The sequence below is a fragment of the Suricata suricatta genome, chromosome 1, assembly GCF_006229205.1.
Source record: "Suricata suricatta isolate VVHF042 chromosome 1, meerkat_22Aug2017_6uvM2_HiC, whole genome shotgun sequence".
Lineage (NCBI taxonomy): Eukaryota > Metazoa > Chordata > Mammalia > Carnivora > Herpestidae > Suricata > Suricata suricatta.
The window spans coordinates 49,193,306-49,337,484 of NC_043700.1; the positions used below are offsets into that span (position 1 = coordinate 49,193,306).

General features: G+C 40.3%; 1 protein-coding gene, 1 long non-coding RNA gene and 1 pseudogene across 3 annotated transcripts; 1 reads left to right on the forward strand and 2 right to left on the reverse strand.

Moving 5' to 3' along the window:
- Positions 1 to 9,622: 9,622 nt before the first annotated feature.
- Positions 9,623 to 96,629, reverse strand: PINX1 (PIN2 (TERF1) interacting telomerase inhibitor 1). Of its 2 annotated transcripts, XM_029938596.1 has the most exons (8): positions 96,487 to 96,629; positions 92,611 to 92,715; positions 90,438 to 90,547; positions 88,695 to 88,787; positions 86,862 to 86,940; positions 71,751 to 71,843; positions 65,632 to 65,708; positions 9,623 to 10,332 (listed from the first exon to the last, which is right to left on the reverse strand). In XM_029938596.1, the coding sequence occupies exons 3-8, from the start codon at positions 90,468 to 90,470 to the stop codon at positions 9,856 to 9,858; spliced, it is 852 nt and encodes a 283-aa protein (XP_029794456.1). In that variant the 5' UTR covers positions 90,471 to 90,547; positions 92,611 to 92,715; positions 96,487 to 96,629; the 3' UTR covers positions 9,623 to 9,855. The 2 variants fall into 2 exon arrangements, with proteins under 2 accessions (XP_029794456.1, XP_029794451.1); XM_029938591.1 differs by lacking the exon at positions 92,611 to 92,715.
- LOC115290803 lies at positions 63,052 to 64,403 on the forward strand. The gene is made up of 2 exons (XR_003908212.1): positions 63,052 to 63,688; positions 64,032 to 64,403. It is a non-coding gene; the product is annotated as an uncharacterized LOC115290803 (long non-coding RNA).
- Positions 82,073 to 82,223, reverse strand: LOC115302903 (annotated as a pseudogene).
- Positions 96,630 to 144,179: the final 47,550 nt, after the last annotated feature.

Sequence of the window (144,179 nt, forward strand, 5' to 3'; positions counted from 1 at the left end):
AAATTGCAACAACTTGCTCCACTCAGAGCTGCCTAGGAGACCCAGACAAGGGCAGGATCCTGAAACCTGTCACCTCAGAAGTCTGAGTCAATGTGACTACACCCCACCCTGCCCCAGGGCCTGCTCAGAGGTTACCTCCTCCAGTGAGGAGCCCTAAGCATTCCTGGGACTCTCATGTCTTCAGGATGAACTGACCACACCTTATTTCATCCTGGAGCTCGTCAGTCATGATAAAGAATCACTGCAGCACATAGAAAGTGGTTCTGGAGCCCCGGTGGTAGCTCGGCAGGGCACTGGCAGGACTTCTGCTGCTAGAATTTCCTTATCTGAGAGGACACCAGTTGCACTCCCATGAATGGGGTCCTCAGCTTTTTGTAAGAATTACTTCTTCCCCCTTGTGCTTGGAGGACGAGAGAAAAATGCATCAAGGGCTTTCCATCAGTATTTTGTTAGGTCCTTTTTTCATCTAATGCCACAACTACCACTCAAGGAATGGGGGCTTGCAAATTGGGCCCCCAGTGATTCCAGTGACAGGGTGACAGTCATAAGGAGGCCTAGCGGAGAAATGGGGAGGAATTCATAATTAAGCTGTCAAGTTGGGTGAGCAGGTCTTACATATGCCATATGTTATAGTGTCCAGAGTTTGAAGGAATGTAGAAACTGTGGCCATAGCAGTGCACCCGATTTTTCATCTTCATCCTGGGATAACACTAGGTCTTCAGAGTATGGGCCCTGGCCTAGCTGGAGTTTGTTCATTTGCTTCTTCACTTAAGAGTTCCCCTGTATCTGTGATGTGCAAGGCATTGTCCTGGGTGCTGTGGGGATACATAGATTAACTTCACCTTCAGAGGAACCAGACCTGAAGGGGGAAAAATCATACATCTAAGTTCTAATGCAGGGTAGACTTTCATGAGTCAGAAAGCAGTATGAAAATTCAGAGAAGGGAGAGATTGCTTCTGAGAGCTTTTTAAGTAAAAGCTGGAGAAACTGTTGATGACATCTGAGGCAGGTGCTGAAGGCCAATAGTTAGAAAAGTTTCAACTCAGCTGAGAGAAGAGCTCAGGGAGCATGTCTGCATTAGCCCACACACTGCAACCATCCACATTTTGGCACTCAAATGCAACTCTGTTCTCACATACCCTTTTTCACATGCTGTCTCTCTCTGGCTCCCCCCAACTGACCCACTTCCCCTCACTGGTCCCTTAAAGGCTTTGTGTATGTTGTTTAAGTATATTCAATATGTCCTAACTAGATAGTACACTTTTATGCAAGGAGTCTAGTCATCCACTTTATTAGGACACGACACTAATTTGCTCACTAATAACTGAGCTTTATAAAAGTATACATCAGAGCACCTAATCTGACCTTCCCATCCCCACACGTCAACACAACAGGCTCCAAACTGCAGTGGCTGCAGAACCTGAAAGATAAACAGGGTGACAGTGGAGAACATCTTACTGAAATCCAAATACAGCGGCTGCTTGCTGGTCCAAGGGCTGAGTTTTCTTGGGCAGATTGTGCTGAAACACTTCTCTGACACTGTTTAAAAAAAAAAAAAACAAAAAACCAACCAACCAACCAACCAAACAAACAAACAAACACAAAACAGGTCCTTGCTTGCTCCTGCTGGTGTCAGCCAACAGGTGAAGGAAGGAAGAAGTAGAGGTATGTGCTGTGGTCTAAAACAAATGCTTAGTTTGGTTTCATTTTTCAGAAGCATTAATCTTTCCTATAAATTAGAAGAATTTGTTTTTTAAACCGGCAAACAAGTTTTTTAAGAATTTGAGTGACTTGTCCAATTTTCCACCAACTGTTTGACTGTGTTGGAAATGAAAATCCATTGAGATGATTTTTTTTCTCAGACTGGTGCAGACACCAAGCTGAGCCAGAGCTCCACTGAGAATTTCTGATGTGCAGTGTACACTAAAGTATTTTATACAGTTCATAGTAATACTAACTCAAGCTAATTGTAAAACTCTTTACTATTTGCCAGTTACTTTCAAATATATTCTCATTGTAGATATTAAGTTGTTGTATGTAAGCCTTATAGTAATCACAATGCAAAAACGTATAGTAAATACACAAAAGATTAAGAGAAACAAATATTAAGAGAAAGCTTACCATTGAAGAAAGTCACCAAACCACAAAGCAGGAGAGCAAGAGAAGAAAGGAGCACTTGAGAAGAACTACAAAAATAGCCAGAACAAATGGCAGTAAACATATACCTATCAATAATTACTTTAAATGTAAACAGATTAAATTCTCCAGTCAAAAGACATAGAGTATCTGGGTAAAAAGCAAGACCCTCTATATGCTGCCTACAAGAGATACATTATAGATTAAGGACATACAAGATATTCCATGCAAACAGAAACCAAAAGAAAGCTGAAGTAGCTGTTCTTATACCAGACAAAACAGACCTTGAAACAAAGACCCTTGTGAATGGAAGATAATAATAAAGGGGTCAATTCAACAAGAGGATATAACTTTGGAAATATTTATACACCCAACAAAGAAGCATCTAAATAAATAAAGCAAACATTAACAGACCTGAAGGGAGAAATAGACAGCAATATAATAATAGTAGGAGAATCTAATACGTCACTGACATCGATGGATAGATCATCCATACAGAAAATCAGTAAGGACATATTGACCTTAAATGACATGGATGGACTTAACAGATATATACAGAATATTCCACCCAAAAGCAATGGAATATACATTCTTCTAAAATGCACATGGAACATTTTCCAAGACAGATCATATGTTAGAGCACAAAACAAGTCTTAACAAATTTAAGAGGAATGAAATCATACCAAGCATCTTTTCTACATGAAGAAAACTGGAAAATTCACAAATACATGGACATTATACAATATGCTGCTGAACAACCAATGAATCAAAGAAGTCAAAAGAAAAATTAAAAAATACCTTGAGACAATTGAAAATGGAAAAATGTAATATGCCAAAATTTACAGGATGCAGCAAAACAGTTCTGAGAGAGAAGTTCATAATGATAATTATTTACCTCCATAAATAAGAAAAGTCTCAAATAAACAACTCAACTTTACACCTCAAGGAACTAGAAAAAGAAGAATAAATGAAACTCAGAATTAGCAGAAGGAAGGAAGAAAAAAAACAAAGATTAGAGCAGAAATAAATGAAATAGAGACTATATTAACAACAGAAAAGATCAATGAAACTAAGAGGTTCTTTCCCTTAGCTAGGGTAACCAAGAAAAAAAGGGAGAAGACTCAAGTAAATTAAATTCAAAAATGAAAAGAAGATACTACTACTGGTAAGATGGTAAGACAGCAATACAACAGATCATAAGGGACTGCTATGAACATTTATATGCCAATAAATGGGACAACATAGAATAGAAAAATTCCCAGAAACATACAATGTACCAATATTTAATCTTCATGAAATACAAAATCTGAAAAGAATGATTACTAGCAGAAAATCTGAACAAAATGATTACTAGGAGATTGGATCAGTACTCAAAAACTTTCCAACAAACAAAAGTTCAGGACAAGACAGCTTCATCGGTTAATTCTACCAAAAATTTAAAGAATAATTAATACCAAGCTTTCTCCAACTCTTCCACAAAATAGAAAAAAGCAAAACTCTTCCAAACACACGTTATGAAGCCAGCATTACCCTGATACCAAGACCAGATGAGGATGCCACAAACAGAAAAATAATTACAGGCCAATGCCTTTGATGAACTGAGGTGTAAAAATCCTCAGCAAAATGTTAGCAAACCAAATTCAACAATACTTTAACAGGATCATACAACATAACCAACTGGGATTTTACTGATGAATGTGAGGATGGTTCAACACCTGCAGATCAGTCAATGTGGTACACACTTCATTAACAAAATGAAGGATAACAATCATAGGATCATCTCAATAGATGTAGGAAAAGCACTTGACAAAATTCAACATGATAAAAAACATTTTAAAAAGTGGGTATAGAGGGAACGTATCTCAGCAAAATAAAGGACATATATCACAAGGCCACAGCTAACATCACACTCAATAGTGAAAAGCTGAAAAGCTTTTCCTCTAAGATCGGGAACAAGGTAAAGATGTCCACTCTCACCACTTTTATTCAACACAGTATTTTAAGTCCTAGCCAGAGCAATTAGGCAGGAAAAAATATATAAAGCACTCAGAATTGGAAAGAAAGTAGAACTGTCATTATTCGCAGATGCCATAATATTATACACACACAAAAAAACCCGTAAGACTCCACCAAACACTGTTAGGACTAATAAACAAATTTGGTCATGTTGCAGAATACAAAATCAATACATAAAAACTGTTGCATTTTGTTCCACTAATAACAAATCAGAAAAAGAAATTCACAAAGCAATCCCACCTACAACTATATAAAAAAGAATGAAATATCTGGAAATAAATTTAGCCAAGGTGAAAGACCTATGTATTGATAACTATAAGACATTAATGAAAGCCCTGGAAGACACAAATAAATGGAAAGATAGTCCATGTTCATGGATTGGAAGAATTTAATCTTGTTCGAATGTTCATACTCTACTACCCAAAGCAATGTACAGATTCAATGCATTCCCTCTCAAAAGTCCTATGGTATGCTTCACAGAAATAGAATAAGCAATTCTAAACTTTGTATGGAACCACCAAAGACCCTGAATAGTCAAGCAATCTTGAGAATGAACAAAGCTGGAAGAAAACACTCGTGATTTTAAAGTCTATTAACAAAGCTTTAGTAATTAAACCTGTATGATACTGGCATAAAAACAGATGCACAGGTTAATGAAACAGAGTGCCCAGAAATAAGCCCATATAGGGATGCCTGGGTGGCTCAGTTGGTTAAGTATCTATCTGACTCTTAATTTTGGCTCAGATCATGATCTCAAGAGCCACATTTCAGGCTCTTTGCTGAGCATGAAACCTGCTTGGGATTTTTTCTCTACCCCTCCCTCTGCACCCTCCCACCAAATAAATAAACATTAAAAAAAAATAAGCCCACACATATATGTTCAATCAATTTATGAGAGAAGAGCCAAGAGTATACAGTTGAGAAAGGGCAGTCTTCTCAATAAATGGTATTGAGGACACTGGGTAGCCAGAGAGAAAAGAATGAAGCTGCACCACTATATTACATCATACACAAAAATCTAGTCAAGACGGATTAAAGACTTGAACATAAGATCTGATATCATAAAACTGTAGAAGAAAACATAGGCAATAAGCTCCCTGACATAGATCCTGGTGATGATTTTTTTAAAAATCTGATGCTTAAAGCAAAAATAAACAAGTATGACTACATCAGACTAAAAAGCTTCTGCACAGCAAAGGAAGCCATCAACAAAATGAAAAGGCAACCTATTGAAGGAGAGGAAAATAATTGAAAATCATATATCTGATAAGGGGCTAATATAAAAATATATAAAGAACTCAATGGCAACTCATACAACTAAATAGCAAATAAAGAAAGAATAAGAAAAAAATATGATTAAATGAACGCACAGAAAATCTGAATAGACATTTTTCCGAAGACATAACAGATGGCCAACAGGTACACAAAAAGATACTCAATATCATTAATCAGGGAAATACAAATCAAAGCTACAATGAGATTATCACCTCACACCTGTTCGAATGGCTCTTCTCAAAGAGACAAGAGGGGCGCCTGGTTGCTCTCCTGGTTGAGCATCTGACCCTCGGTTTCAGCTCAGGTCGTGATCTCATGGTTCTGTGGCTCTGTGAGCACTGTTGGGGCAGAGCCTGCTTGGAATTCTCTCTGCCTCTCTTTCCCTATCTCAAAATAAATAGATAAAACTTAAAAAATGCTCTGTAAGAATAATAATAAAAAAAAGACAAGAAATTATATGTGTTTATGTGGAAGTAGGAAAAAAGGAACCCTTGTGCACTACTGGTCGAAATGTACATTGGAGAACCATTACAGAAAGCAGTATAGTTTTTTAAAAAATTAAAAACTACCATATGATCCAGCATGTCCATTCTGGGCATATATCTAAACAAAAACACTAATTTGAGAAGATATATGTGCCCCCATGTTCACTAGAGCATTATTTACAATGGCCATCAATGGATGAATGGATACAGAAATATATAAACACACAGAGAATATTATTCACCCATTAAAAATATAAAACCTTGCCATTTACAAGAACATGGATGGACCTTGAGGGCATTACGTCAAGTGAAACAAGTCAGTGAAGACAAATACCATGTTATCTCTCTTAAATGTAGAATCTAAAAAACATAAATAAAGAAAAAAACAAAATAAAACCAAGCACATGGATACAGAAAACAAGACTGGTGGTTGCAAGATGTGAGGATGGAAGAAATGGGTGAAATGTTTTTTTTTTAATAAATCAAGAATAAGTAAATAAAAGTAACAGTGACATGTGATAAAAGCACCAGCAACAGAACACTTTGCTAACAACAGGTGAAACTGGATGCGGCAACCGCCAGGACCAGGAGAAGGTGTAAGGGTTTGTGACCAGTGCAGAGAAGGGACGGAAGCCTCTGGTTCTCTGGGAGCAGCATTAATCTAGTTAAACAAAGTGAAAGAGGTCCTCTTACAAAACAGAATTTATCTGTAAAAGGGGAATACAGTAATGGTTATCTTGGTGGTGTGAGACTATGTGAGTTGTCACACAGGATTTCATAGAGTAATAATTATTATCTATTAAATTAACAACAACAACAAAAGAATAGAAAGGTATTACAAGACAACATTTTGGAACCTCCTTGTTGGATAAATCTCCTGAGAACCTATCTTCCCTCTTAAAACTGAAGAAAAGTACTTAAGGATACAAAACGAATATATTTTTACCGAGATCATTTAAGGCAAAAAGTAGGATTCATATGTTAACAATTTAAAAAAATATGCCTACAAAATGCAAACCTCAAGAGGATTTATTTCATTGTTCTGACTTCCACTTAGATCCAGTAAACTAAGTGTGCTGAGACACTTGGGAAAAATGAGAGCTGAGGATGTCTAGAGAAAATATGCATGTCCTTCAGAGCAAATGGTCACACTGTCTGCTATTTGCTGAAGATGTGCCTTATACTGAGGCTACCCATTTGATGATTAACACCACTTAGAAGTTATTTCTGTAGCCCAATAGAATAATTATCATCACAGGGGTGCCTGGGTGGCTCAGTCATTTAAGTGTCTGACTCTTGATTTCAGCCCCATGTTGGGCTCTGCGCTGGACATGAAGGCTGCTTGAGACTTTCTCTCCCTTTCCTTCTGCTCCGCCCCCTGCTCATGCTCTCTCTCTCAAGAAATGATAATAAAAACATAATCATCACAGTCTACAGGCTTGCTTTATGGAAGCTGTGCTTATCTTGCAGTGAGACTACCTTGGAATGCCAAAGAATGTCCCTTAAGCACCTCTGGATTCCAGTCTTCCCAGCTGGCCCCTTCACCCTATCTGACCTAGATGCACTGTACCCTGCTTCTTAAATAGCCATTTGCTTCCTCCTCCTGCACACAATTCAGTATATTCTCTTGGCACTCATTTTTATTAGTAAAAGAAGTGAAAGTTAATAAAAAGAAAAAACCTATATATATGAATATATATTTAAAAGACAGTTTCTTTTAGGTTTCACACATTCCCACTCCTTTCTGGAACTCTAGTTTTATAAACAAGATAGAACAAGAAGAGATAACTTGAGCATGTGTCTCTGTAAAGAAAAGCGACTTTAAAAATCTTGTGGGGCGCCTGGGTGGCTCAGTCAGTTAAGCATCTGACTTCGGCTCAGGTCATGAACTCATGGTTCGTGGGTTTGAGCCCCCCATAAGGCTCTGTGCTGACAGCTCAGAGCCTGGAGCCTGCTTCAGATTCTGTGTCTCCCTCTCTCTCTGCCCCTCCCCTACTCATACTCTATTTCTCTCTGTCTCAATAGTAGATTTAAAAGAACATTAAAAATTTTTTTTAAATCTTGGGTGTCTGGGGCACCTGGGTAGCTCAGTCGGTTAAGCATCCAACTCTTGATATTGGCTCAGATCATGATCTCACAGTTCATGAGATCAAGTCCCAAGTCAGGATCCATGCTGACAGCATGGAGCCTGCTTGAGATTCTCTTTCTCTCTCCCTCTGCCCCTCCCTTTCTCATGCTCTCTCTCAAAAATAAACTAAACTCTGAAATGTAAAAACTGTTTTTAAAAATACCTTGGGTGCTTTATTAGACTGGACCATAGCTGAGATTCTAAATTCTGGGGGGCCAAGATAAAGGCTCTGAATTCCTGAGAATTTTCTCTGTGGTGTGTATATGTGTGCGCACATGTGTTTAAATAACTAGCAGCACTATTCAGAATTCATAAGACTTAAAACCAAGCGTTATGTATTTTCTCAATTTTAGGCATTTCAGGGCCATGGTTCATAAGTAAGGTGTGACCCAAGAGTTAGAATCAAGAGCAAAAGGTCATCAAGCTATGTGGGAGTTCTGGTTCCTGCTACCCCAGAGCAATCTAGAAATCAGGTGGAAGACAGCATACAACTTAGTCCTCCCCGCCACCCCTCCCGGCTACGCTCCCAGGTCTGGCAGAGTGGGACAAACAGCAGTAAACTACAGGAGCAACATACAGAGCAGGTGGTTAGAAAGGGGGTATAAGAAAATAATGGGGGGGGGCGGCGCAAAAATAAGGGGAGAGCAGGGAAGAGGGAGTAAAAGGGAAAATGGATGAAGAAGAAAAGAAGGAAGAGATGAGAAGGAAGTAAGCAGAAGAGGGCAAAGAAGCTGGGAACACAATAGGTCTGGATCTCCAAAACTTAAGCAAGAGTTTTCTTTTTCACTTTGTGTCCCAAAGAGAGCGTGAGGGTGTCTGAAGCAAAGTGCACAGGGAAAAATTAACCAGCACACAGGGAGACTTGCCAGGGTGTGGGAGATGGCAGGAAAAACACGACGAGGTGACACCTTTCGGTTTGAGCAGAATGGAAAGATACCTTTTACTATGTATGTAATATTTATACTTTTAAGAACTTTCATAAGGCAATCCGAAGCTAGAGACTGCCTGACTTCCAGAGGAAGTTAATTTCATGACCTTAGATTCTCAGTACTTTTGAAACTCATGATCATTACAAATAAGGCACAGCCCATGACAGGGGACTATCCTTAAGCACAACCACATGGAAATATATCTGACAGCCCACACCTGGTGACGAATGGCTGAGGAGCGTCCTGAGAGACCTGGAAGGTTACACTGTCCTCAGAGTCAGTTCACTTCTTAAACTCTGTCTTTTGGGGATAAGACCTCAGAACACATGGCCATCATTGCTCAGTAGAAGAGAGGGTATTAAAACAATTTCCCCATCAAAACCAAACTAAACCAAACAATGCTCTGATTTGGGAATGTAATCATATAAATACCTGCTTGGCAAAAACATATGGTTGGCTATAGAACAAAAAGAACTATTTGAATCTAAACTATTGCCTCTTAATCCTTTAATTAGACTAAATCCTTGAGAAGGAAGCAAAATTCACTGTTACTGAAGGAAATCAAGAGCGAATACAGACTGTGACATACCTACACACACATGTGCACACACACATAACCATGTGTTCAAACAAACATGAAGAAACGCTCATGCTGAAGGGCTCACAGTCTAAAAAGAAATTTATTTGTTTATGAGAGCCAGGATTTGGAACAGTAGAAAGTTCTCTGGGAAGACGCTGGGGAAAACCTGGTGAGAGGGCGAGACTCAGCAACCCCCGGGCATGTCAAAGCTCTCTTGGGTGAACTCTGCTCTGACTTCAGGCCAAAGGTGTTTGCTTGCGGCGCACTGACATCTGACTGCCTGCAAATTCTCTGGCTCCAGAGAATTTATTCGGGGCCTTTCTTCTTCTTCTTCTTCTTTTTCACTGGTATTTCATCTAGTGTAACATCCATTGCTACTTCAACTTGTTTTTGTAGCTTTTTCTTCTGTTTCTGTTTTTTGGGCTTTGGGGCAATGTCCTGGTCGTCAGGTGGCCACACACAATCCTCTCCATCATCAGCAGCAGAAACACCAGAATTCTCGTCCCAACAAGGGTCTCTGAGCTGCCAATCAACTTGCTCTTTCTTCTTCTTGGCCTTGGGTTCGGTGTAATTCTCCACGTTTTTATTTTTTGACTCCTTCTTTCTTTTCTTTTCCCTTTTCCTTTCCACTTGGGTCTCCATGAGGTCAGGTCCTGCAGCTGTGATCTGTGGCTTGTTCTTTAGCTCCGCCATCCGCTTGGCAAAGTACTCCTGGATGGTGAAGGCACTGGTCGTTGTAGTGGAGGGTGTATTGCCATCTAGAACAGCAGGGCTGGAATCATCCTAAAATGGGGAAAAAAGTTACAACCAGTTAGGCATTGGCTGTTCACTCCTCATAGCATCCTGGAGGCCTGTGCACGGAGCTACTCCTACACAGCAGTGGACCAGGCTCAGTGCCCGGCTTCCTCCTTCTTTCCTTCTCTTGCACAGCTGAACTGCAGAGCATAGAACAAGGCGGCCAGACCCTGGCTGAACACTGTATGTATTCAAAGGGACAGAAGCTAACTTCATATTTTAGCTACCTAAGTCACCTCCCTGGAATTCTGAGTAAACAGCTCCTTAGCAACAATGTTATAAATGATGACTAAGTACTCAGAATCTCCCTTAAAGAACAGGGACACTAAAGTTCTCCAGCTTTGTGATTTTGTTGGACACCTATTTCAGCTCTGTTACTGATCGGACAAGTCTCTGTGCATTGACCTAGAAACACATATGACACATGTGTATGTGAATCCTTCTATTAACAGGAGCCCAACACCAACCAGAAGCTGGTGTGTCAAGGAACACCTGTATCCTCTGAAGGCAGAGGGTGGCCCTCCAGGAGAGAACGCACCACAGCTGGAAGTGAAGGTGTTCCTTCCTCCTCTCAGAACGAATAGGTTAGCATGAGGAGCCCATCTCCTCTTGGCTGGGAGTGGAGAGAAGGGAGACGGCCCCATTCCTACTCTGACATGGATTAGGTACTCATGGCTGTTTAGTTTTGCTTGAAAACGTGAAGAATTTACTCAGCTTATAACAGCTGGGATTAGGTGGCGTTTATATTAATTTTAAATAAATACATTGAGCTGTAAGGCTTTAGAGTCAAGAAAATTCCTAACTTAAGAGGCTAGAATAAAAAATGAAATGCTAGTATCACCATATGGGTTGTGGCTGGCTGGCAGTAAGGCAATGAAAACATGTGAGGGGAAAGAAAATACCTACAAGATAAAGAATATAAAGACTATGCTTTAAGTCATGCCAATATCTAGAACAACTGTGCCCACAGAAACTTTTAAAGTAATCAAGCCATTAAATAATAATGCTAAACATAGGTGTTCATAATTACCTGGCTTCGTCCCTCATATTCACTTATTTGCACAGGAAGACTGGTTGTCTGACCCTTTCATGTTGGAAGCGTGGGTAAATGCAAAACTGAATAAATCAGTTTCCTAATTAGGATTTTACAAATTATTCTGAACTTGGCCAAGTTCTGCCTGTGCAGAGAACTTTATTATAAACCAACACATATAAACGGACCATGCATTTTCTTGATACAGAACTCAAAACCCAGCTCAGTGGGGTTAACGTAGCATCCTTTTTGAAATTCCAGCAGAATTAACATTGCATCAATGAACAATTGGGCTTTGAGTGTCCACTGCCCCAGAGAGCTCTCGCTAAAGGGTACCTCACCTTGTATCAAAACATATCCAGTTAACACACATCTTATTTTCTTCAGGGCCCAAAACACAGAATCATGCACTCAATTTTTTAAAATGTGAAATGCAAAACGCAGAACATATAGAATAAACTAACTAAGCCTTGGGAAGAAGTTCAAATGTTACCTATCAGCATTCAATTCTGGCTGCAATCCCATCAGGTAATTGTGCAAAAAAAATTAAAAAGAGCGGCCACAGAAGAAAAAAACAAGGTCATTTCGTTTGCCTTTTTATTTCTTAAATGTTAAAAAAGCTGAAGTTCTGCATAGCAGAATGAGAAGTCTTCTCAAGGTCTCTTGGTGTTAGCTAATCCCAGTTTAATGGACAAGAATGGTCTTGCCTTCCATTTAAGGGCACACAACCACACCCAGACAGCAGACAGTCTGTGAAAGTGGCCCATTTATGTAAAACAGATCTCATTTAGTTTCATGGCATTAAAAGGAGTTTATCTTATGTGAGCCAACTCTTCTGTGTCTGAGGAACTCAAATTTAAATTATATCTTATGGCTCCTTACCTTGCTCACCTATTTATTACCTCCTGAATTCCTGCTTTTAACAGTTAAATCACAGGAACTAACTGCTGGTATTAATCACACTTTTAACTAGTAGGAAATGTAAGACTATTTTTGAGTCACTTGTTGAATTCTGCAGGCCTTTCTAATTCCAGAAAATAACTATGGTCATAATTAACTCCTTATGGTGATAAGGACTTTAATAACCATGGGCCACTGCACACTAAGCTTAGCAGGGCATGGAAACAAGCAAGAGGTGCCAGCACCCAAATCCTATTTATCTCACAGGAAGTGTAGGCAAAGCAAAGACTTGACGGGGAGAGCCATTTAATGCCAAGGGCAGCCACCCTCCCACACTACAGGAATGCATCTGTTTTAAAAACCATGGAAACAGTGGGAATCAGTTGCAGATCTGAATTTCTGTAGGAGCAGTGCCCAGGATTCATACTTCTAAGTCCATATTTTATGATTTTCTAAATGATAAACCTAGTTTTACTACAGTGGTTGTAATTCCAGTTTCTACATTCTTCTCCATAAATATGAAAAATGTACAGCTTTTCAAGAAAACCAGGACTTTTCATGTTTGGTCTCTACTTCAAAGTAAGTAAGTACTGAAAAAAAGCAAGAGTTATTTTCTAGTTGTTTGAAACACAGACAACTTGCATCTTTCCACATTTCCATTAAACACATAATATAACCTCATAAAAACCTGTAATAACAAATGTCACTTTAACTACTTTGTAAACTTTGAGAATGCACCAATTTGCTAAGTGTTCTAAAAACAAGTAAAAAATTTTACAAATAGCTTGAAAACTTCCAGTTCCATATAAAATTCTACCAAGGGAGATATGGTTAGCTAGTCATCTTAATAACCATTTTATCTAAGTTTAGGGATTCAGAAACTTCTTTTAAAAATTCTAATCTTGCTGTTAATTAATTGAGGTCCTCAGGTAAATCCCATAACCTTTCTAGGCCTCAATTACCTACTATCAAGTCAAAGGAGTAAGTTAAATGAAGTAACTCCTTTTTTTTTTTTTAAGGTTTATTCACTTTGCAGAGACAGAGACACATGTGAGTGGAGGAGGGGCAGAGAGAGAGGGAGACAGAGAACCCTAAGCAGGCTCCAGGCTCTGAGCTGCCAGCACAGAGACTGCCGTGGGGCTGAAACTCACAGACCACAAGATCATGACCTCAGCTGAAGTCAGATGCTTAACTGACTGAGCCACCCAGGTGCTCCAAAAGGAGGTAACTTCTAAGGTCTCTTAAAGACCTAAAATTTACTGATCTCTGAAGAGATGCTTGTGCTGGCCATTCCTCTGTGATAAAAGAGAGCAGAGAAGTATACAGTATATAAGCAGGCAGATCAACTGTGCTCACTGAAAACTACCCCACGGCTAAGCCAAGATGCAGCTGTGAGACTGCTAATCTACCTACAGTGTACCTGTGGAAACATTCTTACACCACTTGTAGGAACACACGCAGCACATCCAGTAAGACCATTCAGAGGAGCCGAAAGAGCCAAATACTGTTTTGTGTTGAACAGTTGTTAAGAATTTGTTTAAAAGAATGGACATTATATAGAGGCTAAAATCAATAAAAATTAAAAACTGGAGTGACTATTCACTGCAGGATGCATCTACTTTACACCTACATCCTGGAAATCGTCCCAAATTCTAAGAAAGGTAGTAAAAAATCTAAAACTTTAAGATTCTCTTTTTCTAGATCTTGGAGTGAAAATTTCCACTGATCTTACACATACATATAACCTTGTGTTCTCCAAAGGCACAGCATAGGGGAAATGCTAATGATTTTACCTGATTAGAATAAAAATGTGGTGGATTTTGGAATGAAGTCCCTTGGCTTTTATGCCTCCACAATCTAGGATTCTGTAAGTCCTGGCTCGAGTGTGCCCAGCGCTTTAACAGCCATCTCGTAACAGCATGTGCACAAGAAAATGCAGGCTTTCACTTGGGTCCGGTGACGGATGCAGGTGGGAGAGTCATACGTGTGGGAGCGGGGCTCTGCGATGGGGACCCTTAGCCTTTGTGCCGCCCATGCATGACTGGTCAGGTCACAAGACTCCCCACTCAGCCAGGGCAGAGATATGTCCAATGGAACTGTGCATGCCCAGGACCTGAGATGAAGCTTTTCAAAGAAAAAGGCCCATGAATGAGGAGGGGAAATGGTAAGGGAATTAATAAAACAGTTAAAAAAAAAAAAACTCTTCCTAAATTTATTTACCCACTGTACCACTTTCCTTTTTGTCAATTAGAAAGACCCAAAGTATACTTATTGAAATATTTTCGATGTATTTTAGAAAGTACTCTTGTGTTGCTCTAAAAACTTTTATGAGTTAATATTGTCTGTTCCCAGAAAACTTCAGTGTTTTCCTTTCTTTTCAGAGCATAGATGAGTATGTGTTAAAAGAAAAATTTGATCAAATACTCTGTGGGTTAGCACTCGGGAGGACCTGTTCCTCACTTCACAGAACGTTAGTGGATTCAAGCTAGAAGAACCCTGTGGGAATGTTCCACACAATCACATAAGGACACTTTCCTCAAAGTGGCTATACCTGGTGGTCCTGAAGGAAGCAGCGATCATTTCTTGGACGGCTTCAACATGCCAGTCACTTACTATCATAAGTCATCTCATGTGACCCTCACAGCAACCTGAGGAGAGGCACTCTGTTTTACAGAGGTAGAAATGGACACTCGAAGCACTTAACTGTGCAGTAGATCTTGTGGCAGGAACTGGCAGCAGTGGGATTCAGCCCCAAGGCTGCCAGACACAAAGCCCTTTCTCTTTCTGCTACGGCATCCTAACTTTTAGCCTGTTACACAGACTCACTTGTCACTGTTTCTCTTCAGAAATCATCCTAATACTGAAACGTATGCCAGTTTCATAAAAATCCATGGACCAGGATCCATGCTTGCCTTTGATGAGAGCAGAAGTTAACTGATGCAAATGCTTCAATGTGGAAAAAATGTCACCAGAAATAGATACTATTTTCTAAACAGAAAAAAAAACTCTTGTCTAGTTTGCAATTTATATAAATAAAAAGTAGCCCAAAGCCAGGCTTAAGAGTTTTATAATTAGTCCAATTCGTATGTAAATTCACTTAGAGAAGTGTAAGTGTTTTGAAGCAGAAAGTAAAAGCCAAGTTGAACCTTCCACCTAAGGCAAGACTCCCTCTTAGAACCCCCACCCCGCCACTTCCAGTGCAGACAGCCATTGCTGGTGAGGCAACGGCCCCTCCTACCGTTGACTTGCTTTGTCTCAGTTTTCTCTCAGCAACAGTTAGATCAAGAGGTTCAAAGCTGTTACTGTGTGCCACACTGAGGGCTGAAGAATCTCAGCACCTAAACCTACCTCTGGCAGTTCCGAATTACCGCTGGGATTAGGGACAGTAAGGCAGAATGCATGCAAAAGAAACAAGACCTTGCAGAGAGAGATCCTGAACACATCAATTAAATTATAATACAACCATCTCAGGTACAGAAGATGCCCCAAGCTATGCATGTCAACTTTTCTCAAATGTCTACAGAATTATGAGTTTGTTCTTTGTTTCCTTTAAGTATTTCTCTCTAGAGGCTCTGCAGCTCTTTGAGCTATATGCTCAAGCACTTCTAGGTTCACAATCTTCTGTGCCTTTCAAACACGTGTACCAAACTGGATTAACAGCAGAATGCCCAAATAAAGAGGATTCTCTTTTATTGCTCTCAAAAGAATGTTGTTAGTATCTTTCTGGGCAGGAGGACAAAGCAGTGTGGGTTGTAGATTCAGTGAGTTGTTTGGGGCAAACACATTATAAATATAAAATCTTAACTTATGATAGCAGACTAGTCCAGAGGTGGGGTTTCAAAGGCAAAAGGCTTTAGTTCACCAGCCTTTCTCATATGTCACTGCTGATCTTAAGAGAGATGATGGACGCCTTTTGATTTCCATGTCAAAACAGAGAGCAACGCTGCAACAGTAATCCTTCAATGAACTTTCCTCATTGAAAGAAAAAGTAGACATCCAGAGCTCAAGAGCAATGGATTTAACCACTGGAGTTATCAGCTCTGCTAGCTGTTGCCTGCAATGAACAAATGCTCACTCAGTCTCCTCTGCCTTTCCTCAGCTTGTGGTGGATTCCTTTGTGAAAAGTTACGAAAGCTTGGCAAGTGAGTGGTTTGAAAGAACATTTTGTATCTTTTCCAAGTTTTTCACCAGGACAGTTCTGACAAGCACAAATTAAGTCTTGATGTACTCCTGGCTTGTAGAAATTGCACCCATTCATTTTGGACATAGATAAATTCATGAAGTGGTTTGTTTCATCACTTGTCAAGATGAAGGTCCTGCCAGGATGTGCACCATTAAACCCTCTGCCAAGAGAGGGGGCAGAGTGGGCTGATGCAGTCACACAGTATGTGGGATGATGATGTTCTTGCAGGTCTTTTACACACAGGTGCATTGCCTTTTTATTTTTTAAAGTTTATTTATTTATTTTGAGAGAGGCAGAGAGAGAGAGAGAGAGAGAGAGAGAGAGAGAGAGAGAGAGAGAGAGAGAGAGAGAGGAGGGGCAGAGAGAGAGAATCCCAGGCAGGCTCTGCACTGTCAGCATGGAGCCCAATGTGGGGCTCGAACTCACAAACTGTGAGATCATGACCTGAGCTGAAATCAGGAGTCAGATGCTTAGCCAACTGAGCCACCTGGGTGCTGCAGGTGGGTCACTTTCTTGAAGACCAAGTGCGAAACTGCTCTTTCAAAAAGCCTGATCGCTTGTGGAATATCCTCTCTTGTTTACGGTCTGTGACTAGCAATTAATTAGTGATGTCTATTTTCTGATTTTGTGTAATTTGCTTCATAAGCATCTTCCCAGCAAATGTTAAGTTCCTGGAGGGCAGAGGCCATTTCTATTTTATTTATATTCAGCACACATACTCTCTAATGAGGAACAATTGCATGGTGAGTGTTCAAGGAAAAGCACATAAGGCACCAAGCCCACAAGGCTTGGGAGACACCCCCACTGGCACCACTGAGCCATAAGCTTTGTAATTATTGGTAACAATACGTCACATGCCAGGCAGGCCTAATGACCAGAAGGTGCTTGGAAGGGTAGGAAAGAGCCAGCATTTTACAGCATATATTCTTTCCAACCTCATGAAACCATTCGCTTCTCATCAGATGCCACCATGCCTCGTGGTGCATATTGCTTCTCTAAGTACTGCAAGGTACAGCTGAATGCCTTATGCCTTTCAGCGTGATCAGCCAGTTACTTCCTGAGGCCCTTCGTGATGCGGAGGAGCTCAGTCGACCGATCCACACACCTCTCTGGTCTATTACTACACATGCTACCATAGTTACCTCCCAGGAGATAGGTAAGTTGGGAAAAAAAAATAGGTGCTGTGTCGTATGAAAACAGTCACATGCACTCTGTGGGACTGGCTGAACACAGCAACAAAACAGCATGCATGGGCTGACCTGCTCTTGTAAAGAAAAGGTGGGACAGCAAGGAAGTTCTAGGGCATATCAGAGGCAAAGGTAGGGGCCTGTCCTGAGAAGACAAATGGCTGGATGGAAGTTCCACTATCAGCCCCGAGTAACAAGCTGTTAAGGTACAGCCCATGTTGTATCTTGGGCTGAAAATACAACCTGGGAAAGCCTCTGATTCTAGGGAGTCATCTAAGTGGGTTTGTTTCTAAAGGGTAAGCTAAGCAGTGATGCATAACCGTAAGCAGGAAGTGTCCCACCACACTGGCATTTCTTTTGCTTCCTATGGACCTTTTTGGTTTCCATATAATTGGAAATATTCAGTGTTTTACTGACAAAGAGCTGTGTTTGCAATTACAAAAGTTTTATTCAAGTGTGAAATTTTGTTTTGTTTTGTTGTTTTCAAGATCTCTGTCACTCACATCTGGAGTTAGGCTAAATACACCAAGTCTCAACTGTAACTAACCAGCCTTAGGGAATCTGCCTGAGAGACACAATTGCTTTTAGTGTTAGAAAGCAACCAAGGGTTAAAAACAAATGCAAAATTCCACCTGACTGAAGAGAAGTTTTGATTAAAGTTGGGTTAAAAATAAAAAATGTAATGGTGCGCCTGGGAGGCTCAGAGAGTTGAATGTCTGACTCCTGATTTGGGCTCTGGTCATGATCTCAGGGTCATGGGATGGAACCCCACATTGGGCTCCATGCTGAGTACGGAGACTGCTTGAGATTCTCACCCTTCCTCTGCCCTTCCCCCTCTCTAACTTGCACACATGCATGCTCACTCTCTCTCTCAAAACTAACTAAAAATATATATATAATATCAGAACTGGAATTACGCAGCAACTCAACTAGAAAACACCTGCAGACACAGTGTATGTGGGGGGCAGGTGTGCATGTACAAACAGGTTCTAGGAACTCTGGGCGTGTCTTAGAAGCCCACTCCACAGGGGTTCCAGGAAAGTTCTCTCTGGAATGGGGTGGACAAATCCAGGCTGCTGCCAATTGATCTCTGTACACTGCACTAGCTAAAAACAGGTTTTTACATTTTAGGGGCACCTCAGTGGCTCAGCTGGTTGAGCATCTGACTCCTGATTTTGGCTCAAGTCAATCTGATGCCAGGGTCCTGGGACTGAGCCTCCTGTTCAGCTCTGTGCTAAGCGTGAGATCCCCAATTTCTCTCCCTCTGCCCCTCTACCCCGCTAATGTTCTCTCTTTTGGTGGGGGAGGGGGTGGGGAGGTTTTTACATTTTATTTGTTTGAGAGAGAGAAAGAGAGAGAGAGAGAGAGAGACAGACAGACAGACAGACAGACAGCATGAGTCGGGGAGAGGCGGGGGGGAGAGAGACAGAGAGAAATCCAAAGCAGACTCCACATTGTCAGCACAGAGAGTGATGCAGAGCTCAAACCCACGAACCATGAGATCACGACTTGAGCTGAAATCCAGAGTTGGATGCTTAAATAACTGAGCCACCCAGGTACCCTGGTTTTTACATTCTAAATTGGGGGGAAAAAATTGAAAGAATATGTCATGACCTGTGAAAATTATGTCAATATGATATCAAATATCAGTGTCTATAAATAAAATTTTGAATTTCATCAGTAAAAATCTGTGAAAGTGTGTTTTCTCTCTAGTATATGAATAAACATGGACACTACATAAATTTTGCTGAACAAATAAATGAATACATTATAAAATATGATCCGCTTTTTGGAAATGCTGGATGTTTCTGAAGTACACACACACACACCCTTTCACATACAGACTCATATATATACACACATATATATGGAACTGGGGGCTTTGGGTTTTATGGGAGTTTTCAATCTCTGTCACCTGCTACCTCCCTGAATTAATGCTAGTGAATGGTAGAGAGGCTGCTGTCATCTGACTTCAAGCAGCAAAGGATGGTAGACAAGGAGAAAGTTTGGCAAAGTGATCATCAAAGAGAACTTTCAATACCCCATAAGCCTACAGAGATACCTTTCTAATAATTAAGTATTAGAATTTTGCTTGGAATTTACAAACTCAAACAAATAAACTGGACATCTCAGAGAAGATAATGGGGACCTGGAGGGGACAAAATATCTCGCTCAGCACTGGACAACTGTAGAACAATACAAATAAGGCCAAATTCCTCATATAAAGGCCAATGCTAACAAAGCTGTTCATTTCTTCTTTTATTTTTTTTCCAGTTGCCTTGTCAGCTGCTCAAATTACGATTCATTAAGAAAAGCCAACATAAACATGTTTTAAAAGGATGGTTCTCTATGGCAACAACTTCTCAAGTAACTAACATCAAAACTACTGACAAGAGTCATACAGCCTCTGGGGAAAAAGAGGGGAAAGAAAAAAAGGAGCAGGTTTCCTGCCTCCCTGAAAGGTCCTAAGGCTTGGAAAGTTGCAGTGACTCATGTGACAACATTTCACAACCTACTGGCCCTTATAAGATAAACGAGGCTCCTCCAAAGCTAGAAATGATCAATGTGACATAAGCACCAACTTCTTTGAATGAAGTCTAAAAATAATTCAAATTGACTACATTTTATAATTCTAGGTCAACTGGTTCTCTTCGCTGCTCTCTGGAGGCAGGACAAATAGTTTTACCTGCAGCTGAAGGCTAGTATCTGAATCTCAAAGAACAGAAAGCAAAGGCTAACAGAGGATGTCTCTTCCATCTTTACTGCACACAAAACTTTATTTTTTTATTTTTTTATTGTTTATTTATTATTGGAGAGAGACAGAGTGTGAGCAGGGAAGGGACAGAGACAGAGGGAGACACAGAATCTGAAGCAGCTCCAGGCTCTGAGCTGTCAGCACAGAGCCCAACACGGGGCTCAAATCCACAAACCATGAGATCATGACGTGAGCTGAAGTCAGACACTTAACCAATTGAGCCACCCAGGTGCCCCTCCACACAAAACTTTAAAGTTGCTTAGGAATGATGAAAACTCAAACTTAAGCCCCTTATTATAGAAAGCATAGCATTTTTTGAAGAATTCAGAGAACCTAGTATTTTGAAACTAGGATTAGAATAGGGACAGATACCATATGTTTTCACTCATAGGTCTAACAGGAGAAACCTAACAGGTGACCATGGTTAGGGGAAAGGGGGGAAAAGAGTTAGGGAAAGGGAGTGAGGCAAATCATGAGAGACTTCTGAATACTGAAAACAAACTATGGACTGAAGAGGGAGGGGAAAAGGGGAAGGGGGGTGATGGTCACGAAGAGGGGCACTTGTGGGGAAGAGCACTGGGTGTTATATAGAAACTAACTTGGCAATAAACTATTTTTTAAAAAAAGAATAGGAACAGTTACTGGAATAGTCAAGATTATTTTAAAGAGAAAGGTAAGTTAATTTAGGTAAGTGAAATTAATATAAAAAAGTCCCTTCCTCGACTCTTATATAAGATTAATCCTTATATACTCTTTTTAGCAGACCAGAAATCAAAATAACAATTAAAAACATCTAAATACTTTTTAGGAGTAAATTTGGTAGGGCAAAATAATTCTATGTTTAAAAAATATTTAAGTTAGTAAGAATACATTAAATAAAATTCTGAACTCACTGAGTCATGTAATAAAAGCTAATTACACAAAAATAAGATCTTAAAAAGGCTCAGATCCAAACATTTGGCCATTCAGTCCCTTGTGAACATTCTCACCAGGCACATACTATTTACCTGACTGGGACCGGTCCCTTAGGAGCTCTTGTTCTAAGGGAGACAGACCATAAAATAATAATAATAATAATAATAACAACAACAATAATACCTGGGTAGATCTCCTGTAAGTGATCTTATCACAATAACAATAACAATTAAAATTAAAAAAATACATTGGGAGAATTTATTTTTAGGATAAAGAGAGACTAAATGGTAAGAAAACCAACTATGAGGCAACTCAGTTCAACAAACCCATAACCAATTAAATTGAGATTATAATTCTAAAAAGCTCATAAAAAGAAACACTATTACTATTAAAAATATAATCCTCTTATATATTATACACATTAAATATATAATCTCTTAGTTTTATACAAGCTTTAATAATTTTTATTTGATTAAAAAATGGTAATATATTAAAAGTTTAAGCAAAAAAGAAGTAATGCTGCCTTCCTACCTGCTCAGAATGCAAAAAGATTCCATAAAGACCTGCTTCTTGGTTGTAGCTCCTCACTGGCTTCATCTCTCTGGGATTCAGTGCCCTATATCATAGTGCTTCTCAAACTATCAGGGATGAGGGCCATTTATTTTTCTTTTTAAAATCTCAAATCTATTGTGGACCACGACTTTTACAACATACTAAGTAAAACAAAATAAAAAAATATTAAGAACTACTAGGACAGTGACATTCTAAAAAGACATAAAAAACCCAGATTCCACTTTATAGAACTTAATTATCAAGCTGTAAAAGTTCCTAAATGCTTACTTCTAATTTCTGTCCTTGTCATGGGCTGGTTTGTGGACCATCCTTTGAGTGGTGGTTGTATAAAGTATTAGGTACAAAGGACAAAAGAAAAGTGCTGAATTCAATGCAGTACAAGTGACAATCACCTGAGTGTCAAAAAAATCTGACTTACATCTGACAGAATGTGTGATCTTGGACAAGTTATTGGCCTTTCTGGGCCTCAAAGTGAACCATGTGCAAAACAAGGAAGTAGGGATACTTAGTGATGTTTATGAAACACAGTTTTGTACTGTGTGATACTCTTCAAATGCAGTCTTAAACAGGGTCCAGTATGTAACACATCAGAAATGTGGTGGGCTAGGGGGACCCGCGTTCATGTCCTAAACCTCCTCTGCCCTTGTAAGGCACCTATGAATAGAGGTGGAAAAATGGCAGCTATATTTTTTAAGGTGTGTTACAATTCTAACATTTTAAAAATGGTGGGGGGATGTTTCCTGGATGGCTTAGTCCGTTAAGCATCCAACTCTTGATTTCGGCTCTGGTGATGATCTCACAGTTTGTGGGATCAAGACCTGTGTGGGGCTCTGTCCTGATAGCACGGGGCCTGCTTGAGATTCTCTCTTTCTATCTCTCTCACTCTCAAAAGTAAACAAACAAACCTATTTTAAAAAAGAATGAAATCAGGCGTTTGCTACTCTATAATATGCACAATTCTTAAAGTTGTCATTAGTTTTTAAAAATTCAACACTTAGCTGTCTGTCAGAATTGTCCATTGACCCATATCTTTCAAGAACGGTAACAAAGTATCAAGCCTGGTCTCCTCAATACTGTAAAGTCTTGGGTTGCAAAGTGGGTCCTCTCTGAGGATCCAGATGATTCAGAATGTTGTTAAGGTTGGCTGACTCTTCTGACTTTATGTGGTTTGGCTCCAAAGAAGGCCCAGAGGGGAGGATAATGCCCAGAACTCCATCACAGGTGTCCCCTCAGACTAGAGCAGGAAAAGCAAGGCATCACCCACCCACCAGCCAAGGCCACGCTCTAACCCAAGGAAGGTGTCTCTTCATCCTATTTTCACAACATCACAGCATGAAAATCTGGGAGAGAATGTTATTTCTGTTTTCCTGGCAGGATGGAGGGATAGAAGGAAAAATGAGCCAATATTTCACTCTTCTCTTCCAACACTGGGCCATCTGTGTGTCAATTTCTTATTATCACAAAGGCTCTCAAAACCATGTGCTTAATCTGTCAACAAATGAAAAGCCAAATCTAATTCACTCAGTCCAAACCTACGCCCTGGCAAAAATCTAACCAAACAAAACAGTCCAATGACTTACAACTCTTGGGTTGTTTTGGTAGTTCTTCCCTTCACTCCCCCACTTCTACTTCTTTTCGCCTTGTTTAATGAGTGTCTTCTTATAAGTTAATTTGTTAACTATAGGACAATATACATTTTTACTGGCACTAAAACAACTTTCAAAAAAGCAGTGACCCACTTTCTCCTTTCTGGCTCCTATAGAAAGTAGAGGCAGGCCCCCAAAACCCTGTTTGAAGTCCTTGCTGCCAGGAGATGGTCGGTTTATGTCTCTGGTCCTAGGACAGGAAAAGGATGCACTCTCGGCACTGTGTGCTGGAGAGAGATAAGGCCAGAGATTTCTGTCCTCAGCACCTTATCAGCTTTTCCTGCTACTTTCCAGAGCAGACAGCATCATGACTGGCACTAAACTAAACTAGTCGAAGGGGGGGCTGGGGGTGTGAGCAGCTTGAGATTGGAGGGAGTGAGGTAGGAGAGGGTATAGAATGAAGAAAAGAGATGGGGGTTTTGAAAATATCTTAAAATGCTGTGGCCCAAATAAAACTGCCGCCCCCCCTCCTTTTTCTAAACACATATGTTTTACATCTCTTTTTGTTAAAACTGCTGTAACAGGAATGAAAGTTTTTATAAGAACTTCCTTTCTGGTTGGAATGCACCACCACTTTCCTTGCTTTGGGCCCTGCCCCTAACTGCCTTGTGCTACTGGCTCCTGGGCACGTAGCACAGGACCCATCTGCCGTCTGTGCTCTGACAGGGGCCTATAAACCACAGGTGGCAGAGAGAATGCTTTCTGTGGGCACATGTGCCTCATTTAGATCACCAGGGTTTTCTGGGGCCAATTCCATTTCCATGTTGCAACGGGACAAGCCAGGGTAGGAGACACTCCAAATATACAAGGATGTCATTGGTGACCTCTTCCATTCTGCAACAAATCACACCTCTGAATCCAAGAAGGATTCTATGCTTCAGAAATCCTGTTCTTTTTCGGGCTGGGATACAAAGATAGCTGCTCGAGAAGAATCTAGACCAAGCAGGAAAATTTAAAATTAGTTATGGCCTTGTTATTTCTAATGAACTCATGTGAAAGTAATACAAATTTAGCAGTCTTCTTTCTAAACCTTTTACCATGGACACGTTCAAACAAAGAAAAGCAGAGAAAATAGTAAAACGAACCCGACGATACCCATTACCCAGCTTTAACAATTATCAACACATAACCATTACCAACTCTACTCTCATTAATTCAGAGCAAATCAAAGCAATCATATACCTTCATCTATAAATGTTTTAGTGTGTCACTTTAAAAGGTAATAGCTCTAAGAAAAATCCCTAACTATAATACGATCACATAAAAAGATTAACAGAAAATTCTTTAACATCACTAAATATTTATTCTGTGTTCACAATGTCTTTATTGTCTTTTAAGTTATTTCTTATTACAGTTCACTTGAATCAGCTTCCGAATAAGGTCCCCATACTGTGATTAGCTGATACGTCTCTTGTCTTTAGACTATTGGTTCTCATTCCCTTGTTTGTTTTTGCAACTTCTTATTGATGAAACCAAGTCATCTGCGCTACAAAGTTCTCCCAGAGTCTGAATTTTGCTGAACTGATCCCTGTGGTATGGTATGCGTTAACACGCTCCTCCGTCTCATGCCATGTCCTGTAAGTTAAATCTAGAGGCAGCTTTATTTTCTAACACAGCACTTCTCTAATATGCCATGCTCCTTAATGAAAAACAGGGAAGGATTCGTGGTTAAATATGCTTGTGAAACAAACTTATGCTATTCTTCCCTTTGATTCACAAAGCAAACTATCATCTGAGATATCCAGTAGTTGTTAAACTTCAGAACTTCCAAAACTGTTTCACATTGGAACTCTTTTTGGTATAAAATCCATCAACATCTCATGGAATTAGTGTTCTGCTGAACCTGTTTTAAGAAGGTCTATTCGCACAGACACTACCATGATCTGGATAAGATGAGGAGTTCTCCTGATTAAGTCTTGTAGCTTAATCTCTGATTTACCTTGTTCTGTCTAAGGGGATGGGCTTTCTACCAATGAACCAGACATTCTATGCAAAACTAGCAGACACCTATGAGGGAAGTGAAAAGAAGACCAGAAGCAGTTATGAACAACCAGCTTGCCAGGTGCCCCTGGGAGAGGAGGCTAGCTCTTCCCTAGTATCCTATTAATGAAATGGGAGTACCCATTCCCAAGCTTACTTAGAAATAATATCACTCTTGCGGGGCACCTGGGTGACTCTGTTGGTTAAGTGTCTGAGTTCGGCTCAGGTCATGATCTCACAGTTTGGTTCATGAGTTTGAGCCCCATGTCAGGCTCTGTGCTGACAGCTCGGGGCGTGGAGCCTGCTTCGAATTCCTTATCTTCCTCTCTCTCTGCCCCTCCCCCACTCATGCTCTGTCTCTCTCTCTCTCAAAAATAAACAAACATTAAAAAAAAAGTATCACTATTCCATCTTGGAATAGGAGGTGACAGAGAAATAAGCCCTAAATCACAAAAGTAGGTATGGATCAGGTTTTTAAATGGCATAGAATCTAATCACATTTTGTTTTTAGGATTATGTGAGTAAGAGCTATATATTCTGACCAGTGGGATAACCAGGGTGAAGAAAGGTCTTAGGACCAGGTTCCATTTAAAAGTTTGTGTAAAGTTCAAACTACAAAATTGTGAGTTTCTAATATAATCAAGAGGATAAAAATAGAGAACATAACCAAGAATCAATAAACATATAAAATTAAAATTTAAGAGAGCAATTCTGAAAAATAAAATGAAACAAAAACACATTGATTTTTCACCAGTGGTTGAATACCTACACAGAACAGAATTCCAAATAACTTTAAAACACTGAACTTGACTGTACACACCCTAATAGGATACACCCTAAGGACAAAAAGAACTGGTAAAACAAAACCAAAAAAATCCTCAATCTGTTTTTTTTTTTTTTTAATAATCAAGTTATTGGTGCTATGCCTTGACTAACTTGTATGTAATGAGAAATAAACAAATGAGTAAAATAACAGTTTAATGCTTTTATTTCTAGACTCCATAGATTCCAGGAATTCTTACTTAATTCTAACTTAATAATAATTCTAACTTAATAATAATTCTAACTTTATAACAGATAAACTTAATAAACTTAAGCCCTGTGGTCCTGAATTTGAATAAGTAATATGAGTAGAAACTCAATATATTTTATCATTAAAAAATTATAGTTCTATCCATGTAATAAGAACTAGGAATAAAGACTAACTTAATATCAATGAGCAACATCTACCACCAAAAGGAACCAGGTAGAAATGGATGAGTCTAAGTCTGGGGCAGCAAATGCACAAAGTATGCCCGGAAAATCTTTTACCAGGTAGGAAGGAATGCTCAGGTAACCAACTTGAAGAGGCTTCTACTGGGCAAAGATGGAAAATCTGATCATCAACAAAAAGGATAAACAACACATACTGAAACATAACAGATATATTTCACTCCATGAGTGATGCAAAAAGGAAAAATCACTGTCACATTCAGATAATGCTAGAGAACCTTCTCCATTTGAAAACTGGTAAATAAAGAAAACAAAGAAAATATTTATTATTTATTTATTACCTCAGGGTAAAGAGTTAGTGGCTATGTGGAAATTCCTATTCTAAATTTCAGTCTAAAATTGAAAAAAAAAAAAAGATTTGGAGAAAATCCACAGAATGAAAGAAACTTGAAAACTCTTATTGACCATTTGTTAGATGCGACCCTTATTTGGATCCTGATTCAAACAAAGAGATTTAAAGAAAGACAAAATTTGTAACATTTATTAAAGTTGAAACCAAACACTATTATCCATGACAGCACACAATTATTATCAATTTTTGTAGAGTATAATAATAGTTGTGGAGTTATATATAAAAGTTCTTTAACTTTTAGTCATATATGCTGAAGTACTGAAATGTTTATGATGAACTGTCATGAGTTCAGGGATTTACTTACAAGTCCCACAGCGGGGAGGGGTTTCTGGGGTATAGACCCATCTCTACCCACCTTCACAGTCTAGCTGTATCAGGATGCCAGTTATCTCCCAAAAAGGCGCTCTGCTTTTTCAAGGATGTGTGTCTTTGTGGAGATGCTCTTCTTTCCTCCTTGTGAGGTCTTTCAAGCTGGCCAACTACTACTCCTCTAAGACACCACATGCATGTCACCTTCTTTAATCTCTGACGCTGAATTCATCACTACATCACATACGTCCCCAGTCCTCTGGCATAGCAATCAGCGCCTCTGCTCCAGTTGACTGTATACACCTTGACTTCACAACTAGACAGTGAGTAGGGACTGTGTCTTACTCATTTAACCATTTGTCATGCAACAGTGCTACTGGGTGACAAGGACAAACATCCAAGTTAAGTATAAGAAGGAACTGGATAAGTCTCAAGCAGGGGAAAGGGCATAGGAATAAAACAATTATAATATTTCTTAGAAGAATGATGAAATAATGAGACATTATTACACTGTAGGAGTCAGGACCACGATTCCAGCCTCATGTAAAGACACCAAGTAGGCCTCAGCACAGATGAATGGAAAGTGGGCTGTGTTTATGGCTCACACGCAACTTCAACTCAGACCTATGATTTTATCTATTAATTTAAGGAAGTGCCAACGTACCAGTTCTAGATCCTCATGAGGTAAAAGGAGTCTGAAATAAAATGTGACCAATAATGATAATGTGTCATGCATCATGCATAATCCAATTCCAGGTAACCAGGATCCATTAAAAGCAAAGCAATATGAATGCCATGCTTTTGCCTCTCTAATAACATATTTATCATCTTACAAGGGAGGACTGAGCAAAAGGATGATAATGTAAAATTAAATGATTGATTTAACTAAATTAATAGTGTCAATATTTAACTTTAAAAAGTATATCACGGGGAGCCCGGCTGGCTCAGTTGGTTAAGCGTCCAGCTTCAGCGCAGGTCATGATCTCACAATTGTGGGTTCAAGCCCCGCGTCAGGCTCTTGTGCAGACAGCTAGCTCAGAGCCTGGAGCCTGCTTCAGATTCTGTGTCTCCCTCTCTCTGTGACCCTCCCCTGCTCACGTGGTCTCTCTCTGTCTCTCAAAAATAAATAAAAGACATTTTAAAAAATTTAAAAAAAAGTATATCATAATTTTTTAAAAAGACTGTCTTAGGATCACAATTTTCAATCTGGAACTTGAACAATTTTGGAGTAAGAATTAGAAAAATATCTAAAGCTAACACTCTATTTACAAGTTTCATTGATATACAGAAATAAAACTAACTTTATTGATTTCCAGAGTCTACTCAACAATTTCCAATAATATAAAGCCACCTTCCTTTTAGAAAGGGTGTTGATACAAATGTTCAGATTTAATTAAGTAAAGTATCTCCCCAGGTCACCGTTCTTATTTGTAGAACTAGAAACTCCACCAAATCTAGGTTATTGAAATTAAGATATAAAATAAGTTTAGGTACTTGTGAAACAGTGACCTGGAGCTCAGGCTTACAAAATGCTTCAAGAAAAACTTAGAACCTCAACATGATTTTAAAAGTTGGAATGAGAATTACAGAAGGGGTCCTAGATGTCAGGGGACAGTAGTGACTAGAAGCTGGCTGTCATTACTGTGACTACTCTGTTGAAACAACTCTCTCTGATGCAGAGAAGATAAACAAATAAAAACCATTGTAGCCTCATGTTGTCTGCAGAAACTGAGTGCCATTAGAAAAAATAAACCTCTAAGTGAACTTCCTAGAGGCTCAGTCGGCTTCAGATAAGAATGAAGAAAACCTTGACAATCAGAAAGACTACAAGTACTCTGATTCCTGACAGACACAGAGAACTTATAACTTAAATCTTATGGAAGAAAAAAATAATTATTTGGAAAATTCCTGTAAAGTTTTAGGTTAAAGACTGAATTTTAAACAGAATTTTTTGGTTGTTATAAGATGGTTCCAATGGAATTACATAAGATTACAATTTTACGACTGATAAGCATCAAGAAATATGCTGAACAACACTTAGAGCTATTAGTGAGATCCTACTAATTTAGGGCTGTGTTTAAGTTTCTCACATTATCTCTATGGAAGGATTGGCCCTAGTAAATTAACAATAAGAATCCTCCTTAAAAGGCTATCTTAGAACCAAAGTCTACAAAAGAAAAGATTCTTCAGCTTGATCCAACAGTGTTTCAGTGAAATTCTCTAAATGACACAATTACAAAATAGCTTGAAATACAAAGGATTCCTAAGGTCAAGGGAAATATTTAACTTACTTAAAAGAAATGCTTTCAGGTAGCTTCAAGCAATTTATTGATGCTCATTTATTAGCAAACAATTTGCTGTACTACTTACATTAGTTCTCTTCAAATAAGTGGTTCTTTCCTATGGAACATAGGCTCTTAAACTCCACAAACTTCAATAAGATATTATAGAAAATCTTGACTGTAAATACTTTTCACAACACTGAAGAAACTAGTGTTGAAAGGTCAACTTTTAAGTACCCAATTTGGAATGTACGTTGCCTGTGTATGTATACCTACATCTATACACATACACCCCCTAAGGAAGGTCAGAGTAATGCATTGTTATAAAGGAGCGTAAACAATGCCCTTCGACTAGTTGTTTCCTCCTTAGTTAGACAAGTATTAAAATTTGTTGCCAGGCACATTGAATTCCAGATGGCAGAATTAGTTACCTAAAAAGGCTCTGGGACGTGTATATCATTAGATTAAGGGATTTTACATGGCTAATGTGGCAGAACTAGAACACAGTAAGTAGAAAGATAAGGCTGTCCATTTTATCGCTGAAGGTGCACAGATTCTATGTGACACGAAATGTTCAGACTGTATGTAGGTAAAGTAGCTTCCCCAGGTCAGCTTTTATATTTGTAGAAATAGAAACCCCACCAAGTTTGTTACTAAAGTCAAGACATAAGTTTAAGTATTTGTTAAAATACTACTTAGAGTTCATGATCCTAGTGATTTTTTTCTACATTTTCATTAATCCAAAATGCCCTGTAATGCTATACAATAATCCTCTGTCATTTGTTTCTTTATCAATATATTTAAAGAGTCATTAAAAGTAGTCAGCCAGTTGAATTTTTTGATGGCCAGAGAAATCTAACATTTTCTGTTTCTCTGTTGTTTTGTAGTAACTAACCGTGTAAGTTTGTGATAGTTTGGTGGGAGGGGGTGAATAAGTTAGGTATAATTTATCATGTGGCATCATGGGAAGCACCTTAAACTGCAGGTGAATTTTTTGAGGCAATTAAATCTGTCAATTAGCTGCCAAGGGCAAGTGTGAATGGTGTGGACACTTTCTGCAGTCAGTGAAAACATGAAGAGGCCCTGACGTCATCGCTTACTGTTCCCAACTAGTCTGCTCTTTGACCTCTGTTTCTTTCACACCAAGTAGCTCATCCATCGCTGGTAAACAGGGGACTAGTAATAGTAAAATGTGGAAGCCGTGTGCTTTTTCTTAGACCAGGGGAGCCAGGACCATGTAGGCAGAATTGCACCCCCAGAAGGCCAGGGAAAAACCCCAAAATCCCTCAGTTTGGCTGCTGTGCAGTGCCCACAAATCCACCCTTCCCACTAAAGGGCTGCTCCCCAAGGGGCTAACAACTCTCAGCTGTCAGTCCTCTCTGGGAATAGCCACCTGGCCTAAGGTCAGACGCCCATTCCTGGACAGGGAGGCTGAACCCAGTGACTGGTCAATGCAGGGCCACAAAGGCCCAGCCTCTGCTAAAGATCTAGGGCAGCTTTAAAGAGGCCTCTGTGGAGTCAGCTGAGGACATGTCAGTATATAATAGCAGACCAACTTCTCTCTTTGCCCAATCCTGCTTTCTGTCTTTGCACACCTCCGCCCCTGCTAGTAATGAAAACACCTCCCAATACGCTTCCTACATGCTAAATTGGCATCCATTTTTAGAGTCTGCTTCACCCAGAACAGATCTGCAACAACTCTCAGCTGGTAGCAGATTCCATGCCCCTGTGTTCACCGAAATGGTGGCCCACAGCTCAGAGCTCCACTTCCATCCTTAGTGACTGAGCACCAACAAGCTAATGTGTTCATTCTATGTTTTTGAGAATTTTTAAGATCCCCTCAGTAGTCTTCCTGGTCTGTTTGAATTATCTCATGAGGCAACAGTTACTGTATGTGTGTGTTTGTGTGTGTAAGAGAGAAAAAGAGGTGGTGGGGGAGCAACAAGTGTGTTTTTGGTTACAAAACTGCACAGATTTATTAGTCTGACTCCTACCCACTTTTCCCCATAAACTCTATTACTTATAATGTGGAATTTGCAAAATGTAATTTTTCACGAACATATATCTTGTATTGTAGCAGAAATGCCTCTACTTGATATTATTTTTTATATTTATATCTGACATTATCATCTTGGAAGAGCTTACAATACTATCTATTGTCTTTCAGATTACATTGTAAATTACATGAAGGCAGGAACCGTATACCTGGTAAAGAGCCATGCAAAGAAAATTACTGACTAAAGAGGGGCTAGCAAGGATGGTAATTTATGTTATAAAATGATTCAGTGTAGCATTTTTTAAAAGAGTATTAAAGGATACTCTAAAGATAAAAACAACATCCAGAATATGGAAAATTCTATACGACAAGGAACCAAAGTATCTTCAAAAATAAATTGCAAGGAAAAAAGAAGAAATGGGAACCTATAGGTTAAGAGTAAAAGACATTATCAATCAATTACAATATACAGATCCTGGTAGAATCCTAATTCAGACACACACATGCATACTAAAAGATTATGAGACAGCTAAGGAAATCTGAACACTGGCTGCTAGATGTGATAAGTGATTGTGGTTAATGTTTTTAAGGTATAATAATGGTACTGTGGTTGTATGTTTAAGAGTCTTTATCTTTAGGAAGAAAAGAGTCATTATTTTTAAGAGATGTATAATGAAACGCTAAAATAAGATACTAAGATTAAATGATATGATGTCTGGGGATTGCTTCAGTAACTGGGGAGAGAATGGAGTATAGCTGACATACGAATGGCCATGGACTGATCAGTGTTAAGCTGGGAATGGGTAGGTAGGAACTCTTTTTACTTGGCTTTTATTACATTTTAAGTTTATGAAATGTTTTTAAAAGTGAATGTACGTCTGCTAGTGTATGAGGACAGTTTTTCCTGGAGTGCAGTATCTAATAACCCAGGGCATCTGCGCGTAAGTGAAAGTGATCACTAACTGGCCTGACACTGGCAGGTCCATTATCATAAGAGAAACCATCGTGGACTCCCACAGAAGAGACCAGGCAGAGGGGAACCCAAACAAGGCAGCAAGGTAATCTCATCTGTGCGCTGACTCAGACGGTAACAGAGAAGCCAGCAAAGCGATGTGTTTCCCATATGAGATCATGGATTGGCCACCAGCAGCTGCTACTAATGTTAGAACAGGGTTTTTCCCTGAAAGAGTCACAATTCCTCTCGCTAGCAAAACAGGAACTGATTCTAACAGGAATATTATGTAATACCAGGGAACTGAGGACAGTGGGGGAAAAGCAGGATGAGGGGTAGAGAAGAGCGACAGGATGAAGGTGGAGACGGGAATGGAAAAGCCTCTCTGGGGCCCTTAAAGGGATCAAGCCCAGGACAACTTCCTGCAGCCTCTCCCCTTTCAGCCAGTTTTTTCTTTCCCTCGATTACCAGGTAACGTCCAGGCTATCAGAACATGACAAGGGAATGAAAAACCTTATCTTCTCCACAAAGAATGAGAAGAATTAAGGAGAAGAGAACAACAACGGGCCAACGAGAGGGGGCATGCTGGGCATGTGCTCTCTTGCTGTAGAGAGAGCAGTGGTCACTCCTAAAAGCGAGGAGCATTGTAGGAATGCAACCAACCCGCAAGCAAAATACATACTTCACAGGCTCAGTGGCAGAGCTAAAAAGGCAAACTCCTGAAGAGACCTGAGCTGAAATCAAAGAGTCAGAGGCCCAACTGATTGAGTCACCCAGCTACCCCTATTTTCTGCTTTTATAATAAAAAATCATTTGAGGGGCACCTGGGTGGCTCAGTTGGTTGAGTGTCTGACTTTGGTTCAGGTCATGATCTCATGGTTCATGGGTTTGAGCCCCATGTCAGTCCGGCTTTGTGCTAACAGTGTAGAGCCTGCTTGGGATTCTCTCTCCCAATCTCTCTGCCCCTCCCCCACTGATGTTCTTTCTCTTTCAAAAATAGACATTAAAAAAAATTTTTTTTCAAATCATTTGAAATTCACCCCCCTGACACACACACACACACACATGAAAAAACCTATAAGCTTAGGGAAGATTGCTCTTCCTCCATGATGATCATGTTTAGGTCAGACTATAGTCAACGCCCAGTGAAGTGCAGGTGAACTAATCTAAGCAGGTAGCATTTTCAGAGCTCCCTATGCTACCAGCTCCATGCTCTTTCCTTCATCTCTTTCACTTCTAGTAGTTTTAATGCCTCTCTCAAGGTCCTTCCCTCCATGAAGTCACATCAGCTTGTGTGTACAGGGATTCTAATGAGGCTAAATGAAAAAGCCTCTGTCACATGTAGTGACAGCAAAAAGCAGACAAGAGTAAGGAAGCCGATCAGGAAGACGAGGTTCCAAGGCACAATGGGCTTTGGCAGATGTGGATGGATCCATGAGAAAAGTTAAGTAAGGAACTCACAACATCAAATGAAGGTATGAAAAAAAAACCCCAAAAAACTAGTTAACAGTAACAGCAATGAAATGACAAGCAAGTGAACGTACAGTGACGGGAACAAAGTGAAGGTGTGACTGCATGGAAGGCCCAGGGTGGCACACACCTTCTGCTAACTACTGTTTCACTGCTGATCAGTAGCCACAAACTTGCTCCTCCCTTTATCCTTCTAAACTGCAAATATAATCATACCCCTCCTATGCTTCAAATCCCTTTTACTCCCAAATGCGTGTGGAGAATACTGTTTAAGCTGCTAACATGTGTCTTAACAGGGTTCCCTCCTCCAACTCCCAGTCCAAAAGTCAAAACTAATTTATAGCAAGGCTTTCTTTTCTTTTGATACCAAACCCCTTAATAGTGGCTTCCAACCCTTGTCAGTGGAGCGCACATTGCCAGTAACACATATCTAGCATTCAAGGGTAAACGCCTGCAGTTGCTTGCGGGGGAGGAGCTGCAGGTGACCAGCCCAGGGACACTAGGCACTCCAGGCCCCGTCCGGCTGCTCCAAGGGCTCAGGGAATCAGTGACTCAGCACCCCTGCAATGCATTCATGTATGCCACAATGGCTGCTAAACTCAGCCTTAGAAATAAAGCTGGCTGGTCTACAATTAGAAATTAGGGTTCCATGCAAAGTTGGAAACATACTATATTCTTTTAAAAGAACTGGTAGAGTATTTCCATTTGGGGAGCCCCAGCTCCCATCTTTGTGGCTACCCCTGCTGTACTTAGGAAACTGTTAGCCCAATATGAATTTCTAGTAAGAGTTTGTCTTAGCAGCTAAAAGAAAGGCAACGTTGGTCACAGCCTCTCTCTAGCACTGACCAGGACAAAAGGACTTGTACTGGCCTGTGGTGCCACTGTAGCACCTGCCTGGCCCCCCTGGTCGAAGTCCCCTGCTAGCCTGAACGGAAGGAAGCTAGCTTTTGGAAGCCCTGTGGCTCTCCAGACAACCTCTTCCAATCTCAGTCTCTACACAGAGGTGCCCTTTATACCTTGCCTGGTGTGAGAAGAAACTTCCTGTTTTGGCCAGGTCTTCTCCTTTCTTTCCTTCTATCATTCAGGATGAACAAGAGGTAGCACTGACTGGTTTATATTTGTATCATACTGGGAGTCTGAGTCTCTGGATAAAGGTCCACTTATAATAGGGACTTAGACAACCAGGTTCTTTAAAAAATTTTTTTAAACGTTTATTTTATTTTGAGAGAGAGATAGAGAGAGGGAGACACAGAATAGAAAGCAGGCTCCAGGCTGAGCTGTCAGCCCAAAGCCTGACCTGGGGCTCAAACCCACAAACTACGAGATCATGACCTGAACTGAAGTGGGCCGATTAACTGACTGGGCACCCAGGTCCCCTAGACAACCAGATTCTAATCAGATTCGTGCATTCCCTTACAACGTGGCTTGTACCTCACCTCCGAATGCCCTCTTCCGGCACTCTGCAGCTCTCCAGGCTTTCTTTTGACTTCATGTTTGCACAGACTGCTACTTCTGCTTGAAAACCCTTCCCTGCCTCTTCTCTTACTAACCCATTTGTCCTTTACGTTTAAGCTAAGACCTACCACCTCCAAGAAGGCAGGAGCCCATGTGTACACTTCTAGCACAAGTTAGCAAACTGCACTGAAATGATGGATCACTTCTCTCTTCCATGCCACTGTCAGCTCTTTGGGAGGATGGACCAAGTCTTGTCTTCCCAGTTTATGGCTTTTAAGAGTGCCTGCCACACAGCAGATGCTCAAGAATGGTTTATGGGATGAATGAGTGAAGTGAAGCAGATTTACATTAAAAGGAAATAATCTTAGTGATTGAATGCATAAGAGATTTGCAAATGGTGTGCCATATGCAGACCACAGGGACTCATGTAAGGTTGAATGGCATTTTCTGTGTCTTCAGGTTAATGGAAGTATTGACAGGTGAATGCAATTGAAAAAAGGATTAGTTAAGGGACAGGATAGCTTTAATGTTGTAATAATATGGCCCACAGTATACACAACTCTGAATTAGAAACAAAATGCACTCAAATCTATATGTATCTGTGTATGTATATCATATATACGTATGTATGCATATATATATATATATATAGCTGCAACCTATATAAATTACTTATATTATAATGTGTTTTATGCATAGCTGTAATATATAATATGCATGATTAAATAAAATAAACCATTTTTTAAAAAAAATTTGAGACTCCTGCCTCACAGCCCATTCAGGGTACTGCTCAACCTTTCCCCCAGTTAGGCATCTCATTGCCATGTGGAAGCTGACTCTCCATTCACACTGCCAGCTCTATGTCACACTCACACTGTCTTCTTCCCACTTACATGTATCTGGCAAATCATGCTCTCTAGATGTGTATCTCAGCAGACTACTCCAAGCCTTGTTGACATCTGTTGAGCTCACAATTTGAGCCAGTACTTTGCTAGGTATGGAGATCTTAGTCTGGAGGTGTGAGTAGTTCCTGCCCTCCAATCTATGAGTGTCTGCATTCCTTAAACTATTTTAATGAGCATATTATCTATGTAATCCTCTGTTTGATGATTTACAAAAAAACTTCAGGGGCGCCTTGGTAGCTTAGTCAGTTAAGCATCTGACTTCGGCTCAGGTCATGATTTCATGGTTCATGAGTTTGAGACCCACGTCAGACTCTGTGCTGATGACTCAGAGCCTGGAGCCTGCTTCAGATTGTGTCTCCCTCTATCTGTCTCCCCTGCTCATGCTCTCTCTCTCTCTCTCAAAAATAAATGTTTAAAAAAGGTGTAAAAAACTTCAAACCAAATTATTATTTATGGCACAAGACTTTTCTGAGCCAAGAGTGGTGTTCCTGAGCTTAGTTTGTTCAAATGTTTTGACTTAGACAATTATGTCCCCAACAAAAAGCTTCAAATGGGCTAATGCTAAAGGAATGATACGTGTCCTATAGAATGTATGTACTTATTTTACTTTTTATTAAGAAAGGTTATTAATTGGGACGCCTGGGTGGCTCAGTCGGTTGAGCATCCAGCTTTGGCTCAGGTCATGATCTCGTGGTTCGTGGGTTTGAGCCCCGTGTCGGGCTCTGTGCTGACAACTAGCTCAGAGCCTGGAGCCTGTCTTCAGATTCTGTATCTCCCTCTCTGTCTGTCCCTCCCCTGCTCATGTTGTCTCTGTCTCTCAAAAATAAATTAAAAACATAAAAAAAAATTTCAAAAGGTTATTAATGTTAATAATCAAACAAAAAGAGCTCTACTTTCAAAAATAAAAGTAGGGTGTGTTTATCAGTCATTTGGCCTCAAGGATATATGCCAAAGCAACATGAATACAGTTAATACTGTTATAGCCAATCGTAATAACGTGAGTCATCACGTATGAGCATTTTAGTGTATTCCTCATTACCCGCAGAAATTTAACTTAAGATGAATGTAAAACAAATATTATTGCAATGAGCATTTATTAACTGATTCAAACAAGAGGCAAAAATAATTCTGCTGGGTGTGTGTGTGAAAGCTATGCTGCCTAGAACAGCTTTTATATAAGAGCACAATGGCGTCCACGCTTTAGGAATGCTCTGAAATTTGAACAAGTATGAGCTGTTAAAAAAATGGATTTGCTAATTGCTTAGCAGTTGCCTGTCAGTAACATAATAACTACTAATTTTTCTCTTCAAAAATGAGAATATTATGGAAAGACAATGAAGGGGTATTTCTAGGAATGAACTCGTAAGGATCAAAATACTAATGCCCACTCACTGGCAATTTAACATCAACTAAAATTTGTACATACAAGTATATTTTAAAACACACAGATCGTATAAAACATTGACACGAACACCTCCATTAACCTACGAAGAAAATTAACTTTTATTTTCTCACAAAAAGCAGCTTTACTATCTACCTATTTGCTTAAGGCTGAAACAGTATTACAGGCACACTTTGTTTCACTGTATTTCACTTCACAGCACTTCACAGATAATGTCTTTTTTACATATTAAAGGTTTGCAGCAACCCTGCATGAAGCAAGACGATGGATGCCATTTTTCCTTTGTTCACTTTGTGTCTCCATGTCATGTTTTGGTAATTCCTGCAATATTTCAAATTTTTTCATTATTGTATTTATTACAATGATCAGGAATCAGTGATTATGACTCACTGAAAACTCAGATGGTTGTTAGCATTTTTAAGTAACATTTTAAAAATAAGGTATATAAATTTTTCTTAGATGTAATGTTATTGCACATGGAATAGACCACAGTACAGTGTAAACATAACTTTTATATGCACTAGGAAACCAAAAAATTCATTTGACTGGCTTTATAAGTGATATTTAGTTTACAGCAGTCTTCTGTAACCAAAACCCTTAATATCTCTGAGGTATGCCTGCACAAAGAAAAAGGATCAAACTTTTTCCTTATTACTTTTAAATGAGTGAAAAGATAATGATGCCTTCAAATTAGACTTTTAGAATTTAAAACTAAAATCTGAGTGCCTAAATATTTTTAAGGAATTTCGTTTTTAGTGACATCAACTACAAAAAGTGCTCTGAATTCTCCCCAGGAACAGAAAGACCATTTATCTATTGTATATATTCAGGGCAAGCTTTTTTGTCCACGTCAGATCGGAAAATTTAACATTACTGATGAAGAGATAGGGCTTAATAAAGGGAGTACACATTAGAAATGAACACATCTCGTGTTCCCAAATATTTAAACATGGTAAATGTTATGCTCATCTATAAAATGGATATTCACTTAGAGAATCAGAAAATAAAACTGAAAAGTAACTTGATTTTACAAGCACAAAATTCTAAGATTAATTCATCAACAACACAAATCACTTGGGCTGGGTAAAAGTGCTAATATCGAAGTAAGAAAATTTACCAGATGTGTATGGCTAAGGGCTATTAAACAGCCACCTTAGCCAATTAAGTTCCCAGCATTTCTCTGACCCAGCCACCAACCAAGGACTTGGCTTACTCCCATGTTGCCTTTCTTAGCTGCTATAATCAGTCACCTTCTTAAACAAAAATTTGTGACAACAAAAATTTTCAATAATGTCACTTCAAATAAAAAATAAAGTCTTTACCTTGTAACTTCATGACTTATTTTATAGTCACTGCTTTTAACAACAAAACACAACAACAACCCCAAGACTCTTAAAGTATGTTAGGCAAAGTTAAAATGAACGCAATCTCACTTTTTTAAATCTACTCTATGGTAGAGTGTTCCAGATATTATGACAGTCACCAAAACCCAACAAGAGGGCCCTTATTTATTCATAAATATCATTTGAATCTTTTTCATATTGCCTAAGCAGTCAGTCCCTTTCAATTGAACAAAGAATTTTTATGGGCAAATAAAACAAAGCTACTGCTTTAACTGCCTGAAGGGGTTTAAAAACCCATTACCCTCAGAGAAGAAAGGTAAAGAAGGGTATTTCATAAAGGGAATTGACCAGTGCCTTTGGACACCAAGTGGTGAAAGAGTTCCGAAATTTGGAGAACTCATGGGTTCAAATGAGAATGAGACAGGAGATTTCTAGGGTTACAGATAATGATGGTGAGAAAAGGCACATCCATTAAGTGCTGAATGGATGGAAGTAGCCTGTGCATTCACATAAGGCTTCTGAGGAACTGCCAGTAAAAACCAGGCCGAGGAGGGCTCCCAACTGAAGTCAGACGCCCCAGGCAGCTTTCAGGCAGAGGCGTCCTGAGCCAAATGGAGCTTCAAGGAATTTTGATTTGGTTAATTTCAACCTCAGTGGAGATGATCTGTAAGAATCTGATGCGTTATATCTTTCCTACCTTGTATTCCAGCCTCCATCATAATACCACTTGGGCCATCGTATCAAGTTTCAGAGAGTAGACGAGGAAAAAGAATGACAGTAATTCTCTAGTATATTTATGACTCAGCTAGCCAGGCATGCCCTCTGCACTGCTGTTCTGTTTGTTTAGTTTTGTCCTGGTAAGATATTATCCTTAAAACCATAAAATGTTTAGGACATAAGGAGTTCAAGAAAACCAATTTGACTTCTGATAGGTTATAAAAACTCATTATTCAGCCTAAATTTTTTAACTGGTAATATCTTCTCTTAGTGACCTAGAGCAACTTTCTTCAACTTGTTCTAAGAGATGTAAACAGGTAGTTTTTCAAAAAAAGGATCCACAGGGGCACCTAGGTGGCTCAGTCGGTTAAGCATCTGGCTTCAGCTCAGGTCATGATCTCACGGTTTGTGGGTTCGAGCCCCGCGTCAGGCTCTTGCTGACAGCTAGCTCAGAGCCTGGAGACTGCTTTAGAGTCTGTGTCTCCCTCTCTCTCTGACCCTCCCCTGCTCATACTGTCTCTGTCTGTCTCTCAAAAATAAATAAAAAACATTAAAAAATTTTAAAAAGGAAAAAGGATCCACAGTCCAATAAGTAACAGGAGCTTTGGAGATGCACCATGTTCATAACCACATAAAGGGCTCTTAAGGATGCAGTTTAAACAACAACAAACTTGTTATATAATTATATGTTTAATCCAGTGTTTCCCAAATGTATCTGAACATGTGACATGACAACCATCAGTTTCCTCCCTCCTTTCCCCCCCAATGTCTATTAATACCATCTCTTGTCCCATGGAACATCTTTGGAAAACTCTGCCCTACAGCAATGCTGACAGTCAGACCAATCAGAAGAAACCACAGCACAACTTGAACTCAAGTCGATCCAGTCCTGTCTCCCTGACCCCACTGTGGCCCACCTATATCAATCTGCAGCACAGTAAATAAAGTAAGACAGCAGCAAGAATGCTACTGAGCTATAGTCAAAAAGATCTGGTTCTTGAACAGTCATGACACAATGTACTCCCAGTTAAACTCTCTGAATCTTCCTCATATTTAATACCTATCTTGTCTACTTCTCAAGGTTGGAGTGTCTAATAGTCTGGAATGAAACAATGTTGAGACTGTACTCTCTAAACCAAAATTATTATTACTGTTGAGCCACTTCCTGTCTAATAAAAAACCTCCAGTTTAACACTATGAACCTTCTGCATTTAGCTCAAACTTTCCAGGCAGAGCTTGAAATAGCCTACAGTGGTGCTCTACCAATCTCAATTAAAGTTCTAAACACATGATAACAGGAGGTTATAATAATATAGTTGTTAAACAATTTTCTAAAGACAAACAGGATCTAAGTCATATAGATCATTGCATTTTGGGGAGTATTAAGAAGCCATTATTTTATTCACATTAAAAAGAGAACCTATGAATCAGAGATTTAGAAAAAAATCTTAGCACAGATATCTAGGAAAAGGGACACATGAAAATCACTTTTATTTCTAGTGCTCATCATCATGACAAAAACTCCCCAAAACATCTTGTGGTATCTTCCAATAATCTGCATTAAAAAAACCCTAATAGCACACAGAATAGTCACAGAAAGAAATTCATAATAACTTCTTTAAACATTTGGTCATTAGGAAATGGTACAACAGCGATTAATGTCCTTCTTTCAGTTTCTGATGGAGAGAAGAAATAGGCAATAATATATCCACATCAGATAAATGTCACTTATCTTAATAATACAACAAAGTATACAATTCTGCTAAATGATGAATTAGGTCAAAACAACAACTGCTATTTTATTTAATAAGAAATAAAAGCAAGTATTTTTAAGGAGAGAAAAATGAATCTACCTTGATTTTTCAGGTATAAAAGCTAGAAGTGTATAAACTAGAAGTGAAGAACAGATTAGGTAAAACAGAATCCATTCTGGATCTGTCCCATCAACAGATGCGCTTTTGAGATCACTGCAGACACAGGTAGGCCTTCTTTGAAAATAAACAGGTTAGCCAAAATTTTGGAAAACTTAACTTCTCCTAGAATTCATCTGACCTGGGTTGCACCTAAATGCCTATGAAAATGTGTGTGTGTGTGTGTGTGTGTGTGTGTGTGTGTGTGTGTGTATACTGCTGAATTATGAAGAGAAGCATAATCCTCTGCCTACCATTTGAAGTTAATTTCCATGCCTTTCCAAATTCATTTGTCTTCAACATCACTGTAAATAACTCAGAATGAATTCTTGTGGCTACATATTACTTTTACCAGTTTTTAACTAGCACTGGTTTAAAAGTCAATAGGAAGGCATACTTTCACTGGTATATATAAAAGAAAATATAAAATGGATATTAGTAAAGACGAGAAAAGTATGTAATTTCTTGTTATCAATAAAGCTTGTAGCTGGGACTCCTGATTAATAAAAGCCAGCCAAGCAATTCAAAAGCAGTATTCATGGAATTCGTAAAAAAATCCTTTAGCAGTAAGCCGGTTAAAACTAAAATCCTTCCACAGCCCCATCAGTTGCTTTTGTAACTCTTTCAAAAAGGGAAACTTGCCCTTTCTAACTTCTTAGAAGTAAATTCTTTTGTGTCTAAAGACCTAGTCAAGTGTTTTTGAAGTTGCACATCAAAGTTGCACAAGTTGGGGCTTGTTAAAAATGCCTATTTCTAGAGTCCACCCAGAACCTAAAATACGCATTTTTGACAAGTGCATCAGGTGATCCTTCCGCCTAAGAACTGAGGAGCTGGAGGCAGTGACTAAATTACTGCTCGGTAGCTCCTCCTAGTGCCAACTTTTCAGAAAATACTCAAGTTTCTCCAAATTGGGCACAAGAAGCAATTATAGTAGTGCCCCCTCATCTGTGGGGGCTACTTTCAAGACCCCCAGTGGATGACTGAAACCACGGGTAGTACCAAACCCCACATAGAGGTGTTTTTTCATATACTTATGACAAAATTTTGCTCATAAATTAGGTACAGTAAGAGATTAACAACAAAAACTAGTAACAAAATACAATAGTTTATATACTGTAGTAAAAATTATGTAAATGTGTTCCTCTCTCTTTTCCTCTCAGAAGATCATATTGTACTGTACTCACCCTTCTTACTCTTCTTGTGAGGATGTGGGATGACAAAACGTCTACGTGCAGAGATGAAGTGAGGTGGCTGTGTGACAAAAGGATTGTGACAAAGTGGAGGCTAACTACTGACCTTCTCAAGATGTAGCAGGAGGATCATCTGCTCTGGAGCCATGGAAAGCGAAGCCACGGATAAAGGGGGACACTGTATTTATATAAAACAACCATCACCAGTTACCAGTGGTCACAGAAAAAAGTATCTGTTTTGGGGCGCCTGGGTGGCTCAGTCGGTTGGGCATCCAACTTCAGCTCAGGTCATGATCTCACGGTTCATGGGTTTGAGCCCTGCATGGGGCTCCGTGCTGACAGCTCAGAGTCTGGAGCCTGCTTCGGATTCTGTGTCTCCCTCTCCCTCTGCCCCTCCCCCGCTCATGTTCTGTTTCTCTGTCTGAATAATAAATAAAAACTTTAAAAAAAAAGAGAAGGGTATCTGCTTGCACTAATGGGGAAAATGCCTTCCCCTCTTCTTAGCTATGTGGCTAGGGAATATTTATGATGTTTGAGCTACATGTTTTGCCTGTACATCATTTTCTGCTCTCTCTCTAAGAAAAGTTGTCCCTCCCATCACATGAATTGTAGGAAAGTGAGTTTGTACACACACTTTTTACAAAAAAGAAATCAGAAATGAAGACCCTTCCTGCTTTCTTACAAACCTGGTATGTGCACCATGATATTTTAAATTCTTTTCAATAAAATACAACATTTAGAGAAAGGTCTTCTGTTTTTGTCTTTTAAAAATTCTATTATATTTGGACAGAAGAAAAAAACCACAGAAAAACAGTAGGTTAATCATCAGTTCATAGAATGATAAACCTGCACTAATATTTCTACTATTAATATATTTGAATATGATATTGATGTAAAATAGTCTTAATACAACTGACAAGAATTTAAAAAGGTATGTTCATTCATGACGTGTTTTGATGTTGTTGCTTTTACAAGACAAACAGTCCCCTTCAGGCCCCAGAGGCCTGACAGTTGCCAGGGAGACAATGAACAGACATGTCTGCTCTGGTTTCATTCTTCTCCAGCCTGGCTCTGCCATTCACCTTATTCTGCCATCAGGAGCTGCCAAAAAAGACTCCAGTTTTTTCCCAACCAAATCTGCCTGGCTTGTAAAAGTCCATCTCTGGTAAGGTCTGAACTGTACAGGCGACAGGCCCTAACCCAGAGCAAGCATGCAGGGAACAATACAGCCACTCGGGCTCAAGCTGAGGGGGCAACACCATAGCAGTCTAACACCGCTCGCCACCTCACTCTCAGCTGGGGTGCGGTGGGTGAAAAACATGACATCCTCGGGCATCTGAATGAGGGTGTGTGGCAGCTGAGCAAGCAGTCATGGACCATGAGAGAAGAGTCAGTTGGCAGGAGATCAGAGAACAATATTTAAGAACTATGGATTTGAACCTGGATTTTAGGAATTTTATTGGGAAAAATAGGTTTTCTCCAAGTTAGGGTGACTTCTGACAAGCTGAACAGGGAACTCATTCTGAATTAGGGTCAAGGTTAGTCCTTGGCAGGCTATTTGTCACTAGCTGACTCCCGAGGCTCAGAGAGATTAAATTCCTGCCCACAACTGCGTGAGTCATGAAAGCCTAGTCAAGACTGGGTCCCAGGTATGCACAGAGCCTGTACTCTTCCCACTATTCTACACTGTTTTTGCATGTGTCACTTCTGTTCTTTCAGATTTTTGTCCTTCCTAGTTTTGGTTTAAATTATATTTTTCTTTCTACATTGTCTCTCACACAAAGTGAGACTCTGGCTTTGGGAACATTACCTATTAAGAGCTTGATATCCAGAATTTGGCACAGTTCTTCAGGTTTAATGAAATCTTTAACACTGTGTACCTATAAACCTACCTATCCAATTTAAGGGTGGCTCTGTTGCTATACTGCACTGATGTGATCAGATGTTACTGAAGCGTTTTATACAATGTCAATGATAATTACTTCGTGGTTCTTTTACTGCAAGTACTGTTATGAGAAAATAAGGTTTTTCTTGGTCATCGTTAACTAGATAATAAAACAGAGTTTATCTATATGATATGGTTGAGAAAAAAGTACAAATTCCTACTGTGACACTAGTCTCAAAAGAAAAGGCCACTACTCTTTTTTTGTGCTTTCCCAGAGCCTCCAGCCACAGCACTTGGCCAAAGTGCTGACTTAGCAGGACCCATGTATCTAAGTAAGTGGACAAGTCTGGCCCACCTCTCCTTCTGCACAGGCAAACACTAAGCTCCTACAAGATAGTCACTTTCTTGCTAGATCTTTGGCTTAGGTCTCTTCAACTCTGTATTTTATCATCACAAGCTCCCCATGATAGATACAAATATATTATGTATATACTGCTACTAAAATATAGAATCCTAGAACATATCAAAGCTTAAGTGAATTCTTCCTAGTATCATAGATTAATCATGCCTCATGCTGTAGACAGGAAAGTAAGGTGGGAGGAAATACAGGAACGGAATGGACTTCCACTGGCAGCTCACAGAACTGCACCTTAAACTCTATTTCTCACATACTTAAAAGAAGAGAAAATGACTATCACTCCAGGTATTTGCTTATACTTCCTTCCTATCACTTGAAAGATAGACTCTTTATGTTTGCTTTATGACTTAATGAGCCTCGCAGTGCTCTCACACGAGTTATTTTATCTGTATTTTCCAGATGAAGAAGCAGAAGCCCAGAGCAGGTAAGTCGCCAGATAAGTGGTGCGATGGCTTTATTCAAAAGTTAAGATTGGAATTCTCTCAGCCCGGCTCTTTGGTGGTCAAGCTCAACCTCTATGGTCCTCAATTTCCTTTTTTAAAAGTCAGAGAAAAAACCAGATGGTCTCTTCAGTTCTAAACTTCTACTGCTTGCCCAAAGTCACAGTGAGGGTTAGTTAAGTGACAGAACTGGGACTTTCACCTAAGTACTCTGGCTTTTAAAACAATCAATACTCAGTGAACTATGCCAAACCACTTCTAATAAAACAGGACTTCTGTTATTATTGTAGCCTGACTCTTTGCCTGTGTAATCATTATCTCAAGAATCCTGCTAGACCAATAAGTTTGCCTAAAAAATAAAGGCACATCTATCACTAAGTATGGATATCATCATAGTCCCATGAAAGACGCTGCTGGTCACAGACTCAAAGTGGTAAAGAAAACATCATGTTTTACACAAGAGCTGCTGAAACATGGCCAATTTACAGTACTATTCCTCCAAAGTGGAAGGGAAGTAAAAGACATTCTATATGCCTTATGAGTCACAACTGTGCCCTACCAATAAACTAAAAATGTACAGTGAAGGTAAAGAAAAGAACCCAAAGACTTCAAAGACATGAACAAACAAAAAGGCAGGTTGGGGCATTGAGGAGGGGAGAAATAAGTTTAGAAAAATCAAGAAACTTATAGGAACAAGTCATAAATCCTGTAACATCTTGCTTCTCTAGAACATACAGAATAACTTCAGGAATAAGCTCATGGAGCTGACAACACCAGGGTCACCTTGGCTAGTGAGACAAACCTCTGTGACTTCCACACAGTGAGTTACGCATACACCAAAGACCATTTCCTCAGAATTCCTCACTCCACATACAAGGGTAAACCTCACTTAATGAAAACAACTCTCAACCCTAGAACACCAATTAAATTTGGATATTCCAGATCTGGAATAGCTTAGCATTGCACTCCTTCATCCCATAAAACAACCACTTTTTGAACCTCATTTCATTCTGGGACTGCTGTCTCTTTGCCAGAACCCAGCTGATGACCAAAACCTATTAGTTATCCTATATTCCTAAACCTTCCTTCCTGCTTGCTACTCCCAGATCTACATTTCCCGAGCCCTCATGAGTAGACACATGATAGTGGACCCAGGAGGAATAAAGTGCTCTACTGTCTCCACGTCTCCTTCTCTGTCCCATGCAGTCAGGATGATGAACCATAAGCAAGGAGTATGGGAGACCTGTAGGTATGAGAGGATGAGGTGCTCAAACAAGGGACTTATGTTCTCTGAATCAAACTATCCATTCTCTCATGGCAATTCTCTTTCATCCACCTTTATTCTCTCTCTGCTGGCTTCCAACCCTGATTTCTATTAATATTACTATAAATGACAAGAAGACTTATTGAAAGGACTTAAGGAAAGAGTAAACTAGGACATATTAGGACAAAAATAAACTGGGCACTAACAACTTTGCATTGAAGGATGACCATGACATTTTGAACCTACCACACAAAATAATCATACCATTCTTTGAGAAGAGCTAAATAAATGTTAAAGAATATTAGAACTAATAGATTCTTTACCAAATTTTAGATTATGAAAGCTTTCAAGTATCTACATAATCAGTGAACTCCCAGTATTCTTATCAACAATTAACAAGGTTTTGCCACATTGTTGCATCATTTCTTTGTTCTTCGTTTATGTATTTCTAAGCAATTTCAGACACCAAGTCACTTTTGTCCCACTCCTTTCAGTACAGATCTCTAAAAAATAAGGAAATTTTCTTAACATAATCACGATGCCCTTAGCACACTGAACAAAACTGACAAGAATTCGTTTGTATTATCTAACACACAATCCATAAGTAGATTTCTGAACTGTCTCATGCATATCCTCTCAAGGTTCAAATCAGGTCCCACACGAGGCCTACATATTATATCTAGTGACATATCTCTTAGGATCTTTCTAGAGTCTCCTTCCCCCCCAAAATCCCATGTTTTTCATGCTATGACTTACTGTAGAAATAGGGTTAGTTGTCTTAAACAATTTTCCACATTATGGAATTTTGTTTCCTTAGAAGGTCATTAAGCTTATACCACCATATACTATTTTTTGAGAGTGAAAGTTACTTCTAGAGACTTGCATAGATTTTGATTCAACTTTTTATAGCAAGAACCCTTCATAGGTTCATATTGCATATGTGAGGTGCATGCAAGGTGTGATCTAACTTTAACATTACCAAGACTGATCAGTGACAGTAGGTTCCTTATCAGCACTGAAAAATATCTTTTGCTGTTGAAATAGATTTCCATAGATTACTATGAAAGTTAATTTTAAGTGCCTCTAAATAAAGCAGATAATGTCGAAGTTTGTGAGCAGTAACCAAAATATAAAAGTCCTTTTATTTAGTTATTAATTAGAAGCAGGAAAATTAACTTGCTGCCATGATATTGGTAAAAATGGAAAAGCAGGATGAATGCCATAGGTATTAAAAATATCAAATCAGCAAGACTTGGTGATGGTCTGACTGGATATGAAGGTCAAAGGAGAGAAAGAAATCAAAGTTCATTATTCAACTATGCTGGGTAAATACAACATACAATGATGGAAAGCAGTCCGCGTTTTTACTTTTCTACCCCTGCAACTCTGGGTATGTTTAATCTACTTGTCATCATTTTCACATGAAGCAACCCCACAAATGCTTCTATCTAAACTCAGGACCAGAGAAGTTAAGGCTTGGCTCAAAGTCACAAGGGTAGTTACCAACAAGGAGATCGAACAGTGAAATGGAAATCTATTCCTGTCTCTCAGTTTATTACTCCTTCCACTTCAATGTCACAACTAGTTTCCATTAATCTTTCTCAATATTGCAACCATAATTTTTAAGAAAGGCAAACCTGTCAGTAGGTGAGGCCTGTCTCTCCTGGTAGAACACCTCGCATTCTTTTGGTGAGAGAAAAAAATGGGAGCTGGGGGCAAGATGTCTGACCTATGGCCTCCTGCCGTGTGTATCTGGAGAAACGATACAATAGATGCAGCTTGCTGGCTACAGGAATCACACCAAAGGTCTTCCATGTCAAGTGTTAACAAATGTATTTCTCGAGGCTCAGGATACTTTCTGCAACCCATTCAACACATTTCTATATAATAAATAAGGAATAATATATTTCCATGATATACTTAAGACGACGGAGACACACAGCAAATTACCTCTGCTTAATAACCTACAAGAAGAACCAACACTGGAGCTGAGGGAGAGGTGAAGACAAATATGCTGCCTCCTTCACTTCAAAGTGGGGGCGTCTTCAGTCTTCCTCAGGCCTACCTTCTAAAGGCTTTAGGAGGAGAATAAGGAAGTGGAGGAGAAAGTCCACATGAGAGACCAGGGATAATGTAAACTTTAGTTTATTTCTAGGCCAATCCTGTTTAGGTGCACCTTATAAGGAAGTAAGTCTGAGTAGCGAGTAAGTGTTTTTTGTGTTAAAGCAGGAATAATGCTAGGGCCAGGATGTGAAGACAATCCCCACCCTCACCATGCCCAAGTCTTTTGAGATAAAATAATTGACATTTGGAATTAATGGATGAGAAAAAGGGTTGCTAAATTTCCAAAAAATATTTCTTTCAATGTGAAAGGGTTTCATCTTAATGTTTCTAACCTTCTTTCATTTAGTAACGATTTGCTGAATATCCTGTCCATTAGGCCCTACCCACCTACAGAATGGGTAAGTTCTGTAAAAATGGTCATTTTTCCCTCTAAAATAAAGATGTGCGAGGAGACAAAAACTTGAATCTCTGGAAAGACTGGCCTTGAGAGGTCAACCTAAGTTGTACAACCAAAGCTGCAGCTGGAGGGCAGGGTGGACGCTCCACCAACAAGGAGGCTGAAGGTAGAACATACACGATGACCTCCCCACCCCGTCCCTTACCAGAACCCAGGCCACGTTCTCTAGAAAGCAACAGTGCCTTTCTAGAGAAACTGAACCTCACTGAAGGGAAGCAGTGGTGCCTATGCAAACAGAGCTCCCAATCAGCTGTTCACTGACTCAAATGGAGCTGGAGAGCAAAGGAATATCAGATGACATAGAAGTTCTCCAACATGAGAGAAACCAAAACCAAAAGAAAAAATAAAGCTCAGGAAGAAGAGATAAAAAACAACCTGTATGGGGCACCTGGGTGGCTCAGTTGGTTGAGCATCCGACTTCAGCTTAGGTCATGATCTCACAGTCTGTGGGTTCGAGCCCCGTGTCAGGCTCTGTGCTGACAGCTCAGAGCCTGGAGCCTGCTTCAGATTCTGTGTCTCCCTCTCTCGCTGCCCTTCTCCTGCTTGCTCTCTGTCTCTGTCTCTCAAAATAAAATAAAGACATAAAACAACAACAACAACCTGTAGCTCTCATAAAATAATGCGCTGAGAGATTAGGAGATACGGGGGCACTCTGTATCCATGAAACAAGAGTAAGACACTTTCTAAAAATAAACAAATAAAAATAAATAAATAAATAAATAAATAAATATAAAGGAACAACCAAATAATGAGAAGTAGCTCTTGGAAATTAAAAATATGAGACCAAAACATTAAATTTAATAGCAAGATTGAAAGGAAAAATATCATGAAAATCTCTCCAAAAGTAGAAAATATAGAAAAATAGGGGACAAAAGATGACAAAACTCTGAAGACTAATTGAAGATACCCACCATATAACTAGTAAGTTCCAAAGAAAAGGGAGAGGAAGAAATTATCAAAGAATGAATAAAAGGTGATTTTCCAGAACTGGTAGAAAGACACGAATCTTCACATTGCAAGGCTTATCAAGTATCTCATGAATAAAAACACCCAACCAACTCACATTTCCATGAGAATTGAGAAATCCGAGGATAAAAAGATCCTAAAAACTGAAGACAAGACAAAGAGAATAGGTATATGTAAAGGAGTACACTAAGAAGAGCAGCAATGGAAATCAGAAGAGACTAGAGTAATACTTTCAAAATTCTGAAAAGAAAATCATCTTCAGACTAGAACACTGTAACCACCCAATCTGCTGTAATATTAGGATACAGAGTTTCAGACCTGTACCCCTCTCAGAAGCTGGAGGAAGATGAGTGATGAGACACAGGAGACAGAAGAGAGAAGAGAAGGGTGGAGGGGAAGCCTGGGAGGGCAGGGTTGGAGCAAACCAAACGGCCAGAGTAAGCAGGATGAAGACGATCCTGGGAAAAAAAGTGAACTGACTGAGTGCCCAGTATGTTCTGCACTGCAGAAAAGTTTTCTATTCAAAGGCTATTAAAGAAATAGGGAAAGTTACATGGATACACTCTTTGTCCCAGAAAACTCAAAATTATAAAAGGAAATGTACACTTAAAAAAGAAGTTATAGTATACAATTTGGCTTAGCAAGGAACAATATTTACAGTCATAAAAATATAAATACCAAATTTTAAATTAACTAATAATTATGTCAGCACAAGGCTTAACCTACCAAAATAGAAGTCTAGATGATGTTAAAAAAAATTAACACATCAATAATGTCACTGTACCAGATGTTTCAAAATATGAAAATAAATACCCTATAATGTTAAGACATGAAGGTTCTGGAGGGGTCACTTGGGAGGTGGAGCAGCACGGGATGTAAAGGAAGAATGCTGCTTTTCAATACAAGCTGTTGGGTGCAGCTTAATTTTTAAAAGCAATGTGCATGTATCACTTTGATTGAAAAATAACATGAAACAAAATGAATGCTCACTATCACTATGTGCCAGGGGCTATTTCAAATGCTTTCCAGATGACCTCATTTAATCTTCAAACTAACAATCCTTTTAGGTAATACTACTATTACCATTTTAAAGGTGAGGAAATTAAAGCACAGAGAGGTTGGGTAATCGGCCCAGGAGCTCATGGCCAGCAACTCATGAAGCCAGGATTCAAAGTCAGGCAGCGTGGACCATAATCTGGAGATCTTAACTTTGAAGAAAGCCAGGAAACTTTAATTTCATAAATTATTTTGGAGAAAGTGGATTTCTACCTATTGATAAACCTAGACAGTCACAACCAATCAGACTAAGAGACATGAATAAGTAGAAAGCATTTATTTTCTCATATCTAAAATCCTATATTTTTCTATCAACAATAAAAAACGCAGCCCAAACAGCAAGAGCAGCAGAAAAGAAAAAGTTGGAAAAAATTACAGTCACACAAACTATAGTTAAAAAATGACTAAGTTTCCTTGATATATGAATTTGTTGGAAAACCATTTATCAACAGCCTGTTTCTCTCTAGCAGAGTCCCTCAAGCCGAGAGCCATGTCATTCCCCTTTGACTGATTAATTAGCCAATCAGGGGACATTTTTCATTGTGAGGCATGATGGTTTATTCCAGCTAATGTTTGGTCTCTAATGGCGACATATTAAAGCCAACTCGGCTATTTTAGCCCTGTGGAGTGACCAAAAGGAAAGGATAGAAGATAAATCAAAAGAGTTCCCTTCAGTTTCTCTTCAGGCCTTAACAAAACCCCCAAGGAGCAAATGGCTGGAGGAAAGATCCTCTACCAATAAAGAAAAAAACAAAGAAAAGAAAGGTGGAAATGCCTCCAAGCCAAGGGGATCCTTTCCTGTTTCTGAGGAGCAATAATTTATCCTCTGTTGATTAACAGACCACTGATAGAACAGGGACCAAAAAGTCAATACCTAGCTCTTCTTCCTTTTATCAAAAGCTGTGCTCAATAGAAAATCTAGCTCTGCAATGCTTCTTACTCACTTGGAATGATTTCACCTGCACGCTGAGTTAGAGGCGGCTGCGAGCATTGTTTATACTTGGCTTTCACTCCAGTCAGGCAGCTGCCCACTGTGCTCCAACGTCTCTAAGCTCCTTAGCCATCCTTTTGCCTCTGACAAGCAGCAAAGCATGAAGAAGTGGAAGTTCCTACAGAAGATAGGTGTGAATCTTCACAAACGATATGTGTCGTATGCTGCCTAGTGCACTCTGCACGGTGGTCTTAAACAGCTGGTCTTTGCTATGCAATTCCACACTTGGCCACACTTACTTACATACATAAAACTCCCTGGCTTTCTCACTCCAGCTAAGCCTAACATTCCAAACCAACAATCTGTGTTACATGAGATCACAAACACGTTTCACTTGTCCTGAACAAGATCTACTACCACCGCCATCATCAACATCATGGTTATTATTTTATGAATCTTGGATACTTTCAGATTGGATATCCATTTCCCTGATTCCCTGTCATTTTACAGCTAGACTATTCACACATTTACAGTCAGATGCCTAGATCTCATTGACATTTGAGTTTGAGACCCAGGATAAGTTGTTCATGTCACACCTTTGTTTTCTTCTTGTCCATTCAGACACTCCTGCCCTTTGGGCTGAGATCACCAGTTCTTTTCTGACATCATGGTAAAAATTAATGGTTCTATGGTCAATGTTTAAAACATACTTCAGTAACTGAGTTCAATTGAACAAAACCTTCACTGAGAACCTACTCCATGCCAGGCATGGTTCTAAATGCTAGACAGTACAAAAATTCCTGCCCTCACAGGGGTTCCAATCTACTGAGGAAAGATGGTAAACAATTTAGTACATCAGATGGCAGTAACTGCTATGAAGAAAAACAAAGTAAAGGAGAAGGTATAAGAGTGTCATGGTTTTCCGTTGTTATTGTTTGTGTTTCTATATCAATAGGATAAACAAGGAAGGCCAAGTGAGATGACATTTGGACAAAAATACAAAAGAGGCAGGGGCAAGCCATTCCATTCAGAGGAGCCACCTTAAACTTGAGGTGGAAACATTCCTATAGAGAAACAGCAAGGCAGCCAGTGTGATGAGGGCAGAGTGGGTACCAAAAACCCAGAAGATGAGGTACGGTGGTAGTGTGTGTGTGTGTGTGTGTGTGTGTGTGTGTGTGTGTATAAGAGAGAGGGCCAAGGGGGAGGGGGCACTGTAAAGATTTGCCTTTTTACACTGAGTGTGGCAAGAAAATGTGAGAGGCTTCTGAACAAAGTAGTGACATGATTTCAATTACATTTTCAAAAGATCACTCAAGCTGCTATAGAAAAAAATACACTGCAGAAAAGATTCTTTACACTTTCTTTAGAGAATTTATTACATTATATTCAATATATTTCTACATCTATCTCCTCTCGCAGATGACCATAAATTCCATGAAGGGGACCAAATCCTACTATCTTTGCAGCTTTAGCATTTAGAGTAACAATTGGGACACACTAGATTAATTTTTATAACCTTTGAAGTTTGAAGTTTTCCCAGCTTTTCCTTTATTATATAAGTACCAATAAACTATGTTTATTATGGAAGAGAAGAAGAAAACAACTCAACATAACCTGTAAGAGGCTATCTTTTGTGTCTGGCTTCAAGAGTATTAATAGAGGGGCACCTGGGTGGCTTAGTCTGTTAAGCATCTGACTTTTGACCTCAGCTCAGGTCATGATCTCATGGTTTATGACATCAAAACGTGTGTATAAGCGCATTACACGTGTGTATAAGCGCTCTCTCTAAAAATATATAAATAAACATTTAAAACAAAGTATTAATAGAAGTGAAGAATTTACTCAGGTACAAAGAATCATCTTGGTTTAAATTTAATATCCTTGGTAAACTATTTACTATTTTGTCCTGTCATATCTCCAAGGATGCCATGTTGCTTTGATGAACTTTAGTGAAAGAAAACAGGAGGGTAATGGTCTCCTGGTGCTTCCTAACTGGACAGTCCCTCATTTCTCTTAGTTGGCATTTAATTCCACTTGTAAATATCTCCAAAAGTTAAAGTTTCTATGATCTCTCTAATATTTTCCACATCCTCTTTAAAGAACATTCTTTATATCTAACTTAATCTCTGAAACTCACACTAAAAAATCTGTTTTCCCTTTTTACTAATAATGGAACTACACTAATTTCCACAAGGATGACAGAAATAGTCCTGCTTGATACAGGGATATAAATTAGATGATCTTAAGAACCTATTGGTCTTGTGATCCTATTATCTTTCCATAAACAAACAGACTCTAACAGTACTAAACCACTGAAAATCTTTTGGGAATAGGGATAGCATCAAATACATTTTGAAACTTATTAAATTCAGTACCATCATCTTCATGAATACTTAATAAGTGTTGATGATGATAAAGAGCTTTTACCTCAGTTTTCGTTCTCATTTTTTTGAAAAGCAATGAATTCTTTACAAACTAAACAAATGCAAATACCTCTACCAGAATTGTGCAGGATATCACATTACAAGGAAGATCACTGCCTTAGTTATTACTCATCTTAAATATTAATTAAAACAAAATTGATATGCTAAGAAATCCTCTATAATAGCAAAATGACAACAGAAAAGGCTCCCTGCTGGAGGGCTTTAAGGAAGGGCTTATCGACAATGAGTAAGTTTAGTCAGTACATTTATATTAAACATGTGACTATGTGCAAATGGATTAAAATTTTCTTAATTCTCTATTAGGTTCATTTTCACCACCTTAAATTCGAGTGTGTTAACAATTATAATGATGACAGTGACCTCAGCAGCAGCAACTAAGATATGCTGGGCACTTACTGCATGTAAGAGACCTGCTGAGAACTTTATGTGGCTTATTTAATCTTGCTAGATAATTTATTGTGCCAATTTTATGAATGGAGAGGCTGAGGCTCAGAGAGGTTAAATAACTTATTTCAAATGTGAGTATTTCATGTGTTCTCTTTACTTCAGAATTAGGGAACCTTAGACTTGGAAGTACTCAAATCATATAGTCTTCACACTCCTCATGGGCTCAAGTTTAAGTTTATCCAACTCTAAAGAGTGTGCTCAATGCCATTTTCCACTGAATAAGCCTCCCTTTAGAAGAAACCAGAGAAACAGAACAATTCATTAGATGACATCATTTCCTCATTCCACGGGTTAAGACAGATCTACCAGCTTCACCATCAATGTATAATCAAAGAACCACAGGATGACAGATCCTTAGAGAACCATTTCAGTTATCTGGGTAACAAATCACTGTAAAACTTAGCAGCTTAAAACAATAATCCTTTCATTACCACATGCTATTTCTGTGGTTCACTAATTCAAGAAAGAGTTTGGCTGGGCAGTTCTGGCTCCCGGTCTCTCTAATGTGGCTGTGATCAAAAAGTGGAGCTGTCATGGCAGGGAGTTGACCAGAACCTCTTTCTCTTCACATAGTTTTAGGGTACCTGCATAATTCTCTGTGCCAGGCTCTCCACGTGGGCTAGTTTGGGCTTTGGGCTTGGGGGTTCAGGGCTACTGGACTGCTTATATGAAGGCTGAAGACTTCAAGGGTAAGTATTTGAGCCAGCAAAGCTTCTGAAGTCACATAGCACCCCTACCCCCACTACACTATGAGCAAGTCACAGTCCTGCCCAGATGGAAGGGGAGGGGACTGAGCTTCACCTCCTGATGAGAAAGTGGCAAGGGTCAATCTAGAAGAGTATGTGGAATGGGAAATATCACTGAGGAGAATCTCTGGAAAACAGAATCTAGTGAAGGACATACAATTCAACGCTCTCACTTACTAGATAAGAAAATGGAGTTTATAGATTAAAAAACATCCAAGATGGCTAACTTCACCTTGACACTCAACATTTCTAATAACTCCTTTAAGGCTTGAATTGCTAAGACAACTTGCTATTTTACCTCAATATTATTCAATTTCTTGCTTAAACACACCAAAGACTTTTCACATTCATCATCTGGGTAAGGAACCTAAGTAGATAAAGCCAAAATTGTCCAAGTACAGAAGAATCAAGAAGAGGAATCCATGTAATGTTTTCCCTTTGTAGTCTAGTACAATATAAAACTTATTTCAAATGTGAGTATTTCATGTGTTCTCTTTACTTCAGAATCAGGGAACCTTAGACTTGGAAGTACTCAAAAGCATTTAGTTCAGACTCTCACTCATTTAGAGAATTCCTCACACAAACAAACCACAAGGTACATCCTACAGCTGACCAGCCCATGCTGCTTCTTTTCTCTGGGTAGTTATCTTTCTATAAATTTCATCCACCGGTACTAGTTTTTCCTTATGAAGCAGAACAAACAAATCTGCTCCTTTTTTAGAGGACCAGTAGAACCATTTAAATTAAAGTCAGGATTTCTCTTTAGTTCAGGCAGAGTTTCCTAACTGCTCATTTGCTAGTTCTTGTGCATGACCTGTTTTCCTGACACTTTGGTCCCTAGTGTCAGTGTCTGAACACATTCTTAAAATATGGCACCCAGGCCTGAGCGGAATAATTCAAAAACGGTCACCGGTGCAGAAAATCAGCACAAAGCCTGCTCTTTCAGCACAAAGGCACGGCCGTTCTGACACAGCCCAAGCCTATGTGCAGGAGAGCTGCCACACACACTACACACTTTGGCTTCTAAAAAGCTGCGGTCAGGCTGCATGCCCTGGCCTCTAAGTTAATTCTCATCTAACTGCTGCCAAATGGGATCTTCCAGGATTAAATGAGACTTCACATATCTTCACAAAATTTTATCTACTGAGTTTTGGTTAAATAAAGTGTTTTCCAGCTTAGGGAGATTATTTTGGATCTGTTATCAGTGGTCAAAATGATGACGGGAAGTACTAAAGTCACCAACACCAGCAAAAAAATAAAGACTTAAATGTATTATTCGGCTTGTTAGCGGGCTTAGTTTAAATTTATCTCTAACTAAAAGGTTCTTCATTAGAAGATTGCTTTAGCAAATACTAGGCTGGGAAAGCTGCCCAGATTTTGAGTGCTGATGCCCAGATCAGGGGTGTTGCGGGGGCAAGGGAGGGGGGAGGCAGAGTGACAGAGGTTGTAGGAAGGTGGAAACATTCAAATTTAAGAGTTTGCATTCTGGAAACCATTTATAAAACTCAACCTAATTCATGAATATAGGTAATTAACATGAACATTTGGAACTAAGGAGAAATAGCCTTCAAGGACATTTGAAAAAAAAATTAAAAAAACAAATAGGACTCTTCTTTTCCCAATGATCTCCCTTATGAGGTACTGAGGGCTGTTTACAGAACTAATAGAATGTTCAAAAATACCCCTGTGAATTCAACCAGCCAAAAGAGAAGAGTCCGCTTGAAGTGAGTTTTCGGATTTGACTGTCAGTCAAAAAAGAGGGGACTCATGATAACTGACAAGAAACCACTAAAGTCATGCTTTGGTTCAGAAAGCAAAAGCCATAGATTATTCAAGCAAAGTGATCATTAACTGGGGCATCCTGGGAGCATATAAGAAATAACAAAGTTTCTAATTCAATCAGATTATCGAGGTGAATAAATAGACAATTATTTTGTCAAGAGCCTATGCCAGAAACATGCTGTTTAGAGAAACAAAGTAGGAATGCTGGTAACACATTCTCAATCCTTGATATGGTTTAGGAGTATTTTCTCTAGTGATAAGGCTGAGTCAGGAAACAAGCTGGATAGAGGAAGGAAACTGGAAAGGTGGGGGGAGGGAAAAAATGAGAGAGGCAAGAAAAAAAAAAAAGAGTATCAGAAAGTTCAACAAGATAGGAACTAATGGAATTTGTTTTTTAGCGTCTCCAACTCCCACCTGCACACCAAGTGAGAAAAGATACATGCAGGCAGACAGACACACACGTGTATCTGTAACTCCTGGCAGGCACTGGCCAGCACAAGTACATGCTCTAGGTCTCAAGGGGCCCTAGCAATCTCTGCTCAATATATTTGACCATTTCTTTGTCTCCTTCGAAAGTGCATACTTCTCCAATTTAGGTGCACTCCGATCCACAGTCATTGTCTTCCTAGTACAAAGATGATGGGGAAAGGAAGATCTTGGAGATTAGAAATGTATGACCAACCATTCCCACACACAGCAGTTTACTAAGGTTTCTTAGCAGTCAGTAGTTTGTGATGATCTTTCACTATTTAAGCAACTAGTTCTGGATAGCCAGATTCAGACAGGGCAACGGTGCCTTTAGACAGTCTCCGTGGCTTGAAGAAATACTGAGCACTGAGAAAGTCAGAGGGTAATTCCTGAAGAGACAGGAAGGCTTTAATTTCTATAACAATAAGACACAGTTAAGCCTATGAAAAACTATTCCAGAGTGAAATGCAAAGCCTGAAGACCAATTTCTGGCAAATAGGATTGATTTTTAAAAACATAAAATGGCCTAAGCAAATATTCATTCAAAAATCCTTTCTTGAGAATCTGCTAGGTGTACCAGTGGATTATGCTCGGCATGGGATTGAGAGTTAACCGATGAATATTTCCAACTCTCAGAGAAGAGACAATTATTTATTAATTAAAACATTCCAAAAGAAAAAAAAATATTTCAAATATCAACTTTGAAGCTATACAAACCATGATCTTTAAGATGAGTAACAATTAAGTCCATTTAAAAAAAAACAAATGTGCGATGAGATTTCAATTTACTGAATTCCTACCATGTGCCAAACACTGACTCAAGGACATGCCAGGGGCCCAGAGATGAATACGACACAAATCCTCTCTCTTCATGCAGTTTACTGTCCAGTGTGTGTGATGGATGAAAAACTCCACATGTAAAAACACAGTAGACGGATTTCTTCATTTGATGTTTCAAGTTCAGAGAGAGGATAAAAGGCATAATCAAAATTTCATCAGTGTGCCCCAGACATCTTAGGTTTAACTCAGATTGTTGTTTTGATGTGGTTTTTATTTCTATATATTATAGTCAAAATAATTAAGGAATCAGATTCCTGGTCTGGCACAGTTTGCTCCTCTACACAATACAAGGTTCACTACTACTTCCCTCACAAAGAAAATGTTCATGTTTTATAATCTTTTTTGACTGTGAAGAGATTTTTTAAGCACAGTCCTCAATTTAAAAAATTCTTTTTGGATCAAGGACTCCTTGGAAAATGTGACAAAAGCACTTTATATATCCATACCTACATGTGAATAAGCCCACAAACCAATTCTGCATGCAATTTAGAGGAGTCCACCAACCCACTTGAGTTACTGCCTGAGGACATCTCCTGCACTGACATGTTACGCAGGACAACCCTGTCACATAACAACAATACCACTTTATATTTATCCATTACCTGACAGTTTCATATACTTCTGAAACTACTAAAGTAAATAACTTCTTCGATATGTTTGGATTGTAAAGCCATCAAACAATCTGATTTCTACAAGGCATTTTCTAAAGATCCATAAGACAGAAGACATACAATCAATCTAGCAGAAGACATAAAATCTAGTAAGCATAAGTGTTCAAGGTAGATCATGGAAACTACAATCAGCCCTTAAAACCTGGGTACTGATCGTTACAGATGTGAATGGACTCATCATGTGACTGTGAGAGATCAAATGGTTCCTACATAGAATAGTCAACCTTGACTTAGACAACTGTGTTGACAGCAGCAGCTGTTGAAGTTGGGGAAGTTGCAGGGGAGGGAGCTGACTACAACTTGAGGGAGTACGAGGGAGATCTCTGTGGTGAGGGAATAGTTCTGGAATTAACTAAGATAATGGTTACAGGGTCCACAAATGTGATACAGTGGCACAGAACTACACACACAGACTGTCCGAATGTCAGCTTCCTGGTTTTTGTCTTGTGCTACAGTTAAGCAAGATGTAATCACTGGGATAATTGGGTGAAGAGCACAAGGAACCCTTCTGAACTATCTTTGCAACTTCCTGTGCATCTGTAACTATTTCCAAATAAGAAGTTTTAAAGCAAAAAGCCAAAAAAAAAAACCTGTTATTAAGAGTTGCAGATATTTCTTGAATATAAATGTATTCAGGAGCACCTAGGTGGCTCAGTTGATTAAATGGTCAACTTCGGCTCAGGTCATGATCTCACAGTCCATGGGTTTGAGCCCCGTGTTGGGCTCCATGCTGACAGCTCTGAGCCTGGAGCCTGCTTCGGATTCTGTGTCTCCCTCTCTCTCTGTCCCTCCATGACTCTGTCTCCATCTCTCAAAAAAATAAAATAATTTAAAAAATGTATTCAGATCATTTAATTCAGATGAGAAACCAGAAAATGCACAAGTAATACAGCATATATGCTCCAGAAATTCAAGTGAGCTCTTTCCTTTTCTTTACAGCATGAGTGGGGAAGGGGCAGAGAGCAAGGGAGAGACAATTCCAAGCAGGTTCAATATGGCCAGTGCAGAGCTCATGGGCTCAAACTCACAAAACTGTGAGATCATGACCTGATACCAAGAGTCAAATGCTTAACTGACTAAGCCACCCAGGCGCCCCAGGTTGGTTCTTTCTTAATTCAGCTCCCACGAGCACAGTAAATTGTTCCTAAAGGTGGTCCAGGCATTTGTAATATGTTTCTGAACCCATCATCGTTCAATTCTGACTGAGGCCAAGGTTGTGAAGTTTTGAAAGTTAAACCATTATTTTCAGCAAAATAATAGCCAACCATTTCCCCACAAAGTTATGATGAAGTATTAACTACTTATGTCTTTAACAAAATCTCAAAGAAAACATCTAAGGCAAAACTAGACTCATTTAAACACAGATTTTTTTTTTTAACACACAAAAGTTAATTAACGTTGTGGTAGAGGGAAAAGGACAATGACTTTGGAGTCAGAAGGACCTGGATTTATATCCTGTTTGTGCTGCCTTGGACCTTCGTAACAAAGCCTTCTGAGCCGTGGTTTCCTCACTGCTAAAAAGGTGATAATAATGCCTATTTCACAGCAGTGTTATAAGGACTAAATGAAATACTTTTATATATGTCTCTCACAGTGTCCGGTACATAGATGCTTCGTAAGGTTGCAGTTTTTCTTCTATCACAGCAACAGTCAGGGGTTATAGAAATTAGTTAAGTCAGGGTTAGTGTGAAAGATATGATGTTGCCCAAGCCAGTGGTCAATGCCTAAGGTTCTTTAAATCTAGATGCAAAGACAAGATCACTATCAGCACTTTATCCAGAGCACCCAGGGAGGATTACTACTTCAACATTCAGTACTGTCCTGGTGTCTAAGATTCTTCAAGGTATTTGACCGCCAGCAGCACCTTTACCTTGGCAATGCCAAATATAATTTCAGGCCAATGTTGCTATGGGGGTCAAGGGACTAAAAACAAAGCGATTCTAGTTTCAAATGCAAACAGGAGCCAAAAGAAATTGTATTTTCAAACAAATCTGATTAGAGGCCTCCTGCCCTTGGCTATAAGGGCTGTTGTAACTAACTTGGTAAGGTTTCATAGCAACAATTTATTCAGGGAAGATACAGGTGTGCCTCAATGAAAGCCAACTCTATATATGAAAATCTACACATATCTAAAATTTAAATTTAAAAGTGATTCTGCTTTAGAGAGAAAAGCAAACCAAGAAACAGACTCTTAACTATTGAGAACAAACTGAGGGTTACCAGAGGGGAGGTAGGACGGGTTAAATAGGTGATGGAGATTTAGGAGGGCACTCGTGATGAGCACTGGGTATTGTATGAAAGTGCTGACTCACTACATTGTACACCTGAAATTAATACTACACTGTACTTAATACCAACTGGAATTTAAATAAAAAATTTTTTAAAAAGTCACTCTGCTTTATAGAAATACTTCTTACTTGGTGTCTTAAAATGTGATTATATTTAAATATATTCCATCTTATATGCAAATATGTACAGACATATATTAAATGTCAAATAGAGGGTCCTGGGTGGCTCAGTCAGTTGAGCGTCCAACTTCGGCTCAGGTCATGATCTCACGGTTCGTGGGTTTGAGCCCTACATCGGGCTCTGTGCTGACTGCTAGCTCAGAGCCTGGAGCCTGCTTCAGATTCTGTGTCTCCCTCTCTCTCTGACCCTCCCCTGCTCACACTGTCTCTCTCTTGCTCTCTCTCTCTCAAAAACAAATAAAAACACTTTAAAAATTATAAAAAAATAAATGTCAAATATCACCAAGGCCTGATCTCCTCCTCAGAGTGTGACCGGCAGCGTTGGCATCACCTGGGAGCCTCCTGGAAATGCAGACTCTTGGGCCCCACCCCTCTCTCAAGAAACAGAACCTGCAGTTTAACAACATTCCCAGGTGTTCTGTGTCCATATTATGATTTCAGAAGCCCCGTCCTAGGCAATATTCATAATTCTAAAGTCAGACGCTCTCCCAGATGTCACATGTATCAGGACTTCTACCAGTAGCTCTCAATCCTTACTCCTCATCATCACCTGTGCCATCTGGGTAGGCTTAATTTGATATTAAAACTATTTTTCTTCTTCTCTTTTTAATACCTATCCCTGGACCCTAACCCCAAGTTAGGATTTAACCGGTCCAGTGTAGCATTTTTTAAAAAGCTCCTTAGGTGATGGAGTGTAAGAGCTGCTAAGAACCACTGCTACAGACCAAGTGCTGCATCCTGATACAAAACTGCCTCACCGAACAATCAGGATGTTCAGAGCAGCAACAAGAGGAAAACCACCAGCTAGAATAAGAGATCAAGATGCGCCTGGATATAAATCTTGCACAAAACACAGAATTATTTCACGGTTGGCCTTCTCTACACCAACTGCACCAAAACAGATTTTCCCTGGGCTTGCACCAGGGGATTGTGTCAAATACAGGCTCATGTCAACGTGGTCGTGAATGACACCACTATCAAAAACCCAAGTAACACTAGACAGTGTTGAAAACCTCATGGCACCTAACCTCAGTAAGTCCGCAGGCAGATGTCTGCCAGAGGATTAGAGACCTCTAATCGCCTATAACAAAAAGCTTTCCTGTGCTTACCACAGAAGTTCTTTTAAAGTTCTACTGAAAGTTTCCTTCCCTGATTTGTTCAACTGTAAAATTTCAAACAGAGTGCTACAAAAGACCACGGTTGCAGGCAGCAGAGAGAAAAAGGAGGGTCACATAATCCAAGGATGCGAGGATCTGGAAACGCCAGCATAGTAAGCATAATCTTGCATTCAAGACTGACAGAGCTGGAACAGAAAGGTTATCATCAGGGGTCCGGGTGGGCTACGGGGCTGACGTAAAGGTGCCATGTGTGGCCACGGGAGGGCGTAGTCAAGGCAGTGCAGAGGTGTCGGAATATCCTGGAGGATACTCAAATTACAGAGCAGGACCCAAGGAGAGTGATTCAAGAGGAAGGCTCAGATACGACAGACGTAAAGTCTCTAGTGAACCAGGCAGGGGCCTGCCTGAGCCATTCCAGGTCACACAGTCACCAGTGAAGGGCAGAGGTGTGACCAGGAGCAGCGCGGTCTGATGATCCTCTGCTCTTTCCAACAGCCTCTCTGGGAATGAAGCATCTAGTGTGGCCTGATGTCAGAACACCTCCTTCCTAATTACCCACCTGCCTTTGACATGACTCAGCAGAGACCTATAAACACCGCCCCTCGGTGACCCAATGGAGCACTGCCTCCTCAGTCCTCACTGCTAAAGGTGTAGGGGCAGAAGAGCCCTGAGAGATGGAATTTAGTCCCAACCTGTAAAGGAAATCACCAAGCAAAATTTCTAATAACTGCTTATTCTAGACTCTTTGGAAATAATATTAAATAACAGCCACTGCCCTGGAAAAATTCCTGTCAGTCTGGAGAAACGTGAGAAAAAATTGCAACAAGGCCCTTGGCTAGGAATCAATAAAGAAACCTAAGTAGAACACATCAGATTAATTGAGTAATCATTATACCTATCATATTGCAGATTTTTGGAGGCAACACCAATTTTATGTTTATTTTTAAATTTTTTTTTATTTTTGAGAGACAGAGAGATAGCATTAGCAGGGGAGGGTCAGAGAGAGAGGGAGATACAGAATCTGAAACAGGCTCCAGGCTCTGAGCTAGCTGTCAGCACAGAGCCCGACACGGGGCTCAAACCCACAAACCGCGAGATCATGACCTGAGCTGAAGCTGGACGCTCAACCGACTGAGCCACCCAGGTGCCCTGGCAATACCAATTTTAAATCTTTACCCCTTTATTTCCAGAAACCCATATATCAAAAATTCTATTTTGACATCCAAACTCAGGACTGCCTCTTACTTTGGAAATAGCACAAAAAACTCTGTGCTCTATTACACAGCATTCAATTTACTAATGAAGCTTATCTACTTGTCTCATGTAGGGTACAGTATAGTCACCCTGTTCTCACCTACTTTTTTTTAATATTTATTTAACTTTGAGAGAGAGAGAGAGACAGAGCATGAGCAGGGGAGGGGCAGAGAGAGAAAGAGACACAGAATCCAAAGCAGGCTCCAGGCTCTGAGCTGTCAGTACAGAGCCCAAAGCAGGGCTCGAACTCATGAACTGTGAGATCATGACCTGAGCTAAAGTCGGACGCTTAACCGACGGAGCCACGCAGGCGTCCCACTGACTTAGTTTTAAAACAAACAATATTGTACAATGGAGGAAATACTACATCTAAATCCCTTACAGAGTCTCATGATGATCTAACCCTTTCAAAATGCTTCTAAAAGGAAGCAGACCAGGACAGGAGTACGTAGATGATATTATCCCTCCCCAAGCCATACCCAAACTGTTATGCAGTCTCAGCACAGCAAAGAAAACCGCTGCATGCATCCTGGGACGGGACAGACGTTTTCTCCATTGAATAGGTCAGCAAAGGCATTCTTCCCCGAGTTTACTCTAGTCCTCACACAAGGGAAAAAGCAGGTAACACATACCCTTTTTTAGAATCCTTGTATCTTCCAACTACTATTATTAAGATCACATTTAGCCTTTGTTTAAGACCTCTCAAAGTTTTGTTTTGCTTTTTTTCTTTTGGAGCTTTAACTAAAGAGCACTATCAGTAATAGATATAAATAGTTCTACACACGGCTGAAAATCAAGAGGCGTTGAAATAGAATGTATCAATTGCTATGTGGCTTAATACCTCGGGAATCTTCTTACTCTGTCTTTTCCCAAAAATGCAGTCAAGATCTGTTTTGCTCCGAGATGATAGGTCCTTCCCTAGAAAAACAACACGGTACCTTTCAGTAATACCATTCTTTCTAAATTAAGGAGCACAAATATAATCTTTGAGAATCCTGAAAGCAAAATGGGCTTTGGAAATGAAACAGTTTTGTAAACTACTTTCTCTCTCCCCTTCACAGTCAAGCTAACAAGTAAAATTAAGTTAATTTTAAAATGGCTGAAAACTCAAGAAGACAGTGTTTTAGAACCAGAACCCGTGATGTTCTCTCCTTCATGGCAGAAACAACCAAAAACGTGTAGCACGAGATGAAAACTAGATTTCAAAGCTAGCTCTACTACTGGTGTGCCTTTCACGTATGATTTCTGGGTCTCTGGGTTCCCCTGCTTTAAGACTGATTTTTTTTTAATTTCAAGGAGATATGAGTTACTCAGTATTATGAAATGCAGAACAAAAATGCTGTTAGCTATATAGCTTTTAAACACACATGAATGAGAGCACACTATATTTGACACATAGGGGCTCAATAATTAACCGAAAGAAGAAAATTTAAAAAGAATAAATGCAAACAAAAACTACTACATTAGGGTGAAAGAATTTCAGATTTTTCCCTTTAAAATGTTCTTTACTATTACAGCTGTCTCATCTTTAAATAAAAGGATACATCATAAGAGTAGGAAATGAAATGGCTTCTGGCAAAGCACTGTCCAAAGGATCTATGCCTCTTATTAAAAACACTACTCTTTTAATTTAATTTCAAACCCACAAACCAACTAATTTAAAATTCACTTCTTTGGAATTTCCACTTCTACCAATAATACTCTGTGAGCAGTCAACCGAATCTCTTCCCATTTGTCAACTACATGGTAAATGCATTTTAAAGTGTAACTACTACATGTAAAGTCTTGAGGCTATGGGGGGGTTAGGCTCTGGGTTAGACACAAGAATTTTTGTTTTGAGTAGGAAGCCTGAGTTCCAATGTCATGGACTCACTGGTCTTCTTGGCTTCCTGTAGCAAACTGACTTGGCAAAGTAATGGTATGACCCAGAAGGTTCTAGTTCACTGACTCTCATTGGGGCAAATATGATATTGCTCAGTGACTCCATGAAATTAAAAAACAAAACACCTTGGATTTAATGCAAAGCCAGGCACCGTAACCAGTTTCACAGGCCGCAGTACCAGTCAGTACGACCTGTTCCTATCAGGAAAGACATGTTCCTTTGTGGCTCCGTGTTACTCTCTCCTTTCTTCCTGAGTTAGAAACAAAGCAGTCTCGTTCTGATTATTAAGGAGACCCATACAAAACCCCATAGGAAAGCTACTAAGAACAAAATGAAGTGTATCCCAGACAAAAACTCAGAAAATGAACCAGAAAAGTGGGGAATAATGGCTGCTCATGGTGGGGATAAGTGGGCAAACCCTCAGGAGGTCTAGAGATCTATTCTTAGCTTTGTCATCAGCATAACCCACTTTGCACTGCAGAGCACATTCAGGGTGGCAGTTTCTATTTCAGAAAAAGGAGTTATACTTAGTTCAAAATATGTATTGGCCATCTATCCCTAACCTATCTTCTGGAATGGAACAGAAACCCTAAAAGAAATGCAAATTAAGATCTTTTTTTTACAGCAATTCAACTAAAAGGAATGGTGTAGGGATTAAGGAAGGGAGGACATGCAAGATCACAATTCTACAACAGGACGTCAAACTATGAACACGCAGAGATTGAGAACAAATCTAAACATCACAGGGCGAACTGCCAAGCTGAGAGAGACTGTAAGCTGTACCAATAAAGGTGCAAGTGTCCCTAAGGTTGTGGTGATGGGCTCTTGTATCAGAAATTTTTATCCTTTAGCAAAGTTCACTTAAGTAAATGTAGAAACCAGGATTGTTACAGGCCTTGCTCTGGATTTGATCTGGATAACAAAACACAGAGAAGAATTAAGAGTCAGAGACCAATGGAAAGGGACTTAAAGACAGATCAAAATGTGAAGATGGAAGTGATTCTAAAAGTATATATATATTAAAACTGAGCTTGAAAGCTTACTGGTCTCAGTTCTGAATTAAGGTCAAATCACAAAAAATACTGTTGATAAGCTTAGATGTTAGAGAAAATGACAATCAGAAACTGAAAGGAAATACAGGTTCTCTGTCTGAATTTGGTTCATCTACCTGTTAGTCTTCAATTAGCCATAACATTTTGAGAACCAGGAAAAACAGCTTGCAGTAGCCAAGCTGATATAACATAAGTCCATATAAGGATAAACAGGTACTTTCAAAGAAGAGTACTTTATGGTCTTTTTGGCTATTTTTCTAGTAATCATCATTACCAAGCTTTCCAGTCTATCTGAGTGGCGATTTGGAAAGGAGTGATGTTACCACTATAGTCAGATACACTTTACAACACCAAGAAGTCCACAAGGGAAGCAAATGAAACTACAAAAAATAAACATAAGAATTTAAGAGTCACAGAGATTTGGAGCCTCTTACTTTAAGGGTAAAGTCAAATAGAAACCAGCAAGTTCCAAGGAAAAAAAATCTATTATAGGACTGTATTGTAACAAAGACTTAAAAACAAAAACAAAACAAAACAAAACAACCTGAGTTTTCTCCTCAGATGAAAGGGGCGAGGGCAAGGAAATGCAAGTCTGAGAAATACATTTCTTAAAATAACAGAAAAATACTTCAGGTGTATGGAGGGAGCTTCCTTTGCTTAGAAAGTTCATTTGCATTCCCCAATCAGGAAGGATAAAACACTGTATTCTGATTTCTGTTTTTAATTAAAATACAGGGGGCCGATAATAAGCCTAGGACCGAAGATTATGGCAATGACACTGAAAGGGTGATGTCAGAACACCAGGAAAACTGAAGGAACCAGAGCAGGAGATGAAATAAGTGAGACCCTCTCAGCCAGTAAGAGAGTTGGAGCTCTGTAAAAGCCTGCCACGGTGCCGGTTTACATTTAAATGGCAAAACAATCAGAAGAGGGGACTGGGTGCCCGTCCACAGCAGAGTCTGTCTGGGGAGGAGGTCACCGCACTGGGAGTCCTACAGTCTGGTCCAGGCTAGCGAGCTGGCTACCAGCACAGGTGCCATCCATGCAGTTTCCCTGTTTAAGAAGCAAATACTACAAACTGTCACAGGAATAAGAAGCCTGAGTAATATTACAGGATGAAGGTGCACTTCAGTTCACGTAACCTTTCTTCCAGCCACCATTCAATGCAGGGTGGGGGGAGCAACGTTCTCTTCACAACTTCCCACTGCATATGTTAAACACTTCAAAAGGGCCTTGTGGAATTTCATATTGTCCCTATCTTTTTCTCTCTGTAGATGGGCCCTCAACAAACATTTTCAAATTACAAGAAAGCACACTGAAGTTAGGCTTATTAAACAAAAGCAGATGAAATTAACTTTTAAGTTATATAATAAATTGATTCAAATTAGAAATTTGAGACTAAAAAATGGAATAATTATGTATCAGAACTAAAATGATATAGCCAATATTTAGGCAGCAGTATATTTTACAATGTTATTTGCTACAGGAATCTCACGAAGGTCAAATTTTTATTTTTACTCTTCACACCAAGCCATATAAAATGCCATTTCCCCATGGTTTAGTCTCTGGACCACAGATGGAAGTTACAACATGAATCACCCTCATCAAATAAGTGAATTAGTTACTTTTACTAAGAGCATACCTGCAGGTTAAAATGATTATCATTCATCATGCTGAACAATCAAAAATTCCATAAAATGGGTCATTTCTAAAAAGTCGTAAGACCTACTTCAGAATTCAATAATGACTAAAAAAATCTTTCCTCACTTTATTTACTTATTTTTCAGTAGGATTCATGACCAGCATGGAGCCCAATGTGGGGCTCAAACACACAATCCTGAGATCAAGACCTGCGCTGAGATGAAGAGTCGGACGCTTAACCAACTGAGCCACTCAGGCGCCCCTGAAATATTTCCTCATTTTTAAAAGAGGAAACTAAGTCTGAAAGAAGTTAAGTGCTTAAGTGATCTGAGAGAGTCACGGAAGAACCCAGGTTTCCCGTTGATCTATGAACATTCATCCGCCTTAGAGAAAACTGAGGATTTATCACTCATATCCAGAGACAACAATTGCTCTACAAGATTTCTTTTATTAAATGAAAGAACCTTGGAACCTGCTCTCACCGTGGATTGTTAAGATAGATAGTAAATAATCATTTTCTTTACCACCTGGATTTCTGCCTCCTTTTCCCACGTTTTCCACTTACTCCCAATCTGCATTTCCTCTATTTTCCCACTTAATCTCCTCTGCTTCCTTTCTGACAATTTCTCTTGAACCCTCTTCCCTGTATACCAACGCTCCCTTTCTCCCCAGGCAAGGCTAATAAATCAGCAAACTTCGTTCAGAGAAAGCAAAGGCACAACACACCAAGCAGGCTGATAGGGTCACCTGGCAAGGAAGTGGCTTAACTAGAAATAGAAAGCAGCATCCAGTAGATTAAAGCAGATTAGAGAGGTTTATCCCAGCTTCAGCAAACACTTCAGGTGAAATCATGCGTGTAGTTAGTTTTCCTTCAGGAAAACTAGATTTGCAAAAGTGAGAGCTTTAGATGGCTGCCATGCCATCTGCAAAGTTACAGGCTACTTTTCATGACTTTGCTCTGCATCTTTCTGCAACATCTTTTTTGCTCTAGGTTCTAATGAGAAAAGGAGGGATATTTAAGGACTAGTTATAAAGTGGCAATTTAGCCTCTCCTCAGAAAGACTGAGGAGGTAACAGGGACTGTCTTTTGTTCCAGAACAGAAGTGGGGTGGAGAGAAACCCCGATCAGAAACCACAGAGGACAACAACAAAGATGGTTCTAAGCTGAGAGAAAGAAGCAGGGAAAACAGAAGAGCCCGACAAACCACAGCAGCAGGAAGAGGGAAGGGGGAAGCGCATGCCCGACTCTCCTAATACACATTCCAGAAGCTCTTCAGCTCCCGACTCCATTTAGCTCTGCCACGGGCTCTCACTTAAACCAAACCCAGACAAACCTTTGGGGTTCCGGCCTAAGTGAGAACCACCATTAATCACCAAGATGAGCGGAATTCCAGCTCCCATTGCTATTGAGGCAAGTTCTAGGAGTTAGGGAATTTTCAATCATGCCAATTAGACTAAACCAAAGAAATGTGTGTTTCCTGGCATATCAAGGTAGAAAGGTACATCCATTTCCCATAGAAGAGCCATCGTATGGTGACTAGATATCACAACAGGATTGCCATCACATTTATACTTCAAGTACAGTATGTAATAAATAAGCGTTTGTGCCTAGAAAGTGTACTTAATGCATAATATTATTCTATGGGAAAACATCTGGAGGAGTGGAGTTCAAGTTAAATTGTTTCTTCCCAATACAAGACTGCCACCTCGTGGTTACACAGGACAACTGCACTTGTAATTGGCTGCTTTTACTGGGAAAGCAGTGGGGAGGCAGGGATGGAGGAAGATGGGATTCACTACCTAGTTCTCAAATATGTTTTTTAATGCTACTTTGCAATGACCATGAAATGCCTAAGTTAACACTCCATTCAATGAAGAAATGGTGTGAAATAACACAATTCAGTTTGGGAGTGAGATTTCTCATACTGAACATCTCAAGATAGAGCACAAATCTGGAAATTGGCATAATTTAGAAGGTATTCAACACCAACATTAAACTTCAAAAACAAGAAATTGTAACTAAAAATACTGAGCAATAAGTTAAAATTATTTTCTGACTTGGCAACGTAAAGTCACCACTGTCTTTTACGTAGCAAGTTGACTTCCACTTCCAACTTTGCCAAAGGATTTGCATGTAATCTCAGCCGAAGTGTGGGGTCCTACCTCAGAGCTAACGGATCTGCAATTTAACAAGATCCACAGGTGACTCCCAATAAATGCGGAAACCGTAGCACTTTAGTTTTACATCAAAGCAGGCAGGCTGCCTGTCCTTGTCCGTTCTGCACATACACCAAGAAGCAATGTCGGTGAGAGCTAGAAATGCTGTAGGAAACCTAGTATGAACGTGGCGATTTCAACAACAAATAAAGAAATGCTTAATTCTACCTTTTGTGAATTTCATATAATGAACACGGTTTTTGGAGATCTTGGACTTTTCTTCAAGGCTGAAAGTTTTCTTTTCTTTGTTGTCTGAGGAGTCTTTAAAGAAAAAAAAAAAGAACATTAAACTCTGTATCCATCCCCTCACTTATTCCGTTAACATGACGTGGTCTTATTTAAATAAAATCTTTAGTCCTATCTGAACTCTACTCATAGGATTAGAAACACTCTCCTTAAGCTGTGTACTGTGAATCAGGCAAGGTTATTTACATGAAATCTATAAATTCCTTAAGGAAGAAAATGAAAACTTGTGTTCACACAAAACCTTTACATGAATGTTATAATAGCCTTATTTATGATAGTAAAATACTGGAAATAACCCCAAATTCCTTCAATGGACAAATGGCTAAGCAAATTCTGGTACTTCCTTACACTGAAGTGCTTGCTACTCTGCAATAAAAAGGAACTGAACTATTGATACATGCAACCACCTCACTGTGCTTAGTGAAAAAGGTCAACCTATACACTGTATGTTCCATATAGAGAACATTCTCAAAATGACAGAACTACAGAGCCAGAGAACACAGTCTTGGTTTCCAGGGGTCAGGGATGAATGGGGAGTCCTGGAAGACGGAGGGGTGGAAGGTGGGTGTGCAAGCAAAGAGGCAGCATGAGGCAGCTCTTCTGTGGTAATGAGACACTCCTATACCTAAACTGTGGTGATGATTACATGAATTCATACATGCAATAAAACTCCACAGAGCTTATACACACACACATGAAGGCTAGAAAAAATGGTGAAAACCTAATGAGGTCTATGGTTTGATTAACAATCCACACAAGTGTCAATTTCTTGGTTTCAATGTTATGTTGTCACTATATTAAATGTCACCCCTGGGAAAGAGTGGGTGAATGGTACTCAAGACCCTTGCAGTACCATTTTTGCAATTTTCTACATGTTTGTAATTGTTTCAAAAAAATTCTTTTAAAAAGTGAATAAAGGTAAGACAGGTTAAATGATAATCAAAAAACAGATCAGAGATGATAATCAGGTTAGAGTATGAAGGGCAGAGCTAGCACTCAGCCATTGCCTCAGATACCAGATTTCACTGGAGACTCACCTTAAGGACAAAAACAAAAACAGAACAAAAACAAATCGAGGAAGAAATTCATGTTTATTCCTTTGATAAAAAAGGAGAATGTGAGCCAGAAAGTAATCGCTTGCCTAAAATATCAGAGCAAGTAGACCTGGGGTTAGAATCAGTTAGAGGGTAGTTAACTAGCTGCCTGTATTCGCTCACTTTATCTACATATCAAGGTCAGGCAGCAGAGTCCCACAGAAACACAACATCATAGGCAGAAAAGATCCTGAATTTTCCATAAAGAAATACAGAAATGGGGTTAGAGAAAATGGAGGAAAGGAAAATTTTGCCTTAATAGTGGAACAAAACCAGCACATGTCCACTATGTTATAGGAGTTTGCTGTAATCCCTCACAGAAATTAGTGATTTTAAAAACAAAGTGTGAATTACATAGTAAGGCTCCAAAGGATATATAGATGTCTCAAGGTTTCAGATGATATTAGCATGGGTTAATCATATCAGCAGCCCAAAACATTCTCTCCGGCAGCCACTTCTCACCAAGAGGTTGGGGTTTTTTTCCGACATCCCATGAATAAATTTTTCTTGTCTTTTGGAGGTCACACAGTTCTTAGGGTACATAATATTCTCAATTTTGATGTTCCAAACACAAGTCACTAAGTAGGTTCCGAACTTAGATAAGTAGTTGTGATCAACTGAAGGCTTATGGAGCACAAGACCCTGGCCTCAGAGCTTTCTGTGCATGCCCCGCAAAGGAGCAGCCACGATTATTAACCGTTCTTCACAGAAAGGGCACTGAGGCAGCGGGATTAAGGGAGGCACACCTAGGAGGTGGCTGTGGAGGGATTCGAACCCAGGCGGAGATGAGGAGCATCCACATTCTTACCCGCTACCCCGTGTCCCTGTCAGAGCTGCTCTGGCACTGCAGAGGATGCTAAGCCTCACGAGGGGAGCTTCTCAGCTGCCGGGGACACAGATGTCCCACAGTGCCCGGAGCACGGACGGATCCCAGGGGAGTCAGCCCCTAGCTACGTGTCTATATGCACTCCTTCCCCACACTGCTCTGACGGTGAGTAGACACAGCAATGTGGCTCTCCTTCTCCACTTCTCCCACGGGCCCCCCTCACTTTATGAGGGGGGCACGACTCTCCTCTCAGCAAGGGTAAGTAAGGCACAAGCCAAAGGACTGGGAGGCACCCTTTAATCAAAGCAGCAAAAGCAGCCCCTCTCCCCACACCAATCTCTCTCATCAAGAGACGCACTTCCACAAAGACTGTACTGTTATAATAATTATTTATCAAAATTTGTATTTCCCAGTTTTATTCACTGTCATCTACTGATATAATGGCAACTTCATCCAAATAAAAAATAGTTACACAGGGGCGCCTGGGTGGCTCAGTCGGTTGAGCCTCCGACTTCGGCTCAGGTCAGATCTCACGTTCATGGGTTCGAGCCCGCATCAGGCTCTATGCTGACAGCTAGCTCAGAGCCTGGAGCCTGCTTCCAGTTCTGTGCCTCCTCTCTCTGCCCCTCCCCCTCTCATGCTCTGTCTCTCTAAATAAAACATTAAAAAAAATAGTTACACATAAAATCTTGGGGTTATTAGAAATAAACCAAAAATGTGTATATATTTGTTTTGTGGCACAGAAATAGGATAGGATGATGAATTTTAAGTTTAAGCAAAAAGAAACGTATAAGCATAAAATAACTATGGGTATATGCAATGGAAACATTATTTCAGAGGAAAAGGAACTATGAAATATAACATTTCTGACTACTAAAAGACTTGCTGGTGTATTTCTAAATACACAGCATCGGATATCAAATTGCACTGGTATATGGCATCCACGGGATACATTTGAGAATAACGTAATGGTTTTATTTTAAAATGCTAGTATTTCCCAAATAGGCCAGAAATTATATCTTTTGCAATGATTTAAAGATATGATCAATAACCTTATAAATGCTTCTCTTAAAAATGTGAGACGGAGTTGGGGGGGGGCACCTGTGTGGCTCAGTTGGGTAAACATCCAACTCTTTTTTTTTTTTAAGTTTTTATTTTTGAGAGACAGAGAGATACTGCACGAGCAGGGGAGGGTCAGAGAGAGAGGGAGACACAAAATCTGAAGCAGGCTCCAGGCTCTGAGCTAGCTGTCAGCACGGAGCCCGACGCAGGGCTCAAACCCACAAACCGTGAGATCATGACCTAGCTGAAGCCGAAAGCCAGACGCTTAACCGACTGAGCCACCCAGGCGCCCCAACATCCATCTCTTGATTTCAGCTCAGGTCATGATCTCTCAGTTCGTGGATTTGAAACAAAAGGAAATAAAAGGCATCAGAATCAGCAAAGAAGAAGTCAAACTTTCACTTTTCGCAGAGGACATGATACTGTACGTGGAAAACATGATCGACTCCACCAGAAGCCTTCTAGAACTGATCAATGAATTCAGTAAAGTTGCAGGGTACAAAATCAATGTACAGAAACCGGATGCATTCCTATACACCAATAATGAAGCAGCAGAAAGAGAAATCAAGAAACTGATCCTATTCACAATTGCACGAAAAACCATAAAATACCTACGAGTAAACCTAACCAAGGATGTAAAAGAACTATATGATGAAAACTATAGAAAACTTATGAAAGAAATTGAAGAAGACACCAGGAAATGGAAAAACATTCCACGATCCTGGATCTGAAGAATAAACATTGTGAAAATGTCATTACTACCCAAAGCAATCTACACATTCAATGCAATCCCCATCAAAATTGCACCAGCGTTCTTCTCAAAGCTAGAACAAGCTATCCTCAAATTCGTATGGAACCACAAAAGACCCTGAATAGCCAAAGTAATATTGAAGAAGAAAACAGTTCATGGATCTGAGTCCTGTGTTGGGCTCTGCATTGAGAGCGCGGAGCCTGCTTGAGATTCTCTCCCCACCCCCCGCCCCTCCCCAGCTCACTCACTTTCTCTCATAATAAGTAAATAAACTTTAAAAAAATGTGATATAGAGTATACTGTTTTTCAAAGTGTAAAAAAAACTTGAAGACTGCTGTCCTAAACAGGTGATTGGCAACCCAGTTTATTTTCAAAAATATTTAAAATCACAAGGGACAAAATATCTGAGGGAAATAACAAACTTTTTCTAAAACCATGAAGTCCACCAAAAACCCAAGTTGAGTCTGTGGAGAGAACTAATTAATAAAATAATGCCTAAAAATAAAATCTGAATAATATACTGAGTTTTATGTCCCACAGGAAAATAAGGTTTATTTCTAGAACCTTTGCAAGATTCCATGAAGTGGACGGTATGGGATCTCTGCTTAGTTAAAATGCATACTGTATAAATTGGTACACAGTCTTAATGAACTAAAAATATTATTATAGTAGAAAAGTATGGTACTGGGTTATTGTTTCATCTGCTTTTCAGCTTTAATACAAGTAACATGATCAAAAATTCACTTGGATGAAGATACTGTATTTACCAAGGATGACATGGCAGAAAAATAACCTGTTAGTTCCCCAGGTCCATTCCTTGGACAGGTCTTCCTTACAGGAAGGCTCTAAAGACTTCCTAGTATTGGGACCGGCAGATAGCAAGGCCTGGTCTCTCCTGTCCTGGGCTGGACAGTAAGCAGTGAGCGGCTCCATCCCATGTGCAGGGCTACCAGCACCCTCTACAAGTCTTGAGGTAGAACTTAATCTACAGATGAGAAACTCTGGCAGTCTCCTGCTTGTTTTACGCAAAAAGAATCAGCCTGCTTGGATAAATCTGTGCACCAGACTGCATGAGGACAAAGCACTGTCACTTGAAAGCTGTTACGCACTCACTACCTTCCTGACAAATAATACAGGGTTCCCTGGGTCACTTTAAACATTTCACGACTGCACTTCCGGGAATACATCATGAAGGCCCAACCTCACTGTGCTCAGCCTCAGCAATCAAAAACAGAACAAAGTACATCTGTCCCAAACCAGGGTTTTTGCAACTATGATGGCATATCTCAGAAAAGAGTAATCATGATACCATCAGAGAAAAAGTAACTTTCTAGCTATCACTGTGCAAACTGCTCAAATATCTGCTTTCTTTTAGTACCTACAAAAATGAATCTCATAGCTCCTTTCTTTTATGAATCTGGGAGCTGATCATGTCTTGATAACCTTATCACCTACAAAATTACAAAGTTTTCTGTAACTCAGTACATGAAAGAGGAAGTTATGATACCAAACAAAGTGCAAAGTCAACTCATTTTCCCTCTTCAAGAATGTGTGGATGCCTCTAAGAAAAAGAGCCTCAGACTCAAAAGCTTCTGCCTCCGTGACTGTGGTCATGCAAAGCCAGCTCAAGTCCATCTAATACACTAATCACATCACCGAATCTGTGTAAGAAAAGTGACTGCCATTTATAGTTGATACCCCAACACCACTGCATGTTACTCTTACTTAACCTTCATTATAGGTTTAATATGGCACAAATTACTCAAGTAATTAAGTCCAACAGAAAGAGACCATGTAAATTTTTAGATTTATTGTGACACATACCATCATATATAGGAACATCGTAAGTCCATAGTTATAAAGCAATTCCCCCCACCCCCCACTTCCTGGATTAGAAAACAGAACACTGCTTGTATCTGGAAGCATCCAGCACCCAGATGCCCTTTCCTCCTAGAATGGAGTGTGTCAACCCCTGAGCTACTGACATTTTGGGGTAATTATTTGTTTGGGGACGGAGGGGCACAGCTGTGCTGGGCACTGAAGGATGCTTAGCTGTCTGACCTCTACCCACTAGACAGAAGTAACATCTCCCCAGCTGTGACAACCAAAAACGTCTCCAGGCGTTGCCACATCTCCCACGAGGGGCAAAATCGCCCCCAGTTGACAACCACTGTAACCACAGTCCTAATGGTAACCATAATCTTGATTTTTGTGATAATCCCCTTCCTCTTGCTTTGGTTTTGGTTTTAACCATTTAGTTTCAAGAGGGTGGGTGAGTAACAGCCACAGAAAGTACGTAAAACATAATGTTCACAAATAACCTATGTAATTACCTACCAGGAAAAAAACCAAAACACTAATATCACCCCCAAAAGTTCCCCGTGAGCCCTGTGGCATTGAGAAACGCCACCTCCTTGCCTCTTCCCCAAAGTAATCACTATTGTCTTACATAGTAATCACTTCCTTGTATTTTAAAATAACCTGACCACCCAAGTATGGCACCTAAATATCAGATTTTCACCTGCCCTCTCAACTTTTATACAAGTGGAATCATACTGGATGTTATCATGTCTCACTTCTTTCTGTCAACATTAAGTGAATGAGATTCTTCCATGCCAGGGAACAAACAATAGCCTATGGGCCAACTCTGATCTGCCACCTGGTTTTGTAAATAACATCTAAGGGGAACACAGTCACATCCTCTTGTTTATATATTAATTATTGCTGATTTTACAGTGCACTAGTCAAGTTGAGTAGTTGTGACAGAGATGCTATGCTCTGCAAATTACTTCTATGTGGCCCTTTACAGAAAAAGTTTACCAACCCTTGCTCTCTGCTCTTGCATATAACTATACTTCACTTCTTTGCATTTACAAACATGGCAGTTTACCTGCCCATCCTACTGCTGATGGATAGTTGGGTTACTGCCAGTTTGGGGACACTGAAGATAATAAGTATTCTTTCTTCCTGACTGAAATACATCCTTCAAAATTTCTTTTATCGAAGGTCTACTGGAGGTAAAGCTTTATCTGAAAACTTATTCCATCACTTTCCTGAAATATTTATTTGCTGGGTATAAAATTCTAGGTTGCCAGTTATATTTCCCTCAATATATTATTACTCCAATGTCTTTTGGGTTCCACTGTTAAGAACTCTGTTTTCAGAGTGCCTGGGTGGTTCACTTTGTTAAGCATCTGGCTTCAGCTCAGGTCATGATCTCATGGTTCGTGAGTTCAAGCCCTGCATCCGGCTCTGTGCTGACAGCTAGCTCAGAGCCTGGAGTCTGCTTCAGATTCTGTATCTCCCTCTCTCTCTCTGACCCTCCCCTGCTCATGCTGTCTCTCTCTGTCTCTCAAAAATAAATTTTAAAAAACATTAAAAAAAAAAAAAAAGAACTCTGTTTTCATTTACAACTATTGTTTCTTTGAAGATAATCAGCATATCTTCTCTGGCTGCATTAAAAGTCTTCTCACCTCTCTGTGAATGTGTGTGTGCATGACCATATGTGTGTGTGGTGTTCTGCTATATTGTTACACTGTTAGACTGTCACTAATTCTATAGTCTTCAGCCCTTATCCCCTTAAATACTGCCTCTGTCCCATTCTCTCTCTTCTTTGTGCTGCTGAACTTCTATTAGATACTAGATCTTCTCACGTTAATCTTCTGTTTCATATTTCCTAGCTTTTCCTCTTTCACAGTTGCATCCAGGATCACTGTTTTCTAAACTATTTTCCACACTTTCTTCAGCTGTGACCACTTTGTTATTACACCCAATAGGGGGCGCCTTGGTGGCTCAGTAGGTTAAGCATCCAACTCTTGATTTTGCCTCAGGTCAGGATCTCACAGTTCGTGAGTCAGGCTCTACGTCAGGCTCTGTGCTGAGAGTGCGGAATCTGCTTGGAATTCTCTCTTTTTCTACCTCTCCCCTGCTTGCATGCTCTCTCTCAAAATAGATAAACATTAAAAAATAAATAAATAAACCCAATATCACACTTGGTATCCAAGCTTATGTGTAGTAGAAACTGGCCACAGTCACTGGTAATACAAACTTAGTGATACCTGATAGGAAATAAAAAGCTTAGAAAACAAAGAGATTTGGATAAATTTTCAAACCCTCACCATCCAAAGCTTTGCTACTCTCTCTCTCAACTATTCGGGAACTGAAAAAGTTGGGGTATACTAAACAACAATAAAGACACATAACCTGATTAAACATTGAGCAAAAGACCTGAATAGCTATTTCTCCAAAGAAGACACAAATGGACAATAATCACATGAAAAATGGTCAACATCATTAGCCGTGGACATGCAAATCAAACCACATGTAGATATTACTTTATAGCCATGATAAAGTAAAAATAAAAAAGACAGATGCTAACAAGTGCCAGCAAAGATGAAGAGAAATTAAAGTCCTCATACCCTGCTAGTAGGAATGTAAAGTGATGTAGCTGCTTTGGAAAAGAGTGTGGCAGTTACTTAAGTCAAGTTAAATATACAGTAATCATATTACCCAGCAATTTCACTCTACATCTATACCCAAGAAAAGTGAAAATACAGGCCAAAAACTAACAGTGTTCATAGCTGCATTATTCATAACAGACCAAAAAGTGGAAGAAACACAAATGCCCATCAACTAATGAACGGATATACCATGGTATATTTCTACAATGGAGTATTACTGAGCAACAAAAAGGAATAAAGTACTAATACATGTTATAACAAAGATAAACCTTGAAAACATTATGCTAAGTGAAGGAAACCAGTAACAAAATACCACATGTTGTAGGATTCCATTTTCATGAGATGTCCAGAATAGGCAAATCTTTAGACAAAGAAAGTAAATCAGCAGTTACCTAAGGTAGGTAGGGGGATCATGGGGCATGACTGCCACTGGGTAGAGTTTCTTTTGGGGGTTGATGAGATGTTTTAAAATTGGTTCTGGTGAAAACTCTGTGAATATACTAAAAGCCACTGAATTGTATATTATAAATAAGTAAATTATATGGCATGTGAATTATATCTCAACAAAGCTAAAAAACAATAACACAGCAAAGTCCCTGCCCCAACTCTACTCTTAACTGGTTCTCCTGGGTTTTACTTCCTTCATATTTCTAAATAATACCCTTATACTGCTATTCTTACCAATTTCCAATTGGCTTCCAAAAACAGAAGCAATTTTTAACTGGCAATAAGTGTGGACCTTGCTCAGAAAATGCACAGAAGCTAATGGAGGGAAGAGTGTTCTAGAGAGACACAGAATCTAGTGCAGAATCCTAAGGCAAGAGGATGCCTGCTGTAGTCACAACCCTGCACAAGGGTCAGTTGCTAGGATGGAATGGGTAAGAAGAGGGGTGGCAGGAGGTGAGGTCATAAAGGTCCATGTTATATATGCCTGCATGTTCACTGAAAGGACTTTGGCTTTTATTTTGAATGAAAAGGAGGAAGCAGTGGCAGGGGTAGGGGTTGGAGGGATAAGCTCTGAGCAGGAGAGCAGGATGGCACAGACTTAAAATCTGAAAGAATCACTCTGTTATGCAGGAGGAGACCATGGATGGATAAAGAAAGCTCAACTGAGAGCACCGCTCTCAACCAGGGGTATTTTGCACAAGGGACACCTGGCAATGTGCACACATTCTATTATGGTTACCACTACTGGGCGGGTGGGAGAGGTGCTAGTGACATTTAGTGGGCAGAGGCCAGGAAGGCTGCTTAATCATCCTATTTGCACAGGACCTGCCTCACAGCAAAGAATTATCTAGCCCAAAACTTCAGTAGTGCCATGGCTGAGAAAACCAGCTTCGGTAGCTGTTATAAATCTGGACAAGAAAAAATGATTGCTCAGACCACACTGGCTACAGTGCAGAGGGCAGGAAGCAGAGTGTGGATATATCCTGAAGGCAGAACCAACAACACTTCCTAGTGGACACAGTTCTTGAGCTCAAACAACTAGAAGGATGGAACTGACACCAACTGAAATAGGAAAGATGGTGGATAAAACCGTCTGTGGGTGGGTGTGGGAAAGTAGCCAAAACTGTAGTTCGAACATGTTAAGTGTGAGAAGTTGATAGCTGATGACACCCCAAATGAAGAATACTGAGTTGTAAGTTCAAAACAAGTCTGGAATTTAGGAGAGAGGGTGACACCGCAGTGAGTAATCTGGTACTCGTCACCAAACATCTCAGCCATGGTCTGTTACATCCAGCCATGATGTATTGAAGAATTGGTATAGACAATAGATGAGGGCAGTCCGGGACTGAACTGCAGCGTTCCAGACAGGATCAGCCTGGGATAAGAGAAATGCAACAGAGATAAGGGAGGAGTGGCTGGTGAATCAGGAAGAAAACCAGGAGACGGTGGGGACTGGGAAGCCAAGGAAAATGAGTGATTCAAGAAGCAGTTAACATCTATGTCATGGGTGAAGTAAGCTGAGGATTAAAAAGTGCCTACTGGAGGGGTGCCTGGCTGGCTTAGTTGGTAAGGCATCTGACTCCTGATTTGGGCTCAGGTCATGATCAGAGTCGTTGAGATCTAACCCCATGTCAGGCTCCATGCTGGGCATGGAACTGACTTGAGATTCTTTCTCCCTCTCTCCCTCTGTTCGTCCCTCTAAAAGAATTATTTTTAATAACAAACTATAGAAATGATCCCTGAAAGTATAGTCTTTAAAAAAAATTACTTTTAAATACCCACTGGATTTGGTAACATGGAAGTCACTGGTGACTTTGGCAAGGGCAGATTCTGTGGAGCAGTAAGGCAAAGTCTGACTGACATGGGTTTAAAAGAAACAGGAAGGAGATTCCCTATCATCTGCCCACAAAAGGTAACTGCTACGGTCATGCCCCTCTACTAAAAACAATGGAAAACAAAAGATATGAAACAACTCATCAGACATGAACAACAGGCAGCACAGGACTGTCATCCTTGATGGAGGGGCAACAAAGGACGTGAGCTCAAGGGCTGCCCTGGCTTTCTGTCAAGAGGCAATTTCTGGACATGGCACAAGGAAAGGAGCCCACACAGAGCGCAGGGCTCGTGCTGAAATGAAAACGTATGTCCACACAAAGACGTATCCAGAAATGTTCACAGAAGCTTTGCGTATAGTAGGCAAAAACTGGAAGCAACCCAAATGTCCATCAGCAGATGAATGGATACACAAATTATGGCATACTTATACAATGGCATACTATTCAGGAATGAAATGAGTTACTGATAAATGCAACATGGATAAATCTCAGACTCATGCTGAGAAAAAACAAGCCAGGCAGAAAAGAAAACACACCTAATCTGTATAGAGGGATCAGTGGTTGTCTGGGGCCAGAGAATGAAGTGAGGAGAGGTGGGAGGGAGAGGATGGGGGCTGACTTGGAAGTGACCCAAGATAATTTTTTATAATGATGAAAATTTCTTTATCATGGTTATTATGATATTATATATTAGAGGTATATACTTTTGTCAAAACTCATGGAACTGTACTCTCAAAAATAGGTACAATGTATTATATATAAATTATACTTCAATAAAGTTTATTTAAAATATTCTAGGCAGAGTCCTGCTTCCAGTAATGGTGAACTGGCTCATTTCAATGGTCTCTCTTGCTAGGAAAACCACAACACAATATTGGGGGGCAGGGGAAATGACTTCAAGATATTATAGTGGAGCAAAGCAGAGAATTACACAGTCCCAGTTAAGGATAAGGAAATCCAGAGAAGTGAGTCTGATGTCTGGGTCTCTCCACCCCACCTGCTGAGTGTCCACCAACTCTGTAAGAGGCAAAAGAGAGGCAGCGCAACAGACTGAGACTGATTCAAGGCATGTTAAAAGTTTTTAAAAAAAGAGAACAGAACTGAAATCAATTTGTATAGAAAATTCGAGTTCTGTGGCAAAGGAGAGCAGAAACATCAGGAAGTGGCCATAAATGAGGTAAATGGGCTGAAGAAACAATTTTAAAATTAATTTTTAAACAATTTTTTCAGTAGACATAACAAACGTGATACAACGTCATGAAGGTACAAAGGGACTATAGTATAAGCTCAGTTTCCTCTCATCGCTGTTTCCCAGCCACTCAGCCCCCTTCCTAGAGGCAATCACTCTTACCAGTTTCTTCAGTATTTTTCCACAGATATTTTGTGTATATGAAATATATACAGAACAGATATTCTGGAGCTACTCTATGTATATCAACCTCAGAACCACTGATACTTGGGGCCAGATACTTCTTTGTTATCCTGTGCACTGTAGGATATTAAACAGCATCCCTGGCTTCTATCTACCGGTTGCCAAAAGCACCCCACCTCCAGTTGTGACAACCAAAAATGTCTCCAGACATTGTCCCCAGTTGAAAACCACTGATGCATACCCAAGTACACACACACACACACACACACGTATTTCATCTCTATTTTTCTACAAAAGCATACCATATCTACAGTTTTTCGTCTTCCTTTTTTTTACTTTATAATAATTGCAGATCATCCATCAGTCATACTAAGATTTCAAATTTTATGTATATCTTGCTGCCAATAAGTACGGCTATTTATAATATTCATTACCTTAAAAGCATTCTATTTTTTTCTTAATCTGGGGAGAAAGCACATTATTGCCTTTGATTTCATTAATGACACTTAGGAATAGCCTCAGGAACAAGCCCAAATCTACCCACCTGAAAAGTATCACTCTTTCTTGATGGCACTATATGCTAATTACTAAAAGTAATCAAGAGAAAATATTCTACTATGGAGTTCTAGCTCTACAAGTAACAACAATCATAAAGATTATAGTAGCTAACACTTATTAACTACTTACTATAGGTTAGGGTGCTTTAGTTATATTAATATAACTAATCCTCACAATAACCTTCTGAGGGTGGTACTATTATCTGCATTTCACCAAAAAGGAAGCCAAGGTACAGAGACGTTCAGTAACATACTCAAGGTCACATAAGTAGAGATGTCAGAACCAGGATTCAAATCCAGGCAGTCCGGCTCTGGTGTTCATCTCTAAACCATGACACTCTTTTACTCTTCAGTCAAAACCTACAAGTCTTAGATGATCATGTTTACATTCGTATCTGTGGTTCTACTGATTTCAATTAAAATCCTGAATGTAAAGATGTTTTTGTTTATAATTAGGAAGGGCTAATGTCCTTTAGTTTTACTATTGCATATATCCTGCATTTCCTAATACCAGTCCAGTTAGTGTTTTTGCAAAACATTTTCCTTATGTTTTTCTCTGGCTAACAAACTGGCATCTTCTATATTAGGACCAACTATCTTTTTATATAGAACTGCTAGGATAGTTCTAATAGTTATACCATGAATAAAAAAACTGTCCAGGTTATAGCTTCCAACAAAAAGGAATTAGGGAAAATATAAACACAGCACCTCTCCCTTCATGCTTTTGGGTTCAGTCCTATACACAGTACTGCAATATATCTTCCCAGAGTTGGATTTGCACGCTAACTTTACCAATTACCAGCATATGCTCTAACTACCCCCTAAGCAGGGACTGTCGCATACAGGTGCAGATCCTCGAGTCTAACTCGGTATCCAGTACACAGCTCAATACATGTTTGCTGAACTTGGCTGATTTCAAGTTTAATTCCACAAAGTTTTTCCTCTTTTAATTTAACAAGCATCTTTTGACAGTTCACTATATGCCAAACATGCACAGGGAATGAAAAGAAATTCCTACAAAAATGTTTGCAGAATATTTGCAGAATACAACTCATCATCATCATCAACAACATCCAATTCAGAAAGAGACAAAGGAATTGAAGACATTTATCCAAAGAAAACATAAAAATAGCCAACAAGCATATGAAGAGATGTCGAACATGACTAATCGCTAGGGAAATGCAAATCAAAAGCCTCTGAGATATCACCTCACACCCATCAGGATGTCTACTATCAAACAAACAAAACAAAACACCCAGAAAATAACAAGTGCGGCCAAACACATGGAGAAATAGGAAGTCGTGTGCACTGCTGTGAATGTAAAATGGTGTAGCCATTATGGAAAATACTATGGTGGTGCCTCAAAAAATTAGAATTACCATGAGATCCAGCAATCCCATTTCAAGATATACACCCAAAGGAATTGAAAGCAGGGACCTGAAGAGACATTATACATTCATGTTCACGGCAGCATTATTCACCATAGCCAAGAAGTGCAACCCCACGTTCCACTGATGGATGAACGATAAGCAAATTGTGGTACGGACTACAATGAAACACTATTGAGCCTTAAAAGGAAGGAAATAATACAAAACTGAATGCCTGGAAATGGTACAACACGGATGAACCTTGGGGACATTCTATTAAGTGAAATGATCCAGACACAGAAGGACAGATACTGTATGATCACACTTATATGAGGTAACCAGAGAAGTCAAATTCAGAGACAGAAAGTAGAATGGTGGCTGCCAAGGGCTTGAGAGAGAGAAGAATGGGGAGTTGGTACTGAATGGGGACTGAGTTTCAGTTTACGAGATGAAGAGTTTCATGAAGAGATGGTGTGCTAGTTGCACAGTAGTGTGAATGTACCTAACAGCCCTGATCTGTACACTTAAAAATGGTTAAGATGGCTAATTTTATGTTATGTGTATTTTACCACTATTTTTTAAAAAGCTGTTTGCAGAAGAGCTAACAGTCTAGATTTCTTCAAGAATTAGCTGACATCATGTCATTGCTTTCCAAATAGCCACGTGACAAAAAACTTCCCTTAAACTCTAAAACTGGACCAAAAGCCCAAAAGTCTAAGGACTATAACATCCATGTCCCCTCAACAGTACTATCTTTCTGTTAATATGGAATGCCCAATACTCAACTGTTTCATTTCCAGTTCCTACACCTTCCATATACAATTTCTAGTACTGAGGCCCTTGTAACAAATTTCACTATATCTGAGCATTTTGAATCCTTATATACATTCAAAGGTAAAATAAATTTCACTAGGTAGTATCAATACAAAAAGGGCTTTTCTAGTAAGCCTTTGCTGGCTCCTGGCTTGTGGTCCCACTTGATATTTCTTGCTTTGTATATGTATTTGTTTTTGCTTTGAATTTTAAAAACATGTTTTTAGTCACACTCAAGGATCCCTGGAAAGGTCTTACTATTTTGAGATTGAGAACTGAACAGATTTATCTTGCCATTCTCAAACTATTAAGGGGAGAAAGTGTTTCCTTTTGATGGTGAGAGCACCATTAAAATGTAAACAGAAATGCCTATTTGTAATAGCTTCAATCAATTAACTTTCAGATATATGATGCTTACAGTGTAAAAATATTTTAAAAGTTTCCCCTACCTGCTGTTTCTTGCCCATGACAAGTGTTCAGCTCAGCCAGAAGCTGGTTAAAATCATCCTGATGAGCAATCCAGTTATCCTGAAAACACCCAAAATATCAATTAAAGGTAAGCTTACAGTTTATGTACACCGGTTATGATAGATTTATTCTGGAATACAGGAAATCTAGTGGTTAATGTGAAATTTTAAGTGTTTCATCAAAATACTATGCTGTAAATTTGAATGAAGAAATAATATAAATAAAATGTAATTTATCTGTATCAATATTAAAAATGGGTTTCTTAGAAGCCTGAGTCCTGATTTCAAATGTGGATCACTTATCGACAGTCCAACTATAATCAAATAATCAACAGGCAACCTGCGCGCTAAATATTAAAACAAAGTAAAATACAATCATTACTTTTCTCTCATTATGGGAATATTACGTGGGTCAAAGGAATAAAACAACGACAGACTTCAGGGCTCTCTTTTGTGCTCGTGTGAACTTAAAGTACTTTGCCCAATTCTACGTGTTTGCATCGACCCCAATTTTACAAAGCAACACTGAGGAAAGAGTAGGAAAGACTCCTTCAGTCAGTCAGCACCCTCATGAAGTGGTGCTAGTATGTTCATTATAACAAAAATAATCTGACTTTAAAAGGGAATGAACATCTCCAAAACAATCTGAGCCAGTGGGAAGCAAGTATCAATGCAGAAATTTGCCTTATACACACTTTTTAAAGAATGTTGAAGGTTAAGGCATTTTAAATAGGTTTACTGGGCAGTGCTTCTCCTAAAAATTAAGTGTATCTGTACATCTATCTCTCAACAACTACCTTCAAAACCAACCTCGTATAAACTCTTTAGTGGTTTAAAATTTTCGCTGTTAGTCCAGAAAGTTTTAGCTGTTCTAGTCTATCACTAAGTGCATTTACTATTTCTAGTCCATTACTTGGTATATCGAATCAAAATAATTTGAGGTAGTTCTCCAAAGTAATAAGTAGTTCTCCAGATTTCCTATCAGATTCTATTGACCATAAAAATTTAGAAACAAAGTTTTCAGCTTAGACACTATAGTAACACTGAATACTTATACACTTATATATACTTTCATACTGAACACTTAGACACTATAGTAATACTGAAAATGAAAAGCACGATAGGCCATTAATTTTTAATTACAGTGTTGTATTTTTCAAAGCACCACTACTTAAGGGCAAACGTGAAAAAATTCAACTGCTGTATACCAACAGTCAGAAACAGACAAAAGGGCAGCCCCTGCGTGGCTCAGTCGATTAAGTGTTCAACTTCGGCTCAGGTCATGATCTCATGGTTCGTGGGTCTGAGCCCTGCGTCAGCTCTGTGCTGACAGCTCAGAGCCTGGAGCCTGCTTCAGATTCTGTGTCTCTCTCTCTCTCTGCCCTTCCTCCCCTCGTACTCTGTGTGTGTCTCTCTCTCTCTCAAAAATAAATAAATGTTTAAAAGAAATTTTTTTAAATAGACAAAAGGATAGAAACGGTCACCACTTTCTTGCAGAAAAAACTAATAAAAACTCCTTTCTGTACTGAAATGAATATTTCTATAAAAAGAGTATTTTTTTCAAAGTTTAAGAACAAAACGAATTTGGATCTCTCAGACATAAGCAAGTGAGGAATCCCAGAAAGTCAACAATGCAAGGTGAAGGCATGTTACGTGATGAAAAGCCTGCTTGGTTGTAGGCTCTTTAGTTGGTCACAGCAAGGAGGACCCACACTTGAATAAAAACTGATCAATTTGATTAGATTAAATGTGTGCATTTACAAAAAATAAGCCAATCACGCAAGGAAAACCCCTAGCAAACACACTGTTGCTCACTTCATTATTGATTGTAGCTCCAAGTCCCAGATGGTTGTTTTTAACTTGAACTTTAATATGATCTGTGGCTCCTTGCTCCTGAGCCCCTAAACCCTGTGGAGATCCAGAACAAAGAGAGTTATTATTTTTATCAAGTATCAAGAGAGATCACATCTTTCTTCCCTCATCAACCATTCGATTAATTATGAAATACCCAGGAGTGAGGCAATATCCTTACCTCAGAGAGGACACAGTCTAGTGGATTCTTACGAAGTATGTCTGTAATACCAAGGATGCACTTACAATAATGAATGCTAATTCTTCAACCTGAGACCTGTTTCACAGCCCATGTACACACTGGAAAACCTGCCTTTTTGTGATGCTTGAAATCAGAGCACTGCTACCAACCTAACGGAAACCCACTGGAGAGATTACAAATCTATGTCTCTCTCAATTATATAATTTTATAAAACAACACTGAGAGAGTAGAGAAAGAAGACTCCAAGCCCCTGAATCAATTAACATTTATTTGTAAGGTGTCCCAGAGAGCCTGCTGTACTGAAGAAACTAAAAGGCAACCCCGGGTGGCTCTAGGTGAGTGGACAAAGATGATATAAAGAAGCTAGACCTCACACAACCTTAGAAATTACAGTAGGAATTTGGATTTAATTTTTTAAAACAATGGGAAGCCACTGAACTTTTAAGCAAGGGACCGCCATGATCTAATTTCTGTATTTCAAAAGATATTTTGGCTATTGTTTGGCAACCAGCCCAGAGAAAGAAAAGGAGGGAGGGAAGCAGCTGAGAGGTCAGGCAGTGATAGTGTGCGGACCAGGACAGGGAGCTGGACAGGGAGGAATAATGACTGGCGATGCAGAAGTGAGAGAGGTAGGGAACCAATCAAGACCATTTACCCAAATGGGGAAAACCTGAGATGGGGAAGACTGGGAGGTGGGTATCAAGAATTTTATAACAAAAATTATAAACCTGAGATGCTTACTCAAGTGGAAATGTCAAGCAAGCTGGTGAACTTAGAAACCTAAAGCTCAGAGGACAGATCTGGAAAGATGTAAAACCCGGACAATTCTCAGAATTTAGACCATTCGAAGTATGGTATGTTGTGAAAGTGCTCACCTTTCAGAGTACAGACAAAGCCTGGAGCTGAACCCTGAGGAGCTCCAGAGCTCACAATCCTGGAGGAGGAAGAGCCAGCAACACACTTAGGAGTGGCCAATGAGGTAGAAGGAAAAGAGAGGGAAGAGCAGTATTATGGAACCCAAAACACAAGTATTTTAAGAATAGTCCATTATGTCCAATGCTGCTAAGGGCTTAAGTGAGAACAAAAAAGGACCCACTAGAGTTGATAACAAGATCATTAAAGCCCGTCACAAGAACCATTTAAACACAAAAGTATCAGTAGAAATCCTATTACAGCCAGGAATAAATGGAGTGTGAGGAAAATGGGAAAATGCATATTCTGAGCTATGAAGAGGAACAAAATAAAACACTGATGGTTAAGTATGACTCCAAGGGCAGCTATTTAACAGCCACACTATGAACGACGCTAATCACAGCAGTTTAAATGATAAACGAAGAGAATTCACGTTTATGTTCAATTCTAATTTTATCACTACAAATTAGTTATGTCTCCAAAATCACTTACTGATCGAAAACATAAATTTCTCCCAGTGTCCTAAGAAAGATGCATTCTCCTGATTTGCCTTTACGCATGGCTCCAATTACTTTTGCTCTTCTCCAACATACCTTTCCTTTAGACCACCCCATCTTCTCCAGCATCCTCTGGCCAAACTTGGACTCATCATTGCTCCAGGCAGTGTTTCTTGGATCCACAGCCCACTTCTGCTTCCGCCGACCTGCAAATGACAAAGTATCTCATCAGCAGTTTATCTTTCAACACAAATACACACAAAACCTAATATGTACACATAAATTTGCATAAAATAGGACAAACAATATGTCTTATTAGACACAGATCTCAGATTCAGCATTCAATGAAGTATCATCAGATTGGATCACTCACCCTGGTTTTCCCAATAACTGTTATATTCTCAATATACAAACTGGCCTAAGATAAAAATAACAGTGTTCCCTCCAAATGTGACAAATAGAAATACATGATACACCATCAGTTGCTAAAAACAGCAACTCAAAGCACTTGTCAACACCTGTGTCATCATCGCCAGCAGCGGCAGCCTCTATAGCTTCTGTTGACATACATCCTGTGCCAAATGCTATCCATGCATGGTATCAATTTGCATAGTAACCCAATTGAGGATAGAAATTCTTACCTCCATTTTTCAGATGAGAAAATCTGTGGCTTACAGAAAGAAATGTACCTAATGTCCCCAAACACATATCAGAGCCTCTCTACAAAGCAAGGTCCTCTGATATCAAAACTTATATTCTTAATCCACAATATACACCAGTCATTGTGATCTTGGGGAGAGTCAACGGCACCCTCCATACATGTGATCTACAGACAGTAATGATACCATCCCTTATCACTGAAATGCCCTAGAGCCACATGACCCCTTCTCTGAACTTCCAGAATAAATTATCTGCTTCTTTCCTGGCATTTAACACACATTCTTCTGTACTACGGCTATTAACATCCATCTCTTACGTTTCTTATGAGACCATCATCTCCTTATGGCTTACATTTGTGTATTATTCTTTTTCATGCTTCACATGGGCAGAAAACACTATGCCCACAAGCAGGCACTCAGTAAATATGTGAATGGACGTATGAGTGAATTCAAAAGAAGGAAGAGGAGATAAGAGGAAAGGAATGAAGGAAGAAAAGAACATAATTAAGGGAACTGCTTTGAATCTGTTTGAATTAAGTATTTATTAATGCATACAAATAATTGACCGTTGGGAACTCAAATTTATCAGCACAGTTTTATGGAAAATTGCTGCAGAGACATAGAACCTCCAAAAGTTCACAGAACAAGAATATAAAGCCCCAAAGTAAACTGTGGCCGAGTGAGAAATTTGGAGGTCAAATGTCGTTATTATTCACCTACTGCAGCAATCAAAGCACAGCATCTCACTATCAATAACAGCCTTATGCTAGAGTCTCTTAACTGCCCCACCCCCACCCCTTCCAGAAAGGCAGAGTACCACATGCTGCATCTCACTTGGATGTGTCCAGAGTCTTGGATGCTTGACTACCCCACATTGTACAAATGGACCTTTAGGGCTTGTATGGAGGTTCTAGAAGGGAGCGCAGTTACTAGTGTACTCTTGACAGAAGAACAATCTGTCTCTATCCCTCTTTTAGAGGGGAAGGTCACCCTCTCCAACCTAACTTGCAGCTCTGGGAGGGACCCACATGGAGCGGTGAGGAAGGGGACACCCGGCTAACCAGCCAAGTCAGCCAAATCAACCCTGGTGATCAACGCAGTGACAGATGTCACAGCCAGACTGTCCTCACATCTTTACAACTTAAAAATAACACAACTTCCAGTGAGAGGCTTACTGTGTAACACATAAAATCAATAAAGAGACTCGAAACTACACACATCCTGGAAAAAAAAAACTTTTTACAAGCATGCAGAAAAAGACTACTTAAAAAGCAAAATGGGGGGCGCCTGGGTGGCTCAGTTGGATCAGGTCATGATCTCACGGTTCGTGGGTTCAAGCCCCGCATCATGCTCTGTACTGACTTTTTGCTCAGAGCCTGGAGTCTGCCTCAGATTCTGTGTCTCCCTCTCTCTCTGACTATCCCCTGCTCATGCTCTGTGTGTCTCTCTCTCTCAAAAATAAATAAACATTTTAAAAAAATGAGTTGGGCAAAAATCTATCATTTTGCAAGAAAAAGGTGACCCCAAAACGTTAACCATAACTAAGTTACTACTTTACCTATCTTAGTAAATACACAGCATAACACTGCCACTGTTAATGAACAACATACCAGATCTGAGTCTTGTTAGCCATGTTCTCTCTGGAAGGCTGCTTACTGGTATGTATTAGGGTTCTCGTCTCTCCACAGCAGGGTTTCCGGGGTTTTTGACTGGGGCTTATATGAAAAAGACAATTCTGAGAATGGATGAGCCCACCCTTTGCAATAAGAACTCCAACAATTTGTTCCATACACATATACGGCAGACTGATAATGCGTATACAAAAGATCCCCCAGGTCAGTTTCTCTTCCTTGCAGAAATGTCAGGGATCCTCAACTAAAGGGGCAGGGCAGCGTTTCCTCGGTGAGGATGTTAGATGAGAGGAGCTTCTCATTAAAATAAAATAGAGCAATAGTGTGCAAAACAAAATTTAATAGTGTTCCCTAGTCGAGACTTTCCCAGAACATTTCATATGCAGATGTGTAGATCCTCTAAGGGTAAAGCAAGCATGCCGTGTTTCTCAAATTTATTTGATCTGAACCCTACTTCCCTGGAACAGCTTTCTGGCTCTAGTGCTGTAGAAATTTCCAGTTTTAGGAAATCCTGGCAAGGAGAAGATTGTCACTGGTCTGTTCAAATTAGATCAACTTTTACATGTGCTTTGTTAGTCTCATCCCACAAACCTTCTGTGCTTAGATGTCACCTTTGTTAACCCTGCGTGCAGAACAGAACACAGCAGGCCTCACTGCCAACCTTCGAAAGGCTTGCTTTCAAGGTCGGCACCTTGGCTGAGAACCTGGGTTTCAGGAAGGTTCTCAGCATTCTCAGAACTGATGAGTGGTTCACTATGCCTAACGGTTAATACAAACAATATGGCTTATACTGAATACCTGGCTTTCCTTCTGTGGAGTCTGGAGTTTTGGTACACGCCAAGCAGAGCCTGCCCCCCTGCCCCCCGGAAACATGACATCAGTCCCTAACAAACCTCCCTGGCTTCTAACACTTCACCTGTTGTCACAACGCATACTGGGGCAATTAGGTGTGTCCTGTATGACTCCACTGAGAAAGGACTCCGGAAGCTTGTGTCTGGTTTCCCCTGACTTTGCTCCATGTGTCTTTGATTTCGCTCTGTATCCTTTAAAAGCTTGTAATAAATGTTGGCCAGGAGTACAACTTCATGCTGAGTCCTGTATCCTGAATCCTAGTAAATCACTGACTCTGGGAATGGTCTTGGGGATGCCTGACACTATGTCGAAGCAGTGTCAGAGACAGCACTGGGCCTCAGGGTTGAGTACCCTGAGTCTGCAGAATCACTATTTGGGCTCACGTGTTTAGCCATCCCCTAGCCAGGACTCCTCCTATTTGGAGTTCTAACTAGAGATGGTTCCATCAAGACATTTTGGGGGTAATCCCAATAAACAACCCTCCATATAACAACCACAAAAGACTTCACTTTTCAGTCATCCCATGCCTAATGCCACATGGCTTATGCCAGGAATCAGCTTACTCTGAAAGGTGTGTTGAGTCCCTCGAGCCAGGGTCAGAAGTTTTGTCCTTTTTTTCTTTTTCAAAGGACACTTTTAGATACTCAAAAGCTCAAAATATACCAATCATGTAACATGTATTCCTGTTAAAAAATTATTCGAGACATATTCAAAGTTAAAGAAACTGCAATATAAAATCTTAACACAATGAGCACCCAAATCCATTAACTATAATTGCTTTGACTATGAATGTGATGACTGGAAGTGTCAAAAATTGGTCTTGAAAAGGAAAGAATCTATGAAAAAAGCAGTATCTTGATAAAAATCCAGGTCTTAAACTTCAGATGATACAAAGACTGGGAAGTGAGATCAATAAATTAAATTCTTGTCTTACATGGGGGTGGGGCGGTTAGGTAAGCTAGATTTTTTTTTTTTGTCTTACATAAAGGAGACCTAATAAAATAACACTTGAAAATTACAGAAATACTTAATATACTTTTGAAAAACAAAGAAAACTACTAGACTTTAAAAACAGATTGCCTATGGCAAAAATAAAGGAAAACAAAATATAGTCCATATGGCAAGCGAAAATAGAGGAAATACCATGTGCTTAATGAACTGAAAATGTTCACTAATGTTAAGTGAGGGAAAAACAAAAACTACCTACAGAATTACCCCAATTTATAAATTATCAGAAAAAAGAATTACTAGGCAGTGAAATTATGAGAATAGACTTTTCTTTGCTTCTAATTTATTTCTAAAATGAGAACATCAGTCCTAAACATCTAATCACAAGAAATGCCATACACTATACTTACCAAGTTATTTTAAAAGACAACACAAAATATTATATTATTATTCCAAAGATTTGAAAATTTGGTGTCGTGGTGGGGAGAAAAGAACTGAAAGTCCTCCCTTGAAATCATATAAACTGAATTACTGATGTCTACAGACTGCATTTCATGCCTGTACAGCAAGCATTTCATACTTTGAAATGTTTTCACATTCACCATTTCATTAATTAAAAAAAAATTTTTTTAATGTTTATTTATTTTTTTAGAGACAGAGAGACAGAGCGTGAGCAGAAGGGCAGAGAGAGAGGGAGACGCAGGCTCCAGGCTCCTAGTTGTCTGCACAGAGCCTGACGTGGGGCTCAAACTCAAGAACTGCGAAATCATGACCTGAGCCGAAGTCGGCTGCTCAACTGACTGAGCCACCCAGGCACCCCAATTCATTCATTTTTTTAAGCCAGCCTAGTAATGAAGATAATAAAAGAAGTTTTTAATAGCCCCACAGAAACTGATCATGGAAAGAGAAAAAATGAACAGCAGAGCCAGGGCCAATGTGCATGCTGAATTAAGCATACATCAAGAAAATATTAAAACCAGAAAAGATCTTAGCAGCCCTAGTTTTACAAATGAAGAAACAGAGCCCACAGAATCACAGTCTAAAACATATTCTTTTCTCTAAGTTCCTATTTAAAAACAATAGAAAACTGCTGGCCCTAGTGACAAAAAAGTAAAGACACAGAGATAACTAGATCAAAGTGGTCACTTTCTAGCTCAGCGACTTGGGGCAAATTATTCTCCTCTGAAGCTCAATATCAGCCCCTGTAAAACTGGAACTGTGCCTTACTCCTTGCGTTTTGTGCTTCCATTCTAACACCTTCTTAGATAAGAGGATGCTGATAACATTTATTTCACAGAATCCCTAGGTGGTTGCTGTAGGTCTGTTTAACAAGCTGTTTCTGTTCATTGCTCACTACACACTTCCAAAAAGTTATGGGGCAGCTAGTCATGGCCAAAGCACGACTGCCATCTAGTGGCAGTCAACCTTAGCTACAAATACCGCTTAGAAGTCAAATAGCCTCTCCAGAGAGGAAATTGATGAACTTCACAAAGTGGTGGTAAATGTCAGAGAAAAACTGAAGCAGGACGCGGCGTTGCAGCCAACACTACTGTCATGCAAGAATGTTAACAATTACAACTAAGCCCAAACCGCCAGTCTTATCTAGAATCACTCATTGGCCCTATATACCCTAAAAAAGGCTAACTTCCTGTGTTTGAGGCTTTTAACCCCCTTGCTTTTCTTTCTCAGGTTCAATAAACCTTGGAGAACGGGATTTCACTGCCTGAAGAGATTCTGCTGGCCCAACTTCTCTCTGAAGGTAAAGAACAGGTCTGGGTCCCCACGATCGGCGTCCTGGCTCCCACCGCGTGCGTGCCCAAATCTGAGCTTCAGGGAAAAGTCCCACGTGGACACTGGCAGCCTCTTTCCCTAGCAGACCAGTAGCTAACCTGGGGAAGGCTGCGCTGGGAAATCTGTGCGGCAGGCAGGGCGAGCCGAACCAAGACTTCCCTGTCCCCTGGCATCCCCCGCCCCGCTGCGCGCCGGCGACCCGCACCCTTCGCCACTTGCCGGGCGCGTCAACCTGGAAACTTCACCCTCGCGCCCTCCACTCACGCTCAGCAAGCATCGACATGTCGAGAGCCTGTGACGCCACGAGCCTCCGGACCTGAGCGGTGGCGACAACCAAGAAGCCCGCTCGCGGAGAAGTTACAACCACTAGACTCACAAACCAGTTGGACGGACTGCCGCGGCCAAGGCGCGTGCTGGTGACGTCAGTGAGGCGCGACTGGCTCTCGACCACGTGGCGGCGAGTGGGCGGGATGTGGAGCTTCTAGGGGCGGGGCGGGTATATTCCGGGAGGTGTGGGTGTGCAGACCTCCAGGGGGAGAGATCGGAGATCTTCGGATCTAAAGCAGGAGGGGGGAGGGTCTAGGTTTATTCGCTCCTGTACTAAATGATTGGCTACGTGTAAACCCTTCTGACAGTGCCTGCCACCAAGCAAGCGCTCAGTAGGGTTACCTGTGTCATTCTCAACATTAATTACTAAACGCCCTGAGTGGTGGTTTCTGGAAATAAAACATGAACTCTGCCCTCTGCTCACAGTCTCCTTAGGAAAAGAAATATGTAAATAACAGTCCTTAGGGCCGCCAGTGTTTTTAAAACGGTGTGGATGTGGAGTTTGACAAACTCACCTGGAAGGGAGGACTTTGCTGTATGGTATCCCACCTCTGCCCTCTGAGATAGGTAAGTAGATACACAACTAAGAATCTGTCTATGGGATTCCAAGTTAGTAAGATAACTAAATGTGGCTAAAATGTTGTCTCTTTTTAACATGCCGTCTTCAACAAGACCAAGTTTTTTCCAATATATAATCCTCATAGATATTTCATAGACCCAAGAAATGCTAGAGTTAGAACAAACCCTGGAAACCATTAGTCTATCCTTCATTCATCCAAATGCAATCCCTTTTATAGGATTCCTTTCTGGCTTCTGACTGAACATTTCCAGGGAAGGCAGCTCACCAAATCACAAGGCACAACCATTCCTTACTATTCACTGCCACACTCAACAATCTGAGTTACGTTTTGACCTGGACCACAGCAGTAGTGTTGCAAACCTCTGTCTCAATCTTTCTCATTATCCAAGAGACAAAATTGTCTTCCTGAAGTCATATACCAACATATGTGGGGTTGAAAATACTGACTTCCTGATCAATTCACAATTGTCCCCTCTTAGGTAACTACCTGCTATCTTCTCCTATCTTATCAAACAGATCAGCTAATTTTCCAAAGAATTGGGTGATCCTGCCTTTCTCATTTGGAACAAGTCCAACTCCCTACTTAACTCTTGTTTTCTGTGTCACAACTTAGGTGCTCCCTGACTCAGCTATAATAACTCCATTGATTTTGCCTCTCCTCTTTCCCCTCAACTCCTGGGTATTCACTGCTAGCAGCAACTATTCTTTTGTGTTTCTTTTTTCTGATGTTTCTGAAACTAGAGAAATTAACCTCGTTTGTCTAGACTCCTAGATCAAGGGAAAATTCATCTAGAATAGGAATCTAGTCTTTCATTCAGCTTCTCTTGGCACCTGGATGCTCTCTTTATGTTCTACTCATGAGGAGAAAGCCTTCTATCTTTCTATAGTCACCTGAATTTCACTGGAGAGTCACATGCCCCTTCTGGAGAATCTCACTGCCATAATTTTATCAGAACTCCCTTGGAGACTGAGACAGTTCAGTTAAAATTCACAAAAACACCCCTACTGTATTCAAACTATTTTTCTAGGTGTCTGTGTGCATACAGAGATGATTATGATAAAGACCAAGTTCCAGAGTGCACGTTATAATGGAAAAAAACTATTGTTAAGGATTTAAAAAATATTTATAAAACCCTATTTGTATTTTTAAACTGTCAGCTGGGAGTGGATACTGTGCTTTTAAAAACAAGGTGATTCAGGGGCCTCTAGATAGCTCAGTCGGTTAAGCGTCCGACTTCAGCTCAGATCATGATCTTGCAGTTCATATTTTGAGCCTCACATTGGGCTCTGTGCTAACAGCTCAGAGCCTGGAGCCTGCTTCGGACTCTGTTTCCCTCTCTCTCTGCCCCTCTCCTGCTCATGCTCTGTCTCTCTCTCAAAAACAAATAAAAACATTTACAAATTTAAATAAATAAATAAAAATAAGATGTGTCAGCATAAGACGTTCAGTCTTATTCTTCAGTCTCTTTCTTGGCAAACCCTCTCAGAGCAGTCAGTGCTTCTCAACCTTTAATGTGCATGTGAATCACCTGAGGATCTTATTAAAATATAGTATCTGGTTCAGCAGGTCTGGGACAAGTTTGCATTTCTAACAAGTTTCCAAAGATGTGAGTGCTGATGATCCACAGACCTTCCTTTGTGCAGCAGGTCATTAAACAGCCAAAGGTATGAATGGACTCAGGGTTAATATATACTTTTTTTTTTCTGTTCAAGAAAAGTACTTTACGAAGAATACCTGCAGGTAACAAATGCCTTCAATATGCTTCTAAGAACAGAACCTAGAAGATACTTGGATAAGTCATCTGACCTAGTCGCCTGCCTTCAGGCAAGCAAAGACCAATATCAGAGACAGATGATTGCTACTTTTCTTTAGCTCTGGCAAATCTCAGTCAGTCCCCCCCACCCCCCAACACATACTCCACATACATATAATTACAAAAGCTAGTTACATTCTGTATGCTCACAAAAATGGAATCCTCATATGTTATACTGCATCTTTATATATCAGATATATCACTAAAATTTTTATCTATAAAAGAATAGAACTGAATCTTGCCAGATAAACTTAGCTCATTCCTAAGAGGCACCAGGCCGATACAATGTAAGGGGTAAAAAAGCAGTCAGAAAATAGAGTCTAAGTTATGCCACCAGCTTGGAGTGTAATCTTGAGAAAGTCATTTCACTTCTTTCCATATCAACTGATCCAATCTTGAGAAAAGGATTATCACTGAGATTATTTACAGGTCTGAAAGACTTTCAGAAGATTACTTTAATCAGAAAAGTGTGAGTCAGTGATATGAGCATTAAAGGGACTATAAAGTCATAAGATTCTGAAGTCAGACTTTATGCATTCAAATCTTAGCTCTGTCACTTTACTGGCTTTGGTAACCTACTGTGTATCTTGGGCAAATTACTTTACTTCCCTATTCCTCTATTAAGAGGAATAATGAGATGATACATGTCAAGTGTTTAGAAAGACATCTGGCATATAGAAAACACTCAGTATAGTACTCAATAAGGCACTGTTGTAATTTTAAAGGAAATAGAGGTTAGGATGATCATTTCAACAAATATTTATTGTTTCAGAGATTGTACTTGGTGCTAGAGTTACAAAGGTGAACAAAACAGTCATGACCTCTACCCTCCTTGAGTTTGCAGAGAAGACAGACATTAGTCAAATAACTACATACATAAATATAGAATTAGAGCTGAAGATAAATGCTGTGAAAGAGAAAGACGTGATGCTAGGATGGAATATAAGAGGATATTCACCTTAGGAAAATTAGAGAAAGCTTCCACAAAGAAGTGACAAGTGAATTAAAACAGAATATTTTAGGACTTGATGTGGCTTGAGTTCAGAGCAAGGTAAAGCAAGGCCACAAAATTGAATAAGTGGCCTGTTCTTATAAGGCACTGTGGGTCATAATAAGGACCTGGGTCTTTGTCTCAAGAGCTTTGGGAAGCCATTGAAGAATTTTTAAGTAGGGGAGTAACACATTTATAGCTTCTAAAACCTCCCTATCGCTCTTGTATGGGCAGAACACACTGAAGGGGGAAAGGTGTATATAGGAAGACTTATTTGGGAGTTGAGCAAGAGAAAGTTGTCAAGTACAATCTCAAAATTTCTACAACTGAAATGATGTTATTTGGGGGTGAGGAATAAAGCAACTTAGTTTTAGGTTGAGGCGTCTTTGAGTATGAGCATCGTCCCAGAGCTCAGGGAACAGGTTTAGGCTAGATAAAAGTTGGAAATCATGCAACCATAAATGTTAAAGAAAGCCATGGACCATGGCGTGTGCACCCAGAAGGAGTGTGGAATGAGAATAGCAAAAGGCCAAGCTTTGAGGAAGTCTAAATTTAATAGCCAGAAGAGAATAATGAGGCTCCTAGGAGAGATAGGAGGAACTTCTGTAGAAGTAAGAGGAAAAGCAGAGGGGAGAAATGTTTAAGATAATGATGAAGTGAACAGCAATGTTGAAAGCAGCTAGAGATAAAGTATGAATACTGATGATTCTATGTAGCAGTGAACCAATTTCATTGCTTCTGCTCCATTGCTTCTCCTTTGGAGACTAGGTGATTTTAAAAAAAGTAAGAAGAGATTTAGAGTTCTGTAAGCAAAAGAGAATCCTAAAAAAAAAATCAAGGAATCTACATTTCTTCCCCCCAATTTCCCCTCCACACACACTAAAAAGAGAACTACCATTTGAAAGGGAATTTGCTACTCTGAGAGCAAGTGGCACTCTTGCATTACCCCTAGCCAAGAGCCTGTCGATGAAATTAATAAACAAAACTAGTCTTCATCTATACAAGGCTTTTATGAGAAGAAAACAGAAAGTGGGAATTGAAACATTTCAATGGATGAAAATCTACCCCTGCAAAAACAACGAAAACCAGAAGAAAAGTATAGATAATACCCCATATCATATTAATTACTTGGTGATGTGGAGGGCAAAAAACAACTTTGAATCAGAAACTCAGACTCTTGGGAACAAAAACAGAAAGAAATAAAATGAAAGTTGATTGCACACAGGAAAGAAATGGAAGTAAAAAGGCAAAACCATATCAGAAATGAGGACAAAATAACAAGAGGCCCAGAGTAATCTATTCAAATTAAAAGTTAATAAGAGATATTGAAGAAAGCTAAGAGAATGAAAATGAGATAAAGAAAGAAGTTTAAAAGCAGTGTCAGAAAGCTGTTGAAGTGTAAGAGAGGCAAAGAAGATCCAACACATATATATAATTAGAGTTCCTGAAGGAGAAAAACAGAACAATGGAACAGAACTAACATTTACAACTATTGTCCAAGAAAACTTTCTAGAAATGAAAGAGGATCTGATTCTACATATATTAAAAAAAAAATCCATCAAAAAAAATTTTTAAGTAAGACATCCATCAAGTACCTGAGAAAACTAAGCCAGAACAATCAGCTCCAAGACATATCCTAGCAAAACTATTAGACTTTTTCAAAGAGAAAAATCTCAAAGCAAAGTGATAATAATAAATTGTAAATAAGTGAGTTAATTAATTAGCATAATTAATTTTTTTAATAATAAAGACAAAAGATTAGGTCAACATAAGACCTCTCAGTATCAATGTAGAAAGCAAGACAACCATGGAGCAGCAATTTTTAAGACACTCAAGGAAAGAAAATATGAATCAAGCATTTTATATGCAGCCTATATATCCTTCAGGTGTCAAGTCTATAGAAAACCAGTTTTAAACATGCCACAACTCATGGAATACTACACTCATTGGCATTTCTTTTGAAATTTAGTAAAGGACAAGCTTCATCCTACCAGGAGATGACTGGGAAAACTTTGTGAAAAACAATAGTAACACTGAGTAGGTGATGAATCAGTCAATTCTATTCCTCAAATCATTATTCCACTATATGTTAACTAACTTGTATTTAAATAAAAGAGAAAAATAAAAAGGATAGTAAGTACTTATACACAATGGCATAGTAATTCTATGTACCTATAGTAAATACCCACATGAAATTACATATATGTAATTACAAACAGGTAATTTCCTTGGTGCATTGACTTTATATCACATGAAAATCTTGGAAATGCGCTGTGGGTCCTGTTTTAGATTACATACCTTGGTTGAAGAGAGAGGTTGTGGGATCAAGTGAAATAAACCAGAGAGAAAGATTCTCACTTACAGATGTTCTGAGGCGATTAGGGGCAGCTCATTCAAAATATTTCACACCTCTACTGTATGGGATGGAAATACCACAAATCTGAGTCAAAAAAATGTCTGTGGTTCCTGTGATACAAACTCACAGAGACTCTCCTAACTTTGGTCTGAATATGCTGTTTAGCCATCTTTTAGTTTCTGCATTGTGATTTAAATGTTCTAAGTATGTCTGATTTTTGCCTATGTGAACTGTGACAGGGATAAAGTTGGGTAGGTTACATCCTAAATGTTTTCCTCTCTGTTTATTATATGACCTAGCTGTCATATTAATAATTGATAATTTAGAGAGGGCTTGACTACTTTCAAAGTCTTTCACAAATATCTCATTTTGATTTTGATTTCAAGGATGCTAATGGAAAAATTTGATTTTAAGATCTCAGTTTATGCCTTTTTGACAATTTGAGTTAAGCCAAGCCATCCTATCTTCCCTCACAACCTCCTTTCACTATCACCCACCCCAAGGAAAATTTGGAACAAGGGTACTTAATGACAAGAGGAGGTATGAAATATTACAGCTATTGCTTATCAAAAATTGAAGCAAGTAATCAAAAGTTCCTGGCAAATAGTTATAAGTGTCTGCAGATAAAATTGGGGGAATTTGGGACAGCATTAATACCACAAAGGAGAAAATAACAAGGAAATTAGGTAGGTGGCAGATTATTGACATAACAAGGTTTTTTTTTTTTTTTGAAATACATTATTCTTGCTTAGCATTTTAGTGCCTATGAAGATATACAGTACAGAACCTGTCCTTATGGAGCTCTTGTTCTAGGGAGGAAATGAATATGTGTGAATTTAATTCTAACACAGTTGTGTTAAATATTTTAAAGTGACACAAAGTGGCTGTGGAAGCATTAGAAGGAAAGAAAAATTCCTCTTCCCAGGTCAGCATCACCTGGGAATTTGTTAGAAATGCAGGTTCTCACGCCCTCTCTAGACCTCCTGAAACAGAAACTCTAGGATGGGTCCCAGCCCTGTGTGTTTTAGTAAGCCCTGCCAGTAATGTTCATGATGAAGTAGGAGAAACACTGATGTCCAATATTCATACCTGGTGATATGACTTCTAGGGGGCCTAGAAGGAAATATTGCCAATTTTATGCAAATATTTGTGTTTCAAAGTGTGTTTTGGAGCTTAAGATGGGAGACAAAAGAATTGAAAACAACCTAAGTATCCAACAATAGGGGAATTATTAATCATTTTAGTTCTATGTCAATTAAAATGGAGGCCACATCTACCATCCTTGCTATGGGAAGCTGCTCAGTCAACAGACACAGCCCTTCAGGTTTCCTTTATAGAAGCCCCATCTCTACCCTATGAACCGCTTTGCCAGAACAGAGCCTATTCGATGAGGCATACAGTCACTCCATAGGAGGCCAACACCCACTGGCATGTGGCCACCATGAAAAGCCAGGCATGAGGCAATGACAACTGAACAGAGTCTTCCTCTTGGCAGTTTAAGCCAGGAAGTAGAAAGAAGCAGCCAGGTAGTTGAGACAGGTAGGTAAAGTATGTTTTTTAAAGTTTTGTTGGTAATCATTTCACTTTGGAAGTAAGGAAAGGGCAAGAGAGGGAGAGAAGTTTTAGGGAGAGAGGATGTTTCCACAGAACATGGTTATAACCACAATGATCTCTCCCTGGTGAAGAGAAGTAAAAGTAACGCTGATGCCTGGCAACCGGTTTTTTTTTTAATGTTTTTTATTTATTTTTGACAGACAGAAAGAGACAGTGCGAGCAGGGGAGGGTCAGAGAGAGAGGGACATACAGAATCTGAAGCAGGGTTCAGGCTCTGAGCTAGCTGTCAGCCCAGAGCCCAACCCAGGGCTTGAACCCATGAACCATGAGATCATGACCTGAGCCGAAGCCGGACGCTTAACCGACTGAGCCACCCAGGCACCCCAGCGGTTTTTTTTTTTTGTCTATTTTTTATAGATTCAGAATAAAAGTAAAAATAAACCAACCCCATGACCCCAACAATTCCACTTCTAGGTATTTACTCAAGAGAAATGAAAACATAGTTTTAAAAAAACACTTGTACAAGAATGTTCCTAGAGGCTTTTTTCATGATAGTTAAAAACTAGAAGCAGCCCTGGTGAGCACCAGCTGGCAAATGATAAATAAACTGGCACATTTCTACCATGGCATCCTACTCATCAGTGAGGAGAAACAAACTACTGATGCACACACACAACATTTAATGGGGTTGGCAAACCATGGCCTATGGGCTAGCTACCTGTGTTTGTAAACAAAGTTTTATTGGAACAGCCAAGCCCATTTGTTAATCTAGTGTTGGGCTGTTTTCTGGCCACATCAGCAGAATTGAGTAGTTTTGGAAGATTGTATGGTCCCGAAGGCTAAAATATTTCAACTTAGAAATACTAAGGGGGTGTTTGGGTGGCTCAGTCAGTTGAGCATCCAACTCTTAATCTCGGTTCAGGTCATAATCTCAAGGTTCGTGAGTTTGAGCCTTGTATTGGGCTCTGTGCTAATGGCTTAGAGCCTGCATGGGATTCTGTCTCTCCTTCTCTCTGCCCTTTCCCGACTCACTTGTGTGTGTGTGTGTGTGTGTGTGTGTGTGTGTGTGTGTGTCCCTCTCTTTCTCAAAATAAATAAATATACTTTAAAAAATACATTCCCCTGAATTAATCTCAAAAACATGATGCTCAGTGAAAGAAGTACATGCTTGTGATTCCATTTATACGAAATTCTGGAAAGGCAAAGGAAATCTAGGTGTAAAAAACTCAGAACAGCTGTTGTCTCTGGGGACTGGGGCACAAATTGACTGGGAAGGAGCACAAGGAAATTTTCTGGGGTGATGATAGTGTCTTAGATTTTGATAATCATTTCGTATCTGGGTTACACAGTTCAATGCATTTTTTTTTTGGAACTCAGGGGTGCACTCTTACTATTTGCACATTTTATTGTATAGACATGGAAAAAATGTTAGGTAACATTGAAATTCATGCTGACTTACTTAGGGGAATGTATTCTGATATCTGCAGCTTACTCTGAAATGCACCAAACATAGGTAGGTTTAATGGATGGAGAGAGGCCATCTATGTGAATGTTTGATAGAGCAAATATAGTTAAATCTTGATGGATGTTCACTATAGCATTATCCCAACTTTACTTTATGCTTGAAATTTTTCATAATGGAATAAAAACAACACTGACAATGTTTAAGATAGGTATTAAGGGTGTTTTTCTTTACATAAATACAAGGGCTCAATGATAATATTGTACCAATCTCTAAATAAGATAGAGTAACAAATCCAACAACAGACCCTCACCCCTTCTGCAGGTTTCATGGAGAAATGATCAATGAAAAACAATTCTCTGCTCCTAATAGAGTAAACTTGCTGGATGGGGATGGCCCCATTTTGACAGCTAAGAGCTGGAAGTTGAGCCCTGTGATTGTGAAGGAAGTTGCTGTAATCTATGTATCCTTTCTGTGCAAATGATGCTCAAATATATACCCCAACATTTGACTTTTCCTTGAATGTGCAGGTGAATTTTGACTGAAGAAGGATCATCCACATTGTGTCTGCTTTCAGCCATAGCCTCCTGAATGGAGGCAGTTAGAGAAATGTCCTAACTGTGCTCAGGTCCTATCCTGGGACCACAACCAAGAGAATGAGTGTCATTGTCCTCTCTGTTCTCAACCCCTTAATGTATAGTGTTCTCAATTTGGTTGAAAGTCAGGTGGATGTTTATGGGTTAGAATGATCTGGCCCAGAAACCATTCTGTACAACAGAAGCAGCAAGGTGATGTCCAAAGAGAAGGAATACTGAGAGAGTGAGCGGTCAGGCTCATTAAGGTGGGGCATTGGAGGGGTATTCAGGTTCTGAGCAATTCTCATGTCTTCACTTCCTGCAAGGTTCAATTATCTATCTTTTTTCTCCCTTGGCCAATTTAGCTGAGAATCCTCTTTCCTTATCACCTAGTGTTCTCCTTATAATACAGTTTCTGCTACTTGAGGTAACCCAAATGAGTGTTGGTTCTTATCACCAAAAAAAGAAAGAAAAGAAGGAAGAGGAAAGGAAAGGGAAGGGAAGGGAAGAGAAGGGAAGGGAAGGAGGGAAGAAGGAAGAAAGGACATAAGGACATACTAGGGAAGTGCTTACCAAGTTAAGTTGTACCTACATTTGATCATCCATAGTTAATGTGATTTCAGTAACTTAAAAAATATGTACCAAATAAAAATCTAAAAGGTAATAATACCTGAATCATTAAGATCATTTCTTGTTGGTAAGGTCATGGTTATTTTTTTTTTATCTTCTTAGTGCTTTTTAAGGTTTTCTCCCGATTATGGTTCATATGTTTCTGCTTCTTTACATATCTGATAACTTGTTAGGCTATGACAAGAATTCTGTTATGTTATTGGGTGGTAGAGGATTTATATTTCTTTAAATATTTCATTCTGGGATACAGTTAGGTTTTTGGGGACTAATTTGATCTTTTCAAGACTTTCTTTTAAACTATGTTAGGTGGGAGGCCCACAGTCTTTTAGTTTAGGTATAATCTGGTCCCACAACTGAGGTAAGACTCTTCTGAGGATTATATCTAATGCTCCATGTGTTTGGAGTTCTTCCTGCTTAGGAAGTTATTCTTGGCCCTGCATGAGCTCTGAGGATTTCTTCTGCCTGTTTCTCTTGGGAGGTTCTTTCCCTGTAGTTTCTGCACATGCGTCCCTTGCTCAGTGCTCACAGGAAGACTGGAGGGGACCACTTTGATGATATGTGGAGCCATTCCTTGGTATAGCTCTCTTCTCTCCAACACGTAGCCCTGAAGATTCTAGCTATCTTGATCTGTGTCTCCTTGGCACCGGGAGACCGCTGGGTTCTGTTTGGGTCTCCCATCCCTGTGTACAGCCTGGAAACTCTCTCCAGGCAGGAAACAGGGGCCATCAGAGGGCTCACACCCTTTACATTCCATCTCTTGGGGGGTGGGGGGGCACAGGTCTTGACTGCCTACTGCAGTGTCTGAAAACCAGTGTTTTGTATCTTTCGTCATTCTGTGTTGTTCAAGATGGATGATAAATCCAGTTCCTGTTTCTCTGTTGTGGCTGGAAGCAGAGATTCCTAATACTTTCTGAATGTTTCAGGTTTTCTACAGTTTGTGTGCCAGCTATGTATACCCCCAAAATCAAGTCTTTAGAAAGTAAAACTGTCTAATATAGTAACAAACAAGTTAGAGCCATGGAAGATTTAAGCCAACAAACCCCATATTTACCTTCAAATCAATTTTTCACTGGTGAAGACACATGAACCTAAAATGGTATAAGGCAGAAAATGAGATATCATTTACTCTGAATAACTTCTGTTGAAAAAAAAAAACAACTACCCACAACTACCCACCACCAACCCTGTCACCAAAAACAAACCATAAACATCTCAAAGAGATTTCTGAATTTCTGTAGAGCTGTACATTGCAATGGTTGGGGCAGGGGAGCCTGGAAGCAGGCTGAGGGAAATAGCTTTGTTTCCTCATTTATTTAAAGCTAATTCTGCCATGGAACTTCACTGCTGGCCTCTGCTCCGCCCTTTCTCCATCAACCTTGGGGGTATTTTGCCTGAGTAGGAATGACACAGCCCACAGAGTCTGTTTTAGTCAGTTATCAGGGGAGCTGCCTCTATTATAAACTCTCTAAATGTGCCAGTCTAGTGGCTGTTACCCAGAGCATGGAAGGTGCATCCCTCCCTAGAGGGTTTCTCCTGCAGTACCTGCTGAAACCTGCCTCGGGTCACATGAGGAACACAAGCTGAGAAGCACCTTCCCACTCTCAGATAGAATACAATAGAAATGGGTGCTCAATATGATGTCTTCCAGAAATTTATCTACCCATTCCCTGGCACCTGGGGGAGGAAGTATCCCATTTTGCTAGGTTATTCCTCCTGTAATCTGCTTTAAACTCAACCTGGTTTCTGTTGCCTATGCTTCTGAGTCCAGAGAATGTGTGAATGATCCTTTTTTCCTTAAGTTGACATGCCCAGCTAATACCAGCTCAGGGCCCTCATCTTCAAAGACTCCTGTAATCGATTTTCTTGTCCTCTCATGCAGTATTTGTATGTTATAGAAGCTCAAATAGGAAGACAAAACCTAGCCAAGAGCAGTGCAAAGGGAAAGCTCTCTATTGATCCTGGTCCAGAAATGCCTTCTGGCTTCCTGGCGGCAGTTCTGGCATGAGATTCTTTCTCTGTTTATACTTCCTATCAAAATGTTAGGACTTCAAGCTTTAGCCTTCACAAAATCTGCAAAGCTCAACAGTGGAAAATCACATTCAGAGATTGAATTCACAAAATGATGTCAAAAGAAAAAAAAATCTGATTTCCTCACTGCCTTACAATTTTTTTATTGTTTTAAATTAGCTTTCTCTAGCCTTTGAGTGAGGTGGTGACACTTTAGTTTCTTATACCTTGAGGTAGTGTCAGAGCTGCGGGTGGTAGAAGGGACGGTGATGGGATGAGGGCAGGGAGATGCCTGAAAAGGGAATGAATAGACCCCAGGATGGGAGTTGGAGTGATGAAAAAGGACAGTGTGGTGGCCAACTTAGTGGCTTAAGAGGGTTTCCAGACCTGAACTGCTAGCTGAGGCCCCCTGTCCTGAGAGAGGGAAGGCATCCCATCAGGCAGGGACCATGGCAGTTATGAGTGAAGATTCTGAAATCACTTAAGAAGGTTTCCCAAGCCTATCTGTTGCCACTACCTGTCCCCTTCTAGAATCTTTCTGGCTTCTGCTGCTCTCTAGGTAAACACTTTACAGCCCATGGAGCTCTGCGGGTGTAATCTGACCTCACCATGGTGATTTTCTTTGGTGCAGTAATCAACCAAGTGATTTCCAAAGTTAGAGGGTTCAAATCTAGCTCTGACACCTTCACGTTATGTCCTCTCTCTAAGCCCTCATCTGCTATCCCAGAGATGGCTGTGAAAATTAAGTAGAGGACACACAGGGATGCCTAGTGAACCACAGTAATGCTGCAAATGGCCATTGCTATTTGCCCTGAGAATTATATGCAGTTCTTGGGGCTGAATCGGCCCTTCCTTATTCTTCATTTTCCTCTTTCACCTTTTTCTGTCATTTACCAGTTGCTGACCCTGGACAGGTTACTAAATTTTCTGTGCTTCATTTAAGGATAATAATGGTACCTCCCTCAAAGGATTGCAATACTGGTTTAAAAAAGCAATTTAATGAATGTCCTAAATGAAATTGTCAAGTAGTTTATGACAACACCTGACATGGAGAAGGAACTAAAGAAATGGCTGTTTGTACCGGAGTGTGCACAGTTTTGTTTTCTTAAGTGCACACTAAGGCAACCATCTTGAGCTGTCCAGTAGTGATCTCAGCATGGGTAATAGATGAGAGAGATTACTGGGTGGTGGCTGTCATTAGACCTAGAACCCCGAAGAATCAGAGACCTGTTAAGCTACTAGCTGAAGTCTTTGCTGATTGAGGAAGTGGTGAAGAGGAGGCCATGACCATGGAACACAAACCCTTACATCAGGAGACATCATCTAGAAAATCTCTAGAAGTTCTTTCAGATATTTTTTACTTACACAGAGTTAATTCACATTTAGTCCTTTTAAAAAACATGGTTATGAGAAATATTAATTGATACCAAGTGTACAATTATAGGCACCTCATTTTTTTAAAGCCTCACTTTTAAAAATAAAAAGGGAAATGTTGGGGTGCCTGAGTAACTCAGTTAAGCATCCAACTCTTGACTTTGACTCTCAGGTTATGATCTCACAGTCATGAGGTCAAGCCCCATGCTCTCTCTCTCTCACTCTCTCTCTCTAAAAAATGTATATGTAATAGTGTACATACACAGTTAACATATACATGGAAAATTTTGAGCATGTTGGAAACCCATTTTAGGCAAAGAATGCAGAAATCTGTAAACCACTGGACACATTTAGCATTCTCCTGAGGCAGAAACATGTGAATGGGAACCAGTGGGAATGACATCCAGATGACTGCAGCTATGGTCCCATATGGACTCCCCTTCTCCTAACACACACTGCCTATTCCTGGCCACTCTGCCCTGCCACCAGCCCATATTACACTTCCTGTTCCCAGAGCTTTGATTGTTGTGACTTCCCAGTTCCTGCTTCTGAATGCCTCTAGGCTCCCACTTCTTGATCCTGGTTTGACTTTCTTTTTTTGTTTTCTGGTCTAATCTCTTGATTGCCTCTCTTGTCCCGGGCCCTCAGACACCATGACCACCTTTCTAGGTCCATTTGGGCAGTTGGCATATGACACAACTCTAGGGAAATTTCTTGATATCTTAGAGGAGAGCTCTGAAGTTAACACGGCTAAGTCCCTTCTAATGAAAATGACAAGTGCAGTATATGCAGACAGGTCCACCATTTATGGCCTTGGGTTTTAGATTCATCCAATCTGTTGTTTGTAGCAACAGTCTGTACCATTTTTTATTGCTGAACAGGATTCCAGGGTATAGATGTATTACTGTTTAACCATTCACCTGGTAGAGGATATCTGGACTGTTTTTATTTTTGGAACATTACTACAAATATCCCTGTACAGGTTTTTGTGTGAACATGGGTGTTTATTACCTTGAGATAAATGCCCAGGAATGCAATTGCTAAGTCATGAGATAATTGCATGTTTAGATTTGTAAGAAACTGACAAAATGTTTTCCAGAGTAGCTGCACCATTTCACTTTCCCATCTAGAATGTACGAGTGGTCTAGTGTCTTGGCATCCTCTCCAGCATTTGGTGTTGTCACTGTTTTTTGGTGGGATAGTGATATCACATGGTTTTAATATTTATTTCCCTGATGGCTAATGATGTTGAATATCTTTTCATGTGTTTATTTACCACCTGTATATCCTCTTTGGGGAAATATATGTTCAAATCTTTTGCCCATATTTAATCACTTCTTAAAAGTTAATCCTATAAAGAGACACCTGGGTGGCTCAGTTGGTTGAGTGTCGGACTTCAGCTTAGGTCGTGATTTCATGGTTTGTGAGTAGAAGCCCTGCCTCGGGCTCGCTGCTTTCAGCATGGAGCTGGCTTCAGGTCCTCTGTCTTCTTCTCTCTTTGACCCTCTCCCGCTTGTGGTCTCTCTCCAAAACAAGCATTAAATAATAATAATAATAATAATAATAATAAAGTTAACTATGTAGAAAGTCCAGTAATATGAGTCACCGAGCCAGAGGAAGAACCATTTTACATTTGTTGGTAGCTTGTGGGAGGTTAAAGAGAGGGCCAGAAGATATATACTATGCCTTGCTCTCCAGCTTCTTCCTCCATAAGATAATTAAAGATATACTGATCCGATGGGGTCCAGGTTTCAAGATACCAATTAGACCACATTTTCTAGTGATCAGGGTTGCTGTATGTGGTGAAGGTCATGTGTCATACACGGATGTGGCTTTCTCTCTGGTGGCAGAAGAAACGAGCTTTGTCAGGGTTGTCTCTCTGGGCGGGCTTGCCCATCTTGCTTTCTCTCTCTTCCTCTCTAAAGATGCCCATGAGGCAGCCTTGTAGATCTTCAACTAGCTAGGAAAGGAGTTAGACTTAAAGCAAAGAAGAAGCCTCACTTAGAGACATGGGCTCCAGTCTAGTTTACCAAACACTGTGCATTGGGGTAAACACTACATTCCAAGGTAATAATGAATGAAGCACAGTTAGGAGAAGAACCTGATTCTGTGCTGTTAGGATCTTACTAGGGCCACTTCCTTTTACATGGAAGTAATGATTCTTCAAAGTCAAACTCAACATGGGTAAGCTCCAAGGCCTTCCCCAGCTCCCATTTGCATTCCCCCTCTTTCACTGCCTGACACTCAATAAGTGCTTTCTTTGTCTTATTCTGTTTTCCCCACATTTTATTTTCTCCCCCTTTGCTACCACTTCTTCCTCCTCCAGATGTCTAACGTTAGGCTATCATCTAAGCTGCTTGTTTGGTCTTCTCCTCTCCTCATCTTGCTCTTTTCTAGAGCTCATTCTTTCTCATGATTTCAGTCACCCCTCCTTTTAGATGTCATCCAAGACAACTTCCTTCCTGAACTTCTGCTTCTTTCATGTACTTGCAACTGTTTGCCTTGCTATTAGTATGCCTTCATTGCTATTTCTGTCCCAGGAGCTCTTCTTCCTGGTTTTCTGTTCCTAATGTTGGCAAATCCATAGTTAGCTAGACCCAGCAGGGTTCTGTTCAGACCTCTGTTGCAGCCAGTGCATTCTTTTTTGCTTTGGTGGGAAGGAGGGCTATTAAGGTTGAATGTGTACACGAGGTGGTATAGTGACAGTGTGGCGCGGTGGGAAAAGCACAGGTTTGAGGGGCTGACAGTTTCAAAAATCAGGTGTGGTTCTGCCACTTACAGGCAGAGAGGTCAACTACATCTCCGTGGCTTAGTTTCCATATCTATGAAATGGAGAAGACAGGAATACCTAGCCAAATGGGGCATTATGATCGAAAGTGAGTTATAGATGATAAATAAGTACTAGTAGCTGATATAATAGTTGTGATTAAGATTCTGTGTTTAACCCAGTCATCAGCCAGAATGCCTTAGCTAAAACCCAATTATTTTTCATCTTAAACTTTTCTTCTCGGGGCGTTTGGGTGGCTCAGTCGGTTAAGCCTCCGACTTCGGCTCAGGTCAGATCTCACATTCGTGGATTTGAGCTGACAGCTAGCTCAGAGCCTGGAGCCTGCTTCTGGTTCTGTGTTTCCTTTTCTCTCTCCCTCTCCCCGTCTCATGCTCTGTCTCTCTCTGTATCAAAAATAAATAAAACATATTAAAAAAATTAAAAAAAAACCTTTTCTTCTCCTTGGCCCAGAGGTCATATATGGGTTTATCTTTTGTCTGTATAACAAAACTTAGATGAATATTGAGTTCAAAACAAGAAGGCAGGTGGGAGTTTTCTATTTGGACAAGAACTGCCTTTGGCATAGTTCCAAGCCTTGTCTCCAGTTTTTTGTTTCTTGGTTTTTTTAAGAATAAAGGCTAAGGGAGGAGTCTAGTGGGTATCAGCTGAACTAGTGCTGAATTCAGCATACTTTTACACTCAAAGAATGCAGGAGAGAGGACTGGATGGTAGGGAAGGAAATTGCAGAAGAAATTCTCTGTGGTACGAGAGAGAGCTATGCTGGCTGCATAGGTGCTCCGTTGAACAAGGAGTATTAACTCTCTTGATTCAGAATAATCTAGAGGTTGGTTTCTGTGACACCTTTTATCTCTCAAGTTGTGCAGCTAAGTAGGTTTTCTTTTTCTTGCTTTCTTTCCTCAAATCCATCAGCTTTTGCTTAGTTTTACCTTGGTGAGGCCCAGGGGGGTGGTAAAGGCAGAATGTTGATTCCAGAGGAGAAGGAAAGCAGCAAGGGACCATCTCTGAATCACATCCTTATGCAGGAAAAGTAAAGCACAGGGTAAGTGGTGACTCCCCTGTGTGACTTACGAACTTCACAGACAGAGCCAAATCTAAACACACACAAATTCCTCCTAAAATTATAGCCTCTGGAAATGGTTTCTGGCTCTTAGACCTCATGACTTCTCATCCTCTTTTTAAAATGTTTATGTATTTATTTTGAGAGAGAGAGATTATGAGCAAGTGGGAGAGGGGGAGGGAGCAGAGGCAGAGGGAGAGAGAGAATCCCAAGCGGTCTACACGTTCAGCCAGAAGCCTGACATGGGGCTTGATCTCATGACAGTGAGATCATGACCTGAGCTAAAATCCAGAGTTGAATGCTTAACAGACTGAGCCTCCCAGGTGCTTCATGACTTCTCATCCTTACTAGTTTGTCCTAACTCTATGGTGAGGTGGGGAGGTGACATATATTAAATTTTCTTTCTGGGTCTCAACCTCTATAATATATTTGTAGAAAACATAAGCAAATATTCAAATTCACAAAAACCCAGCTTTGAGCAATTGATCTTCCTCCTTTCTATATTTAATTTTTATTATTTTAACTTTATTTTTAGAATGTATTGATTCCTTCTTCAGGAAAACCTGAGGTGGTATGCAAAAATACATAGGCCACAGATATTTTAAAAATATGAAGAAATCCAGTCAAAGGGAGAAAATATAGGTAAGCAAACTAAGATAAGTCAAGGGTGAGGTTAGTGTATAGAAATACCTACCATAAACATGAGCTAAAGGTCAAAAGTGGCCTTGAGCTTGTAACAGCCAGTCAAAAGGGAGAATATTATATGGTGCTAAATGATAGTAATAGTGGCTAACATTTATCGAGTCCCACTGTGTAGTGTCAAAAATAAAGAAAGCTGGACAGTATTCGAAGTGGTCAGGACAGATTTTAAATCAGTAATATATGCACGAGGGCAATAGGGCCAAGAGTCCATCCAGTGTGAACTGAATTCAACTTTGACCTGCACTTGCCTTTTAAAGGGTGGGTGAGGGGATAGGAAGGGGGATTAGTGGGGTCTCAACAGTCAGGGAATGAAAAATTTTAAAAATCAGGAAGGAGGTTGGCCCATATGAAATCTATCTGGGTTCGCTAACTGCAGTGTATCCAAGTTAGGCTCCGCCCCTTTTACAAAGGCTGGGAGACAGGGCCCTATCTTCAGATGTTGGCTGGAACACACAGTAAATTCTTTTGGCAGCCTTGAGTTTTCTGAGGCAGGCACTTTTAGAGGTTGGCTAGGGTCATCCAGGAGATGCAGACTTGAGCTGTTGGAAACTGTGTTAACATTTGTTCACGCCTTTGTTGAAGCGCAGTGGATGAGAGGCTCAGGGGAGCCTGGACAATTTGGTCAGGGAGAGAATCTTTGTCAGGAGCAGGCATTGTCTGATATTTTTTACATGTGTTATCCTATTTATTGTTCACAAAATCCCTGTGATATAGGTGATGTTATTGTCCCCACTTTACAGATGAGAAGACTGAGGTAGAGAGATATTAACAAGTTTATATGGACAGTAAGAGCCAAAAATTAAATCCAGGCATTCTGATAGCACAGTTGAAACTAATATTTTAATAATTAATTATTGGCATTATAAAGATAGGGCTGCCTCTGTGGATTTGGGGTCTCACCTAAAAGGTGAGATTATTTCCTGCATCAGTCACCAGAAAGAAGAATTGTGTCTCTCAAAGGAAACAGAAAAGGAGTAAAGAAACTCCAGGAACACTTTCTGGGGGTGAGGGTGGGGGGTGGTCAGTTCTCTTGGCCTTATTCAAAAAGTTGGCAAGCTCTTGATAAGGGAGCTTGTAGAGGGTGGCTCATAAGAAGATGTCCTCTGCATGGAGCCAGGCCAGGAACTTAGAAATGAGGGATTCAGGTATGGTATCTGGAGGCCATGCCAATCTACTAGGGCCAGAGCTAAAATAGCTCAGATCACCTGTAGAATTCAGTGGTGACAGACAACACAGGGACTCAGCTATTTGTGTTCTACTACCTGATAGTTATTTGTTTCCCTTTTACTCCTACCCGATATTCAGTAAGAACATGTGGAAGGCAAATCTGAGACTATCCCTCACCAAGTAGAAGAATCAGGTGGGAGGAAAAAAACACTTGGGAGTTTAGGCTCTGAGCTGAGCTGATTTTCCAGAGGCAAATATATGTTTTCTTGAAGTCATCCAACATCATTTTATGATTCTACGCTATTGGTTCATAAGGGAACAGCTACTCCCAAAAAAACAGCCTATATGGGAACAGCTACTCCCAAAAAACAGAAAATGAAATTTTTCCTCCGTGTTTTCCTTCCTTCTCTCTGTTGACGTTTATGTGTTATTTCCAGGCAGAGGGCAAGACACAGCAGATTTTCCCTATTCCTAGTACAGCTTTTCAAATTCCTCCCCAGATGCCCAAGGCCCTTTCTCTTCTGAAAGATACTGGTGGGGAGTGTTTACATAACAAGTTGAGGGTGTAATTCAAATAGAGTTGGGGGGTTCTCAATGTACATATTGAAACGTAAATATTGTTAACTATTACTTTATGTTCTATATTTTTCCTAAGTGTTGTGTCATGTGTCCTTAAAAAGAGCCTCGTAGGAAACCTGGGTGTCTCAGTCTGTTAAGCATCTTTTGATTTCAGTCAGTTCATGATCTCATGGTTTGTGAATCCGAGCCCCACATCAGGCTCTGCTCTAACAACATAGAACCTGCTTGGGATTCTTTCTCTCCCCCTCTCTCTCCCCGCTCCAGGTCAGGCTTGCATTCTCTCTCAAAACAAATGAATAGACTTAAAAAAAAAAAAAAAGGGAGTAGCCTCCTTAACTTTTGTCCCTCTTTGTCCCAGACCAGCTCCCATTGACTAGAAACCACTCAGGCTGCAGTCTGAATATTCAACACTGAGTTATATTAGAACTCCTTTTCTGACATCTGGGGAGAAGGGGGGTCTAGGTGACCTAAGAAGCAGCTTTGAATGATGAGACTGTGCCAGGTAGCCTGGTGATGTTTACTGAAGATTCCAGCCCCACCCCCAACCTTGCTCTGCATATGTTTCTCCCATGCCGATTGCAAGCCTCACATTTCTGCCATCCCTGTGTATGTGGGTGGGAAATTGGAAAGGAGGTTCTTTTCCTGAAGGTTCTACAGCAGCATATGTGCTTCCTTGGCTTGATATATATTAAGTGAGGGGCTGGTGTGTGGGTCTGCCCCACTCAAAAAGTCACTAGGAGAGGACCATGAATTTATTTGAATGAATACACCCCCAAACCCACCCTGCACCCAACAAAAAACCTCTCTTAAGAATGGAGAATATCTCAAGGCATGGAACAACTGGAAGTCTACTCTCAGAGATCTGTTAGCCACAGTTTTCAGGGGATCCAGGTGACCTGGACTTCTTTTCCACTCTTCCCAAATCTGGCACAGGGAGAATTAGGAATTTCACTCACAGTCCCAGGGATGACCTCTCCCTTCTTATGGCACTGAAATTGTGCAAAGGGATCATAAGTCAAATCAATGGGCTGAAATCTGGGAGCAGAGGAAATCAGGTAAGGTCTGAGAGAGAGTAAGCAAAAGAAGGAGCCAGAAGGAAGAAAGCTAGGTTGAAAGATGAAAGGCAGTGCAGGGCACAGAGGAAGAATGGCTCAACGTCTTCCTCTCTTGGCTTTAGTGCATCTAAACAGGTCTCTGTAGCCCTTGACTGGATGCCTGGGCCCAAGGGCTGATGGGTAGTGCTTTGGGACCTCCTGGAATTGGGGTGTCATGCACGTGTGTGTGTGTGTGTGTGTGTGTGTGTGTGTGTGTGTGGCCAACAAATGTGAACTTGACAGCAGTTAGCTATGGGGATTGTTTGCAATAACCTCTCACCCAGCTCCAACTGCCAGGAACCAAGGTAGCCCAGACTGCTCTTCACAAGTTAGGGAGAAAAGAGGGTCAAAAATCACAAATCCCAAAATGCAAATACACATTGGCACAGGGGAAGAATCTGACATTTTGGACTCCTATTCCCCAAGAGCAAATTTTCCATATATCTGAAAAGGGCCTTTTATGTTGCCTTTGATGAAATGGTTTACTGAAGCAGAGCAACTCAATTTAGAAAGGATTTAAGATAATAAGTGCCTCCTTATCCTTTCCTCAGAACCCCAGCTCTCTTTAAACAGATAAATGCCCTGCAAGCTAAAGATTATTGTAAGTTTAATGGGAGTTTTGGAAAAGAGATTTGGAAAAGAGTGGGTGGGAGGGGGATTTCTATGTCTTTCCTGGTAGCTGAGTCTTTGTAGGGCTGAAGATCTGCTTGTTTTCTGTAATTGGTAACTGATCACTTCTAAAATATTGGTTTAGGGTTTAAAATAATCCATTAATGAATCTCCTGTATGGGACATACAAATGTTCCCAGAAGAGGCTGAAGATGGAATGGGGGTGATGAAGGTACCAAAGGAGGTCCCTTGGCTCACTGGTCAGAGTTGCCTTCTTCTGATGTGTTCTTGCTGGCTGAGATGAGCTTGCACTCAAGGACCCTGGGCCCGAGGGGGAGGTGCCCAAAAAGGGCAGATGTAGAAAGTTGTAGGCTTAAAAGTTGGGAGGAGGAAAAGCGAGGGAATGGGGATGCAGAAGGAGATTAAATGATTGATTGTTGAGAACATCCATCTCTCCTCCTGGAGTCATAGACATACCCCTACATACCTCCTAGAGTCCTAGACATAAAATCTCTGTCTCTCTGTCAGTCTGTCTCTTCAGAGGAGTCCCACATTGAGGCAAATTTTTACTGGGAAGAAAGAGCTGATAGATTCCTTTCAAGTAGCATTTCTCTCTCTCCTCCCAGATGACATCTTTTAAATAAAAATGGAATATGTTCAAACATATAGGGAAGACTAGAGATTAACGTCATGAGGCTCATGCAATTACCACCCCCTTTGCCAAATATGCCTGGAAATACTTTTTAATAAAGCCCTTTGGATGATTGGGTGCAATTGCATTTGATACCTTCTCCCTCTTTCTCCGGATTTCCTGCTTCTGGAGATTTGCTTCCACTTGTCCCCACCTCTGCCCACCTTCTCACCTACCTCCCAGTAAGGAGCCAGGAATTAGTATAGTTGTGTTCAATTTTCTGTTTATCCTCATATAGCCATAAGAAATTATACTAAGGAGGCAATAAGAAACTATTTGGTTGGTTGTCAGTGGGCTTTTTGAAGGCAACTTTCCCCAGGGATTCATTTGCAGAATTTCTAGCATAAAGTACTGAGGGTGGTCGGGGGAGTGTTGTATCCAGAAAATATAACCCAGAAGCTTTCTGTTTCTCCCTATCATTCACCCTCCAACACTTTTAACACTGAATTTTCTCCCCAGCTTCTTCTCATCTTATCGGCAGTGGGTTTTCCCATATCTGGCCCCTATGCCAACCTTTGATTGCCAGCCTGCATTCAGGCTCCATGATTAAGTAGAGATGTCTCTATAGTGCTCCCTATGTGCAGAGGTGGGTCAGCATGTCAGGAGGCTATTGATGCCTGGAAAGCCCACCCACTTACCTCCTCGTTTCCCCTGTAAAGTCTCTGCCACTCCCAGGAGTCTCTGGCTGCTGCCAAGAAGCCTTTGGTTGACTCAGAAGCAACCCTCTGCTCACATTGATGCTAAAACATCCCCAGAATTTTTTACTCCGTAATTATTTGTCCCTCCCTGACCATGAATAAAGGAAAAGCCACACACACAATGTTATTAAAATGAACTGTTTATATTATCTCAGTTGAGTCAATACATTATAATGTATTAAAATGGAAAGGTACAAAATTGAAATAAATACTTTCTGATTCATGTATAAATCTTTTTTTTGTCAAGATGACTTTTATCGTCAGTACATGTCACAAGAAAACATTAAAAATGACACTGAAACAATCATTTAAATCATGGTGCATGGAGGAAAAAGGTAAAGAAAACAACTTTTGGCTTGTTTTGGCATGAGACCTTGATACAATTTGGGTTCCCCAAAACCATGTGAAGGGTGGTAAAATAGAAATGCTCAAAACTGACTTAAAAAAATAAACAGGCTTTACAAAAACCCTCTTTTTGATAAACCCAGCCACTTCTCTACATGGTCTGCACTTACAGTAGATACATTCATTTTTGTCCATGGGAAGACAGCAACTGCCTTTCGTTTTAAAGAGCTTGGTGGAGAGGCTGAAGAAATACGCTGCAGCTGAAGGTGAGTAGAATGTTCAGGAGAACAAAAAGTCTAGATGGTCTTCAGGAACGGCACTGAGAATGATGGGTGTGGAGGGTCTCTGGAACAAGAGGTGGAGGAGAGGGAGTGTGAGGAGTCCAGATCTGAAGCAAAGCAAGTTTGAAGGACAGAAATGGTGGTCAGCAGTGAAAATGTGGCGTGGGGATCTCTCCCCATCTGAGCAGTCCTGGGTTTGTCCTTAGCCTGGGTTCGTTTCTGCCTTAGCCGAAGCTAACCCAGGGCTTTGGAGACAAGGCTGGGACTCTTTTCAGGCACAGCAGCACTGGGGAGACAGGGACAGGTGTAGGCGTTAACAATGAATGCCAACAAAGGGGCTTTCTCTTCTGGTTCTGACTGCTTATTAGGTGGTTGTTAAGGCAATAAGGACTTTAGCAAACTAGAAGTTAAGGGCAGCTAAATTCAGCCAGATTGAAGGTAAACAAAAGGTGAGAAGGAGTCCCTTTCTCCTCAGCTACCTTCCTCCCCAAGCACAGGAGGCCTCGGTTCCTGAAGCTCTGAATTTACAGTACGCAGTAGCAGAGGGTGTGCCCTTTGGAAGGCTCCATGGAAAAGAAGGCTTATCCCTGACTTGGGGCATTCTATTCTCCAGACTCTCTTTCCTGAAGTTCTATCAGGAGGGCAGGCTGTACTCATCTAGCTACTGAGTGAAAAGTGGAAGCACCAACGTTTGTGCAGTTAGGGTAAGTCCTTTGCTATGGACCATCTGACCCATTTCAATGGCCTTACACCATATATCCTAGAAAGGCAGGCTAACATGCTTCAGTGAGACCTATGCTCACCTGGGGAACAGGACTAGCCTTTCGAGGTTCAGGAATATTTCCCCTGCATCAGATCGAATAACAGCTACAAAGTCCATGGAAGTGTGAGATCCTTGGAAGGTTTGTGAGCCCATGGGTGGATTCTTAGGAAAGTAATAGAAACTCCTTTGACTTGAATCTGCTCACAGAGAAATGTACAGAAGACTGAACAGAACAGATGGAAGAATCTTTTTCTTTCTTCTTGTTCTGGAGTAAAGGAGATGGACCTTGAAATGCTATGGGAAGGATAAACCTTGATAATTGCCTGGCATTCTGAGCAGCTTCTGCCAAAATGCTGGGTGATCTGACTATTGAGACCCTGGAATGGAAGAACTGGCTCTCAGACAATTGCTGAAAGGCATAACTACTTACTCCAGTAAATGAACCACATGTGCTCTCGGCGAACAAGACAGCCCTTCATCCTGTAGATTTAGATTGCAGTCTGATACAAGAGCTCTGCATAAGATGCCTGGGGCCTAAGGATGCAATGTGCTGGACACAATGGTTGTGCTGTAATTACTCAGGACCACCTTCAATGGGGGGATTTGTAGGGACAAGATGTTCAGAAAGAGAAATGCCAGTTGCAGTGTCCAGCCATCGGAGGACTAGTGCTCTGCCTGACCTCTCTCTGGTAGAAGCTTTCTTGTTTTGGCCCTGAGAAAAGTGGACAACATTTCATCCAGGAATCCAAGGATTATGAGAAATCTATAATAAAGCAATGGGGATACAGATGAAACAAGATTGGCCATGAGTTGATCGTTACTGAAGTCTATTGGTAGGTCTGCAGCACTTGGCTGTGCAATTTGACTTTAATATATATTCAAAGATATGGGTTGAAATTACCCACAATACAAAACAAGGCCCCATGGAGATTATCTAGCTTAATCCTTCATTTTACAGACAAAACCCAGTGGTTAAGTGCCCAAAGTCACATGAGGAGTTCATGCAGAGCCAATTCTAGAACCCTCACTCCTGCAGGGATTAGGATATTTTGGTTAGCTTTATACTCTTAAATAAATGTCATATTCTTGATCTCTGCTCTCACCTTGAAAAGCAGGTGGTTGTTTTAAAAATTCCTGTCAATTAGCCTTAAGAATTACCTTTCTCTCATAAAGCCCCAGGGGAGCACTTTCTTTGAAGTTTCTCTTCAGCCCCAACACTTCAAAGGGAGACACCCCCTCCACCCCAGTGACAAACCAGTCACTGTAGCCACTTCTCAGGGGAACCACCACCAAGAAGGACACTGAATGTCCTTCTTGGACCCCTGGCAGCATTTAGTTTTTTCTAGAACCTGACTGAAGGCCTGGTGGTAGGAGGGAAACATCACATTTATGACAGGGGTGGGGTGTAAAGGGCAAGAATAGCAGCCATCTAAGGGAGTACATGTCTTTAAGGATCTTCAACTCGAGGTATTGGATCTCTTCAGAGAAATCGCACTATAATCTAATTGGAATCAAAGACATGTATCCATTGAATAAGAATAAGACTTTTAAGAACTAGATGCTGCAGGAAAGGGAGGACCCACTGGGCCCTCCTCAGTGATGACACTGATAGGCAATCAGGTTTCAGTAGCAAACTATAAACTTTATTTTGAAAATTAAAATATAAACATTCTAGATACATTTTTATAAGTTTATGAGGACAAACCTCAAAGAGTCCTCCCAAAGGAAAACAGACCAGAGAAGCCAAGTGGTTCTAAGCTCCTATAAGGGGAAAAGTGAGGTCAGAAAGCCTCTAGAAGAATGACACACAAGGCCCACCATTTTGCATGAGGAAAACACCCTTTGGGTTATGGTAGCTTGTTTGAGACAAAAATTGTTACCAGAGAGGGGCATGTGGCTGGCTTGGTTGGTAAAGCATGCAATACTTGGTCACATGGGCCTAAGTTCCAGCCTCATGTTGAATGTAGAGTCTACCTGAAAAAAAAAAAAAAAAGCAGAGAAGGGTGTATATATATTTTAAAAAGAGATGAGGAAGACTTGCTTGGATTAAAAAGTTGTGGGCTTCCTGAAACAGATAGCCAAATGCAACTGTGGAAAGTTTTCCTAGAGAGATCAGATGCCCTGGGAATGTAAGAGGTCCAAGAAATAATGGCTAAATGAAGAGACGGGATGGTTAGATGGGTGGATAGACCACTATGATTATTTAGAAAAATATGTTCTAGCAAGTGACTTAGTAGGGCAGTTTATAGATTATAGATTTAGATTCTGCTATTTCTTATTCTCCTTGTTCTTCCTTGCCCCTCAAAAATATAGGTTAATAGGTATCAGCTCACTTCTTTTTCAAAATCCAGACTCTCTTAACTTGGCTTACAGAAAGGTAGACTTGGAGAGGGAGTGTGTACATGTGTATGTTCACATTACCTGCAGTCATGAAAAAATAAACTCTCTCTTCCAGAGACTTAAATAAAGCATGACATCATGGGAAATATCTGAACTTCACAAATTAAAAGAGGGACTCTTAGCTCTGGTTGTAAGTCAGGAGAGGGATGAAAGAGCATTTTTATGTGGAATCAATTCTGACTCTGCAAATTTCTAGCTGCATTTTGGGGGAAATTATTTTATCTCTCGGGTTTCAGTCTCCTCAACTGTACAGGGAAGAGACTGGATCTCTCTGACATTATAATCTGGATCTAGAGAACTGATTATTGGTCTGGAATAGATATGGGGTAAGGGCTAAATTCTAGGATCAAGGAGGTCTCTATTAGCTTTGCACCAAAGGGAACAAATCTTGTTCCTAGGTTTGGTGAGTAAATTTTCTAACAGGCTTCTTAGGACTCCTGGCTAATGTCACTGTGTGTCTTGGGGGGCGGGAATTGGAAGACATGAGCTCACTCCCCTGCACAAGGTCAGCATGTTCATGCTGCTCCATCTGGTAAATTCTGGCCTTGGAAGAGTCAGGTAGGAAAAGAGCAGTACCTGCCATGCCTCCATAGAATCCTGCCCCTTTGCAATCAACCTTGACTCTGAGGAAAAATAGCAAGTGCTATTCAGGCCTAATGAAAATTTCAATATATTTTGAAGTTGTCCACTACCATGGTCAATAATGAAATCAATCTTCATGGTCACATACATCGCAGAAGGTTAAGTGCCCATGACAAATGCTTATGAAGTGTTTGAGCTCTGAGGTCTTCCCTCTGAAGAGTGAGAAAGTCAGTACTCCTCTCTACCTGGTTGGCTGTCAGGATTGACATTTCACTGCAGAGCCAAGAAGCCTAAGGACCTTAAATTATTGGCTAAGTCTCCAGATTTGAGGAGGAAAGGAAGGCCCACTTGGAGACAGATTGCATTTGTCTGCCAAAAGACCAGTGTCTGCAAAACCACAAATACTGGAAATACAGGTGCTTCTAATATAACTATATATGCTTGTTCCTAGCAATGGACATGGTTTTCTATCAGAGTATTTGGTAGGAAAACAGAGGATGGCAAACTCCTTGTATGCCCTGGATAAAACAAGCACACAGATTCTGATTGGATTAGAGAAAAGGTAAGACTCTAAGGGACAGAAGGTCAATTTTATTCACCACAGAGACTTCCTATCAATCGTATCTCCTTCCAAGATGTGCAAGAAGGAGCAACCGAGCTGAAGATAAGACTTTGGATGCCAAGGTAACCTCAAAACCCAGAATAGCTCATGACTTTAAAGATGTGTCTTTCCCCCTAAGCAAGCCCAGATGTCCTGAAGAGAAGAGAGGATGTTGCAAACATGGTCTCCAAACACACAGCAAGTAAATCTCATAGACTGTTAAAGACTCACTCTTGCTCTAAATGCATTGAAGACTCAAGAATGTGTACCTGCCTCCCCTCCCTGAAAACTCTGCACTTCCTCATCTTATATATGGTGAAACTGAGGCACAAGGAAGGACAGACAGTTCTTGCATCTCTTATATTGACCTAATGACATATCTGGGAGGAAATCCCAGGACCGCCATCTCTGAATCCTTCAACACTGTCTTTCTACTTAATTCACCGCAAAAGTCTGTCTGCCTCTCTGTCTATAATATATTATATGTACTATTATGTATAAAATATAAATAATTATCAGATTCCTACTTAACTTCCCATCCTCCTTTACTCCTTTGTATAACTAGGTTTGGGGGAGGAAGGGGAAACAAAGATCCATGATGAGGGAAAACCACAGTACTGCTCAAAGGAATAGACTTATGGAAGGATAGATGGCAGGCTTTGTCTAGGGGCCAAGGGGTGCTTCAGATCTGGACTGTACAGCAAATTAAATGGAACACAACCCAACAGAAATCAGCAATGTAGACATCTGTGCCAGACGAAGTGAACTTCCACAACCTGGTTTTAAGGAACAGTAAATACCATAGAGATAGATAGATATACTATGTTGAATCTTGAGTAATAAAACAAGTTATAAATAGAATTATGCTAAATTAAAGACGGACATCATAGGGAATAGTCTGGTCAACAACCAATCACCATTAGAATCAAAAAGTAAACCGGCCTTTTCACTGAATACCTCCACAACGTTTCTCAATGCACTAAGTACATTTTAACCATGCAAAAATACACAAACATCTTAACTAGGTTGTTTTTTTTTTTTGTAAAAAAAATCAAACACCAACATTATGCATTTTTGTTAGTTATATTGGTTAAAGTTACAGCCAGTGGCTGCCAAATATCAGATACATCATATACATATTTTTATACAGAATCTGGACAACACAACATTACACATCAGAGAGAGAGAGAGAGAAAAAGAGAAAGAGATTATTTGTTCCTTTGTGGGTTTGTTGTTGTTGTTCAGTAAAGAAATAAAGTAAAATATGAGAAGCAATGCTAAGAAGGAAAACACTTCAACAAGTCAGGAATACAGAGGGAGAATTGCTAATCAGAAATACAGGAGGAAAAGAGTTCATAGTTAGGTCTGTGTCTAGAATTTTCTTCACTAAGAAACAAAAGAGCACAACAGGTGTATTGGTTTGGAAAAGCAGAAAGAGCGATAACATCATGCTGTCTGGTTCCCAGCACGTTTCCAGCAAGAAGAAAAACTCATAATCACAAATTAATTTCACAAGTTTTGTTTTCAAAAATGTCCTCCCTTACCCAGGAAGCTGGGTAGTGCAGGGGTGGGGGCAGCTCAATTTTGAGAGTCCTTGGCAAGGATTTGGCCAAAACCATTGGCCTGAAATAAGTTGGAGATATGAGCTGTCTGTGGAAATTCACGCAATGAGATGCGACGTCAACTTGCTCCAGTTTAGGCAAGGTTCCCGTTGCCAGCCAGTGATCTGGCGGAGGAAGGACACACCCCCATGACAGGTTTTCCTAGCAAGGCCCCAGTCCTGCCCCTTAAACATTTGGTGTCAACACAATCCTAATAATTCAACCTGGAAAGAAACAAGACCTTGAACACAAGCTATGGAAGCACTACCGTGGTCACGGTTAGATACAAAAATGTGAAAATTCAGATGTAATCAAAAATACAAAATCAGTTTCAATTAAGATTTGCTTTTTTTTTTAACCATTACAGTGCAAGGTTTTTCAAATTACAGTAAAAGTTATGTGTCTGCTTACAGTAACTAGAGTAAGTAGCTGATTTTGTTCTGCTAGAATCAGAGGTCCCTGATAAGTGGGAATGCACCAATCTGAAATCAACCTGGCACAAGAAATGGATATCTTAACAAAAACATAGTTCACTATGGTCTTTACCCCTTCAAATAGTAACAAAAGAATGGTGTCATTTGCACAACTCATTAGCATGAGGTTCTTCCTCCATTAAAAAATAATAATAGTAATAATAATAATAAATAGGTGGTATTAAAATTCCAACAGGAAAAGGACTGGAAATCTGGGACTGAAGAGTGGAGCATCTGAAGGGAGTTTCCCACGTCACTGAGCTTTCCCACTGTAGTTAAAAATAAAAAGAATTGTTTTAGCATGAGCCTCAGTGGGCAATGCTGCTTTGTGCTTCTGCCCCCTTGTCCCAGGCAGTTGGGAAAGGGAACTGCACCACCTCATGGAATCAAAGGAAATCACAATGCAGTCATACCTCATTGTGCCATCAAGAATCACCCCCCGCCCCAGGAAAGAAAAACAGTTTAACAGGGGCCAGGGTGCCAGGGGGCTTGGGCAGGGACAGAGGAGCCTTCATCTGGCAAAAGAGTAGCCCTCATCAAGGCCATTGTGCCACTCAGAGCCTGTGTTCTGGAAAGGAAGAAGAAGAAAGAGTCAAGAACCACAAGTTTCATGGAAGAAAAAGAGCCATTGTCACAGAACCTTGTCTTTAGGAGTGGGCATATGACTGAAAGAGAACAATGTGGCTACATGAAGTGATCAGGTAACAGTCTTCATGTTCATGTCATGGGACATGGGGAGAAGCAAGGGTGACTGAGGAACTGTCCTCATTTGAAATTTGTAGAGCCAACCAGTCCAGGATGGGTTAGGAGATAGATGCAAGACACACTGGAAAGCTCCAAGGAGCCCCTCTCTCTGTGTCCAAGAGAAAGGGGCAGACGTTTGGCAACCTTGGGCATGACCGTGTGTCCAGAAGGCTATTCTTCATACAACCACTCTTTAGCCTCATCCTGGTGCACATACCCATGAAACTCTTTGACCCATTTGGCCCCTCACTTGGTCCCTCTGAATTCCTCCAAATGGTGTATGGAAAACTCTTTCTGAGTTTGTTGAAATTAAAAGGGGACTATTTTAGGCAGCCAGAGGCTTATTATTTAGGACTGGAATTTGCCAGTCCTATGTAAAATGTGGGAACACCCTCTCAACTCCTGCGGGATGTGACCATGTGCTTGGATCCACCAGCCTCACACTAGTGACCTAAACAGGAGAACAAACCCTTTATTCACACCCACAGTCTGAGAAAGGGAAGAAACACAAATTCCTCTACCATGTTTGAAAGTTTCTCTACCTTTGAAATACAATGCGAGGTGCTGTGCGCCTAGAAAGCAATCAATAACTTGTTTTACAATCTGGCCATTGGAGGACATTCAGGCTTCTTCTACAAATTTTGCTACATTCCTCAAGGAAGAAAGACAATTCTGGCAGACATCACTTGCACATGGTTCTAGTTTCTGCTCTCATGGATGGAGGTGGATAGCCATAGAACATGGCTTCCTACAGCAGGTGTCCCATGGTTTGTTCTGCTCCCAAGGTGTGTGGAATCAGGCAGAAACTCGGTGTGTGTGTCCGTCACTTTTTGCATAAGGTACTTATACTTTCTCATCCCTTTAGTCATAGGAGATCCTGCACCTTACCAGGCTTCCCAGTCTCATTTCCTACCTAGCTTTCCCAGATTTCAGTACCCATTCTGCACCTATCAGAGCAAAATGGTTGCCCTAGAAACATTCTTGTGCTCCCCACCCAGCTCTAACTCAAAATACAGCCCAAGGCCTGGTCCTTTGGGGTACAGAGGTGGTGGCCCCAAACAAATCCTATGCTCACTAAGTGGTTGTTTCCCTCCAAGTCAGCCAAGGTCTGCAGGGACCACTGACCATGAGTCTTCCCTCAAATGGAGGATTTTTTTAATGTGCAAGCTGGTTTGCCTGAATGGTCCTACAAACACCTGTGTTCTTCTTGAAATAAATCCCCAAACCTCTGCCTAGCTAGCTCTGCTTTCTCTAGATGGTGTGTTTCTGATCTGGCAGTTGGTGGTTGAAATAGTATTTGAGGATATGTGATCACAGATGTATTCACATGAGTGAAACAACAGAATGAAGTTAGGGAATGACATGATGCATAATGTGCCTTAAAGGATTAAGAAATATGCCAAGATTCCTCTGTGCTAAGTTCCCATTGCTGTCCCCAGACAAATGTGAAACCCAGTAAAAATGCCCCATAACTGGGCTGTGATACCCCACTTTTGGTACCTGGGACTATTTAGTACTATTTGCTGTTAATTATGGAGCTGCCTATGGCTGAAAGGAATCCCCAAGAATGGTGTTTTGGGGAGCAGGCACATTTAGTCAAGGGACATTGGTGGGAAGTGCGCTGTTGTTCTCCTACCTCCCAGGAGGATGGGGATTGGACATCACTAACTAGGGCTTCAGATTCCCAGGTCAGATCCTCTCTTCTTTATGACCTTGGGCAGCTTAACCTCTCAGAACATCAGTTTCCTCTTTTGCATGTTGAGTGTGATGCTACTTTACTCAGGGTTGTTGAGAAGATCACATGAGATACTGTGTGAAAGTACTCCATAGACAATGCAGATGAGAGTGCACAGCCTCATTCACCTCTATGAGAGGCCATCACACCTTCCATATGAAACGAATGAAATAGTTTTCTGTGTCCAAAGCATGTTCTTAGTAAGGTGGTAGTCTGCTGTAAGTGGAGCTCCAAAAGGTAGTAGGGCTTGGAGGAGTTCTTTGCTTGCTTTGGTTTTGATTGGTCAATAGTTTCTGTGCATCCAATATGGCTGATTCTCGTCTCATGACAAGTGGATGCTCTTGTCTTTACCTCAGTCCACTTAGATCACTTGATATCAACAACAAAGAAGGACTAGAAAAAAGAAAAATGCTTTTTTACTTTCAAGATATATATTTTGAGAATATTTATTAAGATGGTGAGAAGTTGGCTTCATCTTTTCAAGAGAAAATATAGTTGAGTTGATTTAGGAGATGCTTTGATTTAAAGATGTATACTCATAACAATTAGGATGGGTTAAAAAAGGGGGAGGTAAATTTTTTCTTTGGGTTTCTTAGGAGTTCATAGTCTGGAGACAGATACTTGTCTCATGTGTTGAACGAGTGTGTGCATTTATAACAGGATTTTAGGATCAGAAGAGATCTCAGGAAGTGTCATCTTCATGTTGCAGAAGAGGGAGCTAGTGCAATGGGATAGTGATGAATCTGGTGTTTCTGCTGCTGCATGTGAATTGCAAGAATGTGTGACCAGGCTTGGAGGGGAGGCAAAGGGAGGCTAGAGGACAGCTCTCTGTGGAGCTGTGATGTAACAGCACAGCTTCCTAAACAACCCATCTCTCTCCTACAGGAGTCATTCTGACCTAGACTCACCCAGGCACCCCTAGAGAAAAACACTGGGTGAATGACTGGTGAACTTCTAGTGGTCCAATTTGCTGAGCCAAACTAGGAGATTAAGGAATTACTATTTCTTAAAGATTCAAAAAATAACAACAACACTATTTCTCATCACTGTTAAACAGTGAGGACTCTTAAAAAATTCACCACCAATGAACATAATCTGGAGCTTTAAATTGGACCTACTTTAAGATTATATATGTAATGTAAGGTAAAGTAAGGTAATATATATAATATCTGTATTACATGCTATATATTTAGCATTTTGGAAATGGGCACATGGTGATGAAGGTGATAGGTGTGATACATCTTGACTTCAGAAACTCTTTTGACAATGCACCTCAAGACATAACTTAGAATTCACCATAAGAATAGACTAGCACCAAAGAATTATTCTTAACAAGAATTAAAGACAATTCACGGTTGGCCTAATGGGACATTATGGGAGTGTTTTGGGGGGGGGGGATGACCCAGGGCTTCTTGTTTCACAAGGAAAACCTTACAAGTTAGCTGACTGATACAAGGTCTGTGTCATTCTATTTGGCCCCACTTCTCTCTTGGCTGTTCTTAAGAAAATGGCCTTCTCTCAAATCCTCTGTAATCCATGTACATGTTTAGAGCATATTGCTTAACATAAACTCTGTAAGTCCATGAACTCAGGATGGAGGCATATGCTCTGTGGATATAAAGAAATAATGGCTAAGAGCAGTAGAATGGTGTATGGGTGTTGAGTTCCAGGTCTTTCATAAGTCCTGGAGGCAAGACAGTAAAGGGGCCTGCTATGGAAGGAATGGTTGTGTCCTCCCAAATCCATATATTAAAGCCCTAATTCTCAGGCAATGGTATTTGGAGGTGTGGCCCTTGAGAGATCACTGGGTTTAGATAAGGTCATGAGGGTAAAGCCTCCATGATGGGATTAGTGCCTCTGTAAGACAGAAGCCACCAGAATCCTCTCTGCCATGTGAGGATAAACCATAAGGCAGCCATCTGCAAACCAGAAAGAGACCTTTCACCACACACCAGATCTGCTAGCACCTCAATCTGACACTTCCTAGACCCCAGAACCATGAGGAGTAAATGTTTGTCATGTAAGCCACCCAGTCCATGTTATTTTGTTACAGCAGTGGCACTGACCAAGGCAGAGTCCATTCCTAACCTCCCTGATATATATCACTTTCAAGTCTCCAGATCAAGGCTAAAACAATTATGGGTGAAGCACCCTCTTCTTTCTAGAGCAATCTATCTCAAGGAAAGAGGAATCATCCCAATACTCTTCTCTTTGTCTCTTCTTTCTGGTCAAGCCACTTTTCCTAAGACAGGATTGATTTTGAGAGGGGATCTTTGTGATCTTACAAGAGGAATCTGAAAAAAAATTCCTATTAAGGGAGTTAATATACTGGGACACACTGGAGGTTACTTTCAGAGAGAAGAGAGGAAGAAGAGGGAATACTCTGTATTCAGGTCCCAAACCCAATTGTGCTGTCCATGAGGAATGCTTAGCAGTCCTTCAGAAAGATAAATGAAAGCAGACACCTCACAGTGCTTCATGTCCTCACCTCTTCCTTTCTGCTCAGAGAGCTGTAGCTGTTCTCATCATTTTCAGTCTTACCTTTCACCCCTTGATATACAGGTTTTAGCTCCTCAACCAGACTGTGAATTTCTTAAGGACAGGATCTAGTTAAGTCCCTGGGACTTTTGCTGAGTGAATGTTGAGTGAGTAAGAAGACTAAATTAATGAGCACAATGAAGGACTGGGCATGAGCTCATACATCTGGCTGGGCCATTGGTTCTCAAGGGAGGAGATCTCCTTTGACCTCAGGAGAGATTGCTTTGGTTTTGGGAGCTGGCATAAGGCAAAGCAAGATCTTCACAAGCTTCCTGAAGCAAAGTTAGAGCCAGGAGTGTTGCTGTTTGCTGTCTTTTCAGTGCCTTGGATTTCAAAAAATAATGGTGCCACTCAATGCCCTGATTCCTTCTCTACAACATGGATGGACCCTGCCCAAAGAGCCTCCTGGGAACAATCAGATGGACACCAATCCACTTAAAAAGCAAGTTCTCATAGTGTATATTTGAGTCAATTTTTAAGGGAAAATTGTTGGAAATCAGGGAAAGGGTTTCTTTTCCAAATGTCCGATATAAGCTTGTTCTTCAAAGCCCCTGTTCACAGGTTACCTCAGTATGAGTGGTTTATGCACTGGTTGAGCCATTTGGAGCTGCTGTAGGTCTAGATAAATATGCCATTTATTGTAGGGATGAACCCTCAAAGTTTGATTAGGTAGAAGAAAGAAAAGGAAGGCAAGATGCTCTCACCAATTTAAGACAGAGGGTACACAGTCAGATGGGATGGAAAAGTCAGGGGACTTTTATTCAAGACACTTGAGCTTGAATTGTGGTTTAGCTAAATCTGAGATGGATGAAAGTTTGGATGGCACAGATGACAGGAGTGTGAGGTATATGAGAGTCAGTGTGTCTAGACGTCACCCTCAATCTGAGCCACACAGGCAGTCAGGTTCGGCAGAGCCACAACTACTGGGAGGGAAAGAGGATACTCAAAATTTAATATCCTGAAGCTTAGAGTTAAAAGTGACTTGTGTAAAATAAAAGCCCCCCTTTTCTAAATGGATACATTTAGTCTGTCAGCCCAGGGATGCAGGGGCTCACGATCCCACCTGTTCTAAAAAGATTCTGGGTCATGGATTGGCAAAAACAGAGTTATTTTATGGAGATTAAATGACTATAATGAACCAGATCAAGGGAATTGGGAGTTTCCAATTGGAAACCCCATGTATTTTATTAATTGGTTCCAATGTTCAGAATAACCACCCTCTGCATTTCCACTGAGACATGCTGATAGTCCAGTCTTTATAAAAGGCCAGCCCCTCTTTGAATGAGAAATAGGAATTCCAGGAATAGACCCATTTGTGAGTAGGTTCTCATGCCTGCTCTGCTTCTTTGTACCTTGCATCTTTCATCCAATGTCTAAATGTTTATTATTTTTTTTAAATCTCAGAACATGAAGTTTAGATGAACAAACTGTGGGGCAATCTGTGTGTAGGGCTGAGGGAATTAGGCGCAATTGGGGAAGGGTCAGGAAGAAACAAGTTTTCATGGCTTCCTTTTCCATCTTTTCCATTTTTTGTGGTATCTGGAAAGGCCCAGAACCACTGCACTAATTATAAGAGAAACTGGGTCTTTGCCCAGATTCCAAGGACTCAGTCCCCCATTAGGGTATATTCTGTGCCATAGTGGCCAGCTCCAGGGCTGCTATAGTGAGCGCCCAGAGCTGACTGAGGAATGCAGAGCTCGACAAGCTATGGGAAGCTGCAGTGGTCTCAAACATTCTGGAAGGTTGGCACGACCACGGTTAACTGAAACCTTATTAAGAAACAGAGTGGCCTCCTCCTTGTGTCTCTTGGGAAGGTTTGGGCTTTAAGAAATTCCATTCATTATTCAAGAATTCCATCTGTTTGGCCTTAAAAACTCGGTGGCTCCAGAAATGGTCAGTTGACCCCATCCAATCCTCTGGTTTACCCTTACCAACGGAGATCCAAATCACCATCACTTTACGACTTCATTCCACCTGGCTTCCTCTGTGTGGGAAGGAGCAGATGAACGGGTTTTATACATTCACGCCAAAGCTACAGGGAACTAAATCTTGAGCCAAGGCATGCACATCAATACATCCACATCCAAAAGCCCTGCTACAGGGGAGTCTGTGAAGCTTTGGAAGAGGGAGGGAGATTATCCAGAAGGGGAAGCCATTCTCTGGATCACATTACCAAGCAAAGAATAATTAGCTGCAGCTTGAAAGATCATTCTTTCAAGAAAATTGGTGAATGTTAATGTTAACAGACAATATAATTTAAATATAAGTTTCTGGAAATTGTCTTGGACTCTCATTAAAAAAGCAAACAATGTGAATGGATAATGTAACATGACTACCTGTTACAATGTAAGCCTATCTTGGTGCATCCTATGGATCCTTCAAAGCCCAATTCAAATGCCAATCTTAGAAAGCATTCTCTTATACCTCTACTTGAAAGTATCGCTTCCTGTTTTGGATGCCCATAACACCTCTTTAGGGCTTTATTTTTCACTGTGGTATGGTTATTTACCTACATTTATTGCCTCATATTTAATTCCTTGGGGTTTGTATCATCTTTAAAATCCCTCCAGTTCTAGTTCTGCACCAGACATAGTAGGTGTTCAATAAATATTTGATAGCTAAGCAAATGATTGAACTTGAAATGGGGATACCATCCTGGCAGGAAAGATCCAGTGGGATAAAATAAATCCATTATCTGCCACCTTGTTCTTGCAGAAAGGATCAGTGCATGGTAGACCCAGTTCTCTGAGAAATTCAAGGTCAAAGAGTCTCTACCATGACTGTACCACATCTCAAGTTCAGGTATCATTTGTACCATTCAAATTCCTGTATCATTTGCCATATCCCATTGAAATATACTTGCTGCCTCTGATTTCCAAGTTCCTCAAGCATAGAAGTTGTTCCTGTTCAAAGCAGGCCACCCAGAAAGCAGCTGGAAAGTCAGAGTGAATTCCAAATTGAAGATTTCTCTGGCAGTTCAAGACCAAATAACAACCATGAACCAAACTGAATGCATCTCTGTCTAGAATACCCACATCTTAAGACAGCCTTCTTCCTTCAAAGGAGGCAGACTATTAACAATGAAAAACCTAATCACATCCAGACCAGTAACAATGAAAGAAAGATCACAGCATCCTGACTGCAGTAGAAAAACTTCCCACAACAACCCTACAGCAACAGTCAAGCCCCCAAATTAACTCACTTTACAGTGACCTGGAGGTCTCTGCTCAGAAAAGAAAGATACAATGCCTTTCCACAATGAGGTGATGTTCTATGCCCTTTCTGCACTCCCATGCTTGCTCTGACATGTCTGGAATTCCCTCTCAACCAAGGGAGTTTTGCTCATGAGTCAGCAGTGGGGCACTACAGGGACAAAACTGGCTCATCTGGGTCAGGAGTCATGTCATGTCCTCTAGGTTTACTTTTAGAATTTGGTCCACTCAGATCCTTCCTCTATGAAAAAAAGAGTAAACCCAGTGTTTAGGGCTACCAACACATACACCTACAAAGTCTCTACTTCTGATGCAGCAAGAAGTTCTATCTGTTCACTCTGAAATATTCTAGTTGTAACTGTCTTAGTAGTGATTTGGAGGTGCAGTAGGTGTGGGCATCCAGGAAGGGTGGCGCCAAGTGTGGAAATGGCCCAGAACCTGCATGGAGAGAGAAGTCAGCCCAGTATTCAAACTTCAGAAGAGTCTCCAGTAAACAAGGTGTCCCTTGTGGGAAAACAGGGGACGCTGAGATGCTAGATAGAGCAAAGAGGATGGCGTGGATAGCTCTCTAAGTGAATTTTCTCTTGGCACTGGGTGGGCTGGAGGGTAATGGTACAAGAAGGAATCCCACAGAAACCCACTTAAAAACTGGCTCCTCTGAATCTGCAATAGTTCTGTAAACAAAAGAACAGGGAATAATAAGAATTGTGCTTGCTAGTACCTAAAAACAACAAACCAAAACATTTTTTAAACATTTAATTATTTCAAAAGAAATCTTGGAATCCGGGGAAGCTCAGTGAGATGGTAAATTCCTCAGAATCACAAGCCAACTTTGAAAGCATATTGTCATTGTGCCTCTGTGTGTGTGTGTGTGTGTGTGTGTGTGTGTGTGTGTGTGTGAGAGAGAGAGAGAGAGAGAGAGAGAGAGAGAGAGAGAGAGAGAGTGAATATATCATATATTCCCACTCACCTACTTTTAGGTTTATATATTAAATATATATTTATCAATAGATTTTCCTCCCTTCAAATCAACACCAGTGTGTTCCACCTTCAGTACACATATATTATCTGCATTCCAATTCATAGACAGACCATTAATACCATAAAAAGAGAGAAATAGCTGAGAATAGGTAAAGTATAACCTAGCCGGAATTGTTTTAAGTGCCAGTTCAGCATTGTTAAAGAACAAAGCAAACCTCCCCTAAATACAAGCTAAAATGTCTGATTAATACACGCAATTCTTTAAGGTCATCAGAAGAAGAAAAGGGCAGAGAAAAGGACATATTTGAAAGTGAATCTTAAGTGTTTTTCTTTTTTGTAGTAGTTGTATGTATTTTAAGGGAAAACTCATCATTTGTAGAAAAGATTCTCTGCCCTTCAGTTACTTTTCCTAGTTCCTAGGGAATAATAAAACATGTACAGAGTTTTGCTGATTTATCATTTTTAAGAATCTTTCATTCTAACTTAGAGATCTTTCTTTATGCTATTTAAAACATTTAATGAGTTTGAGAAATGTCTTACATATTTTTGCAAGTGACACAAAAAACAAGGGTTGTTGAACCATACAAAGTATCTAGGGCTTACGACTCAGATGTGCTTAACTTATGGAAAATAATTGTGTTTAAACACATAGAAAAACGGGAATCAATTGCAGACAATCCACCTTGCATTTTCTATTTAAGATTCCTTCACCCTGTACTGTAATTGGTCAGGATTCTTCTGAATATTTTGAGTCTTTATGGCATTGCTGGCTTGTAGATTACAAATGTTTCCAAATCACCATCCCTCTTAACACATAGTATGGAAAGAGTTCCAAAAAGTTTAGAGAAGATGTGAGGGCTGGGCACAAGGTAGTTCACCACCAAATAGCACAACACATAAAATCAACCTAGAGAAAACAACAAAATCAAAAAGTTGAAAGCAGCCAGGTCAGACTAGAATGCTAGGGAGTCAGTGAGTACCATATTCCATGCCAAGAAGTTGAAATTTAAAAAAAGTTGGACATAAATCAATATTGAAAGCTTCAAAAAGTCAAAGCCAAACCAATGTTTCCTTTTTCCCCCTATGCACAAACCTTTATTTTTAAACCCAATGGCATTGAAATCAGTAATTTTATCTGGAAGATTCAAGTCTGCAGAGACACTCCCCTTCCATTTGATCACTTGAGTCCACAGAAATAAAGCACCTTTGGAACCAAGAGTTGTTCAAGAATCCTAGTGTCTTATTCAATGTGTTGAAAAAGTACAGTTAAAATAATTAGAATAATTCATCAAATGACAAACACAATTATATTGACTCTAGTGAATAGGCAAAAGGGCTCCCCAGGACAATTCACAACTAAGAAGATAGAGCACAATAAAAGGCTATGACATTTTATGAATATTCTGTGTTATAGCTTTGAACTTTATTGCAAAGCAAAAAATATATATTTTTATATATATATATTTTTATCTACATTTCACCTCTGACATTGTACACAACACGAAAGCACAGAAAACCAAAAAAATCATAATGAGGTAGATACATAACACTTACAGATGGAGGAGACTAAAGAGTTTAAATTTGGCTTAATACTGTGGTCACCAATGTATGCATTTTCAACACAGCAGCAAGCATTGATTCACAGGGCAAGAAGCCCAGTGATCTCAAACCCAAAAATAAGCCCCATTAAAAAATACCTGCTTCAAAATGAAAAAAAATTTTTTTAAGTCAGGGAATCATATGTGTTCAATTGCAAACCCTGGTGAAATTTAAAAAATGTTTTTGTTTTTGCTTTTGTGCCAGGAGAAAAAAATACATATAATTTTCACTATCCAATTAGGAGTAACCTGTCCCATAGGTTTCTTCCATGTATTCCTGCTTGGTGGGGTTGGGTCAGCCTCAGGAGCTCTGCAGCCAAATGTTGACAGTAAGGTAACAGGGTTTCTTACTTTTCCCTAGGATAATGCTCACCTCTGCAGCCACAGTGAAAGGGACCACTAGCCTTTGAGGGCTCATGAAACATTGCCAGGAAATGGCTGGAAATCAATTTAACTGTGAAGTCCCTGGTATAGCTCTATATTTTTAGGATCATGTGCTCTCTTAGTGGGCGTGGTAAGGGTTTGGGACACTGGAATCACCTCATTCCCCGATCATTCCCACTTAACAGCCTTTCCAATGGAGAGCTGAGAAGGCCATCTTCAGCCATCTTCAATTTTAAGTATGAATGCATTTTCAATGTAAAATGCAATGTTGGGAAGTGGTGGCTATAGCAGAGACCAACTCCTTCCTTGTCTGCTGTCTTGAATAGAAGGAGGATGGAGTGAAGAGACAGGACCTAGAGAGGACACTTGGCTGGTTGAGGCAGCAGCTGAGAGAGCAGAGCAATGAAATGCCCAACCAAGGAAGGGGCAGCTCAGGAAAGTGCAGTTGGCCAATGGAGACCTAAGGGGGTCCAACTAGAAAGCCAAGAAGTAACTTGGGTTTGTTGACAGTGCCTAGAAGACCCTGGAGACCCTAGAGAGAATGTGAGAGAAGCAAGGCCCAGAGACATTAATGGGGGCTGAAAGTAGGATTGAATCAACTCCCTTGGATTGTTTAATAATTATTTTTACTCTGCGTGTGATCTGCTTTTGGTAGGATTTGCTCTGCTGAGAAGTATCTGGGAACAGTTGCAGGACAAGTCAGCCTTAGGCAAGAGAGGAAACAGAAGGGTCCCAGAGAAATGGTTGGTGAGTTGGGGATAATGGAAGGATGGACAAGGAACTGATAAGCAGCCACTTGGGAGAGATTTGTCACATGAGCAAATTGTACCTTGAAGTCTGCCTATGCTGGGCAGGGCCAAGCACTGTTCTCCACAAGCCAGAGTGTGAACTGTACTCTCCCATGTGTTTGTGCATCATCTCCCCTGCTGGAACATCTTTCCTCTTTGTCTTCCCAATGGCTACCCCAGGGCCTTGCCCATAAAGGGCATCATCAAGGTTGAATTGCATTTTTAGAAAATGGAACAAGAGAATGGCTTGGGGAAAAAGAGAAAGTATCCACAGCATCATAAGAGTTTTGAAGACCCTGTATTCCCCCTCAAGGCAATAACCTGGGTGTACTTTTGCCTGCCTAGATGCATCTCAAGTGAAGAGTCACATTTGAATTTTGAACATAAAACATCATACTTAGAGGAAATAATACAGTAGCGGGGCCCACTGGGAAAGGAACTGAACACAATTCATTTGAATATGTGTCAAAACTGAGGTCACAGCAAAGCTGGGCAACTGCTTCCATCCTGACTGGGCCAGAAGTTTGATGCAGCCAATCTGCACCAACTCTGTCTTGAGTACTTAATTCCAGAAGGCAAAGACAAAGTGAGCTTGCAACTATCACTCTCAAGTGATTCCCAATCTTACCTTACAGGAGTTCCTGGGAAAGGCAAGGCCATGGACACTTCCAAACATCCCAAAGTTCTCACTAATCCAGAGTCTAGATCTCTGTCCCCTCAGAGACCCAAAGCAAAAGGAATCAGTCAGGATTGCAAGACGCATCATTCAAGTCTTTATTAGGTGGGGACTATCTGACTACCAGGCATTCAACAGTGAATGAAGGCAAGGAGATTTTTTTCTTTGGAGGCCCTTGAGAAGAACTTTGATATTTTTTGTCTGTGTCTGTGAGGATGAGCAAAAATTAGGTGATGTCTGAGTCTCCTTCAAACCCTGAGATTCCATTGTTTCTTTGTGCTCTGAAGAAGCTCCAGCTTTGCTCAAGGACTGAGGGATTTTTCTTTGTGTATAATTGCTGGGACTATGGCAGGATTAGAATAGGGTGTGTGTGTGTGTGTGTGTGTGTGTGTGTGTGTGTGTGTGTGTGTATGCTCATGCAGGTATGCTCAGAGGCTAGCCAGCAGGCATTAGGCTGACATAATTATAAGCAAACATGTAAAGCACGAGGCTGCCTCAGAGAAACAATAAGTAGGTTCATCAGTCCCTTCTCCTAACTCTCTCTAATCTGCCCTTTCCTCCCTATTTCCTGTCATCCCTTGTTCTCTTCCTCTCTCATTTCGATAGCTTTTGTCCCCTGACACATGACAGTGACAGCCACTTTCTTAAGCCTAATATTTTTATGTTGGTCATTTCATTCCCTGGCTTAGGAATTCAGTCTTTCAATGACTTCTCATCCCAAATGACTTTTGCCAAATGCATTAAACTGTCTCATTATTTTATTACCTTTCTTGTTTGGACCAATCACAGAAATCACCAGGCTCACTATTGTGTTTTAGATATGGGGAAACTGAGGCTTACAGAAGGCAAGCTAGTAGGCCAGGAATGATGGGTACAAGAGCAGAATGCAGGTTCCCAGACTGCTCCCCCTCCGACTGCCCTTCCCCTGGCCTAGCTTCTTGCCATGCCTGGCCTAGACTTGCTCTTACTCTCTGCCATGTCATAGGCATTGTGTTCAGAGACCTGCTCCGAATTTACCTTGTGAAGCTTACATTTCTGAATCTGCCCTAACTCCAACTGTTCCACTCTTTATACAGATCCTTGGAGAAATAATCCACTTATCAGGAATCACCTCACCTTTTAAGACCACACACACAAAAGTAACAACAACAAAACCTAAGGAAAGAAGACACAGAAGTTCTCAGGCCAACCAGAAAAGACATCTCAAAGTGTTTCTAGGAAGGCTCCCTTTCCATGGAAGTCTCCAAGAAGTCATACTGCACAGGTCATGCTCAGGGTGACATGTTGGAAACAGGCATCCTTTTTCCTGGGGAGACTGTATTGCATAAATGGTTACTAAACTTGTAAGTGCCCTAAAGCCTCCCGTACTCTCTTAGCCTCTCTGGCCATCTGTGAGAAAACAAAAATGCCAAGACTGCTTCCATCCCAGCTGGTTCTTGTTGGATGCTCTGAGCTACCTGGCCTTCATGAGCTGTTGGGAAAGGGCATGAGGGCAGCCTGGACCCTGAAGAAGAGTGGGACCAAATCTCCAGGCCCATACCACCCCCCAGCTTACCTCCTACTGACCACAGAACCCTGTGCAATCAGTGGCTCCCAGACTATCAATTTCCTCATTTGTAAAATGGGGCAGTTTCACACCTTGTGAGATTCTTGCAAAGACTTAGCTGAGATCACTGTATGAAGGCACCTGGGACAGAGCCTGTATACCATTGGCAGTAAATCAGTGTTAGCCGAGTCTCAGTCCTCCTGTCCTCCGCAAAGGGCTCTGCCGCATCATGGCTGATGTCACCTGCCCCAGGCTACATTGGACTCACTCTGACACCCTGACATTCCTGAGACTCCAGTAATACTAAACATTTCTTTCCTCTAAAGGAACTGCCCTGTTGGCCCATGAGAGGAAACACAACATCTTTGAAAGGGATGAGCCTAGGAGAGCTTGGGGCTATACCTGATTTTTCTGGGCCTGGCATTTGGGACTCTATACCTACCCCCTGCAGGATCTCAGGTACCTACTGATGGCAAGAACCCAGCTAACAAAGGGTCAGCCCACATACCACAACAAGACTCATCCACTCTGATGGGGAAGATTTTCCTCAACAAAGGTTCTGCCTATGCTGCTGAGGAATTGTCAAGCTTTAGGGCAGACATGTTCCCTGATTCTAGATTTATGGTCGCAACTCAATAATGCCAGCTTTACAGCTGTGGCCTCAGAGGTGGCTATGTCCCTTCTCAGAAAGGCAGGTTGTCATAGCCCCAAAATAGGTATTGGACACTCTGCTTTGGCCTTGGTGAAGGAGCAAGAGATCTAGAATGCTTCCACCCTCTATCCTCTTCGTTTTGCCCTGAGCTCTGAGCCTAATGGAAGACCTGCAGCCTCTGGGTCCCTGAAGCCATCTCAAGGCCCGAGCACTGGTGGGCCAGCCAGAGAAGAGTAGGTTCATGGGGCTGGACCTTGACAACCTCTGAGAAGCCCCTACCAGCTCCCCAGCCACTTTTTGGGAAGGGTCAGGAATTGGAAAATCACACGGTGTTCTGGAAGTGATTCCCTTGATATTTCCCAAGCTGCAAAGACAAGCTGGCTTCTGGGAAAGACTCCTGGGTCTGTACTTGCAGGACCATACCCCACAATAGGCCTACAGTTCTCCAGAATACTACCTTTTCAGGAGGAGAAAGAATGAGTGATACATTCCCAGGATGGGTCCTAGCAGGTGTGATCTATGGAACAGGACAAAAGCAAATGAACAGCACTTCATTAAGATCCCCTGAGTAGCTAAGAGTATGTGTAGGGTGGGGGAGGTGAGGAATGAGTCCAACAGAGAAAATGCATTCTTGTCAAAGGACCGACTTCCTTTTTCAATCAAAGGAATTCTATCTAAGCTCCCACCAGCCACGGAGCAGAAGCGTGTTGTGCTGGAGCAGTTTAGGCAGTGTCGGAAATAATCTTTTAAAAACTGTCTCGGATGGCTTGGCCACCTTGTGCGGGATTTATAAACCGTGTGCAAAACTCAGACTTGTGCAGACAACCAGAGGTCAGAAGCTGCCTTCTGCACGCAGGGCTTTCCTGCCTGATTTGTGCTTTGTCTAACCCCAGGATCTCTCTTCTTCCCAGCAGCTCTTTTTAAAGCCTGGTGAAGGCAGGGGAGGCCAAACTGGCTGCAGGGTAGAATCCGATATTCTCCCTATTGCTGAGCTCCTGAGCATCTATTTCAAATACCTCTAAAGGACATGCAGCCTGAGGGCTGATTTCCCGAATGCTTTTGATGCTGGGCTCTTAAAGATTCTCTTTATGTCTCATTTTCAGAATGAAAGCAGATGCACTAACCCCGCTCAGGCAAGTTGCAGACACTGGCTGGCAAGGGAGGAGGGGCATTAGCAGAAAGTAGTGCAAAGGTAGGGAAGTGGGATTTGGCACTAGGTAGAGCACGTTGTTAGTGGGAAGGAGGCATTGGCATAAAGCGAAGGTAGAAAATATTCATCCTCTGAGGATAGGTTACTCCATATAGATGACCGCAAATAAGGAACAAAAACACCTAGGTCAAATCCTTCCCAGAGTATGCCAGCTCCTTGCCAGGGTCTGTATTCATGACCAAGGTGTAGGTGCTGATTTAGCTGAAGGTCCACGTCATTCCCCCAGCCCCCAATCCCAGAGGTCATATGCTCATTGTCCCACTTAAGCCAAATTTTTTTTCTTGCCTTAAGTCAACACATCCCCAAAACAATCCTATAAAAGTAGATTTCGTAAAGAAAATAAATTAGTTTGAATCAAGAAGAGGATGAAAACAAGTTATAAACATGTAACTGAAACGTAAAAATACACATCAATTCACTTACAGAACCAAACGGGGTTACATCGAATCATTTAAAATGAAAGCAAAGGAAAACTCTTCACGGGAGCTCTTAAATTTAGGAAAAGAATCACTGTAGCATGCTCACCTTGAACCAGGGATTGGATATTGTGGTTCTTGTACAAAGGAAAATCTGTGAGGGAGATGGAGGTCCGAGGTGAAGGAGGGAGGAAGATTGCATAGTTGTGAAACAGTGGCTTCTCATCAAGGTGAACAAGTGCGTCCTCTGGTAAAATAGCGTTTGATTTTTTTTCTGTTCATTTCTGTTCACGGTATTTTTCTCTGTCCACCAAACATGTCATACACTGACACATATATACAGTACACACACACATGCGAGCGCTAAACACCTGAAATTACACAGCCATACTTGAAAATGCCCCCTCCCGACTTGTTCGGAGCAAAGTTAATATTCGCTTTTACTACATCCTGACCCCGTTTCCGATCAAAACTCCTCTCTCGGATTGTTTCTTCCTTTAGCAACGAAAGGGGTGGGGAGTTGAGGTTAGGAGGGGTGGGGCTTCGAGGAAAGCACCGGAAATGGTTCTATTCTCTCACTGAATTTCTGTGGCAATGCCTCGCGTTTCTGTTAGGGGCTCACTAGTTTTTAAGAGATAGGAAACAACAACTGCCTCTTTTTTTCTTTTTAAGCTTTCTTGAGGTAAACATTAATTGCTAACACGTTAGGCAGCAGACACGTTTTACAGCGCTGTCGAGAAACTTTGCAAAAAGGAGGAAACACCACCAAAGTGTAGCATCGATGCTTAAGAACATTTAGAAAGCACGTCTCAGTTTCAACTTATTTCCCCTTCCTCTAATTCGGCCAACTCCTTCTAGTAACATAGAGCAGAACAGAAAGCTGATTAATTGTCTATATCATACTGGGCATCCCTTATATCAACCCACAGGAAGCCTCTCTTGCTCACATACTAAAAATTGTGAGTCAACTGAAAAATTAAAATAAAGATGAACACACGTTACACTTTTTCATCCTTTCTATCTGCCTCAAGCATATATATATATGTGTATATATATATACATATATATATATACACATATATATGATAGTTTACATTAATATAGGAAATAGCAGAGGTTTTTAGTTACATTTTATACAGAACCACTACATCTTATCTGTATTTTCTATCCTCTCTCTTTTTTTTGGATAAACAATTGGCTATAACAATCTATAGTAAGGCTTCACAGAAAGAATTCTGCATGTTTTGTTTTTCTCTAAGAACCAAAGTTTGTAAAATGAGGTTTGATTCTAGCACCTTATACAGTATTAGTGATGTTGTTCCCTTGGGAGAAATTAGCACTACCCAACACCTCAGATGAATCTCTATCGGTTACAC

Coding starts and splice junctions, on each gene's coding strand:
- PINX1 (XM_029938591.1), bottom strand. Junction 88,788..90,437: donor TGGGGTGGTCTAAAGGAAAG/GTATGTTGGAGA, acceptor GGATCTCCACAG/GGTTTAGGGGCTCAGGAGCA. Junction 86,941..88,694: donor GAGCTACAATCAATAATGAA/GTGAGCAACAGT, acceptor GGGTGTTTTCAG/GATAACTGGATTGCTCATCA.